At 54.8% G+C, this 134,589-nt stretch overlaps 12 protein-coding genes across 16 annotated transcripts; 6 read left to right on the forward strand and 6 right to left on the reverse strand.

Annotated features, from left to right (window-relative positions):
* The first annotated feature begins 10,326 nt into the window (after nt 1-10,326).
* DND1 (DND microRNA-mediated repression inhibitor 1) lies at nt 10,327-14,712 on the forward strand. The gene is made up of 5 exons (XM_088174030.1): nt 10,327-10,435; nt 11,173-11,634; nt 12,206-12,615; nt 14,145-14,287; nt 14,523-14,712. Exons 1-5 carry the CDS (start codon nt 10,327-10,329, stop codon nt 14,710-14,712), a joined length of 1,314 nt encoding a protein of 437 aa, XP_088030156.1.
* Nucleotides 14,236-16,987, reverse strand: WDR55 (WD repeat domain 55). The gene is made up of 8 exons (XM_014887662.2): nt 16,934-16,987; nt 16,714-16,865; nt 16,501-16,601; nt 16,346-16,433; nt 16,019-16,198; nt 15,810-15,909; nt 15,558-15,727; nt 14,236-15,230 (listed from the first exon to the last, which is right to left on the reverse strand). Exons 1-8 carry the CDS (start codon nt 16,952-16,954, stop codon nt 14,897-14,899), a joined length of 1,146 nt encoding a protein of 381 aa, XP_014743148.1. The 5' UTR covers nt 16,955-16,987; the 3' UTR covers nt 14,236-14,896.
* A 729-nt stretch (nt 16,988-17,716) lies between these two features.
* On the reverse strand, nt 17,717-26,201 carry IK (IK cytokine). Its single transcript, XM_014887695.2, has 20 exons — nt 26,100-26,201; nt 25,360-25,426; nt 25,072-25,164; nt 24,619-24,678; nt 23,475-23,642; nt 23,277-23,391; nt 23,027-23,097; nt 22,877-22,923; nt 22,488-22,651; nt 22,261-22,369; nt 21,830-21,869; nt 21,231-21,456; nt 21,032-21,050; nt 20,489-20,567; nt 20,175-20,255; nt 19,584-19,641; nt 19,160-19,248; nt 18,738-18,846; nt 18,113-18,147; nt 17,717-17,943 (listed from the first exon to the last, which is right to left on the reverse strand). Exons 1-20 carry the CDS (start codon nt 26,113-26,115, stop codon nt 17,916-17,918), a joined length of 1,674 nt encoding a protein of 557 aa, XP_014743181.1. The 5' UTR covers nt 26,116-26,201; the 3' UTR covers nt 17,717-17,915.
* Nucleotides 26,202-26,342: 141 nt separating this feature from the next.
* Nucleotides 26,343-27,946, forward strand: NDUFA2 (NADH:ubiquinone oxidoreductase subunit A2). The gene is made up of 3 exons (XM_014887698.2): nt 26,343-26,472; nt 26,578-26,684; nt 27,750-27,946. The coding sequence occupies exons 1-3, from the start codon at nt 26,369-26,371 to the stop codon at nt 27,839-27,841; spliced, it is 303 nt and encodes a 100-aa protein (XP_014743184.1). The 5' UTR covers nt 26,343-26,368; the 3' UTR covers nt 27,842-27,946.
* On the reverse strand, nt 27,867-35,122 carry TMCO6 (transmembrane and coiled-coil domains 6). Of its 2 annotated transcripts, XM_014887663.2 has the most exons (12): nt 35,037-35,122; nt 34,021-34,145; nt 33,674-33,783; nt 33,365-33,548; nt 32,361-32,465; nt 31,783-31,868; nt 31,139-31,255; nt 30,380-30,491; nt 30,126-30,291; nt 29,943-30,037; nt 28,981-29,148; nt 27,867-28,338 (listed from the first exon to the last, which is right to left on the reverse strand). In XM_014887663.2, exons 1-12 carry the CDS (start codon nt 35,113-35,115, stop codon nt 28,180-28,182), a joined length of 1,506 nt encoding a protein of 501 aa, XP_014743149.1. In that variant the 5' UTR covers nt 35,116-35,122; the 3' UTR covers nt 27,867-28,179. The 2 variants fall into 2 exon arrangements, with proteins under 2 accessions (XP_014743149.1, XP_088029970.1); XM_088173844.1 differs by lacking the exon at nt 35,037-35,122 and having other exon boundaries at nt 34,021-34,784.
* A 1,628-nt stretch (nt 35,123-36,750) lies between these two features.
* On the forward strand, nt 36,751-39,755 carry CD14 (CD14 molecule). 2 transcript variants are annotated; one of them, XM_014887696.2, is made up of 2 exons: nt 36,751-37,104; nt 37,813-39,755. In XM_014887696.2, exons 1-2 carry the CDS (start codon nt 37,092-37,094, stop codon nt 39,177-39,179), a joined length of 1,380 nt encoding a protein of 459 aa, XP_014743182.2. In that variant the 5' UTR covers nt 36,751-37,091; the 3' UTR covers nt 39,180-39,755. The 2 variants fall into 2 exon arrangements, with proteins under 2 accessions (XP_014743182.2, XP_014743183.2); XM_014887697.2 differs by having other exon boundaries at nt 36,751-37,012.
* A 1,846-nt stretch (nt 39,756-41,601) lies between these two features.
* On the forward strand, nt 41,602-44,321 carry LOC148222006 (uncharacterized). The gene is made up of 7 exons (XM_088174031.1): nt 41,602-42,071; nt 42,365-42,435; nt 42,759-42,806; nt 42,945-43,070; nt 43,224-43,301; nt 43,912-43,994; nt 44,174-44,321. Exons 4-7 carry the CDS (start codon nt 43,002-43,004, stop codon nt 44,319-44,321), a joined length of 378 nt encoding a protein of 125 aa, XP_088030157.1. The 5' UTR covers nt 41,602-42,071; nt 42,365-42,435; nt 42,759-42,806; nt 42,945-43,001.
* A 141-nt stretch (nt 44,322-44,462) lies between these two features.
* On the forward strand, nt 44,463-46,188 carry LOC148222007 (uncharacterized). 3 transcript variants are annotated; one of them, XM_088174014.1, is made up of 5 exons: nt 44,463-44,866; nt 45,072-45,289; nt 45,548-45,616; nt 45,717-45,876; nt 45,960-46,188. In XM_088174014.1, exons 1-5 carry the CDS (start codon nt 44,758-44,760, stop codon nt 46,097-46,099), a joined length of 696 nt encoding a protein of 231 aa, XP_088030140.1. In that variant the 5' UTR covers nt 44,463-44,757; the 3' UTR covers nt 46,100-46,188. The 3 variants fall into 3 exon arrangements, with proteins under 3 accessions (XP_088030140.1, XP_088030141.1, XP_088030139.1); XM_088174015.1 differs by having other exon boundaries at nt 45,963-46,188; XM_088174013.1 differs by having other exon boundaries at nt 45,717-46,188.
* A 1,002-nt stretch (nt 46,189-47,190) lies between these two features.
* On the reverse strand, nt 47,191-48,992 carry SLC35A4 (solute carrier family 35 member A4). Its single transcript, XM_014887706.2, has one exon. It carries the CDS (start codon nt 48,990-48,992, stop codon nt 48,045-48,047), a length of 948 nt encoding a protein of 315 aa, XP_014743192.1. The 3' UTR covers nt 47,191-48,044.
* Nucleotides 47,191-50,192, reverse strand: LOC106860047 (SLC35A4 upstream open reading frame protein). Its single transcript, XM_014887707.2, has 3 exons — nt 50,105-50,192; nt 49,903-50,001; nt 47,191-49,732 (listed from the first exon to the last, which is right to left on the reverse strand). The coding sequence occupies exons 1-3, from the start codon at nt 50,117-50,119 to the stop codon at nt 49,535-49,537; spliced, it is 312 nt and encodes a 103-aa protein (XP_014743193.1). The 5' UTR covers nt 50,120-50,192; the 3' UTR covers nt 47,191-49,534.
* Nucleotides 50,193-55,315: 5,123 nt separating this feature from the next.
* Nucleotides 55,316-61,688, reverse strand: STING1 (stimulator of interferon response cGAMP interactor 1). Its single transcript, XM_014887664.2, has 7 exons — nt 61,521-61,688; nt 60,996-61,306; nt 60,290-60,467; nt 59,353-59,461; nt 58,957-59,195; nt 57,079-57,265; nt 55,316-55,767 (listed from the first exon to the last, which is right to left on the reverse strand). Exons 2-7 carry the CDS (start codon nt 61,235-61,237, stop codon nt 55,574-55,576), a joined length of 1,149 nt encoding a protein of 382 aa, XP_014743150.2. The 5' UTR covers nt 61,238-61,306; nt 61,521-61,688; the 3' UTR covers nt 55,316-55,573.
* Nucleotides 61,689-68,816: 7,128 nt separating this feature from the next.
* Nucleotides 68,817-93,725, forward strand: UBE2D2 (ubiquitin conjugating enzyme E2 D2). The gene is made up of 7 exons (XM_014887690.2): nt 68,817-69,084; nt 77,616-77,679; nt 81,280-81,311; nt 81,403-81,480; nt 81,560-81,665; nt 91,201-91,294; nt 92,838-93,725. Exons 1-7 carry the CDS (start codon nt 69,061-69,063, stop codon nt 92,881-92,883), a joined length of 444 nt encoding a protein of 147 aa, XP_014743176.1. The 5' UTR covers nt 68,817-69,060; the 3' UTR covers nt 92,884-93,725.
* The last annotated feature ends 40,864 nt before the right edge of the window (nt 93,726-134,589 follow it).

The raw sequence follows: 134,589 nt of genomic DNA on the forward strand, positions 1-134,589 counted from the left end.
GCAAGTCTTCACAGTAAGAGCTTTCCTTTTGAAATTCAGAGTCATTATTTAAAGTAGCTTACTTTTTTCTGGAGAAATTCTGGTAAATGATGGCAGCATGGTATTTAAAACTCTCTGAAATTAAACTGCTGTCACAGCTGTTCTAAGCAGAGTAGCATTTATCAAACACATGCTACAGCTCTGTTTTCTGGGTTCTTGAAATTACCTGTGTGAATCTGAGGCATGTCCTGACAGTATCACAGAAATATTATCACCTCTAGGTCTGGAGATGAAATAGGACTAACTGAACTGGTGACAAAGAATCCCCAAAAGAAAAGTAGCTTTGCTGGTGCATTGTCAGCAGAGGTAAAGGGGAGGTTACATAACTACACCTCAGACATCCCATCACACCCCCTGGATTTCACAGGGAAACAAGCAGGGACACGGGAAGAAGCCTGTGTTAAATTTCTAATTGCTTATTCTAAGATGTGTTTCATTACCTTCTAACCTGGTTTCTATCCCAAACCCAGTGTAGCAGATCCAATTGCAAGTCTGTTACTCCTTATTTGTAGTAACATGGAACTAATTAGCCTGGTCAAAATTTATGCTGGTGGTGTTATAGGAGAATTACAGTATCATTTATTCTGATGCTGAGAGGAGGAAATCAGTTACCTCCAAAGTCGCTCTCCCCGTCTCAAGAGCAGCCATCACAAAAATTCTAACACATGTATCTATTATTATTTGCTTGCATCCTGTCTGTGGCACTGAGCACATCATAGCTACGTGCAGATTTCATGCATTTCTTGCAAAATTAACATGACCTTGAGCTCTGTCTTTCTCTCCAACTTCTTTTGTAACATCATCAACACATCGGATGTGGTGCCCCAGTGAGGCTTGCGGAGGAAACACCACTTTGTATTTTCTATATTTCAATTTTCAGATACACTCCTACAGCAGCTGGCAATCTCATGAGATGGATTTTAAGCTTAGATTTTCAAAAGCTGAGAAACACTGCTGTTACTGCTATTATCAGGTGCATACCTTTTTATTGAGACTTTTCCCCCTTCTTTTTAAAGAACTAGGTGTTTCATAGGTATTTATAGCCTGCAGTCACACAACCTTCACACAAAGAAGTGTCTCCTCAGTAAGAGCTGCCAATGGTAAGTTCTTTCTGATGCAGTGATGGTCTTGTTTGAAAATGTGAGACTCAAACCATTTTAGGCAACACAGGGGGGAAAATTCACACTGCCGACATTCTGCTGCCTTCAAAGAGCAGCAACTTTTCCCATTTTCTCTCACCTCTCTCTGGTGGTCTTCTGTCCCTGTTTTAAGTGGAGTCAAGGGCTTACTTTGAACCACTTTCAGAAGGGTTCATTTTGCTAGAGTAACTCAGGTTACGTGTCCATATCCCTAGAGCCAAACAAAAAAATGTTCAAACCTTGTAAGAATTTCATCTTCATCTCACTCCCAAAGCCAAGTGGATCTTTATGAAGTGGTTTCCTTTTGGTCCTGCCCAAATTTGTTTTTAAAAGACTGGGATAGATTCTTCCTTTTATCCTGGAAATTTTTACCCTAGACAGCCTGTAGTTCCTCTTTTAACATGACATGCCCAATTCCCAGGCTGTATTACCTCCCTATAACCGAGAGAGACTGAAATGTCAGCATTAATTTGGTGCTTTGCTGAGGCCAGACCGAAGGGAAGGACAGGTTTTGCATGCGTGGTGGACAAAGCTCTGATGATAAGAACAGCCCTAGTTCGGAGGGGGTTCAGATATTTTCTGAAATTTCAGATATTTTCATCACCCACCGGGGGAGGATGAGCACAACAAATCGACCTTTGCTTAGCAATGAGCTGTGCTCAGATCCAGATAAGGGAGATAAGGGAAGCAGACCCTGTGAGGTGGGATCATGATTTTTACCACTTAATGTCCTCCCTTACACATCTGGCTCAGGTGTAAAACTCCCCCCTGGGGAAAGTGTCAGGACATTCACATTCACACCTAGGCCAATCTGAAAAAGCAATTTGCAGAAATGGAACTTCCAGGCTTCCTTCCCACCCAGCCCCACACTGGTGACTGCCAGGTGCAAGAGCAGGGATGGATGGACCCTAAATATGACACTTGAATGGGAACAGCAGCTGAGGTAAATGCTAACCAACCTACCTGCCCCAGCAAAGATTTTCCTGGATGGAAAAATATGCGTACTTGAAAAAACATCTTTTCCATTGCCACTGAATTGTGTTTCTCTGAGCAAGTGTCAAGATGGAGTTTAGACAATTCCAAAAGGCCTGAAATCCTAAAATACAGCCACTGTAGAGTGCAGCTGGACTCTATTCAGAAACCAAAGAGAATCAAATATCGACTAAAGTCCCGTAAAAAATAAGGCAAGTACTTACAGATATTCTAGCAAGAGCAGATTGCTCAAGTACATGTTTTATTCCACTCTGTTTGGGTCGTAAGAGGCATAATGTGTCTGGTTTGTCCACAAATGCTGCAACAAATGCAGAGAACACTTAGGAGACCTCAACAGAGCCGTCTACCGAGGAAAGACTGAAAAAAATGCTTGCTAAGTCTGAGAAAGGGAAGTTGGAGATGAGGGAAGGAAAAAAGGAGATAAACTTTGTGACTTTATGACACCTAGCTGTCAGTTGTTCTCATGACCTGTGAAGGGCTCTGCTTACAAGAAAAGCTGCTGCAAGCCTGAGAAGGAGGAACTGGGGACTGGAGAACTCTCCTGCAGAGTTTGGGCTGCTCAGTGCAGTTCAGCAGCACAGCTCAGGAGCTGCCACACAGGCTCAGCTGTACCGTGACACAGAAGGGGCCAGAAGGACACCTGGAAATGATGTTCTGTCTTGGACTTGTTTGGAAATGTGGTTTTGGACATGACCCTTCTGTACTAACAATGTCTTCCAGGGACACAACTCTGCCAGTGAACACACCAGCTTTGTACCTGAGCTCACCACTTTGACACAGACATTGGAGCTGAAGGTAAAGATGAAGTTAAAAACACACCCTTTAGTCTGGGCTTAGTGCTCAAACCCCTTTCACCTGTGCTGTCAAAAAGCCCAGATTTCCTCCCCCTCCTCAGCCTGCTGCCCAAGGGGAGCTGCCAGGACCTTGGCTCTGCAAGGCTCCAGTTACCCCCAAGGTTTTTTTCCAGCAGCCCAGCTCCCTTTTGCCATCAGAGCTCCTGCTCTGATCAGCTCCCAGCTGATCCCTGCCCCTCCTGGCCCCTCTACACCACGGCAGGATTGGGCTGTGCTGGGCAACCTCCCAGCTCCAGAAAAACCAGACTCTGAAAAGCAGAATCTAGGGGAGCTGCTGTCCCTGGATGGAGATGAAGCCTGAGTATTCCCATTCACTGCTGCCATAACAGGCTTTCCATTTGCTTTGCCTTCTTTGGGATTTTGGTAAGTTTTCGTTGGGGTTTTTTTGGTACAGGTTGATTAAAAAAAACAAAATAGTTCTCTTTCAGCAACAATGCTGAAAGAAAAGTTATTATTTTTGTTTTTCAAACAGCAGTATTTCAAGTCTATCCAACTATCTGACAGCTAAAGATAATTATTTTATCTCAACCCATTGTGCTATTTTAATCAAATGAACTATTCACACCCATAAGTAGTTTATTGTCTCTGACATTGTTTCTAAGTGATCTCTTTTTAGTCAGGCAATTGTTTTCTAACCCAAACAAAGCTACTTTGTAGCTTCAACGCTAGAGAAACTTGCAGTTTATACTGTAAACTGGTTGCCAACATGGGATTTTGGTCATTGTTGCAGTTGCAATGTTCCTGTCCATAGGCAAACTCAGAACTGGATTCTGATCCGAAGAGATTTCCAGCTCTCTGAATATTTCAACAGCTTGCTGACCAGTAAGAAAAGCACTTGTGATTCTGCAGTGCTGTGAAAAATAAAAAAGCTTCTACAGCTTTTCCACTAACATATACTCATTTCAGACCTTCTCATGAAAAGATTTTGTCAATCCTGAAAGTTTTCAAGAATTAATTTCACAGACCAGAAAATACACAGGTGACTCGGAGAAAAGAAAGCTGCTGCTAGCCAACATCATCTTAGGTATAGTTTTGTTTTTAATGTTAGTTTTGTTTTCAATCTTTATGTTCCTCTCTGTGACTGGCTTAGAGTTTCCAAGGAATTGTTGAACGCCCCATGCTTTTCAACTTTTCATTGCTATGTTCAAAATATAGTGTATTCATAAGAGGCATTTTTTTCTTATAAAGAAGCATTTTGCGTATATTTTAAATTGTACACATGTATTGTAGTATGTGTGGACTTAAGACAATTCTTTTTCTTCCCTGGCTCATTATGAAGGAGGGCCAGCACAGGTCAAAAGTATTTGTCCATTGGAGCAGTCCTGATCTGTCAGGGCTCTTCTCTGAGATGTGGATTAAAATAACAGCAGAGTAGGATTTCACCTGGATCACATAAAACACCTTCCCATAACACCTTCCCATTCGCATCATAGAATTCCTGCAACTACTGTTTTCCAGACAAATGTCAGAGGATTAAAATGGATACAAATATTTTAATGTTTTTGTCTTTTATCTCCATTCAACGAATAAAATTTGAGATTGTGTAGGAGAGAAGATTCAGTCTCATTTTGCCATCTAGTGGCAACAATTTGGCTTGCTGAGATGCATTTTGTAAAAGCAAGCTGACTTTAGCTAGAGGTGGGAATGAGTTACTAATTCTTTGGAAAAATCAGTCATAAATAAAATATTAATAAGAAAATATTAAAATATTAAGAAGCCTAGTTACATTTTATAGCAGCACAGATAGGCACATAGCTAAAATGAGTTTCCATTTGCAGGTACTTGGGTGAGCAGAGCCTCTTTCAGTAACCCATTGTGTTTCATCCTGCCTTTATGAATCTGGATCACTAGTAATTTTTTTTGGATATGAGTCATTAACTTCGTTTTCTACTTGGTATTGGATTTTTTACGAAGACAGAGGTATAGCCAAGCAGTTTATCTTCAGAAATATAAAGGGCAGCTTGAGGCAGACTGGCTGGACAAGCTATTTCTTCCTTCCTAAGGAGAAAAAACAAAACTTTTTAACTCTGGGGCTTTTTAAATCATAATTTTGTATTCAATTTATATTTCTTTGATACTATTTTTTGTGCGTGTCTGCATTTCAAGGTTTATAGTAATTTTTCTTCCCTCTTCCCACTGTTTTGTGAGATACTGGTCATTATCTGGACCTGCAAGATCCTGTGGTGCTGCTTTGAGGCCTTATGGAATAAGTGAGTATAGCCTGGCAAGTGACAATGCCGTGGAGGGTTTGGAATTGGGACTGCATTCCTGTGCCAGAAGAGTAACCAGAGTTCTTGTTAATAAGTCCACTGGGGAGCATTAGAGGTGACATAACACTGAGTGAGTGGTGTTTGCAAATAAAAATAGGTAGGGTCTATTTTAGAACCATTTAGAAGCAGTGGAAAGCAGAGATGTAGTCATTCTGGTTATTATCTGTAGTAATGCAACAATATAAAAGCAAAGGAATAACAGGTAAAAAATGTGTAAGAAAGCGGAAGGAAGGGTAAGAGTGGAAAGATCTCACCACCCATGTATCCAGTAATTAGACTTGATTGAAGAGACTTGATTGTTGCAATTTTTATATCTGCTGGTCGGAGTGATGGTCACAGTCTTGATCCGTCATGGGTGGGGGAAAGCCCAAGAAACACCAGCGTCAGCGGGTTAATACACATTTAGGTTTAGATGGAACATGAGGGGAATTTTACACTGTCTGAAGGGTCTTTGATGGTTTATGACTCCTTTTAAGTCATGGCCCTGCCCCTCACTTGAGCAAAGATGAGCCAGTTACGCCTCATCAGAAGGGATAAAATCCTTCGGCCCCAAATGGATGAATTGTCCGAAATGGGAGAATGTCCCTGTGAATGTCACCCTTCCCTGGGGGCAGGGAGGGGACAGTGGCTTGGAAACAAGCACGACGGTCTGTCTGGCTTTCTCCCTTATACGCCTGAAACCCCAGAGCCTGGTGCCCGCTGTGCACCCCCCATGTCTCCTGCAGATCAGGTTTCGCCACCACGCCGCCCAAAAGTCTGGTCCTCACCCCAGACCCGGCGCCAGCAAACACCGGGTGCCTCCCCAAATGCACACGGGCGGTTGTTGATGCAATGACCATTAACAGCTCAGTCTCTCACGGGTGCGCTTTGTAACGCAGGGGAGATTTAGGCCAGGGCACTCTCCTGCGCATCAGACATTGCTTGAAGGATTTCTTTCAGTAGATGTTTCTGACCCTCCCCAAAATCCTCCTTTGCTATTGGAAAAAGCACCACGAAGCCTTCCAGCTCTGCAAGTAAGAATAGATTCAAACCCGGCATATCTTTTGGGGACGTTGTCACCTGAGGTCTAATTGCGCTGATGATGGGACTAGATGGTCTTGAAGGTCTCTTCCAACCTTGACGCCTCTGTTAGAAGGGTTCGCTGGTAGCCCCCTCCTGCCTCGCCTCGCCTCGCCTACAAGAGAATAAAGGAGAGGCAAGGCGTGGCAAGGTGACGCCAGACGAGACAAAGCAAGGCCAGACCCCGACGGGGCGGGTACTGGCGGGTGGTGCCGGGTGTCGGTCCGGGGTGGGGCGGTGCTGGGTCCATTCTTCTCCCGGCCCGGGCAGCAGAGGTGGCGCGAACAGCTCGGAGAGCTTGAAGAAGCTGAAGTCGCGGCGAGGTGAGCGCTGTCGGGGCGGCGGGGGAGCGCCGGGGCGGGCACGGCTCATCTCGGGGTGACCCTTCCCGAAGGGAACTGAACCCCAGGCCCGGCTGGGAGCGCCGGCAGGGCTGCCGGTCCCGGTCCCGATCCCAGTTCTGGTTCCGATCCCACGCGGAGCTCCCTCAAGTTAAGCCAGGCCCGGGGGGTGCCCGGGAGCCCCGTTAGCACCGGGGGCTGTGGGAACAGAGCCGGGTCCTGCCTCCCCACACAGCCCAGCACCCCTCGGGCCGGTTCCCTGCGCTGGGACCATCGCGGCAGCCGCAGGGCCGGGCCACGAGGCTCTGAGGAGGGAACGGGGCTGGACTTTATCCCCCTTGGAGCACGCGTTTCCCTAGTAGGGGTCCCCTTGTCCGAAGTTGGTTTTTAGACTTCATAAAAGACAAAACGCCTCGGAGGTGGAGAGGTGCCAGCACCTGATGGATTTCAGTGTTAGCTGCTGATATTTTACCTCAGTCCTTTCCCATTGAGGTGTCTGGTAAGGGTCTGGCTCGTAATGCTGGTAGGGAGGGTCGTCATGGATCTTTCCATTGGTATAAATCACTTGTTACTGAGTTTATTTTGTTTGCTAGGACTCTAGCATCCATGGTACTTAGTGCTCCCAATTCTGTCCCCAGGATAGCTCTCACTCTTCCCCTGATGGTTTTGGAGGGGTCAGGGTCTGTCCATGCAACCCTGCTGGCCGTGCACAGGGACTTGACAGAAATGGCAGGCTGAATTGAAGAGATACTAACCTGTATTGATAATTCCACTGCTTTGAGGACCGTGATTTTTTGCTGGTATATCTGATGGCATAGCGTCCGATTTTAGAAAGTTGTGGAAATAAGATTTCACCGATCTTACCAGGAGCCTGGGAAGCAGTGGAACGCATTGTGAGATTTAAATTCGTTTTTATTGTGCCAGTAGGTATTACCCACTTACAGTTGTGGATACATTATATCTCCAGTAAAACTTCCCTTTCATATTGTGTGTCAGTATTGGAAGCTGAATAAATTAATTTCCCCCTTTTTGGTGGAAAGTTGTGCTTCGCGTATTACGGTTATATTTCCCCCTGCCAAATTCATGTTATTCGGCTAAGCTCCTAAATTTGTATAATTATGGCTTATTCATTAGCAATGGTCATTGAAATGCATTCAGGCTTAAGCATGGTTACAGCCGTTATCACAGCGACCATTACAGATGGAGAAAGTGAAGGTTTCCATCCCGTGGCTCAGTTTTGGTGATTTATGTGCTAACTCTGGTTCATTCTGGTGCTGATTCCTTCTGTGAGGAGAATAAGCAGTCCTTCAGTGGATAACTTTTGGATTTTCAGTGGAGACGTGCTGGCATCATTTCCAGTATCGTTTTCTGCAAAAGTAAAATAGTACAACTACCGGCGGGGCTTGCCCGGACAAGTTATCATCCCATTAAAAACAGGGAAGAGCCACTGCGCGCTCATTCTGTGTTTTTTACCACTGCTCTTCGTAGTTTCCCAAGTGTGCCCCGAGATTTAGTCAGTCACAGGCACAGTTTTTAATTTGTGTTCTTTTACCGTAACGGATTATCCTGACTGTAAAGCTGTCAGATGTTCCCCTTGAATGGAAGGTGGAGCACCTCATTTAAGGTGCTGCTCAACGCAGGCCATAGCGATTATTTAATTCGTGTAAAGTACCCTGAGTATCGTCCTCAGTCTTGAGTGGCTTCGGGCTCTTTTTCAATAGGCCATTAGCCTGTTCTGTGCCTCCATTTGGCTGGGGTAATATTGGGTGTGGAAAACCCATTGAATTCTGCCTTTTTGGTCCATTGTACCTACTTATATGGAAAATGTGAGCTCGTTTCACTGCTCAGACTAGGGATAAAAGTCCCTCTTCCCATTCAGAACATCTCTGTTCTGTCTCCTGAAATGCAGTCGAACTAAATAGTGAAGGTACCGTTATTCAGGGTCAGTTTGAAGCAAGTTATGTTTAGGTGCCATGCTCAGTAAAACGCCATCTTGCTGTAACAGGATCGTGGGGGTGTACTTCTCCTGTTGGAAATACAGCTTTTTAAATTTTATTACTAACTTTAGTCAGGAGTTTCTTTCACCTTTTCCCCGGGGCAGGGAAATTGCAGGGTTTGGTTTTTTTAATTTTTGAAAATAATGCTTTATTGTATAATTCTTTCCACCTCTGTTTTCTCAGTGGACGACCTGTAAGTCTTAGTTCTTGGGAACGGTCAGTTAGTCTGACAATACATGTAGAATTCTTGGTATCATGGTGATACCAAAAATGCACGCAATTAGTGTTGCACAGGTGGGGATTTCCCTGTGTTCTAAAATTTCAGAAACACTCCTGGCTAATTGTTCATTAAAGGCTGTGTCTTCTACTTTTGTCTCGTTTTTGTAGCAAGGCCAAGGATTTGGGCAATCTTAAGGAGATGCAGTTAATTTTCTAATCTGCACAATGTCAGAAGCACTTGAAGTGCACATAAGCATTAGCTAAACGTTTTCCTCCAACTTTTGTTTTCCTCTCTGTCCTGTAAGTGTATTTGAAGCTGCTCTAGTTTCAAGGACAGTGATAACTCAGCTGCTTTACTGCTTTCCAGTTCAGTTCTCAGTTCTTGTTTCTCTTTAATATTATCTTTTCTGTACTGGCAGGGAACCTTCCACCATCCCAGCCCCATTCAAGCCTGGCCTTGAACACTTGCAGGGATGGGGCAGCCACAGCTTCTCTGGGCAAACTGTGCCAGTGCTTCACCACCTTCACAGGGATGATTTTCTTCCCAATATTCTATGTAACCCACTGTCTTTCACTTTAAAGCTCTCGTGATGCTGTTATAGATAGGTAATTTGATGGTTGGCTCTCGCAATTCAGAGATGAATATTATGTTAAAGAAAGTTTTATTGATGTAGAGTTATGTTATTGCGATTTGTTATTTAGATGTCCTCTGTTCTCCTCATCGTCCCCCTTCCATCCCCCTGTGTGGCTAACACGTGCCCCTTGCATGGGCCATTTTGGGAGGAGGGAAGCCTTGTTACTGGGAGGCAGGGCATAACGACACCTCACCTCCAGTCAAGTTGCAGAAAAGAAGCCTCCACCAATAGATGGCAAAGAAGGAGTTAACTGACAAGACTTAAGGAGGGGCCAAAGGTATAAAAAGCAGAGCATCCATGTTGTAGACAAGCACGTGGCAGTTTAGTGCCGTACTCCCGGCGCTGTAATTTTTCCTTATTCACTCCTTCGTTGTATTTTGTTAAGGTTTTTAATAAACCTTTGAAATTTTTAAAAGTGAGTATCGTTTCTCACAATGCAGTGTCACCTTGGCTCTGTGCTCCAGCTCCCTCTTGCAGCACCAGGCAGATGCTGACAGTGTAGTGGCTTTCCAAGCCCTTGCAGGACTGTAGGAAACTTTGTTGACTTCAGGCTCTAACAAAGTTGCTGGACTGTGTCATGTGGAGGAGGCTTGGACAGTCCTTGGGATAGGAGTGTTGGGAGGCTCCTGCGGTTCCCTGAGAGCAGAGGGATTTGTTTGCCCCTCCACATGCTGGCCAGCAGTGGATCTTGCAGTTCCCTGACAGGGTCGGGATACTCCCAGCTGGGAGGCTGGAAGCTCTTTGCTCACACAATCACCACCATCATCTCTGTCTTCAGGCATGGACCAGAATCACGAAGGCAAGATGTCCCTGCTCGCCTGGGAGAAGGAGACTGGCATCAAGCTGGTGCAGATCAACGGGCAGAGGCGCTATGGAGGGCCCCCCCCAGGTATGTCAGAGGAGCAGCTGGGCCCTGGGTACGGGGCTGGTCTTTATCCCCCTTGGAGCACGCGTTTCCCCAGTAGGGGTCCCCACCCTTGTCCGAAGTTGGTTTTTAGACTTCATAAAAGATAAAACGCCTCGGAGGTGGAGAGGTGCCAGCACCTGATGGCTTTCAGTGTTAGCTGCTGATCTTTTACCTCAATCCTTTCCCATTGAGGTGTCTGGTAGGGAGGGTCGTCATGGATCTTTCCATTGGTATAAATCACTTGTTACTGAGTTTATTTTGTTTGCTAGGACTCTAGCATCCATAGTACTTAGTGCTCCCAATTCTGTCCCCAGGATAGCTCTCACTCTTCCCCTGATGGTTTTGGAGGGGTCAGGGTCTGTCCATGCAACCCTGCTGGCCGTGCACAGGGACTAGACAGAAATTAATTGAAGATACTAACCTGCATTGGTAATTTCACTGTTTGAGGACCGTGAAGTATTAAATAGCACTTGTTTTTGCTGGTATATCTGATGGCATAGTGTCTGATTTTAGAAAGTTGTGGAGATAAGATTTCACCGATCTTACCAGAAGCCTGGGAGGCAGTGGAACACATTGTGAGGTTTAAATTCGTTTTTGTTGTGCCAGTATGTATTACCCACTTACAGTTGTGGATACATTATATCTCCACTAAAACTTCCCTTTCATATTGTGTGTCAGTATCGGAAGCCGAGTAAATAAATTTCCCGGTGTCCCCGCAGGCTGGGTGGGCGGCCCGCCGCCGGCCGGCACCGAGGTGTACATCGCCAGGCTGCCGCAGGACATCTACGAGAACACTCTGATCCCGCTGTTCCAGAGCGTGGGGAAGCTCTACGAGTTCCGCCTCATGCTCACCTTCAGCGGCCTCAACCGCGGCTTCGCCTACGCCCGCTACGCGTCCCTGCAGGATGCCCGGAGAGCCATCGCCACCCTGCACCGCTTCCAGCTGCGCCACGGCTGCCCCATCATCGTGTGCTGGAGCACGCAGAAGCGTGAGCTCATCGTCAGCGGCCTGGGTGCCTCGGTGAGCCAGCAGGAGCTGGAGGCCAGGCTGCACATGGTCACTGAGGGGATCCACAGTGTCACCCTGCACGACAGCCCCGGCCAGAGTCAGGCCAAGCTTGCTGTGCTGAAATACAGATCGCACGAGGCTGCTGCGCTGGCCAGGAAAGCCTTGATGGAAGGTGAGTGGTGCTGAGGGATGCTGCTCAGGCTGGTCTTCCTGGTGTTTCCCACCTCCAGGCTTGGCTGCAAGGTGACTTCAGCCTTGGGACACCCCTTGCTCTCTTCTTGTGTCCTGTGGGATGCCAGCTGCCCTGCATGTAGTTGATTTCTGGCAGTCGTACTGGTTGGTGGTGGGATGAAGGGGCTGCCAGAGGTCTCCAGGAAGCTGCTTCCTCAGAGCAGGAGCATCACCAGTTCAGGGCATCCATACCATTAACCAAGTTATTAAACCTGTCCAGTGAAGCTTCCCAACCTCTCAGTGTCCCTTAAACACTCCTGATGGAGCTGCTCAATCCCTCTGAGCCCTGTCCCTTGACTGCAATGGCCTGATGGGACACACTTTTCAGACATCCAGCTGGGACCTCCAAAGTCCTGGTTTCGACCCATTTCTGCCCCATCTGAGGAGCATTTGGCTTTGGTATCTGTTCACTTTGGCCCTAAACTCAAGCTGCCCCTAAAATCCTGGGGATCACTGTAAGGGATGGGGATGGGATGGTGCTGGAGGGTACGTGAGCATCTCCTGTCTTCTAGGGACCCCGATGCTCGGGAAAGAAGGGATCAGGGTGGACTGGCTAGACCCCCAGCTGAAGAAGAAGCTGCAGCTTTATGAGGAGGAGCCACTGTCCAGCCGGGTGCAGGGAGGCAACAGCCTGGCAGTGCCCAGGCCGGTGGCCCCTTGTCTGTCGCTGCAGAACGTGCTGGCGTACCTGAACATGCTCTGCTGGAAGCATCGCCTGAGGACACCCGTGTTCATGACCAAGTGTGTCCAAGTGAAACCCAACGGGTGGCAGAAATTCTGGTACCAGGTGGTGATCCCAGGATGCCCTGTGCCCATTAGTGGCTTCACGTGGGTCTTGTCAGACATGCAGGGCCAGAGCGAGCACGAGAAGGCCAAGGTGGCAGCAGCCCTGCACATTCTCTATGTGCTAAGCAAGTCCTTGGTGAGTCCTTGCAGAGCCAACTCCCTGCCTTTCCCAAAGTCTTGAACAAGTGTCTGCTGGGAGTGTGGAGCTGTGGCATTTCTGGGGCAGGGCTGAAACACTGTCTCCTCTGAGCTGTGGGTGGGATTTCTGTTGGGAAGCACGGGATGCAAGAGGGAGGGGGTTTGGGGGTGAGGACAGAGCCTGATGTTTCCCTATCCATTGCAGGGTGCCAGCTGAGGTAGGCAGCTGCTCTGCTGAAGCCACCATGGAGCCTGAGCCCTGCTGGGCTCCTGGCTCCGTTCCAGCTTTCCCTCGGGATGTTTGCAGCAGTTTTGAGGGCCGGCTCTGGAGGATAAAGGCTGCTGTCCTGGTTCATGGCAGCCACCGTCCCCAGGCCGCCCTTAAGTTGGTTCCAGTTTTGGGTTGTTGTTGTTCCAGCAAAGTTTGGTTTCTGTTAAGCTGGATTGTGTTGTATTGGAGGGGCAGATACAGGAGAAGTAGCAGCTCTTGGAGGAGCTGCCAGCACCGGGTGCCACTGGCATGAATTCCTCTACTGGCATTCCTGGGTCCTGAGGAACAGCCCCAGGGGAGAACAAGGCCACCTGTCCATGAATGAGTCCTCAGGAGTGGGAGGTCTGGCCGTATGTTCTTCTGGAATTAAAAGAGTTCTAGAAAGCACCAGCTGTGTCATGTCATCTTTTCCTCCTGCATCCTCAGCTCCCTGCTGGTCCAGTGCATCTCAGTGGTCTCCCCACACACCAGGAAAGGCAAGAGACAGTAGGATTTGGAGCCTTCAGGGCCTGGTGGGCTATTGTGTGGGATGCAGCACTCCCTGGCACCTCGATCTTTGTTGTCTTCTACCCACTAGGCTCTTTCTTAACAGTTTTTGGTACCCCTCAGGCTCCCCCAAGCACCTCCTGATTTCCTCTACACTGTCTTTTTGTGGACCTCTGGGACATCTGGTAGCACCTTGTTGGAGGTTGGGGTTTTTCCTTTAGTTTTTCTCTGTCTTAGGGAATTTTCCCGTTGTTGTTGCTAAGGAACAATAACCATTCCAAGGGAGGCTCCTGCTTTCGTTAGCAGACACCTGTTTTTCAAACCAAGACATCCCTTTATGCTCTCCAGGGACTCTGGGTGTCTCAGTTTTGTAGATGGCCCAGCTCCCATCCCAGCAGGTGCAGCACGAACCCCTGAGCCAGCAGCACCTGGGGCTGTAGTTGGTGGTCCAAGGGGGTCCTAGGCAATCCAATGGGGAATGTGAGCCACAAGCAGGAGTAGAAAGCCTGGCGGAACTGCACCAGATCCTCCCCGTTCCCCCAGCAGGTGCAGGGGCTCCTCCAGGGGCCTTGGTCGCAGTGTCCACCCACTTTGCTCATCCCCAGGGAAGGACCCATCCCTGCCCCTCTTCCCACTCATGACACACTGTGATGCACATCTGGACCTACCACATCCCTTGGGCAGCACCTAAGTCCCATCCCTCTTCCTTTTAGAGATCCCTAGGATTCTCCAAGAGCCTTTTAATGCCCTCTTTAAATTCTTTCTTGCAGTCCCTGAAAGCCTGTCTGTCCCTCTTGTGGTACACCAGGAGTCCTTGCCTCATGAGGATGAGCCAAACCATCAGCACAAGGCGCTGGGAAGTGAAAGGCACTGGGTTTATTTCTAACAGAGCTAAAGTCTTAATTAACAAAGGGTAATTGACCTGCTGGGACAGCAGGGCAGGGAAGGGATGAACATGACAGCCGGCCATGTCCCCCCATATCAGAGCCCTCTCATTCACCAGGGATGTTCATGGCTGAGGGCTCCTTCTCCCATAACCTCTCCACCAGGGGCCCTCAGCCATGTTCCCCCATCCCAGAGCCACTCCCCATCCATGACGGACCCCCCTCAGGGACCCTTCCCAGTCCATCCATGTGCCCCCCCTCCAGGCCTCTCCGATGTCGGGAACACCTTCTCCGGCAGGATCATCCTCACCATCGCCAGCCTGTCCCGCCATCCCGGGGCCACCCCGGCTCCACCGGCCCCTCACAACCGCTGCCCCTACGAGACCCCACCCGCTCCGACACGCGCTGCCCCTTTAAGACCACGCCTACAGCCCAGTTTGACTGGCAGCCGTAGCAGCCAATCAGAACGCCAGCGTCCTGCCCACCTACAGTGATAGCATTACAGTGAGGCCACGCCCCGTAGGCGGGCACGCCTGTGGCTTCGGCTGATTGGCCACGCCCCGCGAGATGGACGCGCAGAGCCCCGCCCTCGCGCAGGGCGGGGCGGCAGCGCTGAGGGGGTGGCGCCCGGGCCCCGCTCAGTCGCTGTCGCTGTCGCTGTCGTCGCTGTCACCACCCTGTGCTGCCACCGCCTCTGGCTCGGCCTCGTCCCGCAGGTCGGCGAAGAAATCCTCCCCGCTGCCCAGCGCCTTGCTGCTGAGGGCGCGCAGCGGCCCGCCCTTCTTCTTCTTCCGGCGGTAATCATCGACCACCATGGAGCCGAGCGCCGACACGTCCCAGAACTTCACCTTCTGGTCGTGGCCGCTGCTGGCCAGGAGCTTCCCGTCCGGGGCTACGGCCAGCTGCTCGATGGGCTCGCCCAGGTGTTGCCCCACGCAGCCCAGCACGCGGTTCGGCAGCACGTTCACCGCCCTGGGCACGGTACGGGGGCACTGAGGGTTCTGCAGCGCCCGGGGACGCTGTGTGCCCGCCTGTCCTGGGCAAAGCTGATGGCATCCCATCCCCTCCTCATCCCATCCCCTCCCATCCCACACCTCCCCACCCCATCCCAACCACTACCCATCCCAACCCAACCCCTCCTCATCCCACCTCACACTTGCCCATCCCACCCCACCCCATCCCATCCCATCCCACCCCATCCCATCCCATCCCATCCCATCCCATCCCAAACCGTCTCCATCCCATCCCAAGCCACCCCACCCCATCCCATCCCATCCCTCCCCACCGCACCCCCCTGACCTGATGACTCCGTCCAGGGACCCCACGCACACGATGCTGTCTGTGATGGGCACCATGCAGTCAATGGTCTCTGCCCTGAGCGCAAAGCGGTCGCTGGCGGCCCCGAAGCCATCCCAGTTGAAGAGGTAGATGGTGCCTTCGCTGGAGCCACACGCCACCTTCCTCCCCCTCTAGGAACGAGGCAGAACAAAAAACTCGGAGCGAGAACGGGGGGCTATGGGATCCTGCTCCACGTTGGGGAGCAATGCCAACCTTCATCAGCACCACAGACGTCAGGTCCCCGTTCTGCGGCTCCGAGACCAGCTCAAAGCGCCGCCTCTTCACGTTAAAGACACCCAGGGTGCCATCACCACTGTGGGAGGTGGAAGGGACACGTTGTGAGCACAGGACGTGGCACAGGGCACTCCAGCCATGAATGGACATGGGGAACCCAACCCCAAGACCATGAAACCTTCCAGTACCTGGCTGTCAGTAGGATCTTCCCATTGCCATCCACGGTCATGGCACTGATGTATTCCTCCTGCTGCCGTGCCTCCAGGATGGCACTGCCCCTGCGCAGGTCCCACACCTTCACTGCCCCGCCGTCATCGCCCGTGGCAAAGATGTGGTTGTCGATGGGCAGCACGCAGTTGAGAGCCGATCTGCAGAGACCCCGGCCCCACGGTCACGGCTCCGGGAGCAACGCTCCGGGCTCTCCCTGTCCGCCCCGGGGCTGTGTGGCCCTGCCCGGGAGGGAAGGGGACAATGCCCCAGCCGTCCTGCCCAGCATGAGCCGCCCATAGACTTACTCGTGGGCCTTGGGGAAGCGCGTTTCCAGCCGTCCCTCCTCCGCTGTCAGGATGTGGATGGCCTTATCCTTGGACACAGTGAAAAGCTCTGGAGAGCCGCGTTAGTGCCCCCCGCCCGGCGTCCCCCGGTGCCACCCCACGTCCCCCGCACTCACTCTGCCCGTCCTGGGAGAACGCCACGTCCCGGCACGACTTGAGGTGATGTCCCGAGGACCAGAGCTGCCGGTTCTCCCCCTCGGTGCAGGAGTACGAGTACCTGCCGGCAGTGGGAGTGCTCGCCGGGACCCGCGAGCGGCCGGGCAGCCCCGCCGCCGCTACCCAGCGGGTCCCAGAGCCGGGACCCCCTCCCCATTCCCGGCCTCACTCACAGGTACACATCGCCGTCCACGTCCCCCGCGGCCAGCAGCGGCCGCGCCGGGTGCAGCGCGATGGCGTTGGCCGTGGCCTCCAGACAAATGTCCTCGGGAGTGTCCCGCACTCGCGGCTCCCGCGCCGCCGGCTCCGGGGACTCCGGGGGTTCCTGGCGAGAGCGGGGCCGTGGGACCGGGGCCGGCAGCTCCGGGGTCCCGCAGCCCCACGCGTGCTCACCTCCTCCATGGCGGCCGCCATGGCGCGCTGCTCATTTGCATGAGCACGCCTCTCATTTGTATAACCCCGCCCCTTTACTTACATGGGTCCGCTCACTCGCTCCTCTCCAGCGCGGAGGGCCCGGCCCGGGCATGCCCCGCTCAGGGTGGCACCAACTCGGGCTGCCAGCCTGCGGGCGCCCGTAGCCCCATTCCATCAGTTCGCTCCCCACCCGTCTCATGTTTTCCTGCTCTTTAGCGCTTTACCATTGGGAGCGCCACAGGCTCCTTAATTCACACCACGGGCTCCTTAATTCACACCGTCATCTCCTCTGTGCTCCCAGGGGAAGGGGCAGCCAGGGACCAGGTGGCACTTGGGCCCCTTGCAGGGCCCCCCGAGCCCAGCCCAGCCAGGGATCACCAGCAGCGCCCCTGCCCGAGGGGCCAGCCCAGCTCCCTGCTGGCCCTGCCCTGAGGGGAACAAGCTTTGCCTGGTGCTGGCCCCATCACACACATTCAGTGCTTAGAGCAGCTTGCACATCCACTGCTTCAGGTCACTGCACATGCTGTACCCGAGCTCAGGACCCCTTTCTTCCCACTGTCCTGAGGCACAGAATGTTCAGCTGGGACTTGTTAACCAGGGATGCTGCCCCCAACCCAAAAGCCCAATAACTACATTAAGCCACGGTTCGTCGTGTCAGCACCAAGCGCGCCTGAAGTAGAAGAGTCCTAGGATCCCTGCTGCTCCAAAGGAGGCCAAAATGTGCCCAGGCCCGTCCTCTCTGCACAAACAGATATCCACACACAAATTTAATGTGGTTTTATTAAGGCTACAACATTTACACAGCACAGGCTCTACAGCAAAGAACAGAGGGAGGGAAGAGCCCCCAGCCCTGAGCAGAGTGAACAGTGTCTGGGGCAAGGAGAGCACACCAGCACACTCCATGAAGGCAGCTCCCAGTAGGCCAGGCTTCCAGGAGAGGGAGGAAAAAACTTGGGAGAAATCAGTACTTGGGACGTTTCACTTCAACCCTGGAAGAGAGAGAGGGGCAGGAAAGTGGTGAGGATGTGGGGCAGACAGCTCCACCACCTTACCATCCAGAGCTCAGCACTGACATCCACACTTTCACACCACAGAAGGTGGGGGGACCCCAACAAGGCCCCTGCATCTTGAGCCAGAAACAGAGACTGCTGTACTTACCCATCAGCCTCCAACTTCTTCCTCTTCTCAATGATCTGCAGAGAAACCACAAAGTCCTGTTACCCTCAAGGAATCTGGCTCCTCACAACTAACAGAGGGGCTAGAGGGTGCCAGATACACCTGGGGAGAGCTGCAGCCAGGCCAGAGTGAGGTGAGGTGAGCTACAGCTGGAGAAGCTTGGCCTGTTTGCCCTTTGCTCCTTTCTGGCCACCACAGACCATTGATTCTCACCTTCCCCAGCCCTTCCCATACTGCTCACCCTGCCAGGTAACTCCCAGCTCTGCCAGCTGGCAAACAGGGAGCCACTAAACATATCCTGTCTCCTTCAATCCCCCAAACTAACACTCTTGGACACATTCATCTGCACAGCCCAGAGCAAAAAGCCCCTGACTGGGGCTGCTCCCAGGACAACAGTTCCAAAGACAGCTCCAGACACCTCTGCAATACAGAAGCCCCGAGCTGATGCTCTTGCAAGGAGCAAATCCAGCTGGTAGAGAGCCAGGCCTGGTGCTCACACACAGACTGGCAGCACGTGGCTGGACTGAAGAGCCATGGCTGGGGCAGGAGGACAGGACTGGGTGGGGCTGTCCCGGCACAGCAGCCCCAGCCCAGCTCGGGCACTCACCGCGCTGATCTTCTTCCACTGCCGGTCCAGCTCCGCCTTGTCGTTGGTCTCCTTGAAGCGGCGCGTCTTGCGTCCCTCAGACATCTTGATACCGTACTGGAACGCTGCCCTGGGGAAGGAGCAAGGCATGGCTCAGCACCCACAGGGGATCCACAGCCTGCCAGAGGGAGGGACACATCTACCCAGCCACGAGCACATGCTCCAGAGCTGGCCTGAGCCCTCAAAAGCAGCGCCTGGGCTGGAGTTCCCAAGAGTGACATTAAGAGTAAAAACAAACCACCAGGCCCAGGACCCACAGCTCCTCCTCAGGTTCTCACAAGGGAGCCCCCAGTTTTCTCTAAGCTGCCCCAGCACCCAGGCTTGGCCAGCATGGCCATCCCACCCAGAACCCTCACTTAGCCCTCTCTGAGGGCTGCACTCACTTGGGCAGAGCCTCTTTGTTGTTCATGTACTCGCTGTACTCCTCCTGCGTGTCAAAGTCCCAGCGGCCCAGAGGCCCCTTCTTGTTACCCTGCAGGGAGAGAACGACTCAGAGCAGCTCCTCAGTTGCTGCTGGGAGCCCTGCACACCCAGCCACAAGGCTCCATCTCCCATTAGCCCCAGAACAATGGCCTTGGCTCCAGACCCCTTCCCCAAGAAGTGCTGGATTTTGTGGAAGAGGAAGTCAGAACAGAGTAGCATGCCTGTCAACACCTCTGGGTCAGTGACACAACAGGGAGCAGAGCAGCAAACCCCAAATCTCACTCTGGACCCAGCTCCAGTGCTGCTCCTCTCCCACGGGATCCTCTCAGCTGGCACTGGTGCCTACTTTGCTATAGCTGCTCCTGAAGGCTGGTGCCAACATACCTGATCCATTTTGCTGTAGTCCACCTCCTCATCACTGTCCACAGCCATATCATCCATTCTGGGGAGAAAAAAGAAAATAAAGGGTTCAGAGTGGGTCCAAGAGATGGATCAGGACCTTGGAGCTGGTGGGAGTCATGTCTCATGGCCTCACACCAAACACTATCAGTTCCTGGACCAGAGGGAAGTGGCCCCAGCTGCAAGCCCTGCAGGTGACCTGTACCACAGGACATCCAAGGCTGGAAATGCTTCCAGGATGACTCTGCAGGCTGAAAGATGTTTCTTTTCCACTGAGGGAAGCCAGAGTTCCACAGCCACATGGATTAACAGGGAATGCAGCATATTCCCAGCCATCTCAGCCTCCCCCTGGCTCAGAGGGGCAGCAGGCTCCAGGCAGCCACTAACAGCAGAGAGCAGCTAACAAGAACCTGAAGCAAGGGCTTAGGATGGTTTTACCAGTCAGCTGTTGCCACAGACAAGGCCAGGCCTGCTCCCCAACAAACAGTGGGGCTAATGTTCAAGTTCTTGCTGCCAGAGAACAGCAGCCCCTTGGCACACCCTGCTCCCACCCCACAGCTTCCCGCTGCTCCTTACGTGGCAGGGTAGCACTCAGCATAGCTGTTGGACATGCCAAAGAAGTCTCCCAGCTGCTTCTTGTCTTCTGGTTTCTTCAAAGTGGCAGCAGTTAAGGAAAGCACCACATGAGCTGAGCCTTACAGCTACAGACTGGGCACAGCCAGCTGGAAACCCCCCCCGCCCCAACCAAACCGGGGGGTGCAGAGCTTTTGTCTGGTGTGGGAGAAGCAAGGCTTGAGCAGCATTTCCCTGCTACCAGGTGAGGCAGGACAGTCCCCCAGATGTGCTTGTGTCTGCAAGGGCAGCCTAGCCCCACAGCCAGTAAAGGATATGCCTCTGTTCCCTCCCAGCCAGCAGCTCCAGCAAACTTCTCATTGATAGACTTGATGAGCTCCTTGGCTGAGCCGGGTCCTGGGGAGGAGAAAGCAGAAGGTTAAATTTGGGGGGAAGAACAGCTCACTGCAGAACACTGGGGCCGGGCAGAGTCCCTGTGGGACACAGTAACAGGCAGGATAAGCTGCACGAGAGGAAGAGCAAACCAATTTGGCACTGATGGGGTCAGCTGATCCCAGGAGACCTGGAATCTTACAACAGTTTGTCTTGGAAGGGATCCTGAAGCCTATCTTGATCGAACTCCCTGCCATAGGCAGGGACACCTTCCACTATCCTGGATTTCTCCAAGCCCTGTCCAACCGGGCCTTGAACACTTCCAGTGATGAGGCAGCCACAATTTCTCTGGGCAACCTTTGCCAGGGCTCCACCACCCTCACAGGGAAGAATTTCTTCCTAGTATCAAATCTACATCTCTTCTCTTTTAGCTTAAAACCATTCCCTCTTGTCCTATCCCTCTCAGGTACCCACACCATTTGACTCACCTTTGTCAATGTCTGTGGGCTGCAAAGGAGAGGGAGAGACAGTGTTAATGAATTACACAGAGCTGAACCACAAACCCAACAGGCTGCTGCTAGTGCTGACACTGGCACATGTGGGGCACAACCAGAGATACCCAAAGTCCTCCCAACCCCACAAAGGGCAGAGCTGAGGTGGGACAGTCCTTCACGAGCAGAGACTCACCTCATCATCAGCCTTGGGCTTCTCAAAGTAGCTGTGTCTCTTCTTCTCCTCCTCCCGCTCCCGGTCCCGCTCCCTGTCCCTCTCGCGCTCCCGGTCCCTGTCACGTTCTCGGTCCCGGTCTCGCTCCCGGTCCCGGTCCCTCTCTCTCTCCCGGTACCTCTCCCGTTCCTTGTCCCGTGGCATCTTAGCAGTGGAGGGAACATAATCCCCAATGTCTTCAAAGATGCTACAAGTGGAAAAGAGCCTGGAGTTACATGTGCTGCAGGAAGAGAGGCCATAACCACGTCCTTGTGACCTGGAGCACACGGGACCAGCACTGAGAGCCAAGGACACCAGATATGGAAGTGGTTCCCATATGTGTCAGAGTACCACTGCACTTCTGCTCCCTTCTGCTGCACGACCTGAGCCTTATGGTCCAGGGCAATAGTGAGCCCTGCCTCAAGCATGAAATCCAAACCAGAGATTGCCTCCAGCCTTGTCCTACAAACCATAGGTCCAGCAGTTCCAAACTCAGCCCTCTCTAAATGTGGTGGACCAAAAAGCCAGTCCCTAAGGGACAGAGCTGTGACCCCACAGCCTAAGGGCAGGGAGGCACTTACTTCATATCAGCTTCAGGAGGCTTCTTCTCGTCCAGCTTCCCTGCAAGGACATAACAGCAGTGAGAGCCACATCATCCACTCTGCCCCCTGTGCTGCTCGCCTGGCCCTGTCTGGGTTCCATGCTGCAGGAGTGGCAAGCCGTGAGGATAGCACATCATACCCAGCCCCCCCAGGAAGCCACTGTGTCCCTTCCCAAGAGGGGCCATTTCCCCAAGGAACTGGGCCTTCATCAGGAAGAGCAGGGCACCACGAGGTGCCCCCACAGCTCCAATTACCCTCCTGCCTTCAGGACACAACACTCATGAAACCACTGTTCTCCAAGCCCACTGTCTCACAGCACAGGGGAATACCACAAACCAAAACACATCCCATTCCCTTGGGATATGCTCCAAGCACTAAAATCCTATTACTTGGTTCCTTTCACCTCCTACCTTTGTCTTTCTTCTTGAGCTTCTTGTTGCGGGTGCCTTGCCTGAGATAGGAGAGGATCTGTGTGAGCTTGCTGATGACAATGTCGTTGGTGGTCAGCGTGGTCTGTGCCTGAAAGGGAAATACATGAGGAAGCATCCTGCTCCCTTGACAGGGAACCCCTCCCGAAAAACCTGCTCTGGCCAATTCAGAGCAGCGAGGTGAAGCAGGCTGGAGAGCAGCTGGGTACCTCCATGGTGGGGCAGTCAGCCTTGCTGCGGATCAGCGTGGTGGGGATATCAGTGTCAGCATATTCATCATCCAGGTCTACCACATAGGCCATTCTGCCTGGCAGGAACAGCTCATTCCGCTCATAGGTCTTGTTCTTGAACAGGATGCGGTAAATGTTGCGCCCTGGGCAGAAGGAAAAGTGTGGGAAAGCAGAGGACAAGCCCAAAGTGAAGCGAGTTTAGTTCATCAGCAACATGAGAATCGCTTCCTAAGGACACACTTCCTCCAGTCCTCAAATTCAGGACTCTCCCCCTCCAACGGTTTTAACTTCTCCATCCACCCTCCAGGATTTCTCCCACATTCACAGCACAGACAAGGTGGGGAACAGCCACATCCACACAGTCTTACCCAGCCGGGTCTTAAATTCAATTTTGTTCTCAGGATCTTCATCTTTCCTAAACAGAAAACAGAAGTATTAGAACCAAGTGAATGGCTCCTCTGCATCCTCCTCTCTGGCAAGCAGGTGCACTCAGGAATGCAAAATACTCAATGACTCACTTAGTTTCTTTCTGGGGCTTCTCCATCATTTCCTCCTCTTCCTTCTCCTTGCTGGCAATCTCAGCCCGTACCTGGATGCAGAGTAAATCCACACATTACATCCCAACCCATGCCATTGCTGCCCATCTGTGAGCCCCATCAGATCCCCAGCATTGCAGCAACCCTTCTCAGGAAGGGAAATCCTCACTGCCACCCTGTGTGTCTGTGGGAGAGGACAGAGCAAGAGCAGCACGGTGATATCTGCACTCACCTTCTGCAACAGCGCAAAGTCCAGACCCTTCACCAAGTGAGTGTGCTCCATGTCACCACCCAAGAACTTGGACTCCTGGATCAACTGTCTCCTCTTCTCTGCAGCAGATTTATCCCTGTGCAATGAGAAGGGATCCAGGTAAGGGCCAGTCCCCCCGGATCATCCTGGTGAGCCCAGGCCCCACCACAGCCCACGTACGCCTCGGCCGTGGGCCCCACAGCCCTGTAGTTGGCAGTGGTGCTGATCAGCTCTGTCTCCTCGTAGTCCTTGTTCACTCCATCCCTCCTCTCCTTGGCTCGATCCCGGTACTTCTCGGCCAGTTCCCTCTCGCGCTCGATCTCCTGCTGCCGCAGCTTCGCGTAGTAACTGTGGGCGGGAAACAGCTCAGAGTTAACAGTGACCTGTTCATGTTTCTGAGGTCAGGTAACAGCCCCTGAGGCCTCTCACACACCCATTCTGCTCCCAGTCCCTTCCCCAAAAACACACCGGGGCACAATGGGACACAACAGGCCTGGAGGAAACTGCTGTACTGAGGCCAGCTAAGGAGGAGCTCTGTCCTCCCTTCCAAAGGGAAGGGGTCCAGCGCAGTCCTGCTGTGCAGACATGCCCCAAAGCACACAGTGATCAGTGCCATGTCCTGCCACTGCCCTGCTCTCTGAGACACCCACAGGGTCTCTCCTACTTCTTCTGGAGGCATAGCTTCAGCCCCATCCTGATGCCTTAAGTTTTTCAGTTCTGCTTGGGTGTGCAGCTTTTAGTTTTTTATTAAGGGTTACTAGGATCTTTCCACAGGATGATGAAGACAAAACAGTCCTATTCCAGCTGGGGACTCACAGACAATCTCTTCAAACTTCAGGCCCTAAGCATAAACAACATGAAAAAAGGAGGGCAAGCAAACAAGCAAGGAGGATGAAACTTCATGATTTGAGGCTGTTAATTGGACAGTTGACTTCTGCATGCAAATGGACTAAAACCTATAAAAATGTGAGATCTCATGACCAAGCCCTCTTTTACTTCCATCTTGGAGCCATCCGGGCAGGGGCCACGACTGTGGCACTGGCACTGCCAGGGTGTGGCCTTTGAAGGCCCCTCAATAAATATCCACTTTATTCCTCTTAACTCTGTCTAGCCTCTGTCCCAGCTCCTCTAGGCATCAATCCTACTGCTGCCCTCCCACAGCTGTTCCCACAAGCAGTGACAGTTCCTGAGCCTAAACTCTTCTCCAAAGCTCTTAAATAATCCACTCAAGGCCCTCTTTGGGAACCCAAGAGATCAGAACTGCTTCCATGTAAAGGACATGATGTACAACGACAAGTCCTGCTGCTTCTCTTTCCCCACTTACCTTTTCTTCTTCCGCCTGCGAGCAGCTGGATCTTCATCCTCATTGTACTCCCGGGGCATCCTGGAAAAGGGTGAAAAAACACATGTACAGTCTGCAGAGCTACATGGGTGATAGGTGGACAGAACAGTCCCTCAGCAGAGCACTGAGGTGGTCAGAGATGGAACAGAACAGTCTCTCACCCTTAATTTCCCCCTAATTCCACACTGTTGGCAGGAAAAGGGAAAAGACTGATTTTCACCAAACCAAAACTGCCTCCTGTACAAAGTGTCTTAACAGCCATGAAGCCTCACTCTTTTATTTACAGCAGCCCTGACCCACCTGCTTCTCCCCTTCCCACGCTCCTTGGCAAAAGCCCCTGTAGATACTCTCCTGCAGAGTCAGCTGGGCACAAGGTCCCAGAGGGAAAAGGGGCATGGATTGACCCAAGGACCTGTGAAACAGAGCCCTACTCACTCATGGTGGCGAGATTTGGAGGGTGGCGCAGATGTTGGCGCAGCCCGCGGGGTCATGAGAAGCTTCCTGAAGTCTTCATTGGTCAGCTTGGACCTACGAGGGAGGGAAGGAACAGAAATCATCATCCCAAAGAGCTCTGGAGGAGGAGCAGGTCCTGTGTGACCGAGATGGGTACCGGGTCCCAAAAAGCTGGAGTGCACCAGTGACTCCCAGCTTCTCCATGGGAACTGGCCTGGGGTCCCACAGTGCTGGTCCAGTCCCAGCCCACTGCCCCAGTGCTGTACTCACTGGTGGAAGGAGTGCGAGTCGTCCACATCGTGGCCCTCGGGGGCCAGGGGGTTGGAGAACGGCTCATCTAGGGAACAGGAGAGAGAGCTCAGACGCTGCCTGCAGAGCTTCACAGCCGCGCAGGAACCAGAAGGGGAGCAGCGTCCGCCTGCAGCTCCGAGGTGGATCCCAGCCCGCTGCCACCCGGGCTGGCCCCGCCAGCGCGCACAGGACACGGGGGTCCCGGTACCGCTGCGAGACCCACCGCCCCCCAAGCCCCGCGGCTCTGTGCCTTCCTGGGCTGTCCCAGGGCCTCCCCGAGGGTGTCACGTCCCCCACACCCCGGGACTGCCCCTGCCTCCTCTCAGCGGCCCGAAACACCCGACGGCCCCACTCCCGGGGCGCACCCGGTGTCAGTCGCCGCTCCGAGGCTCAGCCCTGCCGCACCCCCGCGTAGCTCCTCACCCCTGGGCTGCGGCGGGGTCCCAGCCCGCCAGGTCCCTCCCCCGGCTCCGCGGGCTGTGGCCGCTCCCCGTTCCCCCGCAGAGCTGTCCCTCGCACCGGGACCGGGGTCCCCGGGGCTCCCTCCGCTCCTCCGCGCAGGCTGGGCCTACAGCGTACACCGCCCCCCTACCGGGCCGCTGCCACCCGCCCCGCCGCAAGCGCCGCGACAGCGCCCGCGTGGGCCAAGTGCCGCGGCCTCGGGGGTGTCCGGGAATGCACCGTGTCCCCTGTCCCGTGTCCCCTGTCCCCAAACTCACTGTCGCGGTCCGGCATTGCTGCGCTCCCAGCTCCGCTGCGCGGCCCTTCCGCTCAGAGCTGCTCTCCCAGCGCACCCTGCGGCGGGCACTCCCATTGGCGGGTGCGATCACTGCGAGAACTTCCATTGGTGGGTGAGATCACGGTGAGCGCTCCCATTGGTGGGTGAGATCACGGTGAGCGCTCCCATTGGTGGGTGAGATCACGGGGGGAGCTGCGATTGGCGGAGGCGCCGCGGTCCCGCCCCCGCGCTGTTGTCCAGACAGGGAAGATGGCGGCGGCCGCTGTGAAGAGCATCGGGGGCGGGTTGGGCCGCGGGCTGAGGGAGCTCCGCATCCACCTGTGCCAGCGCTCCGCCGGCAGCCGCGGCGTCAGGTCAGCGCGGGGATGGGCCGGGACGGGGCCGGGGGTGCTCCTCCAGGGGAGCGAGGCACCCCTGAGCTGAGCCATAGGGACGCGTCCTCCTCCTTCCCTCCGCAGGGAATTTATCGAGCAGCACTATGTGACTCTGAAGAAGGCAAATCCCAACTTCCCCATCCTGATCCGTGAGTGCTCCGGGATCCAGCCCAAGCTCTGGGCTCGGTACGGTGAGTAGGGGGTGCCCGCTGGGAAACACCATGGAATTATCATGGGATGGTTTGGGGTGGAAGGAACTTTAGGGACCATCAGTACTTATGAGGAGAATCAGAGGGTGTGAGTGAGGAAAGGACAGACATAGGAAAACGGGAATGGGGAGAATCAGGCTGTTTGGGTTAGAAGCGATTTTAAAGCTCACCCGCTGCCACCTCCTGCCGTGGGCAGGGACATCTTCCACTGGACCCGATTGCTCCCAGCCCCGTCCAGCCTGGCCTTGGACACTGCCAGGGCTGGAGCAGCCACGGCTCCTCTGGGCAACCTCCCCGGGAGGAATTTAATCTGTGGCTGCACTGGCTGCTCAGGGGTTACATGAGGGATGCTGGTGGAGGGGGAGCAGCTGCCCTCGGGACACGGTGTGGGTTCACTTCAGGGAAGTGACTGTGGGAAGCAGAACCGGGCCCAGTGCTCAGCAGGGGCTTTCCAGCCTCTAGCTATGATCTCCCACCCCCACCCCACTCATTGCACAAAAATGTGGTTGTTTTCCCTTTATTTTCACTGAGTTCTCAGTGAAACAGTAGAAGGGAGCAGAAAAGCCCCTCTGGAAAAGATTTGTTTTCCTCAAAGGACATCTGGGCTGGAAAAAATTAATTTCAAAACTTTTGAAAAGATGCAATGATTCTTTCAGCATAAATTTCCCAGTGTGAGTACACGGAGCAGGGGAATCTCGTGTGTCTGGGTGACACTGGCAGGGAAATGGAGCCCCGGGTCAGCCCAGGTTGGGGCAGCTGTAGGAACAGTGTTCAGGCTGCTTTCCTGAGGGCAGCACCTTGCTGGGATGAGGTTGAAGGCCTCAGGGCTGGTCTTGGATGCCAGAGCCAACAAAAGGAGCCCAGCCAGAGCTAACAAAAGGAGACTGAGAAGGGAGGAGAATAAGAAAGTGGAAATTATAACTGGGCACATGGGACATGGTGAGTGTGAAGGGTTGGTGATGGCAGCCTGGGCTGTGACATCAGTGTCCTTGCACCACAAAAGGACCCGCACACCTGCCCCCTCTCACCCTGTCTGTTTTCCTACAGAGTTTGGGAAGGAGAAGAGCATCCCACTGAACAACCTAAGTGCAGATGAAGTGGGCAAAGCCCTGGAGAGTGTTGTGAAAAGCCACGCGTGACAACCGACAGGAAACACGCACATGCTGGAGACCTGACTGATTATCTTTAATGTCAAAGATGTATCTTTAATTTATCAATTCATAAACACAATGTGCTTACCTCGAGCTTGGTGGTGACTGAGAGCCCAGGGAACAGCTGATGCAGCCATTCACCCCTCCCTGGCACAGAGAGTCTGCCTGGGCTGCAACTCGGCTCTGCTCCTGCACCAGGCTGGTGGCTACCAGATGGTGACAAGGACCAGCCAGCACTGGGCACATCAGAGCCCTGAGCAACCCTTGGGAAGCTGCCATGGGTTAAACAGTTTATTCCCCCTGGGAGTGCAGGGAAGGGGCGAGGCCTAGGAGAAGGCAGCCAGGGTGGCCTGGCAGGCACTGGGGGCTCCTGGGGGCTGCCTGACCACATCCAGCAGTGCCTGTGCCCGTTCCTGCAGCTCTGGGATGTTCTGGTGCTGCTCCAGGGCCTGGTGCCCACCTTGCCTGGTGAAATCCGCAGCAGCCTGTGTGAGAGGAGAGGGTGAGAGCTGGCTGGGTGCTACAGCTGATCATTTCTGCCCAAGCCACTACATCCCAGGTAACGGGGCTGAAAGAATTCCCCAGAGCCCTCCTAGACACTGCATTCCCCATCCAGGTAAATCCCACCATGCTGCTTGTTGGTTGGGAAGGACTTAAAAGCCCATCTCATTCCCACCCCCTGCCACGGGCAGCGACACCTTCCACCAGGTGCTCCAAGCCTCATCCTGCCTGGCCTAGGACACTTCCTGGGATGGGACAGTCACAGCTGCTCTGGGCACTCTGTGCCTGGGTCTCACCACCCTCACAGGGAAGAATTCCTTCCTGTGATCTGCAGCAAGTGGAGCAACCTCAGCAGGATCAAAAGAAAACTTGGGGTGGAAACAACCTGCCCAAACACCAGTCCTTGTCAATAAGAAAGGAACTCTGCAGACACAAGAAGGGCTTCCACCATCTGCATCACAGTGTCCCTTTGGGCAGGGGCCTGGGCACGAGGGGTGGAGGGTAGTGTGGCAGTCACTGTTATTCAGATTACAATAACCACCCCCCTCCACAATAACGATAACCCCCACAATAATCATTCCCCATCCCCTTTACAATCCTGCACCCTGAGCTCTCCCGGCTCTCACCTCGGGGCAGTGCAGGAAGAGGAGGTGCAGCAGCTCCAGGCACTGCCCCGCGGCCTCGGGCTCGGGCAGTGTGAGCAGGGGCAGGAGGCGGGGCAGGAGGGGCTGCTGGAGCAGCCGCTGGCACTGGAGCGCTCCCTTCTCTGCGATGTTGCACAGCACAGTCAGCACCTGAGAGGGAGAGGGAGTGAGCTCTGAATGCTCCATGGGCAGATTCCTGACAGGCTTGGGAGGGCTCCCAGCCACGCCCCATGTCATGGAATTGTGGAATGGTTTGGGTTAGAAGGAACCTTAAAGCTCATCCAGTCCAACCCCTGCCATGGCCAGGGACACCATTCACTACCCCAGGTTGTTCCAAGCTCCATCCCTTCTCTGGGCACCCTGTGCCAGGGCCTCACCACTCTGACAGGGAAGAATTCTTCCCAATATCCCATCTAACCCTGCCCTCTGTCAGTGTGAAACCATTCCCTGTTGTCTTGTCACTGGTGCCCTTGCCCCAAGTCCCTCCCCACCTTTTTTTCTTGTCCTGCCAGGTGCTTGCCCACAGCCAAGTGCCCACCACACCACTGGATTTGGAATGCTTTCTCCACACCTACCCCAAGGCACTGTTCCTCCCCGTGCCAGATAGATCCAACCTTGCCACCCACCCCTGGCAGCATCCCCAGTCTCCTAAAGCTTTGGGAACTTTCAAAGGTAAGTGGCAGGAGCCTTCCCAGGCCTGTTCCAGGACCTGGCCCCAAGTTAACATCTCCCTGGGGACCACTCTTACGCTGGGACAAAGCTCTGCCAAGGGTAAATACAGCTGGAGTGGCTTCAGGGGAGGTGGCTGCCACCACGTGAGATCTTCTACCAAGCTGTCACTGCTGTCCCATCCACCCTCCAACTCCAGCACTGTCACTGTGAGATTCATGCTCCTGAAGCTCCAGCACTTCCCCACCATTCCCAAAGCACGGGGCAAGGTTTACCAGCACAGTGGCCATCTGGGAACACGTCAGGAGCTGCAGCAGGGCCGGGAGCAGGTCCAGGGAGAGCAGGGCAGAGCAGAAGAAGGGATCATCCGCTGGGGTGGGCAGAGGAGGAACGTGTCAATAAAACCAGGGCAGGTCCCAGCAGCGTCCAGCTGTGCCACCACCCCGTGGGACACTCACCTGTGAGGTTGTTGAGCAGCCAAAGGCACTCCTGGATGAGGAAGGGGTGCTGCTGCAGGAAGCACTGCAGGATGAGGAAGAGGGCGACGAGCAGGCGCCCGTCCTGGCCCTGGCAGCCCGTCTGTGCCAGCAGGTTACTGACACACCGCAGCACGGGGCACACGAGCTGGGACAGAGGGACACACCACGCCCTTCAGCTCAGCAGTGTCCCCACAGCAATCCTGAGAACAGCCAGCACCCTGCCCACCTCTCACCAGCTCCAGGCCCTCGGGAGCATCTTGGGGGATTTGGGAAGCCAGGTCGAGCAGGAGTGAGGTGAGGGAAGGCACAGCCCCCAGTGACAGCAGCACCACGTTGTCTTTGTGCCTGCAAAGGGGGGGGCAGTGGTGGCCTTGGAGCTTGGAGAGGGGAAACTGCCACATCCCCTCACCAAACAACAGGGCCTGGAAATTCAGAGTGCTCTCCCGAACCACCCCAGGGCTCATTTCATATTGAAACAGTGGCTTCTTTCACATTGAAATAGCAGGTTTTTTTCTGAGCTTATGAGAAAATTTAAAAGCCCATGAAAAACAGATTCATTGGAATTATCTATGTGGGTCTGGAAATGGCAGCCTTGACCCTTGAGTATCTACACATTCCTTGGCTCCAGTGGCAGGCAGGGATTGCTGGCACAGCCCAGATGGGTGGCCCTGGGCCAACCCCACAAGTGTGAGGATTCAGGGTGCTTGCCTTGGGAAGTGTGGGGGACAACTCCAGGCATGGGGAAGCAATTTGAGGGCATTTCAGAGGACTAGAAACAGCCTCCTCATGTTTATCACCCATTACCACCCTGTAAAAGAGCTCAGTGATCCTGCAAACAGCACATGTGCTCAGGCAGGAGAGCTGGGATACCCAGGATGGCTGGGGAATTGCTTTCCCAAGGGAAAAGGGGAGGCAATCCAGATCCCCTTGCAGGATGTGCCTGTGTTTGGCTGCCCCCAGGGAACTCAAAACGAGGAGAAAAATGCATTTACCTACAAATGATGTAGTGGAGACACCATGCAAACTCCACGGCCGCTCCCATCCCAGCCTTGAGGCCAGAGCAAACCAGTCTGAGCATGTGCTGGGGGAGAACTGAGTCCAGGACCAGGCTGGGGCCAGAGAGCAGAGTTAATGCAGGTACAGGCAGGACACCAACAGGGAGACACCAACCCTGGCCACTGAGCAGGGAGCTGCTATACCCCATACTGGGGGCCACAGGGTACAAACACACACCTGGAAGGGACTCTGAGCCAAGGGCTGCGGCCTTGGGCTCTCCCTGTCCATGGCAGGGCCTGGGGACACTCAGGACACTTTGACTGGAGTCACATTTTTGGCACCGGGGGCTGTCAATTTGATCTTTTCCTTTGCAAGAGCAACACAGCCAGAATTCCTTGTGAGCCTTCCCTGATCCATGCTGGCCTTTACTGAAATACCAGAGCTGTCTGCTTAGATGAGGCCAAGGGAAAGGAGCCAAGCCCAGCTCCCTGATCTGCATCAAAACTTCCACAGTTGTGGCAGGATTGTGCCCTGAACTATTAATGTCATTGGGATGGGGAAGGTGTTGTGTCCCCAGCACACAAATCCCACTTGAGCCCCGGGGCCCGTCCTGGTGCAGGGTTCAGAGGCTCAGACTCACGGGATGATCTCTGTGGGGGCTTCCTTGGCTTGGAGGAGCTGTGAGAGGACATAGCCCACACCTTCCAGCACTGCCTCGTGTGGGGACTGCAAGCAAAGAGAACAGAGCTGATCCCTCTGACAGAACCAGGGTGCCAATCAAACCCAGCTCAACCTGGAGAAGAGGGGGCACAGAGGGGACCAGAAGGGACACAGGAACCTGTGGCCACACCAGAGCTGAGCTGTTCCCCTCCCCACATTCACTGGGCTTAGCCCAAACACAGCAGAAGTCCTGGTTTGAGCATTTGGACTTGCAAACCACAGCCCTGCTGGACCCAGGCCGTGCAGAGGGGACAGGGCTCCCTGTGCTACAGACTGTGCCAGGCAGCCACTGGATGGGGGAGATTCGGCTGGAGAAGAGCACAAAGTGGTGAGCTGAGCCCTCAAATGAGCACAGGGGATCCCACAAGTGACCCTCCTGCTCGTGGGAACAGCTCCCTGCAGAGCTTCCCCACATCTGGAAGGAGAGCTGGTGACTCAGGGCTCAGCCAGAAAAGTCTCTCTAGGGCACAGCAGAAATGTGGCTGAGCTTTCACCCACCTGGATGCAGGATGCCAGCACTGGAATAATGCCCTGGGGCAGAAGTTGCTTCCTCACAGCCTCACTTTCTACTACGAGGTTCCCCAGTGTGTACAAACACAGCTCCTGCAAAAACACAGAGCAAGAGGTGACCCCATGGGCAGCCACCAAAACCTCAGGTCCCACACACTGCCCTGAGCAGGGCAGGAGCTGGCCTTGGAGGGGAACACAGATGGACTCTCCAGCCACACCATTCCCAGCTCAATCAGCTTCAGTTCATTCTTCTTCTATCTGGCTGAAGTTGGGATCTGATCACTCCCACTCTGGAGGTTTTTCAGGCTTCTAATTTCAGGATGACATTTCCCTGAGGCCCCTCTGGTTCTCCTGGAGTCTGCCTGTGTGCTGCATTCAAATGGGATCAGCACCTGGGGTCACTGCCCACCTTGCTCCTTAGTTCTGAGCCTGTCTGCTTCCCAATGGAGCAGCTGGAAAACACGTGGGGCATCCCAGAGCTACTCCAGTGTTTGCTCTTTTCCCAGATCAAGTTGCACAGCATGGAGCCACTCTACCTTTATCCTTTCTTTCTTTTCCTTATATATTTTTTAAAGTGATATCTTCGTACTTTTGTATTGTTTCATTTCTATAGATAACAACCAAAATGGCTACATACCTCCTTTCCAGTGCAACCAAACTGTTCTAAAATAAACCTATCACATAGATTTGGAGACATATAGAGACAAACACAGGTCATTCAGTGTAGTTCCACTCTAATCCAACCCAAGGGATCTATGATTAACAAGAACTCAGTTACCCCACCATCAGGGACAGGTCACTACACTTGGGCACTGGAATAGTCCTGCTCTGAGGGCAAGGCTGTGATGCCAAAAGATTTTTGCTTCCAGAGGGCCCTTTCTCAGCAGCACTGCCACATGTGAGCCACATGTGACCAGAAGAGATCAATACCAACCACACCAAAGACTCCCAGGTGCCAGCAGGTTACTGGCCAACGCGCCCATGGATCTCACCGTGAACTCCAGGCTGTGTCCCGACAGGTAGGTGAGCAGGTAGGAGGTGACAGGCAGGCACGCCTCAGCCACCGTGGGGACACTGGAGTGGGACAGCTCGTGCAGACAGCGGGCAGCCTCCAGCTGCAGGTCAGCCAGGCTGCTGGTGAAGAGCCCCGTGAGCGTCCGGATGCTGCCCTCGAGCCTGGGGGATCCAAAGGCTGCTGTCACCTCCCACCAGGCCACAGCCCAGCTCACCCACCCAGCCACGGGGACACCGGGCTCCTCAGGACATGCCCTTGGTAACAGCCACAGCAGGCCTGGGCTGACCTGACAAATTTCTGCTGAGTGTCCTCGTTCTGCAGAGCCCAGCGGAGGCGGCCGAGCCATCGCTTCCTGTCCTCTGAGCCCCTCTGCACACCCCTGAGCAGCTCCACAACCTGCCCAGGCAATTGAAAGGTGGGTGAGCTTCCAGCACTGCCAGCATTAAGATTTCACCCCTTTAATTCTTGAGGCAAAGGAACCCAGGGCATAAAGATGGGCACAAGGAGCCTTAACTGTGTCCAGCAGCAAATCAGAACCATTCCCAAACCCACCCCCACCCAGCCTCCTTCATATGCTGAGTCTGGGGAAGACCCCCAGGACCCCCATTGCCATGGAGAACGTCAGTTCTTCACCTCATCCTCTGAGAGTGGGTCTGGCACGACGTCTGCTCCATCCTGTGCCCCCTCCTCGGCTGTGCTGTCCTCCCGCAGGAGCCGCTTGCTGACCAGCTGCTCCTGCCGCCGGGCCTTCCTGAGGGCTGCCATGGCATCAGGACACGTCACCACGGGGCAGGACACTTCTCCATCCCTCCCAAGAGCCTCATTCCTCCCTCCATCCAGGGAGGAACTGCCCATTCCTCCTTGGGCAAGCCTGGAAGGGATGCACGAGCAGGGACTGCACCTGGAGCTGGGGTGAGGGTCGGGCACACAAAGGGTGAAGCCACTGGTGGGATAATGGGCAGGAACACGGGACAGAGGCCCTAGGACCAGCTGGAGGGACCTGAGGCTGCATTTCACACAGCACCATAAAATCATTACAGTTGGAAAAGACCTGAAAGATCATCAACTCCAGCCTTCTACTGAACACCACCATGGTCACCAAGCCATGCCCCAAGTGCGCTATCACTTGTTTTTGGAAAACACCTCCAGGGATGGTGACTCCACCCCTGCCCTGTTCCAATGCCTGACCACTCTTTCCATGAAGAAATTTTCCTTAATATCCACCCTGATCCTCCCCTGGCCCGGCCTGAGGCCGTTCCCTCTCCTCCTGTCCCTGTTCCCAGGGAGCAGAGCCCGACCTGGGGCTGTCCCCTCCTGTCAGGGACATGTCCAGAGCTACAAGGTCCCCCCGAACCTCCTTCTCTCCAGGCTGACACTTAGGCGAGACCTTGGAAAACCCAAACAGCGGAGTGGGGGGGGGGGGGTTGTTGAAGAAACGGGGAAATTCACGGCAGAAACGCCAGGGGTTAAATGTGCAGCTGTGAATGTGCAGCTGTGAATGTGCAGGTGTAAAACGCTTCCCCGAGCCATCACTCCGCGCATCGCGGGCGGGGCGGGGATGGAGGCGGCGAGGGCTGAGCTGGGGGGTCCCTCCCACCCACGGGGGACCCCGCAAACCCCCCCGGCTGTCCCGGGGTCCCCGGCCGGACCTGCCTCTCGCTCCCGCCGCCGCTCCCGCAGCTCCTCCGCGCTGCGCCCGCCGCGCCGGCCCCGCCGCCGGCCCCACATGGCCGAGCACGACCAGGACGACGAGGAGGAGGAGGAGGAGGAGGAAAAGGCCGGTCCTGGGGCGGTCCTGGGGCGGTCCCGAGGCGGGGAAAACACGATCCCGTCCCCCCCTCCCCGTTCGCAACCCGCTGCGGGCATGGGCAGCTGTGCGGCCGCAGGGCTGGGTGCGGGTTGTGCTGAAGCAGAAAAATGCCCCCAAAGATTCAGCAGAAAGATGAAACATGGCGGCTCGGTGCCCCGGGACCTTCCGCCATGGTGATGGGGACGAGGGGCAGAGGAGTTCGTGCTTCCCCACGAACGTGCTTGGGGAATTTGCGGCTGGAAGGCAGAAATTCAGTGTACCAGCCCCGGGCAGAGCTGCCGGGCTCGTCAAAAGGGGCCGGGAGGAGAGCTCAGAGGGCAAATGAGACTTTTCCATCATGCACTCAGCAGCAGTTTCGTGGAATTCCAGACCTATTTGGATGGGAAGAGACCTTAAAGTTCATCCAGCTCCAACCCCTCCACCACGGGCAGGGACACTTTCCACTGTCCCAGGTTGCTCCAAGCCCTGTCCAACCTGGCCTAGGACACTGCCAAGGATCCAGGGTGAGACACAGCTTTTTTGGACAACCTGTGCCAGGTCCTCCCCACCTTCACAGGGAGGAATTTCTTCCCAATATCCCATCTAACCCTGCCCTCTGGCAGTGGGAAGCCTTTCCCCCTTGTTCTGTCACTCCATGCCCTTGTCCTAAGTCCCTCTCCTGGAGCCCCTTTAGGCACTGGCAGGGCCTCTAAGGTCTGAGCCTTGTCCAGGCTGAACAGCCCCATCTCCCAGCCTGTCTGCACAGCAGAGGGGCTCCAGCCCTTGGAGCATTTCTGTGGTCTCCTCTGGACTTGCTCCAGCAGCTCCATGTCCTTGTGCTGAGGAATTTCAGGTAACTCGAGGATGTAGAAAAGGAATCATGGAATTGCTGAGCACCTCTGCACAACAATCCCAGAGAGCGAGGGACCCCACCCCAGCTGTTGTGGCACCAATGTGTAGCGCCACATTAACAACAAACTGGGAGTTGCATTGTCCAGACATGCGGTTTCATTACCTTTCTGAAACCCTTTCTGAATCCAACAGAGGCAGAGAAATCCCCGGCAAAGAAAAAAATTCCAGAGAGACTATAGAATCACAGAACGATTTAGGTTGGAAAAGATCTCCAAGATCATAAAGTCCAGCCTTTGACCACCACCTTGTCAGCCAGAGCAGAGCACTCAGTGCCACATCCAGCTGTTTCTGGAGCACTTCTGGCTCCTTCTGGTGAAAGAATTCCCTGTGCAGCTTCAGGCTGCCTGGACAATGGATGAGAGTTGTGCCATCCCCGTCCTACATGGAACACCTGGGTGTGACAGTCCTGTACCTTTCTGCATTGCCTGCAGGGTGCTCAGCACCCGGGGAGCCTTGAGCCACAGCAATTCCAGAGCTTCTGGGAGGGCTGAACCCGAAAGTGCTTTGGGGAATCTTGCCCGCACTCTGTTCCATCACCATTCCTAGGAAAGCGAGCAGCGCTGCCACTCCGGCCGCAACCTTTCCCAGCCCGCAGCCGCAGGGAAGCAGAAGTGACTTGGGAGGCTCCGTCCTGCTCAGGAAGTCACTCTGTAGGAGCGAGAGCTGTGCCCGGGAGCCGGGCTAGAGGTGTGTGCCCAGCCCTGGCGCAGGGACCCGACCCGGGCAGTGCCAGCCGCGGGAGAACAGCTGGAACACAGCTGGAGCACAGCTGGAGCACCGAGGGCTCATCCGGAGGGAGCCTGGGCAGGATCGGGTGCCGGACGGAGCTGAGCTCTCGGAGCCTTTGGCACCTCAGCCCGGGATTTGGCAGCAGCTGGAGGAAGCAGAAGCGGAGCAAGGAAACATTCGGGTGTGAGCTGGCTGGTGAGTCACTGTACAAACCCACCCGGGGTCCCAGAGCTCCGTGCGGGTGCTGGAGGAGCTGCTGGAGGGTGGTACAGCGATGGCACGGACAGGTAAGGAGAGCTCCGGCCTCGGTGGGCTTTGGGATGTGGCCAAGGGAAGCTGTGGCTGATCAGGGCTGATCAGAACGACTCAAAGCAGGAGGCTGGACTGGGGACCTCCAAAGACCCCCTTTGAGCTGAGTCAGCACATATTTAGGAGCCTTTAGCCTTTGCTTGCTGCTTCTTTTGCAATCTGGTGATCGGAGATCAGACTCTGTCAGCTGACCGGCTTCTGGTGCTGACAGGGATGTGTTCACACCTTCAGGGGTCATTTTCTAACACCCCTTTGGGGGCTGGTGATGGATCAAATCGCTGGGTGAGGAAGGAGAAAACATGAAGCCTCTGTTGCAATTTCCTGCCCCAGATCACAGAGGAACAAACCCAGCTGGGGCTCTCTCCCTGCTCAGACTGACACATCTGCCTTCTAACTCCGCATTTGCAGTTTCCCCAGGCATTTCCTGGTGGTTTAGAAGTGGGAGCCTGCAGCAAGGCAGGACAGTGCAGAGCCTCGGGAGGCTCCCTGCTGAGGAAAGGGTGGCACAGGTGCAGCTCTGGGGTTTGGCTGCTGGCCCGAGCGTTGCCCGAGCCACGGCTCAGTGGCCAGGCGGGTGCAGGAGGGACGGGGGCAGTGCCCTGTCCTGAGGGCTGAACTGCCCAAGCCATCCCTCCAGTCTGGGTCAGAGTGGTCCCCTCAGCTGCCATTCACCGTTTCTCCTCCAGTTTTCAGGTTGTTCACCATGAGTGTGGCTGTGCTGCTGCTCCTGGGGCTGGGGCTGCAGGTGGGGGAAGGCAGAACAGACAGATGTTTCTTCAACCGTGCTCAGGAGTACTGCGTGTGCTACAATGTGTCCGAGGAAACCATCGGCAGCATCATCCAGTGCCTCGCAGCAACTGTGGTGGAGTTTCAGGGCGGAGATCTGGAGAAATACATAGCCTTGCCCATCAGGGACCTGGACCCCTCTGCCATTGAAACTCTGGGCTCCCTCCTCATCCAGAAAATAATTATTGGGAATGTGCTGGTGCCCGAGATACTCCTCGCCCGTGTGCTGAGGTTCTTCTCCTACACCCATGTGCAGGAGCTGGCCTTTGAGAGCTGCATTTTCCAGGGGGCAGGCAACTGGAGTGACATGGATGGCCAGAACTTGCCCATACTGTCCCTGAGCTTCCACAATGTGACATCTGCCCCGCTGACAGGCCATGAGCAGGCTTTCTCCAGCCTGAGCAGGTGGCTGGGGACCCTGCAGGAGCTGGCTGTCACCAGCTCCCGTGTCACCAGCCTGCCCTGTGCCATCGGGAGGGTGTTCAGGGCTCTGCATTCCCTCAGCCTGGCACAGAACAGCCTCGGGGATGGGAGCCTGGCCCCTGCCTTCTGCCGGGGAGCTTTCCCTCAGCTCCAGGAGCTGAGCCTGCACCACAACAACCTGAGCTCCTACCACAGCGTGTGTGATGGTGTGCAGCTGCTGCTGGAGCTCCAGCACCTCGATCTCAGCCACAACCAGCTCATGGCAGACTCACCCTCCTCCTGCCAGTGGCCAGCATCCCTCCGGCATTTTAACCTGTCCAACACTGGCTTGGATGAAGTCCCAACACCGCTGCCTCCCAACCTCGAGGTGCTGGACATGAGCCACAACCACCTCCATGCTGTAGACATCTCCCTCAGCTCCTTGAAGAAGCTCTTCCTGAATCAAAACCTGCTGCAGGCCATGCCCTCCATCAGGAATTACCCCAAGCTGGACACCCTTCGCCTGGACAACAACTCCATTTCGGAGCTGCCCAGGGATGAGGTGAAGCTCCTGGGGCGCCTGCAGGACGTGGCTGTGGCTGACAACCCCTTCAGCTGCTCCTGCTCTGGGGCAGGGGGGCTGCAGGCTCTGGCAGCCACGGGGCACCTGGGGCAGGGCTGGCCTGGGGAGTACAGGTGCCACTCCCCAGCGGAGTACCAGGGCTGGCTGGTGGCCCAGGTGCCGGTGTCGGTGTCACGCTGTCACCTCGCCGCCGTGGTGGCCCCGCTCTGCGTCGTGCTCGCCCTGCTCGGTGTGGCTGGGGCCGTGTGTCTGCTCAGGACCAGGCCCTGCAGCAGAGCCTGAGGGGCACTGGGACCCTTCCCACTGCTGCTTCCCCCCAGGGGCTCCGTGGGGAGGCTCACAGGTCGCTGTTCTGGTGAGGGGCTCTTGGTGTCCCCAGCCCGGGCTCCCCGGTGGAGCAGGGCTGTCCACAGGGTCACCCCGCTGTGGCTGTGCCCAGACAGGTTTTGGGGCACCCCTCACTTCCAGCTCTGTGCCACGCTCTGACCCAGAACTGCACCCTCCCATAGGGGATTTCCCTGTGGCCAACTCCAGCTCCCCAACTCGCCCTCACTGTCCCTGCCATGTCACCTGTCCTGGACAAGAGGAGTTCAGCTCCATCTTATTCCCACTGGTAGCACTCAGATGCCCCAAGCCTTGCTGGTCCCTGCCCAGAGCCCCCCCACACCTTTTAGCCCCCCAGTCCAGCCATCCTTGGAGCCTCCATGGCCCCTGTGCTCATCCTCCCTCTCCTCACTATGGCTGGGCCAGGATGTCAGGGTTGGCAGGATGCTGCTTGGCTGCTCTTCAGCCTAATAGAAAACTGAAAACCCACAAAAGACAGGAAAATGAGTAAATTAAACACCCCTGCACACAAATGCTAATGAGCTGGTGCAGCTCCTTATATCTCAACCTGAGGCACTGGTGGATGAATCCAAGTGGGACCTTGAGGAGAAACTTTTTAGGTGATAAGAAGAAAATGGGTTTATTCTGGGTTCTGGGTTACTCAGAGAATTTCTCATAGTAAGGAGAAAATGGATTATGGGATGCTAAGGGAGAGCCTGGGAATGGGGGTGGGGAAGGGACAGGCATGGAAAAATGGGGATGGGGGAGAATAATGGAATCAGAGGGTAGTTTCATTTGAAAGGTGCTTCAAAGATCATCTCATTCCACACCCTGCCATAGCCAGGGACACCTTCCACTATTCCAGGGTGCTCCAAGTCCCATCCAGCCTGGCCTTGGACACTTCCAGGGATGGGCAGACACAGCATCCCTGGGTGGCCTATGCCAGGGCCTCACCACCCTCACAGGGAAGAATTTCTCTGCAATATCCCATCTAACCGTGCCCTCTGTCAGTGGGAAGCCATTCCCCCTTGTCCCTGTGAAGAGAAGGGGCTGGTGGCAGACAGGCAGTGCTCACCTGGCCAAGCCCTGCTCTCCTTCCCCAGGGCCTGTCCTGCCTCTGCATTAAAGGCTGTGCCCGGGTGTTTCCTGTGTCCCTCCCTGTCTGTGTTTGGGCACAGGTACACATGACCTGCAGGCAAACACAGCCTGGGGGTGGAGGGAAAACAGAATGTGGGGAGGACCAAGAGCAAGAGCACAGAGTCCAGGCGTGGATCGTGATGGACTCGGGCTCTGCTGCATGTCCAGGGTGTGTCCCTGCCCGGGGTGGAGGGGCTGTGGGGCTGTGCCAGCCCTGAGCAGCCCGAGGGGAGGGTGGGGCAGCACCCCGGGCAGTGTGAGGGTGGCTGGTGGCTCAGGGTGTTGGCTCTGGTGGTGTTAACCAGGGTGTACAATCTGCACCTCGGGAATCCTGAGCTGGCTGGACATGGAACAGGGAGCAGCAGCTGCTGGTGATGGATGAGGAAGGAGAAATCCCTGAATCCTGGATCCTAGACTTTGCTATCCCATGGGAGCACTCACATGGGGCTGTCTGCCTGCTCAGGGCCACAGAGTGTGAGTGGGATGTGTGACCATTCCCACCAGTGCTGCCCCACAGGGGCTCCCTGGGAAGGCTCACAGGGCCCCCAAGAGCTGGTGAGGGGCCCCTGGAGTCCCCAGTCTGGGCTCCCTTGTGGAGCAGGACTTTCCCCCAGCATTATCCCACTGTGGCTTTGCCCAGCCCAGTGCTGGGGAACTCCTCAAGGCCCCGTGCCCTGCTCTGTCCCAGGGCTCCACCCTCCCAAGGGGTTTTCATTCTGGCCACCTCCAACTCCCCAAGCCCTAACATGCCCCTATTGTCCCTGCCATGTCACCTGCCCTGCTCCTGGTGGAGCCCCCAGTTCCCTGTTTCATCTGTGTCCAGCTGGCATCAGCCTCACACCTGAGGCACAGGTGAGGCAGTTTTGGGGGGGCAGCAGCACTGGTCCCACTCTGGACAGGGAACAGGCAGTCAGAGGGACACGTGTGCATCTGCTCCTCCTGGTCCTGTCCAAAGCAGGGCAGGAGCTGCCCTGGGCCCTCTCTCCTGGCCTTCACCATCTGCATTTCCACAGACAATGGGGATCCTCAGCACTGGCATTTCCTTCTGTGCTTTCCTGCTGTCACTGATCTCCAGTGATTCTGTGGTTTGTGGTCACAACCTGTATGGCAGTCCAAGATCCCTCATCTCCCAGCCATGGCTGACAGGGATGTGGGTGACAGGGATGTGGGTGACAGGGATGTGGCTGATAGGGATGGGGCTAACAGGGATGTGGCTGACAGGGATGTGGCTGATAGGGATGGGGCTAACAGGGATGTGGCTGACAGGGATGTGGCTGACAGAGATGTCCCTCCTGGAGCTGGGAGCACCCCAGTGGTGTGAGTGGCTCCAGGCACCCACCTGCCCTCTGTGATCCTGCTGATTCCTTGGCCAGCAGGGCTCAGCCCCTGGAACGAGGTACCTCCAGGCTGGGTCTGGCTCTGCCCACATCCATCAATAATGCAGGAGAACCGGATCTCCCAGGTAACCCCATCCCAGCCCTGGCCAAACAGCAGCTCAGGGATGGCTGCTGCCACAGTACCCATGGACGAGGTGAGTGCCATGGTGGGGAATAGCCCAGCTTGGCTTGGAGGGATCTGTCAGGGGCTGCCCAGCTCGCTGGGGTCTCATCCAGCTCCTGGTGGTGCTGAGTGTGTGGCTCCTTCCCCCTCTATCCCGGCAGGCTGAGCAGGATGTCAGCGTGCGAGCAGCTCTGGGACTCCACCAGGCAGCAGGTAGAGCTCAGGACATCCCTGAGCCTTCCCCTGAACCCCCACACCAGGGAACAAGGGGACAGGGTGGCAGCCACAGCTATGGTGTCACTGGGACCAGTGGCCAAGCTGGTCTGGGCAGTGCTGGCAGGGACAGCCACAGGGTGTCCTCCCCATCCTGGTGGCTCTGGGTCATAGCAGGAGGGCTCAAGAATGATGGGAAGCCCTGGGATGTGGCTCGAGGCTGCAAGGAGGGCAGGATAGGACTGGGACAGGTGGGGGTAACCCCCACACCATCCCACACTTGGTGTTTTCAGGGCCAGGAGAGAGCTGGGTGCTCAGCAGCAAGGACCCTCTACAGCTGCTCTTCGCTGGGAAGGAGTCTCAGGTGAGAGCTGCAGGACAGGGACATCCAGGGTATGAGGGTCCCTGGGGAACCAGGAGGGAGCAGGGGCTCTGTCCCACCCTGGGACCCTGGTGGGAGCTGAGCTCTTGGCCTGATCCTGCCCTACACCCCTATGGGCCCCTCCCTTGCAGGAGATTCCTGGGGGCTCCCAGAGAGCAGGGGAAGGGAGTGGGTCTCTCCTCACCCCTGCCCATGCCAGGTCCTCTGTGCCACCCCTGCCATCTCCATCCCAGCCTGCCCAGTGCCCTGCCCTGGTCATGCTGGGATAGGGGAAAGATGAACATTATCCCCCTCCCTCGCACCAGGAGAGCTCCCTGGCTGTCGATGGCGTTTTCCACTTGGATGCAGGACAGGTACTGAGAGCCCCAAGTCCTCCTCTGTCCCCAGCCACATGAGCCAGGGCCATCTGCTCCATGCTGGCCGTGCCATGCTGTGGCTGCCATGGCTGTGCCATGCTGACCCTGCCCTGCTGGATATGTCTCTCCTTCCAGGAGAAGGTCCTGGAGTTGGCAAGACCCAAGCTGGCCCTGGTTCCCCTTGGCTACAGCATGTCTCTGCTGCTGTGGGACCCCCATGGCCCTGGGACACAGCTGCCCTTCCAGAGTGTCATCTGGCAGGTGAGAACACACGGGACAGGTGGCAGGGAGAGGGGACAGCACAACGATGCAGTGCTGGGCTCCCAGGACACCCAACAGACCCCGATCCCACCGGGGAGGGGCTGAGATCCAGCCACGGGTCCTGGGAACCAACAGCTCCCAGCTTGTCCACAGGTGATCAACACCATCTTCCAAGAACTGGAGGCCTTGGGGGACGACACACAGACCCTGAAGATGGTCAGTCTGGTCCAGGTAGGGCAGGAGCAGGGCAGGATGTCCTGGCATGAGGGTCCCATTCCCTCTCTGCCACTGCCCAGACCGTGCTGTGCCAAGAGCACATATTGCCCTGTACTGACATCCAATCCCCTCATCCAGAGGGTGACCAGGGACTGGAGACCTTTGGATTCCAGGTGTTCTCACCTCTTTCCAGGATTTCCCAGATGTGGGAAGCCTTAGCAGCCCACAGAGCACCTCCTGGGCTCCAGCAGCATGGTGGGATCAGGGGAGCCCTCCAGCCCCTTCCTGTTCCATCACAGCTGGGCTTTCTGGGCCAGTCACTGCTCCCTGTGGCCTGAAGGTCCCTCCAGTGTGGCCTTGATCTGCACAGGAGTGATGTCAGCTCAAGCCACTGGGCTGGGTCCTGCCCTTTGGCTCTGGGATGCTGCCAGGGATCTGATAAGCTCCACACAGGGCTCTGCCCTTCCCTGGTGCCAGAGCTGGAAAAGCTGGGAGTTATCCCAAAATCAGCCTTTCTCAAGCCTCACCTGTGCATGGCCACGAGCAGTGTGTGCCCCTGGTGAGTGTGGGATGCCAGCAGCCCCCTTTTCCTGCCCCCCTGCCTAATGCAGCGCCCTCATTCCAGGTCAGCACCCATGACAAAGCCTGGGACCTGCTCCGTCCCGATGGCCGAGCCCTGCAAGTGATGGATGTGGCACCCCTGGGCCTGTAGGTACCTGATGCCCCATGGCTGAGCAGATGCTCCTGGGGGCTGGTACCCCAAGATCAGGAGTGGGGCTGGGCAGGGAGCAAGGTGCCCAGCCACAGCATGGCCAGGGGTGTTCCTCAGCGAGTCCAGGATGTGGATGTGACCCTCTTTGCTTGGCTTTGTCTCCCTCTGATTCCAGGATGGTGGAGGAGGCAACAGAAATGGCCGTGCCCGATGCCCAGGCTGCCATCAGTGCCTATGCCAGGGGGCTGGCTGCCATCCCAGCGTTGTTCCAGGGCTGTGCTCAGCAGCCCCTTGCAGATGGGCGCTCAGCTGTGCAGGGGTGAGGAGAGGATTTGGCCCAGACCCGAGAGGTTGGGCCATGGGGTGCTGGGGCTGGCTCTGCTGCAGCCCCACTCCCGTACTGGCCTCTCCCCAGGGCTGGCAGCCTCTTCACTCTCACCGTGGAGCGAGAGCTGGAGGGTGGCAGGCGCCAGCGCTCGGCCCTCAGGATCCTGGTGTCCCCGGAGGCCACCATGCCCTGCCCCAGGCTGTACGTACGGGCACTGAGCTGTGTTCCCACCCCAGCACAGCCCTGTGCCTGCTGTGGGTCAGGGAATTCCATTCCTGGAGGTGAAGCAGGAGGGACACCCCAGTGGGAGCCCGTGGCTGGGAGCCAAGGGGGTGTCACCGTTCCTTGGGGACAGGGGCTTGGGGAGATGTGTGGCCAGCCCATCCTTGGGTTCCTGTGGTGTGGAGCCCTCTCCTGGGGTGTCTTTCCCCATGTGCAGGGAGTGCAGGGAGCCTGGTGCCGTCTGCCTGCCCTGGATCGTGGAACGGCTGCTGGAGGGGAACAGCCTGACCTTCCTGCTGCTGTGTGTGTCACTGCCAGGTAGCCCCTGGGACTGGGACACACTCTGGATGCCCCTTTCCTGAGGATTGCCCATACCCTGCCCCACACCCGGCACTCAGTCCCTGGCTGCTGCCCGGGGACACCTGCAGCCATTGGACACCAGCTCCACTCAGCTCCATCGCACCGGGACTCCCTGTGCTGGTGGCTCCCCATGGCCCCTGCCCAGTGCTCGCTCTTCTCCCAGACACCTCCAGAGAGGAAATCCTGGGAGCTCTGGGACTGGCTGAGAGGGTGAAGGGGCTGGCCAAGACCATCTCTGCCACCTTCTGGGACCCTGAGGAGGAGATCGCTGTGTGCCGGAGGGAGATCCGAGGGCTGCGGATGGAGCTGCTGGCTGGATCCGGCCTCCCTGAGCAGAAGACAGCTGTGGCTCAGCTGCAGAGGGCCCTGAGGGAGCTGCAGGTGGGGAATGCCCCTGGATCCATGGGACTGAACCCCTGGAACCATCCCCTGGATCCATGGATCCATGAGACTGGGATGGCACTCATTCCCTGGGCTGGGTAAGCTGCAGGCTCTTGACCCATCCTGGTGTCAGGACTCTTGCCCAGCACTGAGGGCAGGGGCTGAAGCTGCCCCTGGGATGAGATGTGTCCCATGGAGCTATGCCAGTCCTAGACGTCTGAAATACCCCAACAAGGACCTCCAGTTCCCCTTTTCCAGGTGCTGAAGAGTCAAAGGCGGGAGAAAAAGCAGGCAGTGACAAATGAGATGCACCAGCCCAGTGCTGAGGTGGGCAGAGGCCAGGCCAGGCCCCCTCATCCAGGGACAGTCTGGTGCAGGAAAAGCCCTAATCCCAGCTGTGTCCCTGTAACATCTCCTTCTCTGACAGGACCAGGTCTCTGCAGGGAATACAGTGCCAGGCCAGCAGCCTGGGACCCAGACACACCCGACCAGCGCCAGCCTGGAGCCAGCAGAGCCAGAGCGTGGAACCAGAAACGCATCCCATAACTGGGTGGAGAATATGTGGGCACAGAGCATGGCTTTACATGGTGGGAAAGGCCTCACTCTCCATCTGAACGTCCTTCTTCAGCCCTCCCTGTCACACTCATCCTCCTCCACTGTCCGCACACAGCAGGACAGGGCAAAAGCAGAAGCCAGGGAGGGGAAAACCGAGCTCTGGTCAGCACAGGGCAGGAACTGCTGGAGGAGCCATCCCAGAGCAAAGCGTCACAGCCACAGCCCGGGTGTGACAGCGTGAGTGGGACAGGGTGACAGGGTCCCTGTGCAGGGCCAGCTCTGTGCTGCCAGCACTGGCTCCTGGTGCCACCCGAGCCCGCTCCTCTCTCCTCCAGGCAGGGACACGGTGCCAGCCGTGCCCATCCCCGGAGGTGCAGCGCGCCCTGGCCAGGGCACAGCGGCAGCGGCTGCGGGCTCAGCACTGCCGGCAGCTCCAGCAGGAGCTCGGGGCTGCTGCCATGCCAGCCCAGGAACACAGCGGGGAGGTGGGCACAGCACTGCGAGCTTCAGCCTCTCCTCCCCTGGCACTGCTCTCCCTGGTGCAGCCCAAGGGAGCAGGGACAGCCTGGAGCTGCCCTGACCTTGCCCCTGTCCCCCACAGTGGGGCACAGAGCGCTGGCAGCGGGAGGTGACCGCGCTGGGCCTGAGCCTGGAGGCAGCGCTGCGGGAGCGGGAGGCGGCCGAGTGGGACCTGGAGGCCCTGCTGCACAATCACCGCCAGGAGATGCAGGCCAGCAGGCAGCACCTGCTGCAGGTGGGCAGGCAGGGCTGGGGACAGCTCTTCCGGCGGTGCCAGGGCTGTGCCAGAGCGCCCCGGGCATCCCGCAGGTGCTCCGGGACCAGCAGCGCCTGGCAGAGGAGCAGCGGGAGGCCCTGGAGCGCCGGCACCGGGCGCTGCTGCAGGAGGTGCTCCGGGACGCTGTGGAACTCGCCGAGCACAACCAGCACCTGCGGGACGCCCGACGGGCAGGCACGGCCGATGGCACCACACAGACCCCCTGAGCCACGCCCAGGGCGTGGGGACACTGCGTCCCTGCGCACCCCTCCCTGCACCGAGCCACCAGTGATGCCAGGAGACCGGCCAGCCCCAGGCACAACCTGCTCAGGCTGGTGTTCCCGGGGGAAAACCCTGCTAGGCGCTGGGAATCTGCCTGTGGGGGCACAGGCTCAGCCTGGAGGGAGGGCTGGCAGCCCCCACCTGCGGCCACATGGAATAAAGTGTGTGCCCTTCACCCATGAGTGTTGTCAGTCTCGGACACACCCCTGGCCCCCAAACCTGTGCCAAGGGGCACAGCCACCAACCCACAGGGCTGGCAGACACAGGACAGACAGGACAGACACACAGATGCTGTTGAACCGCAGCTTTAATATCTCGAGTGGCCTTTGCCTGCCAGAAACTTGGTACAAATTTGGGGGACATCCCCCTTTCGGGGAGCAGGTGAAAGTTCCCACGTGCCCCAGTCCCTGTCTGCTCTGCAGAGACACTGTTCCCAGAAATGGGAAATGGGCCCTGAGGACAGCAGGGCTCCAGCAGGGGCTAGGCTGGAAAACCGTGGAGGTGAGAGAGGCCAAGGGAAGCAGCACCAGGAAGGGCAGGGATCAAGCATCCATGGGAACTGAAACAGCACCAGTCCCATGCTGGGCTGGCAGGAAGTGCAGCAGGGCCAATTACTGCCAGAGCATTCCCAGGCCACTGTGGTATGGGGAAGCAGCTTGAGGACATGGGACAGAGTCCCAGAATCACTGAGGTGGGAAAAGACCTCTGAGATCATCGAGTCAAACCTGTAACACAACATCACCCTGTCAACTAAATCACGGCATTAAGTCCTTAAACACCTCCAGTGATGGTGATTGCACCACCTTCCTGGGCAGCCCCTTACGATGTTTAATCACCTCTTCTGTGAGGAAATTACTCCTAAGGTCCAACCTGAATCTCTCCTGGCACATCCTGAGGCTATGAGACATGCACAGGAGGTTCAGAACCCCCCCTAAGGCTGAGCATGCCTGATCCCATAGGAACCCCGTGGCACAGAGCCTGGCTGGACTGGAGCAGGGTGCAGTTTCCCTGTGGAAGCAGAGACAGGCTGCTCTGAGCACTGCTCCTCAGGGGATCCTTGGAGCTGTGCAGGCACCCACCAGGAATGATTCCAGCCCTGAGGAAGGGCTGGGGCTGCCCAGACATATGGGAGGAAGGCAGTGACTATGTGACTCCATAGTACAGGTACACAGCCAGGCCAATGCATGCCACAGCCATGAAGAAGAGGAGGGTGAGCTGCAGGTTGAAGAGGGCAACAGAGAGGAGAGCGTTGACCAGGATGGAGCAGGAGATAACAAAGAGCCTGGTGATGTTGCTGCTGTGCTTCATCACCACGGACATGATGAGGCCATTCAGAGCCTGGCTGAGCACGACCAGCAGCACCCACGGGGAGAAGCCCTCCAGGAACCCTCCCTCCATGCCGCTCCATACGGAGCCCATCACGTTGAGCAGGACCCCAAAGAAGTACAGGAAGATGTTCTGGAGGCTGAGGGGCAGCACCTGGCTTTTCAGGATGGCTTCGGTGTAGACAGCAGAGAGGCCGGAGATGAAGCAGTACACGGAGAGCAGCAGCAGCCCCACGGGCGTGACGTGCAGGCGCATCCCGCCGGGGTCCCCGTGTCCCCGCAGCCCCCCGCAGCTGTAGGTGACACCGGCGGCCAGCAGCAGCAGCAGGGCCAGCCAGCGGCGCGGGCCCAGGCGCCGGCGCAGCAGGAGGCTGTAGAGCAGCGCCGTGCTGACGATCTTCAGGTTACTGAGCACCTGGAAGGTGCTGGGGTCCATGAAGAGCTGCATGTGCACCACCAGGTTGTTGTTGGCAGCGTAGAGCAGGGCGGAGAGGGCGAAGGGCGCGGCGTGACGCCAGGACAGCGCCGCTCCCAGCGGCTCCCGCGCCCCTGCCAGCAGGAACAGGAGGGACAGCACCAGCTTGGTCAGCTCCACGAGGACCACCACGGACGTGGAGCTGAAGGGGATGGCCCCATCCACCTTGCAGAGGGTCAGGAGGGGGGCGTGAGAGCCGTAGATGGCCACAGACAGCAGTAGCATCAGTGCCCACAGACCCCTCTGGAGCAGCCTGTTGGCAGAGCCAGCAGCATTCCCAAACATCCCCATTTCCAGCACGAGTGAGCTGCTGCCAGTGTAGAGAGGCCAGACAGACTCTCACCCTGCAACACTGAAGAGACCAAATACCAAGAATTTAATGAGCCTGATTCAAGCAGGATGTTCCCTGCAACATTTGTGACGCAGCAGGAGAGCAGGGTGCTGTCTCTCGTTAGGAGGAGAACTACAAGCCTTCCTGAGAAGCCACACAAAGCACATTGCCAGGGCACACCGTGGGCTGGGTGGCAGAGCACACAGGACACAGCAGCCCCTCAGTCCACAGGGGCACAGGGAAAGGTAAGGGGAAAAGGCAGCTGGCAGCCCCTCAGTGCTCTCAAGCTGCTGTGGGTTAGTGCAGTGATCACTGCTGCCATGATGCCCAACAAACACCCATCCCCAGCCCCCTGACGTGTCGCAGTGGTGAGGTGCAAAGCCCTTTTCCAGGAAAAAGAAGGGTGCAGGTGATGTGCCTCCCAGAGCCCTGGGGGTGCTCTGTGCCTGCTACCTAAGGAGCACCGTTCCTGCAGTCCCTGTTGCCTCCGGGCTCCTCCTCGCTAGTCCCGACCTTTTTTCAGTGAATTCACATAGTCCCGAATCGTCTTCTCAACGTTGGGCACGGCGTAGTTCTGGGCGGCGTAAATCCCCGTGCAGGTGCCGGCCACGAAGCCCAGGACGGCGGAGAAGCGGAGCTTAGCTACCAAGTATCCCGCCAGGAAGCCTTTGAGAAAGGGCGATGCCAGCAGCGATCCGTCCTGAGGGGACAGCACAGTGAGTGAGGCGTGGCCGGCCGGGTTCGGGGAGGGGGCGACACAGGACGTGCCCCAGGGGTGAGTTGTGGGTTGTTTTTTCCCTGGGATTTGTTTTTCCCCCCACCAGTCCCTCTCAGAGGGAGCGGTCGGCCGGCCCGCCCCGAGCACGTTACCTGCCCCACGCCGGCCTGCACCTCGTCCTCCACCCTGCGCTGCAGGCTCTCCAGCTGCCCCTTCAGGAAGGCGAGGTCCTTCAGCTTAGGCAGCGAGTCCTGCAGGAGACACGGAGGTGATTCCTGCCCCCTCCCCACAGGAGGAACCGGCGCGACCTCCCTCAGCCTCGGCGGCTCCTCAGCCCCGGCCCTCCCCGCTCACCTTATCGTCCGCCATCTTGGCGCCGCCGCCGCCCGCCGCTGATTGGCTGGCGGGGAGGCACGTGACAACCCCGCCGCCAAGCCGCCGCTGATTGGTTGTCACGGAGGCAGCGACTCCTCCCACGCGCCCCTTCCCGCCACGGAGGCGTCACCCGGCGCTGATTGGGTGAAGCGGGGTCACGTGGCAGCCCCGGCTCCCTCACGCCGGCCGGCCGGCGCCATCTTGGGGGGGCGGTGTTTCCTCTTGAGGCGCGGCCCGGCTTTAGCGCGGTACCGGCACCGGGGGGCAACGGCACTCCCGCCCCTGCCCCGGCAGGGCTGACAGAGCTCATGGCTGCCCCTCAGCGCAGTCAGGGCTTCCAGGACACAGCCTCCGGATGGATGGGGGTGCCAAGCTCCGCAGCTTCCCAGGGCTCTTCTTGAGGAGTCTGATCCAGTCCCCGGCTTGGCCAGTGTTTTATGTATAAAGCAGTGCAGTTGAGCCTTTATATCACTTTGTCCTTCAGGATTAAGGATGGTAACCCAAAAGTATATATTTAAATAAAATATTTAAATTAATGATTGGAAGGATTATGCTATAAAGTCCTATTCAGAATTATTTACTGCACAGTGTAGGTGGTTCTAGCTGCTAGAGCAGTGCAGTATTTTTGAAGCAATATTGATACTAAATCCATATTTAATATCAATAGTAGTATGATATTAAAGTATATCTAAGTATAACTAAAATATTTAGTATCAATTAGTATGATATTAAAGGTAGTAAAGTAATTACTGAACAGGCATTGATGCTTTTCTCCTATCTTAGTGCCTGGGGCAAATCTGTCACTCTGATGGGCACATAATACTCCCAGAAATAACAGAATAAATAAAGAACAAAAATGACTGGAGTTATTTTTGTGATAATTGATAAAAGATTCGTGTTAATCAGAAAAGTATTTGGGTTTGTATAAACCAGAATATTAAGGTCTGAAGTGAAGCATGGATACTAGATAAAGGAAAATATATGATTAAATCATTCTGCTTTAAATCACCATGTTTTGTTATGTTATGTTTTCCAAATAAGTTGTATCGTCTACCAGCTTGCAAAATCAGACTTTCCAATATCCCTTCCTGCCTTTTTCTGATCAATGCTGCCTATCTCAAGGACCAGACTTCCACATTTTGCTGGTGGTTATCTACAAAGTCCAGATGGATACGGATGTTTATTCGACCACCATTACTTACCTGGCAAAATTATGACAGCAAAAAAAGCAAAAATTGTTGATTACAACGAGAAACCACAGTGTAAGAAGAGGCTGCAAACCCAGGGGCGATGGAGCGTGGAGTGGGCAGTGACCCCTCACATTCCCCAGTGCTGCTTGCTCCATCTGTATCAAATAAAGCAATCTAAATTTTGCTGAATATTGAGACTTTTGTTCCTCATTTATAACATTTTCCAACCTAAATGATTCTGCGATCATCCAATCCAACCATCAACACAGCCCTGCCAAGCTAAAAAAAAACAACATTAAAAAGCTATGGGCTCCCAAGAGCCACACCCACACGGTTTTTGAACACTTCCAGGGATGGTGACTCCAGCACTGCCCAGGACAGCCTGTCACAGTGCTTGATCACCCTTTCAGTGAAGAAATTTTCCTGAATATCCAGTCCCTGGCACAACCTGGGGCTGTTCCACCTCTTGTTTGAGCCCAAAGCCCCACGGAGCTGTGCTGGGGCCACGCTCCAGCTGACACAGCCACTGAAGCCGCCAGTGAAACCCGGCCTGCTGCATTTCCAGCTTGGAAAACAGGCACTGCAGAACTGCAGGCGAGGCTGAGGAACCGTGGGAGATGTTGGTTTCAGGTGCTTGGCACAATTTAATTAAAAGCCGTGGTGCTGGGGGTTATGTGAGTGTTACTCTCGTGGGTGCTACACCAGCACGGAGGCAGCTCTGTGAAGCCTTGGGGGCTGTGGGGCTGCTGCTCTCCAAGTTAATTTACATACATTCCCTGTGTTTATTACACTGCTCCCTCTGAGCACTGGGAAAAGGGAAGGGACTCAGGAGGAAGTGGCAGGTGCAGCCCAAAGAAGAAGCATTAATGTTGTTATTAATATTAATAGCCAGTTTAAGTCCAACCATTGCTGAAGGCTGAGTGCTGAGCTGCTGTTTCCTTGCTTTGCAGGATTCCAAACTTCATCCAGAGGCAGGTGTGGACTTAGTGAACCTGACACAAACCAGCCACAAACCAGCCACATTTCAAGCAGAATTTTTACTTCATGAAAGGTTAAAATAAATAAAATGAAATTAAATTAAATTTAAATAAAATAGCTTTGTGAGTCCAAGGGCCTTTCTTGGAACACAATCACACCACTTGAAAAGTGCCACTTAGTGCAAGGCTGACTTGGAAAATTTGGGTATTGGTGAACAACATGTGAGGGCAGCAGAGCCCTGTGATCAGTCACTGCTCTCATTCCCAGAGGTGAAGCCATTGCCAGTCTCACCAGCTGCAGAACAGAGAGTAGGTTGGCTACTGGGAAGGAATTGTTCCCTGTGGGAGTGGTGACACCCTGGCACAGGGTGCCCAGAGAAGCTGTGGCTGCCCCTGGATCTCTGGAAGTGTCCAAGGCCAGCTCAGATGGGGTTTGAAGCACCCTGGGATAGTGGAAGGTGTCCCTGCCATGGCAGGGGACGGGAACGAGATGAGCTTTAAGGTCCCTTCCAACCCAAGCCATCCTGGGATTCCTTGAGGATCAGTTTTTGTAGGTCATGGTAGAAGCTGAGCACCTGCCCTCAGAGGGTCTGTGAGGGAACTCAGCTCTCAGCCCCCCGAGGTTACACACTGAGGCTCTGTGCTGTGTGCAGCAGCAGAAATGTGTCCCTGCTGGTGGGTCCTGGGATTTCTGGTGGGAAAACAGCTGGGATGTGAGGGAGGGCTGGGAGAAGCCCTGTCTTTGCTGCATGCAAGCTGAGCCCTGGCCCCAGCCCTGGCTGGAGGGAGGACGCAGCCATGCTGTGCCTTGCTCAGCAGGATCGTGGCTGTGAACCTCCCTCCCTGCTGCACCTGGACCTGCTGGATTGTGGTGGCCCCTGTACCTGCTCAGCTCACCTTGCTGAGGTGTGGTGGCACTGCTGCTCCCCATGGATCAGGATGGGTCTGCCTCCAAGCCAGAGAGTCCTGAGTCTGAGTCAGAGCTGCTGTGGGATGCTGTGATTAGCACTAAAACTGAACTATTTGTGCTGTTGGAGAGCTCAAGGGGAAACTGGTTATTCTGTGTTTGCCAGCTTAGCAGCAAGCTGCCACTCCTGAGGTTTGATTTGCCTGCCTCTGATCCAGCCCTGCCTCTGGTTCCTGCTGCCAGCAAAGGCTTTCACCTTGGCCCCGGCTGTGCCCTTGAGCAGTGGCGGGAGCTGAGCCTTTGGCTGGCAGCACGGCTGCTGCTGGAACAAGGCTGTGCTGTCAGATTTCCTCCGGGCTTGTGCCTGTCTTTCAACCTGTCCCCTTCTAGTGTGGCCTGAGCTTATCGGCATCTCCAGCCCAGCCTGGCTGCAGTGGTGGGTGAGATAAGGAGCTTCCACATGAGAAGGGAGCAGGGCATCCAGGAGGACACGGAGCTGTGTCCCACAAGGATGTGTTTGGAGGTGTGATCCCCCGGGGGCTGCAGTGGCTTTGCTGCTCACACAGCTGCTGCTGGCTGTTCCCGTGTTGCAGAACTCAGTCCTGATGCATTTCCCCTGCATCCCAGCAGGTACCCACAGGATTTGTTCTGTGCCCTTGGGAACGCTGCTCAGTGACCAGGACCCACGGCCAGACCCCCACTCTGCTCCCTGCATTCAGGGTGTCTCCTACCAAATCCCTCACCTGCTCTCTTCCGTCTCCAGTCAGTCCAGCAGCAGGCACTTGGCACATCCCAGAGATCTCAGCAAGGATTCCCGATACCTCTGCAAACCAGCTGCCTCTTTGCAGTGGCCTTTGCTGTCCAAACCCTCCCTTCACAGCCCTTTCATCTGCCGTTTTTGCCATTTTTGCACAGATGCAGTACCCAGAGATTAGGCTGCAGATTAAGGTTTTACTGCTGAACTGAATTGGAACCCATCCTAAAATGGTTTCCAATTCCCAGTCCCAGCAGGGCCAACGTGCAGCCAAATCTCTCCTGAAAGCTCACTGGGCTGGAGCTGGGGACAGATCTCCCACCATGTTCTCCCACATGCATGGAAGGTGGAGTCCTACATATATAGCCCGGGTGAGGCACCTGGAATTCTGTGTTCAGTTCTGGGCCCCTCACAACAAGAAAGACATTGAGGGGCCGGAGCATGTCCAGAGGAGGGAATGGAGCTAGGGAAAGATCTGGAGCACAAGATGAGGAGCAGCTGAGGGAGCTGAGGGGGGGCTCAGCCTGGAGAAAAGGAGGCTCAGGCGGCACCATGTCCCTCTCTACAACTCCTTAACAGCCGGTGGGGCTCTGCTCCCAGAGAAAAAGGGATAGCACCAGAGGAAAAGGCCTCAGACTGCCCCAGGAGAGGCTCAGTTTGGACACAGCAAGAATTTATTCACTGAAAGCGTTGTCAGGCATTGGAATGGGCTGTGCAGGACAGTCACTCTCCCTGGAAATATTAAAAAACACATGGATGTGGCACCTGGGGAGACTTGGCAGTGCTGGGTTAATGGTGTGACTCAATGACCTTAGAGAGCTTTTCCAGCCTTAGTGATTCCAGGGTTCTATGATTCTAAAGGGAGTTGGGCAGCCAAGGGCAGGAGCAAGGCTGTTGTCTCAGCTCCAGCCTGCACCTGCCCAGCATCTCTGCATCCTGGGTGAGCCTGCTCTGCCACCAACACTTTTGGTCAGGCTGGAGGCTCCCCTGGAAGTCCTGTGCCTGCAGAAGGTTCCCCACGAGTCTGGCCACATGGGCTGTGTGTGTTTGTCCCAGCACACACAGGCACACTTGTGGCTGGCATTTCCAAAGCCTCATCCAACACCACAGCATATCACAGAATCATGGAATGTCCTGAATTGGAAGGGATCCACAAGGACCATCCAGTCCAACTCCTGGCCCTGCAAAGACACCCCAACAATTCCACCCTGTCCCTGAGAGCATCATCCAAATGCTCCTGGAGCTCTGGCAGCCTTGGAGCCACAATCATTCCCTGGAGGAGACTGTTCAGTGCCCAACCACCTTTTCCTATCCCACATGGGGCAGACTGCACATTGTGCCCAAAATTTAGGATACTGCAACTTGTCCCAGAGAAGAGAATGCTTTATATGACACAAATCAAAGCAGATAAAAAAAAGCAATACACCCACAGGAGAACATATGAGCTCTGCATAACAAAGAAAATGGGAAGCATGTCACAGGGCTGTGGGCTGAGTCAGCTGTTCCAGTAACCGTGGTGCACAGGAGGTTTGGGTGGGAGCTGGGGGTAGCAGCCATGGATGGAGGAAGGGAGTTGGGGAAAGGTGACCTGAGCCCCAAGGGGCACTGAGGGGCTGTGTGTTAGAAGCCATCAGTGCGCAGGGGCTGTGGCAGGTCTGACACGCTGATCTGGAGGCTGAGCTCTGCTGAGTCCAGGGCTGTGGATGGGGTGTGTGGATGGCTCCCCTCGAGCACGGCGATCTCCTCGCGGTGCTCCTGCCGCAAGTGCCACACGATCTCTCTGGACAAGAAGTGAGTCTCTGCTTCTTCTGGCTCTGCAACAGAAGAAAGACAAAACCTTCCTTCACTCGTTGTCCTGGGAGCAGAGTCTCTGTGAAATTGCCCAAAATATGCAGGATTTCCTGCACAGTCAAAATACAGATTTTACTTCCCACTTTCAGCATGGCAGAGGGAAAAAATTCAAACAGAAAGTGCAGGGAGGAGTGTAAAATTACAGGTGCTGTGTGCTGGATTCCCAATAGTGCTTGTGATGGGAACTGCCTCTCTGGATGGAAACGCTTCTCCTCATTAGGGAGAGTGCTGAGTTTCCTCTGAAAAAACCGATATTCATTACAGCAAGATGCTGAGAGGTGAGGAGATGGGAGATGAAAAGATGATGGGAATGAGGGGAAGCCTCGCTCCCTCCCATCCCCTGTCAGCAGGAATGGCACCGAGCCAGCACACAGTCATCCCCCTGCTGGGGAGGGCTTGACAGCCCCAGCAGCTTCTTCCAGGAACATCAACAGCGAGGGAGCTGCTGCTTCCCCTGCATGCCTGCTGTTATACTTAATCCTTGCAGTAGACAGCTTGTCTCAGGCCCCGTGGGGACTTCAGCTGGGACAACCAGTGCTGCCACCACCTTCCCTGCTCCTCAGACCCACAGCAAGGAAATCTTTAGAATTATGGAGTCATGGAATACCCCGAGTTGGAAAAGATCCACAAGGATCATCCAGGGCAACTCCTGGTCCTGCACAAACACCGTGTCCCAGAGCATTGTCCAAACACTCCTGGAGCTCTGGCAGCCCTGGGACTATTCCCTGGGGAGCCTGTTCAGTGCCTGATCACCCTCTGGGGGAAGAACCTTTTCCTGATATCCAGACTAAATCCCCCTGGAGCAGCTCCAGCCAATCTCTTGAGTACCGTCCTTGGTCCCAGGGAGCAGAGATCAGAGCTGCCCCTCAGGAGGAGCTGGGGAGGTCTGACCTCAATCCCCTCTGCTCCAGCTGGACACGCCAAGTGCCCTCAGTGGCCCCTCATGTGACCCCTCTGAGTCCTTCACCACCCCCATGTCCCTCCTTTGGGGCACTTCCTCACAGCTTTAGATCCTTCTCACATTGCAGTGCCCAGACCTGCCCCAGGGCTCGAGGTGAGGCCGCCCCAGCCCAGAGCAGAGTGGGACACTCAGGGACATTCCTATGTGGGAATGCAGCCCCTCCCTTCCTCCACCATGGCCCCCTGACTGGGGCCATCAGCCAAGTCCTGCACAGACACTGATCCGAGGTCACTCCAGACACTGATCCGAGGTCACTCGGGGCTGGAAGGGCACAGCCACTGTCCTGGGCACCCCCACCCCTCCCCTCACTCACCCTCGTAGGCAATGAGCCGGTAGGTATCTGCACACTCCTTGGAGCTTTTCAGGATCTCCTCCAAGGTCCTGTAGAAAAGCTTGGCCTGCTCCAGGCGCTCCTCCCGGCTGAAGGCAGCACACTCATCCTGGGACATGGCCCAGAGGGACTGCAGCGGGGTGGCATATTCCACAGCACAGTGCCAGAGCTGCAGGGATGGAAGGAGACATGGGGACAGGAGGGCTGGGCAAAGGGCTGCTGGGACCTCTCAGCAGCTCCTTGGCCTGCCTTGCACTGGGAACACTGGGAACACTGGGAACACTGGGACAGGGATATGGTCTGGCCCAGTGTCCCCCTGCCTTGTGCAGAGCAGGGAAAGAGCAGCTGCCTGACAGGTCCAGCTGTCCCCTCTGCCAGGAGGGCTCATGGCCTTTGCCCATGGGAGGCAGCCACTGGCTTTGTCAGTGCTCCCAAGAGCAGCCTGGAGGCTGATCTTCCCCATGGAATTTGGTCCTCTAGGGAGACATCTCTCCCTTGTGATCACACTTGATTGGTGGCTTTCTGCTAGACAAAGGAAAGTGGAGGGACAGCACCAATCTTTGCTATCTATGACCAGCGACAGGACCCAGGGAATGTCTGGAGCTGTGTCAGGGCAGGGTTAGGTTGGATATCAGGGAAAGCTTCTTCCCCACAGGGTGCTGGGCACTGCTCAGGCTCCCCTGGGAATGGTCACAGGCTGCCAAGGCTGCCAAAGCTCCAGGAGCTCTTGGAAAACGCTCTCAGGCCCAGGGTGGGATTGTTGGGGTGTCTGTGCAGGGCCAGGCATTGAACTTGATAATCTTTGTGGGTGCCTGCCTACCCAGCATATTCTGTGATTCCATTATTCTGAGTCTGAGCATCCTAACAGAGAGGTGGAGGGCAGGGCATAAACAAAAACATAAACATTGGAAAGGAAGAGGCACAGCTGGAAGGAGGCTGAGCAAAGAAACAAGGAGAAATCTGATAAAGCCATAAAAATGCCAAGGAGGAGTAGTGTTACCAGTAAGTCTTACACTGGGTAAACTGGAGAGTTTAATGGAGTGAATTAGAAAGAAGAGGGATGTGTTGCCAGGTAAATGCAGAGAAGCAGGAAGTCCCCAGCCTCGGCAGGCAGTTACTGCTGTGCCCTGGGGCAGGTGCCTTCCATGGGCCCTGTGTCACTGTCAGGGACTGGGGCAGGAAGCTGAGGGGAAAATATTCCTGGCAAATATTACTGGAAGGCCAGGTCCAAGTTCAGAGCTGCTGGAGCTCCCAGGAAGCAGAGTGACTCAGCAGGAGCCTGGCAGATGGAACTCAGCATCCGTGCATGCAGCAGAGTGGGAAAAACCTGCGGCCAACTGTGCTTCCCCCAGAGCAGCAATGTCTCCATCCATGGCACCAGGGTGTTCCCTCCTCCCAGGGGAAGGGACAGGGGCCAGTCTGCCAGGAGATGTGGCAGGAAATGAGTGCAATGTGAGATGGAGAGATTTAGGGCTAGAAAAGGGGCGACTGGGGCAAAGGAGGGAGTCAAATAATGGCTCAGATATCTTCAAGCACCTCTTCACAACACAAGGAAGCATTAATCCTGTGGGAAGTGATGCTCTGTAGCCCACATCTGCTTTTTTTCTGCTCAGTTTTCTACTGTTTCCTGGACTTAAATCAGCTCCAGGAGAGGCTAAGCAAGCCCACCATCCCTGCAGCTGAGCCTGGGGGGAGGCAGCCAGCAGGAAGGGGTACAGGAATGGGATCTCTCCATCTCGTGGAAGCCTGGTGAAAGCTGGGAGTATGTAATAGGAGAGGTGACAGTCTCCTGTCCTTACAGCTGCTTCTGGGGCCAGCAAGACTTTTGGGATGATGCTCCCAGTGCTGCTCTCAGCATACCTGGTTTTCTTCATCCCTGATTGTATAGAGGCTGTGTTTGTAGACCCTCTTTTTGGTGCCAGCTCGGGCCAGGGTGGTTTCAGTGAGGTCTGTCACGTACTGGATATTGCTGTCAGCTTTCTCCAGGTCATCATAGACATCACAGCTCAGAGGGACCAAGATGTGGAGCTTCCAGGTCTTCCTGCATGCCATCAGGTTGGGATTGCCTCTGCTGAATTCCTCCATGGACTTTTTCAGCCCTGGTGGAAGAGAGCATCAGGCAGAGGTGCCTGGTGTGGGTACAGCTGCATTCTGCCTTGCTCCACATCTCCCTGCTAATACTGTAAAAGTGGGAGGATTGTTATTAGGAGCTATTTCTATCTGTAGGCATGAGAATGCAGGAAAGCAGCTACGTACGTGGCAGGACTATTTTTAGGTACCCAACATAATAAGACCAGGCAAGCCCGTGAGCAACGTTCTGCTTGGACCTCTCGGACATCTCAGACATCTCCACTGCTGAGGGCTTCTGTGGAAGGAAGGACAGACAGACCAGGTGATGACAGCAGCCACCTGGGCCCTTCAGCAACAATCAGCTCTCCATAGGGATTGGAGAACTCCAAAGAGATCTGGAGAGTGAACGACCCCACCAGCCCCTCCCCTCACCATGCAGGGCAGCGGGGCAGAGCCCCTGACAGCCCCCACAGCCCCTAGAGAGGAGGGAACTGGGGCTGGAGTGAGCCAGGCATTCCCTGGCTGCACCTTCCCCTGGGATCCTGTCCCAGTGCAACCTGTGCCCTGTGCTTCCAGCAGGGGACAGGAGACACTCCAGTGCCTGATGGTGGAATTCCCAATGTCCTCTGTGTGTGCATTTGGGTGGAGATGGGTGTCCTGGCCCACCTGATAGAAGCACCTTCTGCAGCCTGTGTGACCCTTCCAGCACCCCTGGGGCACAGCAGAGCCCTCCCAATGCAGCAGAGGCACCTGGGGCTTGGCTCTGCCCCACACCACACTGATAATTGACAACACAAACGCTCTGCTTTACTCTCCAGTACCAGATTTGACTGACAGATTTAAAATACCCCTGTTTTTCATGTCGGGGGTGGGGCATGCCATCTCCTGGCGTGGTTGTGCTCATTATGAGGCAGCCTGGCCCTCCTGGCAACACTCCTGGCAGCACGGGGCCAAGTGAGATCAGCTCTGCAGGGCTGAGCTGAGAGTGTTCCTCCCACCAGGCTCACTCTGGGCGGGCTGGACATGCAAAGGCCACGTACAGCTGGCTACATGCCCCCCACGGCTGCTCAGGGCTGAAGGGCTCCCCGGGCAGCTGGCCAGGCTGGAGGTGTAAGAATCTTACCTGGAGCCCCAGGGAAAGGATGAGGAGCTGGCACAGACTGGCCAGGATGAAGTGGAGGCCAAGTGGCTGCCCATCACTGAAGAGAGCCACATAGGCGGAGCCACAGATGAGCAGCATGGGCCCATGCCAGCTTGGGGAGAAGCAGGTGCTCACGACCCTCCAGAAGCTGCCGTGGTGCCTGGGTGGGAGAGGGAGACAAGAACCAGGATGGTGGCCACCCACCCACCCTCAGCAGCCGTGGCTGGGGCTGCTCCCCTCTCCTGGCCAGGGCCACCAACCTTCCAGAGCACTACAGTGCCATGTGGGACCCTGCCCAGCACAGCCCAGTGCCCCCGGCCAGGAGAGGGCTTGGGAGGGCCTGTGGGACTCAGAGGGAGCAGATGGACTCTGGACAGCAAAGGGAGACAACAGCCCAGGTGGTGGGGAAAGGCTGGGGGCCAAGATCTGCTCCCCAGGAAAGGGCACTCTAGGGAGTTACCACGGAGAGGAGACATCCATGGACATATGGGGGAGCTGGGACAGGGAGCAAGAGATGAGAGGGACAGGAGGGTGACAGAGGACAGCATGTGCACATCATTGCCACAGAGGGCAGGTGTGGGAGACCAGGACCAGGAGCAAACCCCAGCACAGCCCGAGGGTGTAACACCCTTGTCCCCAGGATGGTCCCAGGAGCGCCGCGGGCAGGCAGCCAGCCCCGCCGGCTCACCTGGACTCCAGGTGGAAGATCTCCTCGGCCAGGTAGCAGGTGCCCTTGAGCAGAGCCCCGATCTGCAGGGTGGCGAAGTGGGAGGTGAGGCTGCGGGCGATGGAGACCAGGGACTGGCCGGCGAGCAGCAGAGCCCCGGCACAGAGCGCCAGCAGCAGGTACGCGGCTCGCTGTGCCCGCCCGCCGCGGGGCTCTGGGATCCGCGGGGCGGAATGCTGCCTCGGCCACGGCTCCCGGGACATCTGCGGCGGAGACAGGGGCAGCAGCAGCTTGTCCCCAGCGCCCACGGCAGCAGCGTGTCCTCAGCGGCGCTGTAGGAGCGGTAAGGGCGGATCAGGGGGATGCGTGCGCCCAGCACTCACTGAGCGCACAACCCTTTGGGGAGGCTCCCCTGCGCTTCCTCAGGGCTGTCCCCTGTGCCCGAATGGGCTCGGCAGGACAGAGCCTGGCTGGTCACCCCTCTCCCAAACTGCCAGCGCGGATGCTCCGCAGCCACAGGGCTGGCACTGCTCTGGCTGCACTCACCGGAGCAGTTCCCAGCCGCCAGCTCCGGGTTTCCTGCGCTGTGGTTCCTCCCGTCTGGGCAGCTCCTTCCAGAGGCTGCTGCAGACACGAACCCGGAGCCTCTGCGACGTTCGCGCTTCTGGAGCCACGGGTGGAGCTGCACAGAGAGGCGGGCAGGAAAGTGAAAATGAAAGAAGCTCTGGCAGCCGTGGGCAGCCTGGAGAGCGCCAGAGCTCTCCCACACAGGGCATCCATGCGGTCTCAGCCCACAGGAAACTCAGGCACTGATGGCTGTACCAAGTTCCGATATCCATGAGCTTGCACATCCTGGAAAGCCCCAAATATGCCAGGATGTGGTCTGAGAGGAACTGGAATGAGGAGGAAACAGGAATTTATTGAGATTTAATCTGTCAAGGGCAGTAGATTTCAAAGATTGCATTGATTCAGCTCAGCAGATTGCCAGGGGCCAAACAAACTCAAGTTCCGTCTAGCAGAAGGTGACTCACAGTGCCCTGGATGCTCCCACCCCACACATTTCCAGGAGATGCCATGTCGGGAAGCAGTGCCCATGAGTGCTGGCAACACAGCAAGGGCTTCCTGCAGCCAGGCTCTTGGTGGCCAGTCAGGCCCTCAAGATTTCCAGTTCTTTCTTCCAAGCAATGGAGAGGAATTTCCATCCTGGAAGAACATGGATTAGGGGACACATAGGCGAGCCCATAGGAGCAGGTGGGATGCACTCAAGGATGCTGAGGGAGATGGGTGATGCCCTGGCAAGGTTCCTCTCTGATCTCTTTGGAATATTGTAGCAATCAGGATGTTCCTGGTGAGTGGGAGAAGGAAATCTCACCCCCACCGTTGAGGAGGTGAACTACAGCCTGCTCAATGTCACCTCTGACCCTGGGAAAGTGATGGAGCAAATCCTCCCAGCAATCCCTGCCTAACACCTGAAGGATGAGACAGGAGCACCCATCAGGGATTTCACATCACATCTGATGGACCCAACTACCTGGAATGGCAAGAAAACTGGCTGTAGGGACGAGGGGAGACCTTTCACTTCCACAAAGCCCTCAGCATGGTCACTCATGGCCTCTGTGGAGACAAACTAGGTAGATACAGGCTGGGAAGGGGAGTGCCTGTCCAAAATGGGTCCCATTGCTTTCTTCCAGGAAAGCTGCTGGTTTCCAGGAGACCGTGACACTCCCCACAGACCCAACATTGCCAGGGTGCCTGGAGGCTGTCATAGGCTTACAGCACAAGGATCTTAATTCAGACATGCTCACAGTTCACATTTAATTAAAATCATAGAACTAAAGAATCATTTAAGTTGGAAAAGACCCTTAAGACCATCAAGTCCAACTATTTCCCCAGAACTGCCAAGTCCACCACTAACCCATGTCCCCAAGTGCACATGTCTTTTAAAACCCTCCAGGGATGGAGACTCCACCACAGCCCTGGGCAGCCTGGGCCAGTGCTTTACAGCCCTTTGGGGTGAAGAAATTTTCCCTAATATCCAGCATAAAGCTCCTCTAGTAGTGCTGGCTTGAGGCCATTTCTCTTTGTCCTGTCCTTTGTTCCCTGGGAGCAGAACCCACCCCCCATCCAGCTGCCTCCTGCTGTCAGCTGTAGAGAGAGAAGGTCCCCCACAAGTCTCTTTTTCTTCAGCCTGAGCCCCTCAGATCCCTCAGCTACTCCTCATCAGACCTGTGCTGCACTGCCCTTCTGTGGACACAACTCGAGCATACTGAAACCCAGAGTGGGAGGAAGGCAAGAACCTGCTTGTTTTGGTGGTACCTTAGAAACTCCCACAAACCTTCTGGCCAATGTTCCCAGCCCTGGGAGGGCCTGTGGGTACAGCCAATATGTTGTTTGCTTTGTCAACACAAAGATAAAACATCAAGTGAATCACTTCCTCCTCCAGCACTGGGACAAAGCTTGTCCCATTCCAGCCAGGCTTCATTGACCTGTTCTGGCTGGCTCTCCAGTGTGGTGGATGGGCTGCCTGGCTCCCCAGCCACCTTCTTGCTGGTCCCCAAGCAGCTGGTGGCTCCCCTGCCCACAGAGCCTGGCCTGGCTTTCAGTTTTACTCTCAGCACACCAACACCTGCAGTATTTCTGTCTCACTTCTCTTTGGAACAGAACACCAAGAGATGAGTCTAAACTCCAGAAATGAGGTTTCATAGAATTTCAAATTCAAAATTCATAGAATTTTGGACCCATGAATGGTTAAGGTGGAAAGGGACTTTAAAGTTCATCTCATTCCCAAAACCTGCCATGGGCAGGGACACCTCCCACTAATCCCAGGGTGCTCCAAGCCCCATCCAACATGGCCTTGAACACTGCCAGGGATGGGGCAGCCACAGCTTCTCTGGGCAGCCTGTGCCAGCGCCTCCTCATCCTCACAGGGAAGAATTTCTTCCCAATATCCCATCTAATATTCATCTCTGGCAGTGAGGAAGTCATTCCCCCTTGTCCTGTCACTCCAGGCCCTTGTCCAAAGTCTCCTCTTGGAGCCCCTTTAGGCACTGGAAGAGGCTCTCAGCTCTGCCTGGAGCCTTCTCTTCTCCAGGCTGAGCATCCCAAGCTCTCCCAGCCTGGCTCCAGAGCAGAGGGGCTCCAGCCCTCAAAACATCTCTGTGGCCTCCTGTGGACACCTGCAGCTTCTGAGCCTGCCTGGGAACAGAGATCCCAGTGCTGCCTAGTGCTGCCCAGTGCCTCTGCACAGCCATCAGGAATTGTCAGGATTGAAACTGCCCTCATTGTCCTCCCTGGCCTTCCTTTGGCCACCAATTTGTTTTTCCAGATCGTGTCTTAAATGACATTCTCTCTGTCCCTGTTTGCTGTTATTCCCTCAAGCAGAGGGAACAAGAAGTCACACATGATGCTGGAAGATTTTAGATGCATAAAAAACCCCAGCAAGGCAGCTCTGTGGACCAGCACCATGGCACCTCCAACTGGGCTGGTGCTGACACCTGTGTGAGGCTGAGTTGGGCACAGAAATCAACTCTGTCTACAGCAACCTACAAACACTGCAGCCCTTGCTGAGACCAGGAGAAGGAGTCACGGAATATCCTGGGTTGGAAGGATCATCCAGTCCAACTCTTGTCCCTGCAGACACCCCAACAATCCCACCCTGGGCCTGAGAGCATTGTCCAAACACTCCTGGAGCTCTGGCAGCCTTGGGGGCTGTGACCATTTCCTGGGGAGCCTGGGCAGTGCTCAGCACCCTCCGGAGGTGCTAAATCCCCCTGACTCATCTCCAGCCATTCCCTTGGGTGCTGTCCCTGATCACCAGAGTGAAGAGATCAGAGCTGCCCCTCAGGAGGAGCTGCAGCCCCTGGTGAGGTCTGACCTCAGTCTCCTCTGCTCCAGCTGGACAGGCCAGGTGCCCTCAGCTGCTCCTTGTGTTGTCCCTCTGGATCCTTCACCATCCTTGTGTCCCTCCTCTGGATGCTCTCTAACAGCTCTAGATGTTTCTCATATTGTGGTGCCCCGACCTGCCCTCAGACAGCAGCTGGGTACATGCAGGATGTCCCCAGCCAAAAGCCAGGCCAGGAACAGGGTGTTTTCCCTGGCATCCCTTGGAAGGGCTGTGAGCAGGCAGCAGCAACAGCAGAGTGACAGAGCTGGCTTTGCTGCAGGATGGGCACGGCAGCAGCACTTCCTTCCTTTAAATCCCTTTTTTTTCCATTGCCCTGTGAAAGCAGGTAGAGCTGCTGGCTTCATGTAGAGGGCAGGCTGCCCAGTGACAGCTTTCACCAGGGATACCTGCAGGGATGGGGCTCCAGTGCCAGGCTGGTGTCAAAAGTGGCTTTGGTCCCTCGACTGAAAGTGCTGCAGTCGGTGTTTTTAGTGCTGCAGTTGCACCAGCAGTGTCCCTCAGAGGTCCCCCGTGACAGGGCTGCTCTATTGCCACAAAATAGCAAAAATAAAGTGCTCTGCAATATTCAGTGTGGCCTTGGGCTGTGTGAACCAGGCCAGACTCTCTGGTGCAGTGAGGAGCCACCTCACTGTGGGTGTGCTGCAGGCGATCTGGTGGCAGCAGGAGAGCTGCTTCCTGAAGCTCCCAAGCTCACATCGTCCCTCCCTCCCTGAGCCAAGCACTTTCACAGACCACAGAATCAGGGAATATCCCGAGTTGGAAGGGACCTACAAAGATTATCAAGTCCAGCTCCTGGCCCTGCACAGGACATCCCAGGTGGTGCCTGAGAGCATTGTCCAAATGCTCCTTGGACAACCTTCTTGTCCAAGCATCTAGCTGTGGGACAAAGGAGGTGGCAGTCAAGGGGGCCAGGGAAGTGTCCTGGCCCAAAGATTTGGGAGTTTAACCCTTGGGCTCCAGATTCTGCAGGAATCTTAGCTCATAAAGCCCACATAGGGATGTGATGCCTTTCCAGGGAGATCCTTTGCCTCACTCTGATCTCAGCCTGGACCCCTCAGCAATGAAGAGTTTAAAATCCTGAGGGCAGAATGGAGCATCCCTGGATCCTGGGGCTGCTCTGCATGCTCCTCATCCACTGAGATTCTGCCTTCTTTTGGAGCACCAGAACTCTCCTAGGAGAGAGTTTGAATTTAATAGATGTCAGGGGATCAATCTGTGATTTCTGAGTCTGTCAGCTGCCAGCACCTGCAGTGTCCTGTGGCACTGACTCCCCACTTACATGTTGAGTGGAAAAACCATTTTTGCTCATTTTGGAGCTGTCACAGGCTGGCATTGGAACATAAGCTTCTGGTCCCTCCAACCCAAACCATTCCATGATTCTGACTGGGGTGGAACTGCTGGGCAAGAGCACCTTTGGGACAGGAGCTGCTCCTGGTCCTTTTTTCTGGGAGTTTTCTTTGAATCTTGCCCACCAGTGTGTGCCCAACATGGGCGGTTTCTCCTTTTCCACTTGTGTCTTTCCTTCTGTAGAATGACTTCTTCACACCTTCTAACCAAGGCCTCATAAATTATCAAAGCCTGGAATAACTAGATTTAGCCAGCTTGGCTGGGAAGTTTCTATTCCTTTAAATTCTTGTGCCTTTCCCTAAGCCCTTCAAGAGTTTCTTTCCCTAATACAGCATTGCAACTTGACCCTGCAGAGTAGAGCCCATCAGAGGGAGATGGTGCAGGAAGGCTCATGGAGACAGGAGTCATCTGAGGACAAGGCAGGACTCAGAGAACTCCTCTAGCAGTGCTCTGATGTTTGGGAGCAGATGTTGGCATGGGATGGTGCTGGCAGGTGCAGACAGCAGATCCTCAGCACCTCCCTTAGGAGCTCAGGGCACAGCAGTGTCCCCAGGATGGGGACAGCCACACCCACAGGGTCTGCAGGAGCAGCTCCAGCCCTGGGAGACAGAGGGGAGGAAGCTGCAGGTGGAATGTCCTCAAATGCTGCGAGGGGGGTGTGAAAAGCTGGGGCTGCCCCAACCCTGAAAGTGCCCAAGGCCAGGGTGGACAGGGCTTGGAGCAGCCTGGGATAGTGGAAAGTGTCCCTGCCCAGGGGAGGGGGTGGAACTGGGTGAGTTTTAAGATCTCGTCTAACCCAAGGCAGTCTGTGACTCTGAGATTCTATGAAAATGTCATTCCTGGATGTCTTGGGTCTTACCTTGTGGAAAACCATTATGAAAATTACTTTCCTGCTTCCATTTCTTATCTCATGGAGCAGTTTGCATCCAGCTGGCAGCAAACAGCAGTGATCATTATCCCTGGTACTACAACCACAACAAAACCATTTTTCTATCTCTTTCTGGGAACAAAGTCCAACACTTCTCCTGCAAATACAAGAAAAAGGTTACTTTCATCTTGGCTGATGTGAAGTCCTTAGAGCTCTGACTTGAGAGATACTTGGACATTGCTCTGGAAACAGGAGAAAGGTGGTTCCAGAGATATTCCCAAGGGGTGGGAAGCGTTTTTTGCCCTGGAATACGGTCCCAGCCACGATGTTTGCCTGGCCAGGTTTGAGCGAGGGGCTGTCCTGCCCTCAGGGACCACAGGAGCATCTCCTGGAGAAAAGGAATCTGTGATGTCACTTCCAGTGATGGGGATCAGCTTGCCCGACTGGGATGAGGCATTGGCTGGACCATACAAAAGGAAAGTAGAAAATGCTGGAAGAAAAGCAGTTTTACCCCAACCCAGGATTGGTTTTAAGAGCCAGGAATGCTTGGGATTAGTGTTTGAGCCTTTCCAGTGCTGTGGCCAGGATGAAGGGTGTGTTGCCCTACCATCAGATCAATGAGCTGTGCAGGGCTGTCTGGAATCTGGCAAGCAAAGGGTGCCCAAAATGAACAGGAAAGAAAGAAAATATCAAGAAGCCACAAAATGAACCGAAGTAGTTAGTAAAAAAAAAAAAAAAAAACCTACATAAAACCCCACCCAAAAAACCCATTTTTATGATTTTGTGTTTTATTTTCTTTGTAACAAATGTGGAGGAAGAAGAAATTAATTCAAAATACATCCTGTGCTACTGCCTTCAGAAATACTCAAGTCTTACAGAAGGCTGGCAGCAAAGTCAGAAAACCCATCATGGTCGAGAGGCAGCACCAGGGACCCTCAACCCCACCCGGGCACATGGGCAGCAGAAGGAGCAGGGACACTGTGTCACCAGCGGTACTTTCAGTGCCATTTAACGTGGACTGTGCTTCTCAGGGCCAGGAGGAGCCGCCACGAAGGCCCACAGGCTCGATCAGGACAAGCCAGTCACCCCTGCGGCCACTGAAGTGCTCCAGGAGGGCCCTGCCTGACCCAAGTGCCTGCCCGGGTCAGGGCCTCGGGCCTCCGCGCTGGGCCCAGGAAGTATCTCGGGGGCGAGGAGTGCAGCAGTTCCACAAGGGGCCAGGGGTGGAGCAATCCCGCCGGGGCCGGGGCTGGCGGGGTCTCAGGGCGGCCCTGTCCCCTCAGGGCGGCCCTGTCCCCTCAGGCCCGTGCGGCGCCCGCGGCCCCGGGCCCGGCTCGGCCGGGACTTCTTCCCGTCCGCTCTTCTCGCGAGAGAACGCGCAGTGGCGTCACGCGCCGCGGCGGCCGCCTCGCGCGCGCGCGCTCTCACGCCGCCGCCGTATCCTTCCGCGCGCTCCCCCTCCCCCTTCTGGAGAGTTCTGCACGGCCACTCCGCACGACAAATAGTCCCCGCAGCTCCCCGCCCCGCCTTCCCCCTCCCGCTCTTCCTCCTCCTCCCGCCGCTCCCGCCCCGGCCTCTCCCTTCCCTCCCCTCCCCGCCACGGCGGCGTCTCCGCCCCGGGAACCGGAGCGGTGCCCGAGGGCAGCGGCGGCGGCGGCGTGGCGGAGTGATCCGCTGCGGGCGGCGCGGAGGCAGCGCATAAAGCGGCGGCGGCGGAGGGAACGGAGGAGGTGCGGCAGCGCTGAGCCCGCGGCTGCCACCGCCCGACACCGGCCAGGCCCCGGCCCCGCCGCCCCGGGGGGCCCCGGTCCCCTCCCGCCCCTCCGCTCGCTTCGTCCCTCCCCGTCCCCTCCCCGCGCAGCCGCCACCTCCGCGCTCCTCCTCCTCCCCCCCTCCCCTCGCAAATAGTCCCGCGGGCCGCCCCCTCCCTCCGCCCGCGCCCCTCCTGCCGCCGCCTCGCGCACACAATGGCGCTGAAGAGAATCCACAAGGTAAGGGCCGAACCGGCCCGGCCCCGCACGGCCCCGCTCCCCCCGGCCCGCTCGCCTTATATAACCCGGCCCGGCCCCGGGCCTGCAGTGGGGGGGGGGGCGGGCAGGCCGGGCCGGGCCGGGCCCGCCCGGGTTCCCCCCCGCGGGGCTCGGGCCGGGCGGCCGCGCAGGGGCCGCTCCCGGGGGCCGCGGCCGCTTTGTTCGAGGGGGGCCAGGCCGGGCCTGCCCGCGGGGCTGCACCGCGGCCGGGCCCCCTCTGGAGCAACGTGGCCCCCGGGGCCGGGCCGGGGCCGCGAGGGGGCGCCGGCGGCGGGGCCGGGCCGGGGGTGGCGGCGGCCCCGGCAGCTGCTGCGGCTCCGTGGGGGCTCGGCCCGGCCGGGGGAAGGCGCCCCGAGGAGCGCAGCGTGGCCCGCGCTGGAAGTTCCGGCGTGGCTCGTCTCGGAGCGCCGTGTCCAAGGCCTCCTCTACCTCCTCCAGCAGCGACAAGGATCGCGGTGTCGGGCAGCGCCGTAAACCTGTCACACAGTAGTGTGGTGTGCTCTCTTAATGGAGCCAGCGCTGTTGTACAGCCTGAGTCATCCCGCAGGCTTGTAGGGAAGGCTACGAGCTTGCCTTCTCCTGGAGTGGGAGCTTCGCCGTGCTCCATGTCCTGGCCTTTTGGAAAAACATTGCTGCCCAGTCTGTTGCCGACTTAGGACAGTGTTTGCTTGATCATCAGTGTCTTTTACCAGGAAAAATACCCTCGGCGGTAATTGCAGTCCACTTACATTACCTTGGTGATTCAGGCAGGGAATTTTTATTTTTTTCCCTGCAAAATGTGTAGCTGTCAGTTTGGAATCTGTACAAGGTTCTGGTGTAGAAAGCAGCCCTCCTGTAGCGTTTCTTCTCTTGATTACTATGTAAAATATTTTTTATCTAGAACCAGCTGTAACCCATTACCTCATAGCTCACTCAGTAGCCCTGTTTGGTTTTGTGTGTAGTGTCGGGTCTGTGTTAACATCTCTGCTTTGATTGTAGGTTACCTTGGAGGCTTTGTGAAGCTTCATGTGTCCTACTGATCAGGTTAAAGCTCAGGTGGAGAAGAAAACGGAAGAGAGCTTGAAGTCTTATTATGCTTGTGGAATAGGTAGCCCTGGGAAGGGAGGTATTTGGAGTATGATTTTAGACTGTTGGATTTTCCAGCTGTGGATCTGGTAGTGAGTTACATAAGGAAGTTGTGTTCCAGCTGAGTCTTGCTTCTCTGCAGTGTTCTGTCCCTTACTTTAGTGGTCCTCAGGGCATTGTGAGGACTCTTCCACAGTGTTTGTGGGCTCACAGGTGCTTTGGAAGAGCTCTTACTCCTCGGTGGTGGGTTCATAGGCCTGGGAGACACAGCAGTGGATGCTGAATAGGGTAAATGTGGCTGTGGCGGGGCTGGGCACACACAGGCAGTGCAGGGCTGTCGTGGGGATGGTGAATTTTGTGTCACGTAACTCAGGAAAGCTGCTTGGTTGTAGTTCAGTGCATGCTGAGGGTCAGGAGTCAGCACGTGTGTTTCCAGGCTGGTTTATGACAGGAGGAAAGCTGGATGCGTGGAGTCTTTGTTAACGTTGGGTGCTTGTCGACTGACTCTTCAAGAATAAAGAATCCCAAGAGATAATGGGGACTGTTGAGCGGTATGAGAGTCTTCAAAGCCTTGGGAAGTAGCAGCAACATCACCAAAGCAGTTTTGTGTGAGCTCTACAAAGAGAGTTTCAGTGGAATGAGTGTGGTGCCTGTGGAGGAGAGGGAGGTGATGGGGCTGGAGGCAGCATTTCCACAAAACAGCGTATGGGGAGGGAAATAAATCTGCCTGTTGTAGCAGCCCAGATGCTTTGGAAGTTGGATGGGCGTGAAGCTACAGGCTGGAAGGAGCACTTTGAGTGAGTTGCTGTGGGTGTCTCGGTGTAACTGCTTCAGTAATCATGGCTGGCTGTTTACGCTCTGGCTATTTTAAACCCGTGGAGAGCACTCCTATCATCATCTCGGGGTTGCTCTGGTCTCTGGGAGTGTGTAGTGGCCGTCCCTGTCAGGATAACGAGGGGACAGCCAGTTTCTGACCTTTGCTGCTGTAGCTTGTGGTAGGAGCAGAAGCCTGCAGAATGTGGAGTGAGTAGGAATAATCCCGGTGGACTCGAGCACAGAGACATGATGGGAGAGAAAACTGCTGCTTTGGCTTTTTTTTAAGGGTGTTATCAGTCATGGTATATCAGTGTGCAGGGCTCAGTCTGACCACTGGCTCTTGCTCTTGGCAGTTGAGGTTTTTACTGAACCACAAAGGCTTTCTATGAGGGTTTTGTCAAAATTTTTGTGTCCTCGGATAACACAGGAAAGGCGAAAATCCCTAGAGTGAAGGTTTGATACAGTGTTACCTGAAACGGCCTCTTGTGTGTTGAACTGGGCTGGGAGAGGGGCAGAACAAGCAGTGAGCCAGGCGTGTGAAGCAGCACGGGAGCCTGCAGGCTCCGTCCCAGTGTGTCACTGGTGGCACAGTTGCTCTTGGGATTGTGCAGAGACTCGGGCTGGGGTAACATGTGTGCACACAGCAGCAGCTGTTCTCTACGCAGATGCTTCAAAAGAGCTCAGGCTGGGTGAGACCTGCTCTCAGATTGCTGCCTGTGTTACTCACCACAGTATTTCAGGCTCCAAATTCTTGTTTAGGTGCTTTAATTGGATCATGGGTCTGAAACTTGCAGTCTTTTCTTGGGAGAAGTGTTTGGGGTGTAAACAATACTGCCAGGCAGAGTCCTTGGGGGTAACACTGAAGTACAGTAATTTAATTGGTATTTTTATATATGCGTAAAAATGATCTGTTTTATTCTAGATGTATTTTATAAGCAAAGCAGTGTGAAGCAATCCAAAGGCAGGATGGGAGGGATGTACAGGAGGGCCTTCCATTTTAAGGTTTAAGCCAAAACCCTTTGGATTCAGCCACATCCCCATCTGTGTTGCTTATCTTTAGGGAATGCAATACCTATAAGTGGATAACTAGGGCACCGTTTGGAGTTCTTTGAATGGGAAAGCAAGGAAAAGGTTGGCTCATTGTCTTTCACGGGTTCCCCTGTGTGATCAGCGGGTGAGGGGGAAGGGAAAGCAGCAGCTGTGCTGGAGCCCTGCTCAAGTAAAACACTTTCTGTAGCAGAGGAATTGGAGATTAGCTGCCCGGTTTTTGGGCCTGTGCATTATAAGCAGTAGTAAACTGAATTGCACAGTGCTGTTCTTGTGTAGCTGTGGAAGAGGGTAGTAGTGCTTGCTGTAGTCCTGAGTCCAGAGATGCTTAGGCATCACTTCTGCCAAAAGGAGCAGCGCCTGTGGGTGGGATGTGTGAGGACAAGGGTGCAGAGCAGTGTTGGTGGTCAGAGTTGTCTTTGTGCTACCTGTGCTGAGCAGACCTGGTGTTATTTCTGTGCTGCCAGTTCTGTAGAGCAGCCAGTGGGAGCAACTGGGTTCTTCCGCTGGGCCTCTCACTGCGTGCGTGGAGCTGCCAGCACAGCCCATCTGTGCTGGAGAGCTTGTGTACAGAGAATGCTGCTGCAGCTTCTGTTAGCTAGAGAGGTGTTTTGATACTCAGACTCTACACCAGGAGGAAGTTACACATTGCTTTGGTCTTCTTCCTGTTCAAGCTCTGGAAAAAAAAAAATAAAAAGGAAAGGTGGCACTTACATCAGAGCTTGTTTATAGCATGTACTTTGATTATTGCTGTGTTTCGTGACTTCTCATGCTGGTCACTTGCCTTCTGACTTCTGCAGAGTCTTGTGAGGAGTCAGAGTTGGGGGATCTGAGCAACTTTGGGCATTGCAAAAGCAGTTTTTGTCAAAAGGAAAGGATTAAAATGCTTCTGTTAATAGCGATGACAGCATTAGAGTGGCAGATGCTCTGAAATGACAGTCCTGTGGGTGGGAGAGCACCTATGGACACTGTAGGGAATTGTTGTTCTGACCTGGTGCACGTGTGACACTGTCTTCTGCCCGGTGCTGCTGGTGGGGAGCAGAGCTGGGGGAAATGCCTCTGGATACAGGCTCTGGCACCTGGCAGGGAGAGGCTTCTGGCCCAGGGAAGGTGCCCAGGCTCTTTGCACCCTCCTGCCCCGTTGGCCCTGCGCAGAGAGCTGGCAGCTCCTCTCTGCCATGGTCCTGAGGTGAGGCAGGGTGTGATCCCTTCGACTTTGGCCCTCATTCCCCATTGCTTGGCTTTACTCTGTCGGGAGCTGGGAACAATTCATGGCTAAAGTGGCTACGAGTTCCTTTTTGGTTACATAAGTCAGGATTTTGTAACATCTCCCTACACTGCCTGTTGCTGAAGGGTTCAGGGGCTTCAGGCAAATAAACTTGCTAAAGGCAGATGAAAAGCTTTTTTTAACTTTCAGCGGCAACCTGAGGCAGAAATCAGGCTTATAATCAAGCTAATGTGGTCTCAGTAAAGTACAGTGTGAAAGCAGCTCAGACTGGAGCAGAGTGGGAAGCCCATAGAGTTCAAGTTAAGAGGACTTTGGATAATCCAGAGGAAGCCATAGAGTGTGTTGGAGTGGAGTTGAGGAGCTCTGCTGTGTACCAAGGCTCAGTAAAATTGCCAGAGCCGACTGTTAAAGCATGCTGGCTTTTTACTTGCCTGATTGGCTTCTTGATGTTGCCAGTTATTTTGGTTATTCTTACTGAAGGCTGTATTAGCATTAACTTAATCCTTAAAACTAGTCTTATCTTTCAGCCAGAGCAGGTTTTACCAGGAATGTGTTACACTGGGGAGGGATATGTTGTCTAAAGGAGTAAATTGGAACTTCACAAACAAATGTCTTTGGTGTTGATAATTATAACTTGAAACATGTGAAGGGTTAAACTTATAAGACTTAAATCATTTGTGTTTGATAGTTTTTTTGAATGATTCTTGTGCAGTTCGTGGATGCCTGCACTGAGGTGTGTTTTAAAGGCAATGTACCAGCTCCTGGGAAGTAGAACAGGAGGGGGGTAGGGATGAGGGTGGTGGCACTGGTTTACCTGTGAGCCTCGAGGCCTTGCTGGCAGCTGATGCTTTCATGACTTGGGAAGCACAGTTGGGGGATCAGTGGTATAAGCACATTCCATCTTCTTTAAAGTGCTTTCCTGAAACCCTAGAGTAGGGATTAGTTTGTTGGGAACTTAAGAGCACAATTAAATTTGGTTTTGGAGCTTAAATGTCAGTTTCTTGTGAGATTTTTGTAGCTTTTAGGGTATCTCTATTTGTGAATTTAATGGTAGTAGGTTTATTCAACTTGACCTTTAGGCAGGACACCTTTAACCTTGCTTTGTAGTGTGCTTCCACTTCCTCATTTTTGCTAAGGGACTCATTAAAAGTTGTGAGATGGGTCAGGTTAATGGTAGGATCCACAGCAGTGGGCCCAGCCCCAGGGGTATTTTGCTTAGAGGAGATGGCAGAAACTAAATTCTGTAAGATGCCTTCAGCTGGAAAGCCAGCTCAGGGTGAGGCAGCTCTGGGGAGCTGAGTAACTCAAACTGGAACTTGATCTAAAGGCTGCTTGTAAATTCCTAAAGCAAAACCTGCATGTGCTAAAGGATCAAAAACTGTCTGGAGTGGAAACTGCTATGGCTTTCTTCAGGTTTTGGCTTAATATCAGCGTGGTCAAGGTCAGTTTTGATCATGGACCAGCAAGACTTCCTGGATCACAGGAAAAAACAGTGGGCCTTGCAATACGTTCAGAGATCCAACAGTGGGATCCAATACGTTCAGATTGTAGATGATACCAAACTGTAACTGAATCCTCCATGTGTTATAAGTTCCAGTTTTATGGGAACTCTAGAGTCATTTGTTCTGAGTTACAGAAACCAGCTGGTTCTCAGAATCCCTCAGCAACAGCTGGAAGCCAGGACCTCGCTGGGACTGCACAGGAGCCTGCAAAAGGCAGAGCAACCTCTGGGGCAGGTGCCTGGCTCTGTGCAGCAGCTGTGGGTGCTCCTCTCTGTGCATCCTGGGTAGATGCAGCCATCAGCTGCTCCTATCCTGTTCCTAAACTTGGCTCTGCAGGTGTAGTGGGAGTCTTAGAGCAGCTGGAAGGGAATGGTACAGCTTGTTAAAGGGCTGATCCATGCCCTGCCAGGAAATCAGGGGTATGTTTGCCTTTCCTCTAGGCAGAAGCAGCTGGTGCCTGCACTCCACAGGAGTCTTGAGGGGTGAAGGGGAGGAGCTGAACTCGTTCTCCAAGCTGTTCTTATAAAATCTGGGGAGCTTTGTGCTGCAGGGGCTTGAATTAAGAGTTGGTGCAATGCACTTTTAAGCACAAGGAACTTACACGCTGATTTTTACATAGACCTTTTAATCTGTGATGTTTCACTCTGTGAATTTACGGAGCAGAACCTGAAATGCCACCTTGTCAATGATACGAGTGGTACAAGTGGTTATTGTAAGTCATCACTTTCTACTGAGATAATACCCAGGGCTTCAGAAAATTCAGAAATCTCCCTGGAACTGAAGATGTAGAGAAGGAAACAGTATTTTGGAGAGAAACTGCTACTGCCTAAACTTCACTGCTGCCTCTGTGTCTGTTGGGTTCTTAGCTTGTTATGCAGTTTGGTGAAGTGGTTGGTGCATTTGGGCAGCAGGATGTAGGGGCAGTATCAGGGCAGCTCTGGAGCTGTGTAATCTGCTAACTGGTGGAATGTTTGCCCAAGCTCATGTTTGTAACTATTTCCTTTTATAACAGGGAAGGTGCATGCTGTGTGTTCATAAATATCATCCATGGTAGGTTGAGGTCATGTGTGGAAAAACCAGATTCTTACAGTTGTACCTTCCAAGTCTTGTGGATGTATATTTGTATTCAGTATTGATGCATAAAGTGGGATGAGAAGTGGTAAAGAGTATTTTTTTTTTAGTTATGTGTTTGGGGTTTTGAATACAATAGCATAAAATAGTTTTTCCAGAAAATCAGAGTCCAGTACTGTTTGGAAGTGGACTGTACACCATGCACCTTTAGAAGGAGTAGGTACACTGCTATTTTAATGTTTTCATGTCGTGTGTAGACTCACTGTGTCCTTTGCAGCCTGACTAGACTGACCCTGAGGTATGTGTAGATTTTTGTGTGTTCCTGTGCTGTCCTGGTGGTTCAGGGTGCTGAAGCAGCTCCAAAGGCCTTGTGCCTTTGGAAGACACTTGGAGATGCTCTCTATTCTCTCTAGAATAGCTTCCATAGTCCACTGTCACATCGAGGAGACTTCCAGCAGGGCTCTCTAGAAGCTGGAAGCTGCTGAGGGCAAAACCCAAACTTGTGTGTGTGTGTCAGGGCCTGTGAAGTTTTCTGGGGCACTGCATCCAGAGGGGGAAATCCACAGATTGACGTGTTTGATGTGAGGCAGCATTTCTGTGTGTGGGTTTGGTTAGTGGTGGCCTCCCAGTTCCTGGGAAGTAGAAGCTGGAACTCCCAGAGATCATCTGCTCAAGAGCTTAATCATTGCCTGTAAATAGCAAAAGGCCATTAAATGGCAAATTTCTTCCATTCCTGCAATCAGCTTGTCTTAATCATTGTACTTAAATGTTTTGTCTGCCAAAAGCCTGGTGTGGAGATTCCAGTTTGGACTGTTCTGGGGGTTGAAAAGCTGAACACACAATGGACCAGGGACAACATGGGAGTATTTCCTGAGCACTAGATAATAGTTGTCATCCTTATCTGGTGTGTGTTCAGACTGAGTTCACAGAGAAAAATGGTAATATGTTCAGGCCCATCATGCAAAGCAGGTCAATGACTGAGTCAGAAATGGAGCAGATAAAGTTTGACTTCAAAGTTTTACTCTTATTTGCACTTCCCACCAAAAAATATCCACTTCCTGAGCAAATGGCTGATGTGAATTACTGGTAACAGTAACTCTCTGAACTGTGCTGAAATTTTGCTTCAAAGTGAAGCAAAATAGTACAGCTCAGGTGTACTGTGAGTTATTCAGCCTGTTCAGACTCATAATAGGATTTCTTCAGAGGAAAATTTAACTGACGCAGCCACTGGAAAGTGGGAGGGTTTCAATGAGGTTTGTGGGTATGGAAGGCCTCGTGTTTCATTCCATTCCACCCTTGGTCACTGGTGTGTATGTGTGGAGGTGAAACAGCCCCAGGTTCTGGGAGCAGTGTGTGCTGCAGGCTGGCTGTGGAGGTGATAAACTGGATCACTGTAGCTGGAGCAGCACTGGAACTGTTACAACTGAGGGAATAAAATAAGGCTGATACTGAGAGTTGTTGGATTGAGGCCATCTTATCTCTCTGTGACCCAGGGCTGGTGGAAGATATAATACCTTGGTAATGCTTGGGACCAGTGCAGGCAGACCTGGCAACCCCTGTGACGTGAGGATTGCTGTGACTCTGGAGCCTGGACAGGTCACTGAGGCCTGTGCCTGATGTATCTCCTGGGTTTAAGATGCAACTTTACTTTCCAGAGTCCTGGTTATTAGTTCTGTGGTTCTGCCTGAGTGCCTCTAGCAGCCTTTGAGCAATGACATGGTTGTTTTTGAAATGAAGTGAAACAAACTCTTCCTGTTTTTTAGGAGTTGAACGACCTGGCACGTGATCCTCCAGCACAGTGTTCAGCAGGGCCTGTTGGGGATGACAGTGAGTATCTGCTCTCAGCAAGCACCTGCCCTCTCCCACGTTTTTCCTTTTCCTTCTGAAATGGGATGTCCAGTTCCTCAGCAAGGAGAAGCCTTCTGTTTATTTTAGAGTATTAGATGATACTCCACGCCCTGATCTTAAATTTGCTGCTCTTCATTATTTCTTACGCCTTCCTTGTGTGCCAGTGGTGTTATTCCCCCTCTATTGATCGGGCAACTCTATGCATGTCTTAAAATACACTTTTGAAATTAACTGGAATTCTCATGGGGGATGGTGTTAGAAAACCTCAGTAGATCTGTGGTCAAACCAGCAAGCAACTGCCCACAGCCTTTTGAACTCAGATATCTAAACTATACATGGTATCTGAAAACTGTACTCAAATCAGCATGCCCTGCCAGGTCCTTTGTAAGGGACAGCCTCAGACAAGCCTCTTGGCCTTCCTGTGCAAGTCTGTTCACCTGGGGTGTGACTGGGAGTTGTTGCTCTGGTCTGTGCTCACAGTCTTTCCTGTAGCAGCTCTGACTTGTGGAAAAGGCTCCCTGAGAACCCTTGGAAGCTGTGGCTGCAATGCCCCCTAAACAGCACGCACTGAATTTGCTGTGCAGTGTGGTCTGACAAGTGATGTCAGCAAAGCATCCAGGCTCCTGAGAGAGGGGAGAGTGAAGCAGGGGATCCCTCCTTCTCTGCTGAGAGCTCTAAGCTCAGCTATCCTTTCAGAAATGGAAAAATAGCTTCCAAGATATTTCTGAATAATTTGAGTTACTCAGCAGTGCTGGAGTGTATAGAAAGTTACACATTCCTGTAGAAATGTAGGGCTACATTTAAAAAAAAAAGCACTTGAAACCTGAGGGTGAAAATACTGAAATTAGTGGGAATGTTTCTGTTCAGCAGCTCTTTCAATTGAGTGGAAGCCCAGCTTGTTTTTGAGGGTGCTTAGCAATAGTTACTTCACAACTTATTTCTGCTTTCCAAATAGTGTTTCAAAGAGGTTTGTAGTTTTGTAGACGAGAAATTACTAAGATGGAGAGCCAGTCAGAGGCTTTTATTCCCTTGAATTAGCAAGTGTGATTTGTGCCATGATAAACTGTTTTCCAAAGCCTTATCAAAGGTGATGACGATTGTCTGGCAGAGGAGGTGGTAACAGAAGTTGGTGAGGGCTGAGAATGGAAAGTTACTACTGAGTACAGAAAGCTTTGAAGTATTACTCAGTTCTCCTGGTGCCACCTTTCTGAAAGACCTCTAATGAAAGACTTTTGTTCTTGAGAGCCACAGTTGGGATGTGTGTAAGTGGATAGCAGTGGCAGCAAGGGAAAGGTGCCTTCTCCCAAGTCCCTGTGCTCCAGGTCTGCAGCAGCTGCCTTGTCAGAGCGACATTTTCCAGCCTTCAGGACATGCTGTGCTTGCAAAGTGCTGTCCTGTGGCTATTCCAGCTTATACAAACTGTCCCCAGCTATAAGCTTCTCATCCCTGTAGTTCATGAACCTCAGAAAGTAAAGGGCTGTTCCTGCCTTGTGAACTGTAGGAATGGGATTTTCTTGGCAATGTAGTTTTAGCTTGCTTCCACCCACCTCTGGCCCGTGTTTTGGAAATGTGCTGGGGACTGGATGACATTGGTGTGCTTCCAGTGGCTTTGCCTTTTCCAAACATGTACCTGTGCTTACCTACTGAAAGCCAACAGCCCCCTGCCTTTGTAAATACCTCTGTATGGCTGATTTCAAAGGAAGGAATCAATTGGAATAAGCTCTGCATGATAAATCCATCTCTGCATTCACCAGACTTGTCCTGGATGTTATCAGAATTTAAAGCTTAAGTTAAACAAGCACCCAAGTCTGGGGTGGGAGTTGAGTGGGAGGAAACACAAACCTCCCTTCTAGCTTTCAAAAAGTTGATTGCCTGTGGATATGCTTTTATTTCTGGGGTTTTGTTGGGTTTAAGGAAATCGTTGATTATTTGAAGTTCTCTTTTCAGTGGTGCCACTGCAGAGCAATCACAGTGAATCTCATCAGCATCTACTGGTGACTGTGAGATTTTTACTGGTTTTGTTGTGATTGCCTACAATCTCCTGTGGGATTTCTGCTGCCCCCTTGTCCTTTCCTCCAGGTTTCTCCCTGTCCTGCTGCAGGTGACAGGGAGCTCCTGGGAAACTGTCTGACCCCCTTGAAGATGGGTGAATGCCACATGTGAGCTGCTATCTTGGTTTCTAATTCTGTATTGGATGTACAGTTTTTCAAAGCCAGGTTCCTGAGAGAGTGAATATTTTAAGTAGTGAAATCCTCTATCTCTGTTAGAGCTGAGAGCTCTGAGCTCAGGTATCCTTTCTAAAAGGAAAAAATGAGCTGCTAAGATCTTTCTGAATCATTTCTGAGCTACTCACCAGTGCTGAAGTGTATAGAAAGTTACACATTCCTGTAGAAATGTAGGAGTAGATTAAAACAAGCCTGTTCCAACCCAGCACTCTTCTCCCCTGGCCTTGCAGGGCTGCTCCCACTCTGCTTTTTTCCTCCTTCCTTGTATGAGATCATTCTGAGCTGTACCTGTGTAATGCCTGTACCATGTGTAATTAAAAACTGCTCGTGCTAGATGAGAACAGGTAGTACCACTCCTGCTTTTGGCCCAGGTAGTCCTGACAGCTGAGGACACGAGGTGCCAGTGAGGCACTGACACTCCCAGGTGGCTCCATCTCCTGTCTTGAAGACTTCCCTTGAAACACCTGGAGTTTTCTACAGCTCCCCAGCTCTGAAGGTGTTATGTAGGCAGACATCCATTCTGAGGGAAGCTTCCATAGTCTTAATTCACAATAATTTCCAAAGGCTGGTGCTCTTTGCACAGGCATTGGGGCCTGTGGAGATGCAGAAACCCTGAAAACTCCCCAATGTGCCTCCTACAGACTATCAACTTTGACTTTTCCTTTCCAGCACAGCAACATTCTTCACAAAACCTCTGTGTTACCAGGGGAAGTTCTCTTGGGCACATGCTTAAAAGTGAGGATTAACTTCTGTCCATTTAACCTGAAGTGTGTCCTGGCACATCCTGCTCCAAGTATGGGGCAGACTGTCATTCCTGCATTCTCTTAGGATGGTTCTTTTTGCTGCTTTAATGAAATCCTGAGGCGTCTGTGGAGATTAAGGTTAAAGGTTGTGAGAACACCACTGGTTTAGGTCACCTCTGTACGTGTTTTACACAGAGCTTGGGCTTCCCCTCCATGTGTCACAGGTCTGAGTAGAGGAGCAGGTGTGAGTTCATGCTGGAGCTGGCTCAAAGAGGGCAGTCATGAGTGCTGATTCAGCTGATTCATTAGAAATTATAATGTTTAAACTCATGATTTTGAGTCTGAGAAGTTGCCTAGCACTATGTGGATTTTTATTGTGGTGGGATTTTTTGCAGGGCACACGTGTGGTACCACAGCAGTCCTGGAGTGAGGGCTGCAGAGTGTGGAGTGTTTTGCTCTGTCTCTGTTTAATTCCTTGGCTTGCTTCCCTGCAGCCTTTCAGAAGGCTTTGTTTTTAAAATAGACTTTTCTTTTCTGTGCTGCTTTGTCTGGAAGAAAGTAGATCATTACTTGAGTTTCTCCAAACTGAAGTAAATCTCTCTCTTTTTCAGTGTTCCATTGGCAAGCTACAATAATGGGACCAGTAAGTATGAGAGAATTGATGTTCATGGCTTTTTATGACTGGTGGTCCTGTAGTAACTCTTCAAGCTGCAATGATTCTTTTTCATTAACAGAACGACAGTCCCTATCAAGGTGGAGTATTTTTCTTGACAATTCACTTCCCAACAGATTATCCCTTCAAACCACCTAAGGTGAGTGGCTTCTGCTGTAAATCTCTTACCATGTGATGTATATCTGTGAGCCTACACTGAAATTTTCCTTCTTCTGCAGGTTGCATTTACAACAAGAATCTATCATCCAAATATTAACAGTAATGGCAGCATTTGTCTTGATATTCTACGATCACAGTGGTCCCCAGCACTAACTATTTCAAAAGGTACCTCCAATGCTTATTTCATTTTACTTGCTAAAACGAAGTCCTGATTTGGGATGTAAAAACTGCTGCGTTCCTGCTGGAATCCACCATTTTTGTGGTCACTGCTTCTGTCCTGTGACTCTGCATGGAGCTTGCAGCCAATTCCTGAGCATGGGACACTTAGGACATCCAGCTTCCCTGTGGCCACAGGGAGACTCCTCAGCCTTGCCAGTGGATCAGATAATTCTTACTGCACTGAGTACATACTCCTGCCACCTCACCTCAGAACACTAACTAAAAATATATAAAAATATATACAAAATCAAATCTAGTGTGTGACAATGGAAGACTCTAATGTTCAAGATATGCCCAGAGTAAAATATGTAAGGGAGCAGCTGTGGCTTTTAAAAGATGGTGAAGTTGCAAATTCTTTGTCATATTAAAAAGAATTTCTCTTTCAAGGGACCATTACAGCTTCATGTTGGTAATTTTTTAACAGAACTTCCAATGATGTGGACTACTGAAACACAGTTTAAAACTTACCTAGCTTGAACAATCTAAAATAATTAGATTGGTCCCTGTGAACTGTGTTAGCTTGTGGGGCACTGATACTTTGCCTGGTAAAGCAGTATTCATGTTTAATATAAATAGGAGGCTTTAAATATCTTGAAAGAAGACACAGGCTGGATTATTTTTGGCTATTGAAACTGTAGATTTGCAAACTGATGATCAAATCTGTAGATCTAGCCATGGCTATTTAGGAATATTTGGAGTCTGCCCTGTGCATGATCATGTCTTGACCTTTCTGTTTGTAGCTTCACACTGTCCTTGTAATCAAATGCTGCAGTTGTCACATTGATTACATTGTCCTTCACAGTGCCCCTGCTCTGAGGCTCTCCTGTTGCCTGTCCTTCTCTCCAACTACATGTGATGTTCCCAGGCACTTTGTGGTTCAGACAGGTGATCCTGGTGCATCCCTTGGACATCATCACTGTCTGCTTTTCCCTGCCTTCCCACAGAAGTTCCCATCTTCTGTGTCCAGCTAAAGGCATTTGCAGAAGCAGATGGAAAGGCAAAACAGTATCTCCTTGTCTCTTGTCAGAAGTGAATCTGTTTGGGCACAAGGCTCAAAGTCTTGAAAGAACAGAAAAATGTGTAAATGAAGAAAAAATGGTTGATTGTCAGGTTGCTGCAGTTTCCTTACAAGTGCTCTCAGTCAGTTCTGGCTGCTCTTAGAAGCACCAGATTAGCCCCAAGCACTGATGTCTGTCTGTTCTGGTTTGATTTAATTGCTGCTTAACAAGAAAATGCTGTATTGTTTTAGGGAGTCTGAAGTGACCATATGGGTGGTGGGGTGATAGCATGATTGAAAATACGGCTAGAAAGATACAAGATAGACAAGAATTAGGACAATTGGGAGAAGATGGGGCAAGAATTTAAGAGGCTGGTCCAGGGTGGCAGTGAACTACCTAATAATGGCTGTCAGCTTTAATCACTCAGAAAATACATCCTAATGTTAATTTTACTGCCAAAATACATTTGCAATATCATTTAACATCTCAATTTCGCTCTGTGTTCTGCTTTGAGCTCTTTTTTTCTTGGGCTTTTCAAACTATATCCTTGTGACTCAGCTGGAATAAGCCATGGGATAAGGGTGGCTCTTCTGTGTCACCTGCCCCTTCCAGTGCCCCTCTCCCTCCTGGGTTTGGGGGGCTGTGTAGTGCTGATCACTTCTCACTGCTGAGCAGTTCAGCTGGATGCCCACACTCTGCACACAGCACAGCATCCACACAGCTCTAACCTGGGAGAAAATCTTGTCCCAGCTCCCTTGGGCTGCATCTATTGAAGGAATTAAAACAACAAAGCAAATTCTTAGAGGCAACTTTATAGGAATACTTTCCTCAGAATCACAGGGATGCCCTGGCAAAAGGCAGACTTCAATTTCAGAAGCAAAGAGCTGATACTTAGGGGAAGTGTTCCCATCTTGAACAAATGGAAATCAAGTCCACAAAGGCAAGTTGAATCTTTTGGGGTTGATATCTTGTGTTCAGTCAGATTAGAATGTGTCTTCAGGGATGTTTCAACTTTCTAGTAACTGGGCAAAGCTATCAGAGAAGGAATGTGTTGTTAGCAGGAAGAATTGTTGGATTAGATAATTTAGGGTGAATAATAAGACTTAAAACATTCAGTGATAAGCTCACACCTCTTGCAAAGCAGCAATTTTTATTTATAGTGTAGATTTCTTAGAATATTCCCTCAATTGTGCCACCTTTTAAATTGGATGCTACTGGGAGCAAGCTGTTTGAATTTAAAATCTGTAAGCAGATGACTTGGAGCACAGCTATGAAAAAATGTACTTCCTACTGATTGAGAAATTTGGGAAGAGTAGAAACAGTCCTTGCAGGAAAGAGCTTATCATGCACAGCTTCCTCCTGAGACAGCTGGGAGGCAGCACTGTCAGCAGCTCGCTGTTGTGCTCGCTGTTCATGTGTGGTAAATGAAGATGTTTTTCACCTTAACCTGCAAGGAGAGAGAGGAAGGGGTGTGCAGTGACTTCCTTTGAGTTAAAAGTGCCACTTTTTGGTGGAAAAACTGAAAAATCATATCAGTGCTACTTAATCATTCCAGTTCAGTGGTGAAGGTAGTAAAGTGAAGGCTCCTCACACTCTGGAGCCAGCCCTCTGTAAGCAATTTAATAAAATTATTATGGCTATGATGGAGGTGATTGGCATTTTGGGATTTTGTTCTGTCCCTCCTACAATTGTTAAAACTTGGGAGAAGAGCATTGACTGTCTCAGTACAACAGCTGACTTGCTTATATTAGTAATTCTGAACTCAGTGTTCCCTCAAGACTACATACTGAAGAATAAATAATCTCAAAATATGGTCTTAACCACACCATGATGGGTAATTTGAACTCCAAGGCTTAAGCAGAATGCGTAGGCTTAAATTAAAAACGTTATCTCCAAATCTGCATAAACAAGAATCCCTATTGCCTGAAACAGGAGAATGAAGTGTTTTAACATTATTACAGCCATTCTCAGCCATTTTGAGGGGGAAAAACACTCTTTTACTTGAATTTGGCAAGTGGCTGTGCAAGAGTTAATCTTAAACTGAAGCACTTCTGCAGCAAAAGTTGGACTAACCTGCTGTCTTGTCCCACTTGTCCCCATGTTTGGTAACAAATCATGGAGCCTGTGTGAATGTGCTGGATGAGCAGTGGGTAACCTCAGCCTCATTTGTGCAAGACTTCAGTCCCACTGTCCAGACTTCCATGCCTGGTGCACTGAGGATTTTCTGTGATGTTGCTCTTCAAGAATCACTTCACTAAGACTTACTGGAAGTAATAGTACCAAGAGACAGAACTGGACATTCACAGTGCAGTTTTCAAAATCAGGAAGTTGGCTTCTGATCATCTTGGCTTTTAGTTTGCCCATGGTAGCATTTACTCACATAACTGGGGATGGCTTTGTCACAGAGCATGGGTCAATCTCTCCAGCTGTGCTGAGTTAGAGTTTTGAGGGAAATGCCCATTTTTATGCTTCGACTCTCACAACTGTAATTGAGCAACTTGTGCAACGAGCTTCCCAGGAGCTGTCCTTGCTCCAGAGAAGGCTGTGGGAGGAGGAGTGGTGCCAGCAGGGTGGGTGCTGACAAAGCTGTGTCTGGAGCATGTGTCCAGTGTGGATGTACAGGACAGAGCCCAGTGAAGGGCCAGGAATGCCATGGAGGGGCTGGAGCATCTCTCTTTGTGAGCACAGGCTGAGCTGGGACTGTTCAGCCTGGAGGAGTTCAGGAGGATCTTGTCAGTGTCTGTAAATACTTGAAGGGAGGCTGTGGAGATGACAGAGCCAGACTCTTCACAAGGTGCCCAGTGACAGGACAAGAGGCAGTGTGGGCACAAGCTGAAGCACAGGAGGGTCTCTGAACAGCAGGAAACAATTGATGTTGTTTTACTATGAGGATGCTGAGCACCAGCACAGGTTGCCTTGGGAGGTTGTGGGCTGTCCCACCTTAGAGAAACTCCAGAGCCCCTGGTCATTGTCATGGACAACCTGTCTTAGATGATCTCTAGAGATCCCTTCCAACCTCAACCAGTCTGTGATACACTGGGCAACACTTAACTTTTCTTCTTTTGTCACCAGAAATTGTTGAACTGACTTAGCAGGAATGCAAGTTGCTTTGAAGGCAGAAGTTTAAACTGCTCAGATTTAAAGGTACACTTCCTGTAAGGCTGGGGAAGACGGTTGGAGGAGTTGGAAATGGGGATGTGGTTAAGAAATAGGACTTAACTCGAGCAGAGGCCAGAGTTCCTTTCATTTATTTGGATGCATCTTGCCTGTTCACAGTCAGGAGCCAGACATTTGAACCTGTTGGTCAGTGGTGTCTCCAGTGTTTAATGCTGCAAGCTTAACAGTACTGATAAAGCTTTGACAACTGTGTATCTCAAGTTTCAAGAGTTCGGGGCCTGAAACTCAAAAACAGTGATTGTACAGGAGAATGCTCCTTACAGGAGTCAGATTTTTTTTCTCTGATTTTGAAGAATAGAGATGGAAGTAGCAGTGAACCTTGATGTGGAGGCTGCCAGGCTGATGATGAACAAAGGAGCCCTCGCTGGTGAGAGAAGCAGGACAGCTGGATAAACCCTTCAAAACAGAATTAACAATTCCTCAGCAGCATTGCTTGTCCAAAGCTCCCATTTCTGCTGGCAGAGGTGTCTCCCAGCATAGCAGGCTCAGTTAAACCTGAGCTGACAAATGGTTACTTTCACACTCAGAAACTGGGCTGGACCAGAAGCACAGCACTGTCTGCCAGAACCCATGGCCTGGTCTCCAAGAGATGACAAATCGCTTTCCTTGGAAAGCCCTGGCACAGTGTTTGTCATTCACCCAGGACAGAGCAGGTGGGGTGGGCTGCTGCCACTGCTGTGAACTCACAGTGGCCAGGGATTGATGCTTCTCTGTTTTATCCAACTGCTCTGTGTCACTGCATGAGCTTTTCCATTATCAGGTGGTCCTGACACTGGTGTGACTCCAGCCAGGATGGAGAGTGTCATCCTGCTGTCCTGACAGTGTGGACAGCCATCTCAGCACCTTCTTGGTACTGTAACAAACATTTTGTTGGTGCAGTCTCTGTGCCTGCTTAGGGATGGACCTTTACTCCTGGATGGATTCTAAATTGGCTCCTCTTTAGAGAGCAGTAACTGCACCAAACAGCAGTTGGATCAGAACACACCAACTGCTTCTTCTGGGCAGCTCATTACCTTGGAAAAATAAGTGCCATTTGTCTCCCTTCTGTGAATTCAGCTGGAGATTCCATGGCTCCTCAGCTGCTTTTCCTTACTCTGAAGTGCCCCATGGATGAGTGCTTTACTGGAGCAAGTTTGTTTGGAATTCCAGCTAGACTTAAACAGCAGGATCTGTAGTGGTTGATACCCTGTGTCAAGGATATGGCTGGAGTGGTGGATATTAGACCAGTCAGTCTTTGCAGACAAAAGTGAATGATTTGGGGTTTGTGTTTTGGAAGATGAGCATCAGCTGCTTTTAAGAATCTCTTCACCTCTGAGTTCCAGGAGCTTTAACACATCCAGATTTGGATGTTCCAGTAGCCAGATGGGCTTTAAATTGTGTTCTGTGCTGCTCGTTTGGCTGATGCTGGAAGGACCTGTGGAGAACTGACATCATGGATTGTCCTAATGGCTGAGCTGCTTCATAGCAGAGGAAACCCAGCCATGGAATTTACATGTGGAATTTGCATCTACATCTGCTCAGTCTGAGGTGGGGCAGGAGCAGGAAGGTGCAGGTGCCCATGGAGGGTGGTGAGCTCACCTTGGTGGTGTGAGAGCCCAGCAGAGCAGCTGCTGAAGTGGATTGTGCAGTGGGGGACTGGAGCTGGTCTTGTTGACAAGCTGTCAGTGGTCTGATTTTCTGCACAGAGGAGCTGCCTGGAGAAGGACAGCCCATGAATTTCAGTGTTGCATGCTTTGTAAAGGAAAGTTTTGCAGTGGGAACTTGGATCTCAGTTGTGCAATGTTACACTGGTGGACCTTATTTTGCATTTTACTCAAGCAGTCTTAAGTGTTCAGTGATCATTCTGCCTGATGAAAATGCATTTCTGTCATTGCTCTGTGGGGAAGCTGAGACCATTTTCTAGAAGCACATTGCTAGCAGCCCTTCTGCTTCATGGGTTTGGTTCTCCTGCTCTTTGGTGTTGAGGAGTACTTGGTCTGTGCTAGTCCCTGGCAGCAGGAAGCACACTGAAGAGTAAATTGTATCTGTTGTCTGCAGAGATAGATGGGGAGTGTAGTTGAAGGGTTGGAGGTCAGTAGGCTGCCTGGTTGGTGAAATAAAACAAAGCAAAACCAATTTTCGAGTGAAAAGGAGCTTTAAACTGACAATGGTTTAAGTTGTTTAGTGGCTAGACAGCTCTGACAGCTAAGAGTGATAAGATGAGAAATAATTCTGTACAGAGTTATTCCAAGGGATGAATCCCTTGTGTCAATGGCAAGTAAAATTTATTTTGCTATTACTGAGAAAAATCCAGACTTGAATTCAAAGAGTGCACACTTGTGGTACATCCCTGCCACTGAGAGACCTGAAGGGATGCTGCCAAGCTGATGATGCTTTGCCTATGGCCATGCAGAATGTTCAGGTGTAAAGTGCCACTTACTTGCCTTTTGTAGTTGTTCAGCCTGATTCTGTGGTTCCCAAATTTTTGGGAAATTCTCTTTTTATTGTCCGATAGTAATGTTGTAGTCATTTGACTGGAAAATGTTAAGGCTTTGCTGTGGAATTCGTTGCAGGAATCTTGGTTGCAGAGGGAGGTGACCTGGTGAGTCTCTTATTCCATGGTGTTGGTTTAACTCATTACTCTGATGGATCCAAGAACTCTGATGCACAGCTAACATTTGTAAGGGTTGCTTCCCCTTTACCCTTGCACTTGAAACTTTGAGGTGGTGCCTCTTCCATGGGATTTTTCTGTAAGCTGGTGTAAAACATGTGCATGTGCAGTGTTCTAGTGGAAAACCTCAGGAGAAACTTGCAGAATTGATTTTGGACAAATAGCTGGGTTCAGCATGATATTAAAATTAAACCAGTTTAGTTAAAAATGCTTTTTTTTTGCTGAGGATGTACAGATAAAAGGGGAATGATGTGAAGTCACCAGCAAGAGTGAGTGTAATGAGAATAGTTTGGAATAATGAAGACTTAGAAAAATAAATCAAAGCAGCTGAATGTGGCAGTGCAACATGAAGCCAAATGATAGTGTCCATTTTTATTCAGTGTTTTTGGAGTGATACTGAAAAGGGAACTGCTGGGTGTTAGGAAAAGGGGTCTGAGGGTGGGCAGAACTGCAGAGTGAGTGGTTCTGCTGATGAAGGCTGAGCCACTATGTTCAAAAAAGTCCTTGAGTTTTTAAAGGACTGTGATAACATAAAACTTGAGGGAGTAGTTACAATAGTTGACCAGAAAACTTTTGATTGGATTTCCTGTGTCTTCTGGTGAAGGCAGGGACAGATTGGACCTGCCTTGCTCGTCCTACAGCTGAAGAAACTTCAGTGACCAGAGCAATGGAGTCTGACAGACAGGAAGAAATGAGCTTCAGGAAAATTGCTGGAGAAACAGCTGTTCTGAAACTACACTGACTGGGAGCAGTATGAGGTGGCAGAGGGCTTCCCATTGAAAACTAACATGGGCTCTACTTGGTTTATAAGGGGGAAAAGAAGGTGCTGGATCTGTGCTACAGGTGCTGCCTTGCTAAGGGACAGCAGTGGCTTCTGCAGACCTTCACACTCTGAGCTGAGAGGAAGCTCAGTAAATGGTCCCTGTGTCAGTTGATGGTGGACAATCATTAAGCTCTTAACTCTCCAAAGTGCACTGTGGAAAACTGGGAAGAGAGGTTTGCTCCTTTTTCTAGAACCTGAAATATGTTCACCCAAACCAAGACTGGTTTGTAGCCAAACTTGTTTTAGAAGCTTTGAACTGGGAATTCGTAATTCCTTAGTGAAAGGTCTACAGAAACAGGTGGGAAAACTGAACTAAGTGGCTTTGTGAGTTCTTGGTGCTCACAACACTGAGCAACTTGTGCAATTCAGACCTAAGGGCTTTCACTCTTGTCCCACTTGGAAAAAACCTGAATATCAGATCTGTTTCAGTCTTCTCTCTGGAGTGTAGTAAGGCCCTGGCACAGGTTGTCCAGAGCAGCTGTGGCTGCCCCATCCCTGGAAGCGTCCAAGGCCAGGCTGGACAGGGCTTGCAGCGACCTGGGCTAGTGGAAGATGTTCTTGCCCATGACAGGGGGGTGGAATGAGATGGACTTTGAAGGGCCTTCCAACCCAGGCCATTCTGTGATCTCTGTTTTGTGGCCCTATTTTAACCTATCTTAACTCCTTTGTTGTTTTTATGGGCTGCGTGCTGTTTCCTTTCATTTTTCATAGATAGCTCTGCCTCCTGCAAGTGATGGAAATTGGAGCAGATTTGTGTTTAGTGTCTTCAAACTCCTCACTCTTGTCATCTGCACCTTGCTTGGAGGCTGCACTGTGACAACTGCTTTGCTGCAATTGGTAAAGGGACAGATGGAGTGGCACTGTTTGATCCAAACAGGCTGAGAGAAGGGAATGTTTGGCATTTTCGGGAGTGGGGCAAGATGTCCCTGCCATGCCTGGTGTAGTGTTGTCCCAATATGCTTTGCTTATAACTTCCTGCCTTCTCCTCTGCAGTGAGTGTAGGAATGTCCATGTGCTATTTGTGGCTTTGCAGCAGTGTCCTGGCTCCTTGTATGGAGGAGGGTTGTCACTCTGCCGAGCGGGATGTGCCTTCTGGGATACACACACTATGTATTTATAGTGAAACACTCCAATTCTAGGGGTCTGTGGTCCATAGCAGAGCAAGGAGCTGGGCATTCTGCACTAAATCCTTCTCAACTACCCTTATGCTTGGAAAATAATTAAGCCTCCCAATTCCACTGCAAGACCAGGTTATTTTTAAACAGATCTCCAGGGTCAAGTTGGATGGGACTTGGAGCAACCTGTGCTGGTAGAAGGTGCCCCTGCCCATGGCAGGGATTTGAACCAGATGAGCTTTAATGTCCCTCCCAACCCAAACCATTCCCTGATTAAGTAGCTGTGAACAACCCTTGTTTCCTTCATTTCAGCTGGACTTGTCTGCTGTTTGACTTTTGATTAATGCTTCTCCAAGTCATCCAAGAGTGAGGTAGCTGCTTTAGGGAACAGCTGAACTTTGTGTGCAAAAGCAAGGTATTTTCCCAGAGGACTCTCAGGTACCAGGCTCAGGCAGACCACTTCTTGTGATTTAAGGCTACTGGTGGACAAACCTATCCAGGAGATTACTCACTGTGATGTTGTGGTTGTGAAAAGTTGTGTAGTTCACTGGTAAAAGGAGTTTGTTCAAAATCCTTTGGCTGAATTACGTGGGATTGGTTCTCCTTAAATAAATGCTGCTGATGCTACTGGCTGGAGGGGAAGCAAGTGCATGGGCTGACTGGTGCAGGTGTCCTCAGCTGTCCTGGAACTAATTCAGTGTCTCTTTTCTCTCCTTAGTACTTTTGTCCATCTGTTCTCTGTTGTGTGATCCCAATCCAGATGATCCTTTAGTGCCTGAGATTGCACGGATCTACAAAACAGATAGAGAAAAGTGAGTATGGAAGCCAAAACCCGTGGATTTTGACAGGGCAGAATCCACACTTACACAGCAAAGGGGAACTGAGAGGAACTGCTTCTTGGAAAAGAGTGAGAGTGAAAAAAGGCAAATCAAAGCTCTGTGGTCTTCTTAGAGTTTTGTTTTTTTTTTCCCTGGGATGTTTATAGTGCCACCATCTGAGCTGCTTTAATCCCATATAACCACCAGAGGGAGAGCAAGTTACTCCAACGGGAGACTATTCCATGGCAGCTCTGGGTGTGGAGTCATACAAAGAAATAACAGAAACCTCCCTGTTCTACCTTTACTCAGAAACACAAGGGAAGAGCCAGTGGTGTAGAAGTGGGGCAGGAGGACTCTCAAGCAAGTATAGAGAACTTTCAGTGCTAACAAGCCCTTGAACAGCTTAGTGTTGTTGTAAACACTTCTTACCTCTCTGTTCCCTTCTAGATCTGATCAGGGAAGGGAAAATAGTCCACAAATTTGCTTCCTCTACTGCACACTTGAGAAGCAGTGTTAGAGAAGTTTATCCTGGTTTTGAGAGCTGCAAGACCAGCAGCACATATTTAGAGACAAAATCAGCAGTGATTATCTGCACTTTTAAGTGTGTGGAATTCCTTCCTATCTTTACCAAAAATAGGGAAATAAATTTTGGGTTTAAACAGAAGGAACTTGCTCCTTGGGTAGTCTCTGAGCAGGGATATAAAGGAGAGAGTTAGTTATGAGTGGATTGTCAGATTGTTTAAGCCAAAGAACATTATCTACAGACTAAATTCTAACACCAAACCAACTTGGTGTGCATAACTATAGGAAACTTCAGGCTGTGTTTTACTCTACAAATTCTGTAGAACATGAACAGCTTGCCTTCTGTTATCAGAGAGAAGCTTTCAGCAGTGCAGTTAATCACACAACTGCTTTGTTTGACACAAGTATCCTGAGCTTCCTCTAGCTGTAAAGGGTGTTTGGGTGCAAAAGCTACAGATTTCTTAGGAATTGAATTATATTGTGCCTTCAGAATGAGAAGATTCTGATGGACAGATCATTGTGTCCTGACAGTCATCAAAATAGCCAAATGTGTAGGAAGAAATAGGCTGTTGGGGTTTAGCAGATGAGTTGTTGGCAAGTCCTGGGCTTAACTTTGCAGGGAAGCAGGAGATGGGGGAATATGTTAATCTGTTTTCCAGAATGACCAAGTGAAACCCTATGGTAAGAGTTTCCCCAGGGACACAGCAGATGGGGCTGGGAAGGTACAGATAAAGCCTTCCTGAAAATCCTTTCCCCTCAGCCCTGTTCTAGCTCCATTTTGTGCCTCCAATCACAAAGATCTTGTATTCCTGTTGTAAATGCACCCAGGTGTTTCTTTTCCATGAAGCACTTGTAGGCTTTCTTGTTTGTCCTCTTTGCATATTGTTTAATTTTGCTCTTAAATTTTACAAATTGATGATAGTAGTGTGATTTCATGCCATGTGTAGACTAGAGTGCTGGAGCTGAAATACTGTGCAGATGCCATGTTAAGTAAATCCTCTTTTTGTACATACAGGTACAACAGAATAGCTCGGGAATGGACTCAGAAGTATGCGATGTAATTAAAGAAATTATTGGATAACCTCTACAAATAAAGATAGGGGAACTCTGAAAGAGAAAGTCCTTTTGATTTCCATTTGACTGCTTTCTATGAGCCCACGCCTCATCTTCCCCTGTGCACATGTTTACCTGATACAGCAGTGCTGCGTGTTGTACATACTTGGAACAACAAACTAGAAATACTGTATTTCCCCGTACCAACATTGACTCCTAGCAGAGAAGTGTGTGTGTGAAAAGCTGGTTCTTCAGTCATAACTTTGTGAGCCTAAAAGCATTCCTTGCTGAGTTAAATTGGGAAATCAAATGGGAATGGGGAGAGTTCTGATGGGTTTCAGATTTTCTAGGGACAGTGTTGCTGATCCATGAAGGATTTTAAGTGGAATCCTTTTAAACTCATAATAGTTATGAAAAGCAAGGTGAAGAACTTGAAGCTGTTTCTGTATTCATTTTATTCTGAAGGACCTACACCTTAGGTAAATGTTATGACCAATGAGAAACTGTACCCACATCCTGTGTTTAAGGTCTAAGTTTAACCGGTCACCATTTAAATGGATTGGAGCTATTAGTGCATCAAGTGATGTTGATTTGTTTCAACTCTCTCCCTCCCTTCATACTTTTTTTGGTTTGTATGTGGTTTCTCAGTTAATACCTAGCTAATAGCTCTTACTTTTTCTTAAGTTTTTTAACTGCTTAGGTCTTTCTGGATGTAAGGGTAAAAAAAAAAAAAATCCATATGACAGAAAACTTGTGTGTATTTAAAGACCCAACTGCTCCCCTGGAGCTTGTACGTTCAAGAATTAATTAATCTGTGTAATAAACTGATTACTACAGTCATTACATATAACTTTGTGTGAATAGGCTTTTAATTTTCAGAGCAGTTTGTTACAGGCTTAAACTAACGGTGGATTTCTCTAAAAAAACTTTTTGGGCTGAAGTCGTGAAGCAGTTTGGTTTGCATCACACAAGGCACCTGAAGAGGCAAACAGGAGCTTGAGCACTTAGATGAAATCAGGATGTGTAGTGTGCCAGGAACTTGACTGTTAAACCAAATAAGCAGTTTACTAAATGCGAATCAGAGTGACATTTTACAAAGCCTGATGGTATTACTCCCACTTGCATGGGACCTAACACAATGCATATGTACTGTAGGTAAGTGAAACCTTATGTAACTAAAAAAATGGATGTAAAAGGGTAAAAAAAAGAAAAAACCTACCAAACACATCAGCACAAACTTTCATAAAATGTAGCTTTTACATAATTACTTTGCACTAAACATTTGCAAATGTTCATACAGTTTTAAATTGTACTTGTATGTGTCTTTTTTTTTTTTTTTTTTTTTTTTGGAACAAAAAGTCTTCACTTGAATCTAGTGAAAAAATGTAGTTTGAAACTTTTCTTTGTATACAAGTGTATTTGCCAGCATCGTTGGTGTGACAGTAGGTGAGTCTGCAAGTTTATCTCCTCTTAGTAGAATTGTAACCCAAGCCATCGGGCAGGAGAGGCTGGAGCCGCTGGCTCTCCGGCCACAGGGTCTGTCCCAGCCATTCCCAAATGCATCTTGACACTCTTGCACAAACGAGGAATAAATGTCCACTGCTTTTGGTCTAAATCTGTTCCTCTTGTCTCATCTCTCGATGTCCTGGTGGCGCAGTGCTGGGCAGCTGTGAGCTCTCTGCAGGGAGCTGTGTCCCTCTCCAGAGGCACGAGGACCCCGCTGCTCTGCTGGCGTGGGGACAGTGCGGTTCCAGGGTGGAGCAGAGCTGCTCTGGAGAAGGAAGGGAGCACGTGGCCGTGTGTCCTGGCTGAGGGACACTGCTGGGTCACAGGGGAAGGGGAGAGATCGATGTGCAGGGCTGCAAAGCTCGGGTTGGGTCACCTGAAGCTCATGGCACTTGTGTTATCCGCAGGGTGTTGGTGTGTGGACTGTGTGGGAAGCAGCCTGTGGCCCTGGATAACACCTGTGGCATCAAACTGGAGCGTGAGCTGGTGGCTGCTGCTGTGGCTGGGGTTGTGCCAGCCAGGGTCCATGGCCTTGCCATGCCTGACCCATTGTGTTCCTGCTGGACTCTCCAGTATACCTCGGCCACAGTGGAGTTGCCCTCCCATGTTTTTCCGTGGGGTCACTGAGAAGTACAGGGAAGGGGTTGCACTGATTGTGAACAGTTTGGGGGGATTCTCTTTAACTGCTTTGCATCTGAGCCACCCAAGAATGTTTTTTGTGACAGATCTGGCTGCCTTTGGAAATTGGCAGTTACTAGACGAGATCAGAGGCTGTATGGAGGGAGAGACAGAGAGAGGAGGCAACAGTGGCAGCTGAGGGAACTGAGGAGGATGGTTTCTCTTTCTGGTGGTGCAGGAGCCACAAACATGAGGTGACAGGACATTAACAAGCCACACATGTATGGAAACAGTCCTGAACCTGTAACAGCTTCAGTTTGGAGGATGCATTAACACATCTGCCCATGTTGGGGTGAGCTCATTTGCAGTGAGGTGTTTAAACAGTTTTGGCCTTTTTGCTGATAGCATGACACAGTTGTGGTGTAGTAAAAGCAGGTCTGGTGATGTTTGAGATGGGAGGATGTGCTCTGTATACCTCCTGTGGGTTGACCACTTGTTGTTGAGGGTTGTACTGTGAACTAGATGGAGGAGCCTTTAGCATTTAACTGAAAACCTGACCCAGCTTAGCTATTTTTGGGACTAGAATCTTGCTCCTTTGAAGCTGTGCATTGAGTATGTTCTAATGTCAAAAAGCACATGAGGCCAGGGGCTCTGGTCACTACCTTTCTAGGAATCCTGAACTTGTCGTGTCATCAACCTTTTCCATCCCTGTCCAGTTTTTTACCTTGATTTAGTAATTTAAGTCGCCTGATTCCCTTTGCATGGCTTTCTTTGTGCTGGGCCTTCTGTGGATGTAGATTGTTCATGCAATTCCTTTTTATCCTGTCATGTGCTAAGTGTGTTTTATTTAAAAATAGTGCTGGGCTGCTTAGAACCCCCCAGCTCTGGCAGCAAAGCTGGAACACTGTGCCTGGATACATTCCTTGTGCTCATCAGTGCCTGTCCACTGCTCAGAGTGACCCAGAGGAGGAATGTGATCCGTGTATTTTGGAACCTCTCTTGGCTCAGCACTGAGCAGGCACTCCTCAGTGTGCAGGAGCTGGCTTAAACATTCCCATGGCTCAAAGCCCAGCCTCCGTGGACCTGCAGGCTGGGGAGGAGCTGATCCTGGGAAGTGCTGGAGACCTGATTACTGTGCTTGAAACACCCAGCTTGTCCTGTAGTGGGATGTGATGCATTTCTGTCATAGCTTTTGGGCAAGGCAAGAGGGATTTTTTAATTTACTTATTACCATGTTATCCCAATGCTTCCAACTAAGCTGCATGCTGAAGTGTCCTCAGACTCTTCTATTCAGTCTGCAGCCATCAAATAATGTGGGAAAACCAGCAGGGCTGAGTTGGATATGATCTTGTGTCCTTAGTGGGTATAGCAAAGTGTTCCCTGTCCCATGCCTCTGGTCTTTCCTGGTGTTTGGCAGCTGTGGCTGCAGACAACAATGCCTGGCTCTGTTTTTTGACAGTCTTGGTCATCTTCAGCAGCAAAACATCTCTAGAGCTGCTCATGTTCCCAGTTCTGATGTACAGGAGAAGATGAGAATCCAAGGGAAGGTCGGTGGGAAGCTCTGCCCGGTGAAAGGTGGATTTCTTTGTGCCTGAGCACAAAGTGGGGAGCAAGGCAGGAGACCTGGGGGTGTGGAGGGTGGCAAAACTGCTCGCAGTAGTGAATGTGTCACCTAAAGAACCAGGATAACAAAGCACCTGTGAATGTGCTGAGCACTTCTTTTCCAGGTGGAGGAGCCCTTGGCTAAGGCTCCAGGCGTGCCAGTGCGTCCAGGCAGAGCTTGGAAGTCACTTCCTGGGAGAATAAAAGCCTGGAGGTGTATCTGAGTGGCATGAAGGCTGTCCCTATTAAATACAGAACCTCAGAAAAATCTTCTCATCCTTGCAGCATCAGGGAAGCCTCCCTCCCTCTCTTACAGGTAGCTGGAATGGAGTTTCACCCCCACAGCTACTGCTTCCTTCCATTCCATGGCTCTTTGGGTAGGCTTGGAGCAAAAAGCTACAGATCTCAGTTGTTGGGGTTTGGCAAATGTGGTTTCCTACAGGGACAAGAGCATTGAGGGTGTCTGGAAGGTTAAAAGCAGGACAAACGCTGCTGTGCAGCTCTCAGGAGGCATGGAGGGAGACCAAGCCCTGTGTGAGTGACTGCACTTGGAGGCTCCGGGAGGGATCTCTGCAGCCCCTCCCTCACCTGGAAGTGTGTGTGACTAGATCCATGCTAACACTGTCTGTACTCTTGTATTGTGTTGCAATTTGATCACCATTAAATAATTCCCTTAAACTCTCTGGCTTGATGGCTTTTTTTTTTTTTTTTTTTTTTTTTTTGCTTTACCTGTGCCTCCTGCCCATTTATTTTGGCTCACGTTGCTTCCTTTCTTCTTGTGGCTGCTCTGTCCCTTCTCCCTGAGGCTCCAGTCTTGCACTGTCCCTCTCTCGACTATCTCCAGTCACCTTCATCTTGTTTTTTAAGCTTCCTGCAAAGCCTGGCTTGCTCTGACCACAGGCAGTGCTTTCTGGGTGACTTGGAGTGGCCTTGGGGGTTGTTTGTCTTCATGCAAAAATCCCTGTGTTCTCACCAAGCCCAACACTGTCCCCTTCCTTTTAGGAAACTGAGACTTGATAGAAAGTCTGTTGGTGCTCTGATTTCATCATGAGCTGTTTGCAGCACCCCAGTCCTTGATCCAGTGGGTTCACTTGAGAAAAGCTGGAATCAGCTCTGGAGCCAGAGCACAAGGCACATGAGGTGCTGAAGGAGACTGGGGATGGTGGCTCCCACAGCTCATGACTTTCTCTTGCCTGGATTTGCACTCACAAGTTCTATTTTATTGTGTTTCTGCCTCTCCATGTCCACCCCCCTCCTTCCCCGTGTGAGATTTAGTTTTTATTGTTGCCTGGTCAGGTGAAACCACCTCGGGGCGAGTGGGGGTTGGGTGTATTTGCCATTCTTGTCCTTTCATGATCAAATCTGTTTGTTGCTCAACTCTAAACGTTTCTTTGGGTTGAAAGAGCAAGTTATTGGGGTATAGATAAAAATGACATTTTGAATAAGTAGTGAATTGGTGTCTTGAAGCCACAAGCACCATACCCCAAACTTCTCTCTTCCAAGTGTCTGTGGTCCCTGTGTCCAGCTGAAGCTGAGGTGGCTTGGGAGACACATCCTGCTCTGCTGTGGGCAGTGGAGGAGGTATCTGAGCTGACCAGGCTGGGAGAAAGGAACAAGCTGCCTTGGGCCACCACAGCTGGGAACAAGTACCAGTGGCAGTGTTCTAAAGGGGGAGAGCATTAATTCCTGGTTCTGATGGAGCAAAGGTAGCCATGGAGTGACTGCTGCAGAGCTTTCTGGCTGCCTTAAGCAAAACTGGTGTTTTGTGTTTAAACCCTCTCCTTGTTCCCCCCTGAAGTGCCCGAGGCGCTTGTGCTGTTTGGGAGGTTTGATTCCCTGCCTTGTGGCTATTCTTGGGTAAGTGCTTAGCAAGTTTTATTGAAACAACCTCCCCTACAGCTTAGGATGGTGATTATTTTTCTGCCCCCTGACCTGGAGCTCTGTGAGTTGCTGCAGTGCTGCTGTCTGGGGCTCTTTGGGAGGTCTGTGCGTGGCCAGTTGAGCTTGGAGAGCAGGATTCTGCAGGGCATCAGGCAAACAGAGTCCTTTGGGTTGGAAAACCCCATAAGAACAAGTCCAACAATTCCCCCAGCACTGCCAAGGCCACCACTAAGCCACGTCCCAAAGTGCCACATCCATAGATTTTTTGAACACTTCCAGGGATGATGACTCCACCACAGCCCTGGGCAGCGTGTGCCAATGCCCAACCACCCTTTTAGTGAAGATCTTTAATATCCAACCCAAACTTCCCTGACACAACTTGAGGCTGTTTCCTCTTGTTAGTTGGAAGAAGAGGCTGACCTCTACATGGTTCAAACCTCCTGCCAGGGAGTTACAGAGAGCAGAGGAGGAACTTGGTGTCACCAGAGCTTCCAGGAAAGGATCATTGTACTTATAACTTAGCCTTGGCTGTCACCTGCACAGCTGCAGGAAGGATGTCCCAACATTTCTGATCCCCTGATTAACCCTGTGCATGACTTCCCTATTTGTCCCCTCTTTTTTTATCCCCATTGCTTGACACCGTGTGGGATAAGAGCTCTGATTTTTCAGGAAAACAAGTGGAATGGAGCAGTTGGTGAGGATGTGTGAGTGGGGTGATGCAGGACAGTGAGGTGACAGCAGTTCCTGGATGTTCTTGTGCCCAAGCAGGTCCATGTGGGGACTCACCTGCAGAGATAAAGGTGTGTTTGAGATAAAGCCCAGCCATGGCACCTTGGGCCAGGTGAGCTTCAGCTGCATGTTGATCCTATTGAGTCAGAGATGGGACTGGCCCTGCTGGATTTACCACTTCTATAAAGCTCCGTGGGATTTTTCTCCTGTTGTAACCCTAAATACCAACACAGAGCACTCAGTGCTCCAGCTAGCAGTGCTTTCTTGGAAAACGCTGATGGAAAAGCTGTAGGAACTTCTCCAGATCCACGCTGGACACTTCATGGGAGGGTGGTTTTTTGCCAAGTAGGTTTTATTTGGTTTGTTGTGGGATAACTGTTGAAATCAGAGAATCATGTAGGTTGGAAAAGCCCTCAGAGATCATCGAGTCCAAGCGCTGCAGTCTGAGCTGACATAGGACAGGTAAGCACAGACTCTCTATTGGAATACTAAAATCTTCCCTTATGTCAAATCCTGCCTTGGTCAAGTAACTCCACTCAAAAATGCCGTGTTGGCCTCTGTAAGGCACCCACCAGGAAAGCCCAAGTCCTTGTCCAGAGGGTTTTTGGAAAGGGGTGATGGCACAGCCCCAGCCCAGCCCCAGGGAGGAGCAGATGGGTCAGAACTGGGAGCATCTCTCACGGGCAGTGCCTGGAGCCAGTGCAGAGGGAAGGTGTCCTGTGTGGGAATGGCACGGGATGAGCCTCGGGAAAGGCTTGGTGAGGCCCTTTTGGTCCAAAACTAAAGGGGCTTTGCAGTGGGATCGAACCTCCCCAGCTTTGAGTCCTCCCATTCATCCTGTGCCCTGGGGGGTGACTTGCATCACGTCTCCATCAACTGAATGAAAATTCCTACTGTTCAGCCTATTCCTCTGTTTTCCTGTTGTCTTTTCTCTCTTTATCCTGGCAAAGTTGTCTCTCTGCCAGGCCATGTCTGTCCCAGCCCTTGCCTGAGCTGCATGAGCAGCATTTGAGCACTGAATCCTCCTGGTTAAGCCCTTGGTTGTGTAGCCACTGTAAACTACTGGGTATTTCTAGGTTTGGGGTTTTCTTCCTGGCTCTGTTTTCCAGGCTGTGCCATTCCCTTTGGTTGCAGGAGTTTGGTTTTTTTATTGTGGAGGAGGAACTGGAGCTGGTGCTGAGACCCAGAGTCCCCAAACCTCCCAGTGTAAATAAGGGATCTGCTGAATCCATGTCCCTTTCCCTGAGCCCGAGCCCAAGCCAAGCCTGCCTCTGAAGTGAAACTGCCAGACCCAAAACCTCTTTCTGAAGAGAATCCATCACTCCTGCCTTTGGGGACTGCTGGGACTTCTGCAGGAATGGACCCATGGAAAGGCCAGGAGCTGAGACAGAGCTGCTGAGGCTTTGCTGAGCTGCTGGGGAACTGGGGTTGGGATCCCACCAGCCACGGTCCTGTGCTGGCCCTGGAGCCTACAGCCCCCTCCAGCTCCCTCAGACCCCTGCCAGGCAGGAGTGTTGTATCCTGGTTGGCTGTGGCTTTTTCCAGGAGGAGAAGGGATGCTGGGGAATCTGTTTACAGGCAGCTGCCTGCAGTGGCCCGGGCAGGGATGCTGCTCCAAGCAGGGATGTGGCATCCTGAGCACTGTCCTACCTTCACCAAGAGCTGTGGGGAGGCTGCAAGGGACCCTTTGAGTGCTGGGGAGGTCACAGGGCAGAAGTTTCCCCTGTAGCTGTGCTGCTGGGGAAACAAGGATGCAGGAATTGTAGTCACAGACTGGTTTGAGTTGGAAGGGACCTTAAAGTTCCTCGTGGCTGGAATGGCCGGGGAGAAGCAGCTGGACCTCCATGGGGAAGCATTTGTCACTCAGGTGTGATTTGTAAGGCCAGCTTTGGGCTTTCCAGCTGGGAGTGGAGCTGGGCACAAGGAGAATCCCCAGCTGGGAGCAGGGAGAAGGTGAGAACAAACAGGAGAGGGCTGAGGGACAGCGGGGTCTCCTCTATTCCTTCATTCGGTGTGGATAAAAAGACACTGCTGAAAAGAGGAACTATCCCCCAGAAGGGCCTGAATTAGGAAATACCCGCAGCCGGGGGGTCCCTCCTCCGCTCCCCTCGTCCTGGGGCGCGGCGGCCGCTCCGCTCCCCGCGGCCGGGCGAGGGCAGCAGAGGCCGGGAAGCGGCGCGGGAATGGGAACGGGGAATGGGAATGGAAGTGGGAATGGGGAAAGGGATGGGGATGGGCATCCCCCATTCCTCCCGTACCCCGCGCTGCTAGCACCGGCATTTCGGAACCGGCTCTCATTATCAGTAATAAAACTAGTTGTTATTTCTATTTTTTATTATTATCGTTGAAAGCCCGTGAACCCCGAGTAGAGCAGATATGCCCCGCGACGCTCCAGCCCTCAAAATCCTCCCCCAAGTGTCTCTTGCAGACACAAAGCGCTTGTTCTGCTGCTGTGTCTGCGCAGCATCCTGTGGGAAACCCACGGAGCGGGACAAGGCAAGCTGGGGGTGCCTCCAGCGCAGGGGGCATGGGACATCACCTTATTGCTGTCCCCTCTTGTGGACTCAGGACCAGGATGGCAGATGCTGAACATGCCCACCCGCTCCTTCCAGCAGCCATCCCTGGCGCCAGCCACCCGCCTGGAGGAGACACCTCGGGGCTGCACGGTGCCAGGCTGGGGTTCAGCCCCTGGGACCCTCACACCTGCACCGGGCACGAGGAGCTCCGGGCACAGGAGGTGTCCCGGCCCTGGCTGCCCCACAGCCCGGCTGATCTCGGGGTGTCCCCCGGCACCAACTCCCTCCTCCCCGGCCTGGCTCGCTCCGTGTCCTGCCATCTTGCGCCTGTGAATAATTCACCGTCCCTGTCCCCGTTGTTTCCTTGCAGGTATTTATAGCCCGTGATCACGTCTCCTTGGAGGCAGCTCTCTCCGCCGCCGTGTAAATTTAGCTCCCGTCGTCTCTCACATGTCATGCCCTCCAGCCCTTGCGGGAGCCCTTCCATGCGGCTCCTTTCCGGCAGGGGCCGGAGCCCCCATGTCCCCCTCTGTGGCTGTCCCCATGGCTGGCCGGAGCCCCTGGGCAGCGGTGCTGGCCGTGCCGTGCCGTGCCGTGCCATGCCCGGTGTGCCCGTGCCCGCCGGGCCCTGGACCGGGGCAGCTCAGCTTCCCTCCGGCAGCTGCAAGGAGCCACCGAGCCCTTCAGCTGCTGCGGCACGGGGGATGCTTTGAAATTCCTGGGCTGCCATCTGTGCTATGCAAATCCCCCAATCTGACGGCTGCGTGTGGACCCGCTTCCGGACCCAGCCACGGAGCTGTTGTTATCCCGCTCCTCCTGCCAGCCGCACGTTCGGAGGAGCAGAAACATCACCGTGACAGCCACCCCTGTGACAGCCACCCCTGTGACAGCCACCCCTGTGACAGCCACCCCTTTGCTCTGCCCGAGCCAGGCCGGGGGATGAGGAGGGGACGGGGCAGCTCTGGGCTCGGGCATGGTTGTTCCACGAGGTCACCACGGTGCTCGGTCTGGCTGCCGGTGTATTGGTCCCCCTGTCCTCGCCGAGGAATGGAGCCAGGGCCGGGACTTCAGCACACAGGCTGGCTGTGCTGTAAACAAACAGGTGGGCTCCGAGGATGAGGACAGCGGGGACTGAGCCCGCTCAGCACCCGGAATGGCGCAGGGTCCCCGGGGCGGGGATGCGGCAGGAGCAGCGCCCATGTCCCGGGCACAGCGTGCACATCCCCCCTCAGGGCCGAGCTGCTCCCACAGGATGCCCCGTTCCCCCACCCCAGGGACCCTGGCCCCAGCCTGGGGCCTGCATGAGCCACATGCAGACACAAAACAGGCAGGAGCAAGCACCCTCCCCATTCCCCACCCTAGTGCTGGTGTGCAAATACCCCCATGAGCTGCCGCAGCTTCTCCCCAAATTCACCTGAGCGGTGCTGGGGACCGAGGCTGTACCCACGGGCACCGAGATGGCAGCGAGGGGCCACCATCCGCAGCACAGCCCCTGCTCCGTGCTCTTTAAACGGTGGGAAGGTGGCAGCGGCTCCCTGGGGTGGCGAGGGAAGCGGGGGGCACGTTTGCCAGCATGGAGGTAATTAATGAGCATCCTGCGCTGCTCCCCGCTGTGCCTCCATCCCCCCAGGACCCCTCGGCCGGCAGCGCGGGCACCGCCTGCTCCTGCCGGCGCTGGGGGCCGGGGGACCTGGCGGCACGGGGCCTCGTTAATATTTTAGGAGCTCTTTTGTCCGCAGGGGATGGGGAGGCTCGCTCGCAATCGCCTTTCATCTCCGTGAGGCCTCCGCGCGGCTCCAGCCTCTTATCTGCCGCCTCCTCGCTGCTTCGCTACAGCTTGTTATGGGGCTTGGGTTGTTGTTTTTTTTTCCTGGGAAGGGTTGGAAAAAAAGCCTGGCTGCTCCTGGCCAAAGGGCATCCGCCAGCCGCGCTGGCGGCAGCTGCTGGAGCATCCCCACACGGCTCCTGCCTGCCTGCTGCCGTCCCTCCGCCGCCTGCTCGGGGCTGCAGCTCTGCCCAGGCTGGGCTGTGCCAAGGGCTGGGGCTGGATGAGTCCCTGGTGCTCGGGGGAGGGCTTGGAGGCAGGGAATGGGTGTGTGTGTGTGTGTGTGTGTGTGTGTGTGTGCACTGCCTGCCTGTGCCACGGGTGAAACTGGAGACCCCTAAGAGCTCTGCCAAGGGGTCCCTGGATCCACTGAAATCCCTTCCCTGTGGGGGATGCCCAGTGGAAACATGAAAAACCTGGTGCCTCCTGGCTGCCTGGGAAGGGGCAGAGCCAAGGTGCAGAGCTGGGCTGGTGTGAGGAAGAAGAGGGTGATGAAGGAGAAAGGACAGGGAGGGAGAAATGGGAGCTGGGCTGCATTTCTGCTCCCCCTCTGAGCTGGGGAGTGTAAGCAAAGTTGGGAGAGTAGAGGGTGCCCTGGGAAGAGGTCTGGCTCAGCCCTGGGGCTTTAACAGCCCCATGGACAATTGTCTCTAGGTGCTCCCTTGGACCTCTCCCTCATCCTCCCCTTGCTCCTCTTGCCATCTTGGACAATGTCTCACTGTCCCCAGGTCCCAAACTCGTGGTCTTGGCTCCCCTCGTCCCTCCCAGCCAGTGTTGCTCATGCTGTCCCTTCTCCAGTGACGGTCCCAGCTGACTGAGAGGTGTGGGCAGCTCGGGGTCCCTGCTTGGGGCTCTCGGGGGTCTCCAGGTGACGCCCCATGCACACACAGGCTCTCCTGGGGACTGTGCTGCCTTTCTCTTTGATTCTGTCCTTCCCCTGTGCCACAAAGGGCTGAAGCAACAGGATTCACCTTGTCCTGGAAAAAACCCACCCCCATGCCTGGCTACCTCCAAGTCTGGGCACGGCCCTGGCAATGACAAGATGTGCCAGTCCCACCAGGGCTGAACCCATCTGTCTGTCCCTTTGCCCAAGCAAGAACTTGGATCTCAGAGGAAATCTGGCTGAAGGCCTTCAGGAGACTTTTGCAGCTGTGTTCTGCCAAGGCTGACAGCTTCTTCCCTCGGGAAGGTCCTTCCCCATCGCCCAGTGATGCACAGCAGGGTTCAAAGCTCCTTCACTGCACACCCCAGCCGCAGGCACACCAGTGGGGACTGCTGCTGTCCCCTGGGGAGGTGGCATCCTCCTGGCACTGGCACTGCTGCCAGGTCACCCCAGCTGGCAATCCAGGCTCGGGGACCTCAGGGAGGGCTGGCGCCTGCGCTCAGGAAGGCGGTGAGCTCACGGGTTTAATTTTCTCAAGGCTTCGTTCGGCTCTGACATGTGATCCTCGCTACAGGAAGGACGCGGCGAATGCGTCGTCCCCCGGGGCTGCCTGACTCGACCTTGTGGGAAGAGGTAAGAGCACAGCATGGCTTTTCCGCCCCACTGGTGTCGCTTCCAACAGCAATTTAATATCTCCCTGATAACCCGGGCCGAGTTTCAGGCACCGTTAAAAAAAAATAAAGCATCTGCTGATAAAAGTCGATGTCCTCAGTTGAAATCCTTGGTGTGGGTCTGCGTGGCTGGCCCCACACTGCAGCTGTCCATCGCCAGCTCCACGCTTATCCTCGTCCTCTGGCAGGATGCCCGCCTGGAGAGGACAGTGGCACCGTGGGGACTCCCGGAGTGGGGACTGTCACTCCTGGGCTCTGTGCCCAGTGGAGGGGGAACGTTCACCAGCCCCATCTGGGACACAGTGAGAGCTGTGGCATCTCCATCCCACCCCATGGCAAAGCTGCCATCACTCCCCCCCTTCCCTCCCAGCATCCCAGACCTCCCCACATGGTCCCACCGATGAGCCTGATGTACAAGGGCTTTTCCCAACCAAGACAAGGTCTGGGATGCTCCATTCGGGTGTGCACAGCCACCTCGCTGTGGACCAGCACGGGCTGCAGGGATTGGGGCTCGCTTTGGATGGAGCAGGACTGGGATGGGCTCAGCCCAGGCAAGACCCTCCAGGCCGGTCTGGCCATGCACGTTTCTCCAGGTCCAGGCTTCTGGCTCCGTGGGCTCGCTTTTCTGGTTCCACTTGATTTCCCCAACTCGATTTCCCAGGCTCCTTTCCGTGGGCTCAATTCCCTGTGCTCACCTCTGTGAGCTCTCCAGCAGCTCCGGAATGGAGGTTCCTTGGGCATGGCTTGCTCGATACGGATCTCCAGGCTCGGTTCTCCGGGCACACCTTGCCAGAGGTGTCTCCCAGGCTCGGTGCCTCCGTGGTGGTTCCCAGCTGCTTCCCAGGGCTCTCCCCATCATCCCGGTGCCAGCAGAGGGCCTCCCTTACCAGCACAGCACCGTCTGGAAATTATAAAACACATTATCTATTTGGCAAAACTTTGTGCAAGGATCAGGAAAAGGGCTGGAATCCGTTCTCCTCCAGGAGACCGGAGACAGCGTGTCCCCCACGGCTTCTGTTTTCAATGCCAGCACTCAGCCGCGTTAAAGCCGTGGGAGCGTTCGTCATTAAAATGGCAATTGTGGAGCCAGGCAATAAATTTAACATCATAAAAGGCGCTGGGAGGGTCTCGCTCATCTGTTGCTCTTCAAAGAAAAGTGTTAGTTGCTTCCGAAAAAAAATAAAATAAAAAATTGGGAAGCAGCAGGTGAGAAGGGACGGGGTGACAGCTCTCCCTGACTGCTGGGGTGCTGCGGGGAGCTTGGCCGGGCAGAGATGGGCACCTTTTGGGGTGCCCATGGGGCTGGGGGTGCTGGAGGAGGGGGCGTTGGGGCTCTTTCTCTTTCCAGGTGATGGGGTTTCCTCTCTGCGTGTCGCAGTGGGATGAGCAGGGGCAGTGTGGGAACATCTCCCTTGCTCTGCTGGGGTGCTCTGTCCCCGGCCAGCAGGGAATGAGGGACACCCAGCAGGCAGGGTGACATCGGCCGGGCTCCCCGCTCTGTCCTGCACCCCTGCGGCGCCGCCGGGTCCCCCTGGGCTGGGACCACCCCGCTCCTGCCGCCAGCGCCCGCCGATAGCCATCATCTCCCAACGCCAGGCTCCGGCCGCCGGCGTCTGCCGGCAGAATTAGCCGTCGGATTGGAACCGTTCGCTAAATAATTCAGGAGATTTCTTCCTTTTTTTTTTCCTTTCCCTTTTTTTTTTTTTTTCCCCCGAGAAAGCTGTTTTCTTTCCCTTTTTTTTTAATTTTTTTTTTTCCCTTTAAGGTCGGAGTATTTTCCAGGCTGGGTTTCCATCGAGGGGGTGCGGACACGCTCAGGCAATACCGCCATGTGTTTACAGCTCAGCTCCCGGCGTTATTTAGGGATTGTAAAACCACAGCAGCTCGCTCGCTCGCTCGCTCCCCCCCGCTCGCCGCAGCCAATTTTTTTCCTCCATGCGGCTCTCGTTGCAGCGGCAAAGGTCAACCCCGCTCCTTTGAAAGCAGCACCCCCCTCCCTTATCAGATTTAGGAATCCTTGGGGGAGGTTGAAGCCGAAATGCAGGCAAAGCCAGCTGGCCGCGGTCCGGCCGGGGGGGCGGTGGGGCTGCAGGGTGGGAAGGAAGGATGGAGGTGGGAGGAGGAGGAGGGCGGTGGGATGAGCCCCCGCGCCCGGGCGGGGCAGCACCGACAGCAGCCAGCGTGAATAATGGGGGCAAGATAATACAGGGCACAGATAATACAGCTGATTAGCGGCCAGGCTCGGGGAGGGGGAATTGGATGCGACGAAAAAATCGCCGCCGGGGTGAAATCAGCGTGGCTCGGGGTGAGGGAGTGGGGTGAGCCCTGCAGGAAAGGGCTGGGGGGCACGGAGATGGGCTGAGGACTGGCAGTCAAGGGAGCAGGATGAGCTCCGTGGAGGAGAGGTGAGCGTTGGGACAGAGGGTGAGCCCATGGAACTGGACTGGGAGTCACAGTGATGGGATGAGCCCTGTGGCAAATATCTGGGGTCTATGGCAGGGCCTGAGAATGGATGGTCACCAGGGATAATCTGCTCTGCGGGGCATTCCCAGCCCTCTGTCCCCCCCCCCCCCCCCCCCAAACTGGGCAGCCATGGGGCACCTCAGTGAGGCTGAGCATGGGAAGAGCTCTACGGGGTCATGGCCATTGATGGGGTGACCAAATGATGGCAGAGAGTGGCACTGGGGGTCCCTGGGGAGAGGGAAGGAGGCAGGAGGGAGCAGGAGAAGAGAGACCAGGACAGAACCCAGGTATGGGGCAGAGCTCGGACGTGGGGCAGGAGGCCCTGTAGTGCTGTGGGCAGCCCTGGTGCTCCCCTGGAGACGTCCCCTGCTGGTCTTGTCCTGGCCCAGGCACCGCTCACGCCTTCAAACTTTGCCAGGGATGGTTTTTAATTAAAACCAGAAGATGCCGCTCTGCGCCCCGGCCCTTCAGGGATGACCACTGCTCACATCCTCCGCCTTTGGTCTTCCTGGCTGCACAGCTTGACACGGGGAGATGAAAGTCCCTCCCTGCCAAAAAAGCACCAGAAAAAAAGGGCAGTCATAAAATCGTGCCGCCAAGAAGTCCCCAGCCGAGGGTCCAGCGAGGTCCTGCCGCCCAGGAGCCGTGGCCAGAGCCGAGCAGCAGCCTGGGGAGTGGGGCTGTTGCCTTCAGCCCTTCTAAAAATAACAGCTCCGAGCACAGCGAGCGCCGGGCGCCTAACTGGAACCAGCTTTCCAAACTCCCAGCTGGAAGCAGCTTTAGGAGCCTGCACCAGCCTTTCTGGGAAAGAGCAATTAAAAATAGCGAGCGACTGAAAGCGCCGTCCCCACCGCCCGTCCTGCCCCTGCGTGGGGAGGACAATGGGGAGCCAGGTTTGGAGGCAGGTGTTTCCCTCTGCTCAGCTTGGAAAGGCTAGCAGTACCTAGAGATGGAGCTGGAAGGGTGTCATGGGGGGATTCAGCCTCCCTGATGGCAGGAGAAAGGGGGAAGTGGGCTCAGAGCTCCCCAAGGACAGAAGCTGGGGTTACTCCAGCATTGTCACCTGCTGGCTGTGGGCGCTGGAGCTGGGGCCACATCCAGGCTGGAGCCTGGAAGGGTGAAGGCCAGGCTGTCCCAGGGAGGTGTGAATAGGACAACATCCTACAGTGGGGGTGGGAGGGGGATTCCAGGGACAGGTGAGGGGCTCTGAGTATCCCACATGGGCTCCAGCTCATCCACTCACATAAGGATGAGCTCCAGCTCTGTGGATACGTGCTCTCCATCCACCTCCTTTGGTGCTCAGCCCCATCAGTCCTGTGTGTGCCCATGGCTGGGATGGGTGCTGGACCCCTGCCCACACTGAGGCTGGAGATGGCCCCATGCAGGTTTAGCTGGTGCCACGTGCCTGATGTCCCATGCGAGGCTCGTCAGCTCTGTGCCCAACCCTCCATGCCACGGCATAGAGCCTGCACCCCCACATGCTGCTGCTCCCCGTGCTCCTCCTGATCCCATTGCTCCCCCTGATCCCACTTCTCCCATTGCTCCCCCTGCTCCCACTATTCCCACTGCTCCCCGTGCTCCCCCTGCTCTCCCATCTCCCACTATTCCCACTGCTCCCCAGCTCCACGGTCACTCCCTTTCCCCACCACCACCCTGGTGGCTTGGTTTGCGGGGTGCCTTGGTTGCCTCTTGGCTGGGCACCCTCCGGGCTGCTCCAGGCATCCGTGTGGTCACGTTTCCCCCCAACCATGGGTCGCCTGCCAGCGTCTGCCTGCCCTTCCTTTCCCCTCCCTAATGAGAGCAAACAGGGCCAGGGCAGAGCCCCGAAACTCCCCCAGCGGCGGCTCCCCGGGCGCTCGTTTCCTCTCTGCTGCGCTCGTCTCGTTACGTCCTAATTCCCTAACGAAGGGCCATGAGAGAGGAAGTCTTGCGGAAGCCCGTCCTGGCAGCCGCCTTCCTGCTACCAACCCTGCTCCAGCCCCGGCAGAATGGGATTTCCTCGGGATTGGACAAGACCTGGTTCGTGGTTTTGGTCTGGCACAAACCGCACCGCTCTTCTGCTCCTCTTGTTCAGTCAGAGCTCGCCTGTTCTTCTTCCCATTTTGTATTTATCCAGGTCATGAGCAAGGATGTCCCACACCCTCCTAGAAAATGCCAGTGAAATGCTCCTCTTTTCCCACGCCACCGGTGTGCTGTGGATTTCCAGGTGCCTCCAAGCATCCCGAGTGCTCCAGGTGTGCCTCCAGCTGAGTGGCTGCCACTGGTACCCATGTCCAGATGATGGGAAAGCTGGTGTTTTGGGATTGTCTTGGGACAACAGCTCAACAGTGCATTTCTGAGCACAAATGGGAATACCCACCATCACCAGTTCTCCTTAGTAATGCACTAATGCTCTTCATCACCCTTTCTTTGTCGCTGCTATAGAGAACCCTCTCCCTTTTCCTTTTCTTCCATGTCTCAGGGAGTTCCTGTATCCTTTAGCTTCCTTCCCCAACGCTTATCCCCTGAAGACTCCTTTTCCACCCTCACTGCATCACAACAGCTGCCAGGTCCATGACAAACAGGACAGTGGTCCATGAGTGCAGCTCTGGAGCCCCTCGGGGCTGGAGCAAGGATGGAGGAATGGTCACCACTGAGGGTGGCCAGCTCCACCAGCTCAACCAACGGATGTGCCACCACCTCTTCGGGATAAAACCCTTCCTCCACACAGAGATGCACAACCAGGGGCTTTACTGGGGGTTTTGTTTTCTTTTAGAGCCCGAGCAGTGACACGGGGACCCCGGGCATGCAGAGCCCTGCTGCCACAGGACTCTGTTGTGCTGGAGGGGATGGATGCAGACGGGAGCGGGTGTGGTTGGACTGCGTGTGAATAAGGATTTTAACAGCCTAGAGGCCTCCTTTGGGGACCCTCTGGGGACGTGGAGGAAAAAGCAAAGTGCAGAACGCTGGGGTGTCTGCTGTTCCCAGCTCAGGCAGCTTGGCAAAGCTCAGGAGAGCACAGGAATTTGTCTCTGCATTCTTTCCTGAGGAAGTTTTGCTCCTGCCAAGGGCAGTTCATTCCAGAGGATTCCCCGAGGGGATGATCAGCGTGGTTCATGAGGAAGATGAGGAGCTCACTCAGGGCTCCACCAGGCAGGTGAAGCCCAGCTCTGGAGCCCAGGAGGGATCACAAAGGGAGATGGGGCTTCTCCCGCCTCTTCTGTGCTCGCTGCCATCCCATGCGGGGCTCGGCCCCACCAGGTGAAGGCAGGAAGGCATCAGGCAGCACAGCAGGGCTGGTGGGAGTAGCATGGTGGGGGGCCCAGCTGGTGCGTGGGCCCACGGAGAGGCTGCACAGAGAAAGGAGAAATGGGAAAACGCTTCTTTAAACCCCCGGAGGCCATGGGAAGGTAGGCACGGGGTGAGGCAGGGAGGGCAGAGCTCGAGGGGAGCCCGTGCCTCTGGACAGGAGGGGATGGAGAGCCGGTGTTGTGGCAGGGAGCCAGCGGGAGGAAGGCAGAGTCTGTGGGGTGGATGAAGCAGCAGTGGCTGAGCTGCACCAATGATCACAGGCACTGCTGGATCAGGAGCAGCACTCTCCCAGTAGCCCCCAAACCTCACCAGGAGGCACCAACACACAGACTGAGCCCCTGCATCCCCCAGCCCGGAGTGGGGTCCTGGGGGTGAGGTGCAGGAGGAACATTTTCTCCTGGAGCCACCATCCTGCCCTGCCCAGGGAGCTGCTGGGATCTGCCCAAGGCAGTGAACCCTGGATGCTCCTCACCCAGGGCATCCAGCACTGAGGAGACAGACACCACACTTGGGACATGGAACGAGTCTCTCCACAAGATGATGGATGATGGAGAGCTTCACATCCCCACAGTTCCCAACGTGGCTCCTTGAGTGTGTCACCACACCTGCCTTGCTCTGAGGGCTCCTCCATGGCTTTCATGCCTAGGTCATGTCCTGGCCAACCACTTCTCAGGATGGCATCTCCTGTGGGCAGCTGATGGAGGGGGGATCAAGACTGGACCGTAATCTGGGCTTAACCAAAAGGGATCATTCCCATGAGGTGCAGGGAAAAATGAATCCTCTGACCACGGGAGAGAGCAGGAAAGGGCCGTGGAGGAATGGCAAGGGAGGAGGTGGCACCCTGAGAGGCGGTGGAGGGAGGTTAGAGGGGTGAAGGTACCACAAGGTGTGTTTAATTCCTGGAATGGCTTCAGCAAAGGACACCCTGACAGCACAGCTCAGTTCCTCCCAGCTGTGCTTGTCTGCAAAACAGCCATCCCTGCTTCCCCAAAATACTTGGGAGGGCTGGAGTAGGCCAACTCCACCACCCTCATCGATGCTGCAGGGAGCCTATTTTAAGCCTTGCTAACGTAGGAGGATTAAATTTGGCTGGCTGAGACACGTCCTGCTCCCAGCTGTCCCCCAGCCTCCCCTGAGGTTGGCAGCTCTGCCGCAGGCACGGCTCATGAGGCAGGAGGCTGCCCTGGACCTCCAGGGCCGGCTGCCCTGCACAAGAGGAACCCAAAACTGGGGCATCTCCTTGGATGCAGAGGCACTCAGCTCGGGCCGAGGGCAAAAACTCTTCCAGGCATTGGTGTCAACAGGTTGACCCACAGGAATGTGGTGGGAAGCACCGTGGGATGAGCTCTTGTGGTGTGGATGGGTTTGGAGCGAGCTGGGGTCTCCAGCCCCATGGTCCCCTCTTCAGAGGAGCTGATTGATGGGGGAGCCTTCTGCCCATCCTGGCATCTCCTTGCCTGCCAGGGATGTCTGTGCCCAGGGAGTCCTGTCGAGACCCACAGACCGATTTGCCCCTTCCCATGGGGCCTCTCCCTTGCCCTCGCTGCCCTGCACTCCCACAGATCCCCATCCAGCTCATTGTTGTATTAATTGACAGAGCACTCATTGCTGGAGGTCTTGCCGAAGAACCTCATGGAAAATCGTGTGTTGCCTGCGTGGAATTCCCTGCCTGCTGCCAACACGGTGTATATTTAAGCGAGTGTCACACCCGGCCATCAAGGGCTGCATCACCGGCACCGTCTGCAGCCCAGACAGCCCAGGGCAAACGTTTGGCCGGAGGAAATGAAGCAAGAGCCGATTTACACCTATTGGGATGGACCACCACTACCTCCATCACCGATTCCCGCTGCCACGGGGAGCATCACTCCACTGCTCTTCCTCCCTTTGCTCATTTGGAAGACGGGGCTAATAATCCCCATCACCTATTTGCGAGGCTGTTGTGAATTTTCATGAGCTCCCATCTGAACGGGGCTTTGAGCAGGAAAACTGCTGTATCAGCTCTAGGCAATGATAAACAATACTCAGCATTTACATATTCAAAGCACTTTGATTAACTCTTGGGGTTTAAGGACTTGAGTCGATTCCCACCCGACCGTAATGGCAGCTGGACGGGGCGAGGGGCGGAGCGGGGGAGAGCTGAGGGGAGAGCTGCGGGTTCACTCCGCCGGGCAGGGCCAGGAGAACCCCCCGACAAAGTCACGCAAATCACCTCCTGCCTTAAATCCCTGCCTGGAACGGAGGAAAAATAAATCCGGCTGGTCCCCGCCTGGGGGAAGGGGCAGATCCCGCCATGCGGAGCGGGTGCCGAGCGTGGAGCATCATCGGTTCTGCCGCAGAAGCTGTAACCAGGTGTTAAATAGCTGTGAAATGCTAACTTGATTCATGCAGGAGTCGCCAAATAAAGGAATTTTTATTTTCCTTTAAGAAAATATAAATTAGGGAAGGATGGGCCCACGCCTGCCCTGATGCACGGCGCCGTGACCTGCTCCCCAGACGCCTGCTAATTCCACGGGGGCAAAAAGCCGCGGAGAACAAATCCAGGAGCACGATTTCGCATTTTATTCAGCAGTTGTTTTCTCGTGTTTTTTTTTTTTTTTTTTTTTTTTTCTTACCAAGTCTTCACAACCTCCTGGATTTAAATGCTGCTCCCCCACTCCGCCCCTCCCCAGGAGATGCTGAGCCCCCCAGGGCTGCTGCTGCCACAGGATCCTCCAGCATTATTATTGAAATCACTGTCAAACAAGAGCAAAACCTGGCGAAACTTTGGTGCTGCCCTCACCCAGCGACTTCAGATACGGCAGCGGCCGGGGCTGCCTGCTCTGGGCAGGGGGTATCCGTGCATTTCAGAACTGCCGGCTCCAGAGGGGCTAAACCCCTTCCTGAGCGCTGCCGAGCCGCCCCGTCAGCTCCTTCTGCCATTAATTAACAGCACTTCGGGAAAAGTAGCTGTCCCTGCTCCAGTCATCCCGCACCGCAGGATCCCGGCGTGTCCCCCCGCCCGAGGCACAGGAGATGCTGCTGCCGCCGCTGTTGTACACCCAGCACCGGTCCCTGGCCCTGAAAACGCGGCGCTGGCTGGGAAAGATAAAGGGCAGGGACACAGCCATCCCTGCGGGCTGAGCTGGGCTGCGCTGCCCGCCACGCATGAGCACTGCGAGGCCGCCGCTCTGCTTTCCTATATTAAAAAAGATTTTCCTGCTGCCAGGAAGGAAACTTTGGGCACCGTCCCCTGTGCAGCAGCCCCGGAGCAGCAGCCGGAGCAAAGCCCTCGCCAGCTCCGGGAACGGCAGATGCTGGGAGCTGCTGGGGATGCGGGAAGCGTGCGGGTCTGCGTGGGCACGGCCATGTCCCAGCGCCGCTGGCCGGTCGTGGAGCTCTTTGTACCCAGTGGTGGGGACAACTGGACGGAGCTGGCCATGGAGCGGGGCCAGTGGGAAGGAGATCCAGCTCCAGAAATTGCGGGGGGAGACCGCAAGTGAGATGTCCCAGCTGCTCCCTTCAGCAGGGGGAAGGACCGGGGAGGGCGAAGGGGTGGCCCTGGGCTTGGGGCACGGGGCTGACGCCGCCTGTCCCCGTCCCAGGGGCTCACAAGGACACGGGGACTGGGCGGCATCACCCGGCAAAACTCCCGGAGCGCCGCGCTCCCCCCGAGCGGATCCTCCCGGTGCTGGCAGAACACCCCGGGGACGAGCTCCTGCCTTCACCCCCTGCCCGCTCCCGCTCTCGGGGTGCCGCGCATCCCCCGGGGGGCTGCGGGGCGGCGCGGAGCGGGGACCCCCGGGGTGCCGGTGCCGTGCTGTGCCGCGCCGGGGCCGTGCCGTGCGGTGCCGCCCGCGCCGCGATCGATCGGCATCGACCGTCCCCGCCGCGCTGCTCCAGTTTCCAGCCAATGTCGGGCGGCGGCGGCCCGGGGACCCGCCGGTGGCACCGCGCACCCGCCTGGCGCCGCCCGCGCCGCGCTGCCCCGAAGAGCCGGCCTGGACCGCGCCGGCCGCGGAGCCACTCGGCCGGGGGGAGGCGGCGGGAGGGAGGGAGCGGCCGGCCGGGTACCGGAATGGGCACCGAGCAGGCCAGGGCAAACAGCCGGGCATTGAGCAGGGCACTGGAGCAGGCACCGAGCAGGGCAAACAGCCGAGCATTGAGCAGGGCACTGGAGCAGGCACCGAGCAGGGCAAAGAGCCGGGCACCGAGCAGGGCACCAGACTGATAACTGGACCGGGCACCACACTGGGCACTGGACTGGGAAGCAGATCAGGCAAATAACCAAGCAATGAGCAGGGAAAGCAATGGGGCAAACAACCAGGTACCAGGCAAGGCAAACAATTGTGCACTGAACTGGCACTGAACCAGGTACCAGGCTGGGCAAACAGCCAGACACTGGAGCAGATACGGAACCGAGCTCAGAACCAGGCACAGAACCAGGGACCAGACTGGGCAAACAACTGGGCATGGAACCAGGCACAGAACTGGGCTCTGTGCCAGACACTGCTACAGTGAGCACAGAACTGGGTACCAAACCAGGCAAAGAACTGGGTAGCAGGCAGTGCTGCAGTGGACACTGACTGAGAACTGCTGCACTTGGTACAGTACCAGGCTCCAAACTAGACCCAAACTGGGCAAAGAACCAGGCACTGCCTGCTGCAGTGCTGGCCTGGGCACCAAACCAGGCACCACATCAGGCAGAGAGCTATGATGACACTGAACCAGACACTGAGCCAGGCACAAAACCATCCTGGGCACCATTCTGGGCAGCACCGTGGCTGCACCCAAGCGGGTATTGCCACACCAGGCACTGAATGAGGTGCTGAAGCAGGCACAGTGTCACTCAGCACCACACCAGCACCAAACTGGGCAGTGCCATGCAGGCACTGGGTGCTGCACTGCAGGGACTGTGCCAGGCTGTCCTGTCCCCCAGCACTGCCCTGCACCAGCACACGACATTCCACACCACTGCTACCACACTGTGCCCACTCCAGCACCCCAGCACCACCCAGCACACCAGGTAGCTCCACTGCTCTTCACATTTGTTCCTTCAGGACACAGCACCCCTTTTGGGACCCTGAGGGACCCCCACCCAGCAGTGCCACCCTGAGACCCTGTCCCTAAAGATGCAAGTGCCACTCGCTGCCATGGTTAACCAAGTGCAGCAGCAGGAGGTCTGCCAGCCTTGGGCTGCCAGGAGCCCCAGCAGAATCCCACTGCCCACAATGCCTTTGGAGTTTTGGGGCAAGGACCGACCCAAAGGGGCTTTTTTAGGCTTTATCCCAGCATGGTCAGGCCTGTGGTCCCCCCAGGTGCCCGTGGGAGGTGCCGTGGTGGCCGTGCAGCTGCGGCAGGAGTGACAGCTCGTGTTATTTCCGCGATAGCGCCGAAATGTGCGCAAACACTGCCTCCATTATCCGCCTCTGGGCTCTCTGCACAAGCGGGAGAGTGACCCCGGCGTGTTTTGAAACGCAGCCCCTGCGCTAGGTACACAAGCCGGCGGCTCCGCTTACCACGGAAACGCTCGGCCCGGCTGGATAGAGCAGCTTTTGATTGTGTGGGTGTCGCTCCCGGAACCCTCCCACTGCTGCCTCAACCGCCTCGCAACCGGCAGCGCTCCGAGTGGAAAACAAGGCTGGCCAGAGCCAGGGTGAAATCTGCTCCTGAGGAAGGACCTGCTGGAGGAGCCACGCTCTGGCTGGCTGTTAACAGCACTGATGATGTGGGTTTTGAGGCATTTGGGGAAAACCCAGGGAAAGGGGATTTTTAGGCGTCTAATGCTGTGGCATTGGGAGCTTCAGAGGGTGGTTTTAAAGAGCAGTGAGATAACACTGTCAGGAACATGGTGGGATTGCTGCAGTGTCCTGTACAGGGCCAGGGGCTGGGCTTGATGATCCTTGTGGGTTCCTTCCAACTCTGGGTATTCCATGATTCTATGAGTAATTGGAAGGACCAGGGGAAGGAGAAGTGTTGGGAGCAGCAGGAAAGGTGGAGGGCTGGGTGCTCCGGGATGGGTTCAGAGCTATGGAGTGTCTGTCCCCACCAGCACACCCCTGGGATGGCATCACTCAGCTCATGGATGCCCTGTGCCACTCCCCGGGGCCAGCAGTGCCTGGGACAGGCTGGGGAGGCTGGCATATGCTGACTGTCCATGTGGGTCAGTGCCCTGGCAGTGTGGGGGTCCTAGGGGTGGTATTTTGGGTAATGCTGTGTGTGACCACTCTGCTCAGTGAGGAGGCAATGGGTGACAGGCAGTGAGAGGGGCTGGAGGGTCCCCAGGACGGGTGGGAACATCCCAGACGTGCCACTGTCACACACGCTGGGGCTGGGGGAGGTGAAGCCAGGAGCTCAGGCAGCCTTGGGGAGGTGACTCAGTTTCCCCACACGGACACGGGCAGGGAGGCTGGTGGCAGTGCTGGTGATGGTGGCAGTGGTGGCATTGGTGGCAGTGGTGGCCGTTGGGCTGGCAGCAGGCCGTTGCAGAGGCTTCCTGTTTCTGCAGGATCCGGCTGGCATTGTGCCGCACAGCGAGGGGGGCAGAGCCTCTTCTTGCACCTGCCCAGAGCATCTGCTAGGGAGAAAATCTCCATGGCAACTCTGCCGGTTCCTCCATCCCTGTTCCACAGGGGACAGGGCGCTCTGCCTCTGCCTGCCCCCACACAGCTGGGGTGTCCCCATGGTGGGGACAGGCCACGGGTGCCCTGGGTGATGGGATCTGGGAAGGGATGGCTTTGCTGCAGGGTGGTCCCTTGCCATGGGAGCCTGCTGATCCCTCCCCGTGGGCTCCAGGCCCCAGACCGACCTCCAGTGATGGACAGTGAGATCTGGGACTCACCACATGTAGGAGGTGGTTCCCTGCTTTGCTCCCAGTTTCAGAGAAGGCAGAGGTTTTCCATCTTCCCTGACACATCCCATCAGGACACACCAAACCTTCCTGTGCTTCCAGCTGCACTTGAGACCTTTGCCCTTTGAAAGTGGGGAGGGGGGGAAGATGAAACGAGGTCCGATGGGACCAGGGCTCCTGAGCATGGAGCCAGCAGTGAGTCGGGGCATGGAGTGCCAATTCCACACTGGTCATTGGGGCATCCTCCCCTGGATTGGGGTTGCCTACTGCCATCCTGAGCCCCAGCATCTCCCCTCTCCTCGTACAGGTGCAGGGGAAGGGATGAAGCTGCTTTTTGGGCACTGCCTGCCTGGTGTCCCTCGGGAAGCTGAGCAGTGGCAGCCTCAGCCCACGAACCCTGCACACCCATCACCTGCTCTGCCCTTGCTGCAGGGCTCTCGTGGAGACCCTGGGTCTGGACTCCATGTGGGCTCTGGAAGGGGCCAAGAAGGAGGTGGAGGAGATTTTCAGTGAGACTGGAGAGGAAAGAAAAGGAAATGTAGCACTCTTGAGGGCCATTGGGTCTCCTCACATCCTCTGGCCCTACGATTTATATGGGCACTGTTGGGTTTTTAAGGGCTGGAGTGACTCAGTGCTTGCAAACCCCTCCTGGTTCCAGGAGTGTCTGGGATGATGGGGGATAACCCCACCTCTCCAAAGGCCACCAGTCCCTCCAGACTCCTGCCACCTCTGCACCCCAGCCTGGCTGTGGTACCTTCTGTGCTCCTTCCCCCTGAGCTCCAGAGGGCACTTGCTCCATTCCTGGCCCCACTGAGCTCCTTCCGAAATCAGGGCATTCAGGCAAGCCCTCAGCTACTGGAAACCCACCGTCTGCACTTTTAAAAGGGGAAAGCAAACTGCTGTGCCAAGAAATTGAATGAGGGGAGCCCAGCCCTCACTCTGCGTGAGGGTAGGAGCATCCCAACTGCAGACAGATCCCTCAGCTGCAGCGGGATACCCAAAAATTTCATTTCTGCAGCCAGGATGCAGCCAGTCCCCACACCAAGAGGCAGCCTCTGACCCAGAGGGTTTCCAGAGGGAGGATATAGAGTGGGACAACCCAAGGAATGGCCTCTCTGCTATATAAAGGTGGGAAACTGAGGCACGGGATGATTTAGGGACTCAGTCAAGCCATGTGCGACAGGATGCAGATGGCCCAAATCCCAGGCTCTTCTCTGAATTGCTGCTGAATTCTCCCAGAGGCAAAAAATAGCAAATTTTGATTGCCTCTGAAGCACTCGTTGAGGATGCTGAGCCCTCAGGAAGGAGGGAGCTGTTAGTGGAAAGGATCCCAGGGCACCAACTGGAGCGTGGGGAGATGGTCCAGGCTGGGGGAGCAGGGGACAGAGGTGATGGAAGGACAAGGGGGAACAGTTTTAAACTGAAAGATGAGAGCTTTAGAATGAATATTAGGTAGAAATTCCTCCCTGTGAGGGTGGGGAGGCCCTGGCACAGGTTGCCCAGAGAAGCTGTGGCTGCCCCATCCTGCAAGTAGCCAAGGCCAGGTTGGATGGGAGCAAAACTAACACAAACTTGTTCTAGTGGAAGGTTCCTCATCTCTGGAACTGGCTGACTTTTAAAGTCTCTTTCTACCCAAACCATTCTGTAGTTCAGTGATGTCCTCCTCAGGACCAGGTTGGAGATGGATATTTTGGATGATCCATGAGCTGGAGTGTCTCCAGTGAGATCTCTGTGGAGCATCTGTCAGTCTCTGTGCCTCTCCCCAGACTGGCCCAGGAGTGTGCAGTGGCCAAAGCAGCACCAAAGCTCCTGGGATGAGGACCTGGCTGCCCTGGGAGCCACAGATCAGACTCACAACCAAGGCATTGCTTGAAGGAACCTGGTTTCCACCTCTGGTCAGTGACTGTACCTTCCTGGAGGGCTCAGGCTGGTTCCTGGGGACCAGGTGTGACTTCTGGATGCTAGTGGGACACATGGACTCTCAGCCTGGCTTTCTCCCTACCCCAGCTTATGTGCCAGGTGGTGAAAGAGTTTGGCCTTTGCTGCTTGTTGAGAACTGCCCATGTGTGAAGATAAAACAGAGGGAATGTCACGTCCTGGCGCTGCCGTCTCCAGGAGCAGCCGAGGGGGCTGGGACATGCTGGAGGTCAGCACCAGGAGCTCTGATGGGCTGAGCTTATCAACTTCACCCCTCTCAGATATCACCTGTGTGCTTTGTGCAGAGCTAAAGGATCCCAGGGTTGGCTGAACCCCAAACCCCCTTTTGGAGGGTTGTGTCGTCCTGCCCCACTGTGCCTGGACAGCAGTGCAGGTCCCCAGCAGGCTGTGGAAGGTCTCATCCTTGCCAGCTACTGGACTTTTCAGGTGGGTCTGAATTGGGGTAGAAGTGATCTTGAAAGCCAGAGGTTCCATGAGCTGCCCCATGGCTGTGTGGCACCCACGGGGTGTTCCCACTTGAGCTGTGTCAGCGCTCCAGGCTGGGAGAAGCTTGGATGCTTGGGACCTGGGCAGGGGCTGGACAAAATGTGCTCATCACCCTGATTTGGACCGGAATCTGCTATTTCAGTCTCCGTGACCTAATGCTCTGTAGGTGCCTTTGAAAATAGCCAGAGGGCTGCTGCAGGGGCTGGGTTTCAGCAGCAATCCCGAACTTGAGCTGTGATGGAGCAGCACCACAGCCCCACAAACCAGGGCAGCTCAGCAGAAACACCCCAAGGAACTGAACCTGCTGAACGTGGAGAGAGGGAGAGAGAGAGGCTTGATCTGGAGAATGCCAGAGCTCCAGGTCGTTGCAGAACATGAGAACAGGAAAAGGTGGCAGAGTCCAAAGGGACGATGCTGAAGTCATCAGCAGTAAAAATGGCACCAAAATCAGCCTTTTCCTGTGAAATAATTTGGCTGGAATGAAATTGTTTTTCCTGATGGCAGCCAGTGCCTTTAGGGGTTAACTGCAGCCCTGCTGAGAGAACTGTAAAAGGTGTTTCCGAAATATTTCCACTGCCCTGTTGGTTTTATGGCCAGGAAAGGCAGGGCAGGCCCGCCTGGGCAGCAGGGTGCTGCCGAAACCCAGCTGCAGGATGGCTGTGCAGATGGAAACCAGGTCTGGAAAAGCAAACAGAGATTCCAGGCTGGACACCAGGAAAGTCACCCAATGGTGCAGATGGATGCAGGAAGGGACCCTCCGTTGGTCCACCCCCAAAGCCATGGGGATGGTGAAAGTCTTCCCTGGCTTGGGGGACAGAGTTGATGGGGTCACTTTCACATTGGGTTATGGAGGGTCTGGAGAGCCTGTGGAAGGCATTGGGTTTTGGGGACTGGGGAGTCACGTTCAGTCACCCTAATCCCCCATTCTTGCCTAGTGCTGACAGCTGGGACCTTTGCAGGCCTCAAACATGGGAGAGGGTGGAGAGGCACCTCACCCTGCCCATGGTGGTCCTCAGGGCCACAGTGGGTAGGGGCACACAGGTTTGCAGGTCTGAAGGCCACAGGAGATGCCATGATGCTGCCTGGGTGTTCCATGTGCCCTGGGGTACATGTGACTTCATCCACGTGCCTTTGGATCAGGCTTGGACACAGGGATTGATGGAATCACTAAGGCTGGAAAAGCCCTCTAAGATCACTGAGTCCAGCCATTAACCCAGCACTGAGAAGGCCATCACTGACTCGTGTCCCCAAATGCCACATCCACATGGCTTTTGAACATTTCTAGGGACAGTGATTTTATCACTTCCCTAGGCAGCCTGTTCCAATGCCTGACCACCCCTTCTGTGAAGAATTTTTCCTTAATATCCAATCTAAACTGCTCCAAACACAACTTGAGGCTCTTTCCTCTTGTCCCATTGCCAGCTGCCAGGGAGCAGAGCATGGCTGCACCATCCTGTCAGGGATTTGTGGACAGGGAAAAGATCCCTCCTAGCCTGATTTTCCCCAGGCTGAGCCTCCCAGTTCCTTCAGCTGCTCCTCACCTTGTGCTCCAGACCTTTCCCCAGCTCCATTCCCTCCTCTGGACATGCTCCAGCCCCTCAATGTCTTCCTTGTCATGAGTCGCCCTGAATCAGAACTGAACAAGAGGGACACAGAGGGTGCTGGTCATTGGTGTGCTGGATACCCCAAAACTCATCCCAAAGTGCCCATTGCATGGAGTGTGGCCAGCAGCAAGCTTTGTTTTCACCCATGATGAGCATCTCAGAGGTTTCCTCCTGCCTGATCCCTCCTTTCAGACACTCCCAGCACTCGTGTGTGCTCCCTCTGGCTCCCCTGTGCAAGTCCTGGCTCCCCTCCTCCCTGTGCTTCCAGGCCAGGTTTCCAAGTGCTTTATGCTTAAGCTCAGGCCCAAACATTTGTGTCCAGGATGCAGTAAAGAAGCAGCAGCCAAGTCTGATTTGGGCAAAAATTAGATTGAATTCCCTGACCTGTGCAGACAGGACATGAAACAGGAAAGTGGTGACGAAGTCAGCTCTCCAGAGCATCCTTGTATTTGTATTTCTGGGCAGCCCACCTGGGCTGGTGGCTGGGTGGGTTCTGACCACCTCTGTACCTGGGAAGGGGCATCCCATGGTTAAGGACAAGTGAAGGAAAGATGTTTTTGCTGGGGTTTCTGTGGCCCAGCTCACAGCTGTGTGCAAGGGCCGCTGGCAGGAGCCAGCACTCAGTGGCCAGACTGGCCTGGCCGAATTGAGGGGAATTTCTATTTTCACTCTGTGCCTTTTCTCGCTCTCAGAAGTAATGAAATGCAGGAGCCAGCATTAATGCACCATTAAAACTGCAAATTTCAGCATGCAGCCATTAGGAAATGCAAATACTCGGGTCTACTGTCAGCTCTACCTCTGCCGTGACAGCAGAGGAAGGGGCTGGCACATGGCTGACCTTTGCTGCGAGGGAAAAATATCCAGTGATGCTCAGCTTCTGGCTCTTGTCTCCCTCCCTGAACCCCTCATCCTCTCCCATCTACAGCTGGGCTCACACCCCTGGCAGCACTGAGGGGCACAAGGGGAAGGGGTGGCACAAGGGGGTGTTTGGCTCGGCTATGTCTGTCCATAGAGGGTCTCATGCGAGGTTTGGGGTGCTCCCAGGGGGTGTTTGGGCTCGGCTGTGCCTGTCCACAGAGGGTCTCATGCTCCTATCTGAGGTTTGGGGTGCTCCCAGGGGACTCAGGCTGGGGAGTGGATGGGGGAGAGGAAGACTGTCCTAAGGCTGCTTTGTGCAGGGATGTGCCTGTCCCCAGGCTACCGAGGGTGACAGCCTGAGGAAGAGGAAGAAAAAGGCTGCAGGAGCCTTTGCTGCAGCTGGCGAGCACTGCCTGTTCCACCTCACAATTGTGCTGTGCGTCGCTGGCAGGGACCTGCTTTTCCATAAATTTGGGTGGAAGGGAGAGCTTGGCAGAGCCCTGGGCTGCAGGGAAGGATTTACAGCTGCTCTGGCTGCTCTGTGTTCTCCTTGCAGGGCTGGGGCTCCTGCAGAAATGCCCTGAGGGAGGAGGAGGAGATGGAGGAGGGAACCCGTGCTGGCATCCCTCCAGGGAGCAGGGTCCCAGCCAGTGCTGGATCAGGGGAACTGGAGGAGGCGGGATGAACAGGGACATCCTCGGTTCACCCACAGATCTATGGCAATCCCGGGGCTGGGAAAGCTGGGGCAGGGGCAATGGGGGGACCCCCATGCTGTGCTGGAGGTGAGTGATTCTGTCCAGCATGGGCACAGCTAGACTCTGAGATTTCCAGCAGTGGGGAATTGGTGAGGAGACACCTGTCCACCTCTGGAAAGGTGGTGACATCTCCCAGTTCCAGCCTGGACAAGTTCTGTGAGCCCCTGAAGCATCTTGGGACACCTGGAGCACCTCATCCCTTGGGGTCACCTAGGGCACCCCATGTCCTGTAGAGCATCTCTAGGCTCCTAGGGCACCTTCTTCCATGGAGCACCTCATTCCCTGGAGTACCTCAGGCAAGGCTGCTGGCCACTGTCAGTCCCAGTGCTGAGCACCATCCTCCTTGAGCACGTTTGCTGACCAGTGACATTTTCCCACCACAGGCCATTGACTCCTGCCTGGCTGGCAGCCTGGCAGGGGCTTCTGGGCAATCCCTTCAGCTCGGGCAGTGCACATCCCTGTATCCCTCCTGGAAGATGTTGAGCCCAGGAAGCTTCTGGTCTGGGTCACAAGGATGAAAACATGCTGTGGTAGCTCCAGTTTGCTCTGGGTTATCTGAGGTGATGAGCTGTGCTGCCCCAGAGTGCTGGGAAAAGACCGTTTTCCCTCTTTCCACTGAAGTTTGAGTTTTCTAGGCAGCCTTAAGCAGCACTGGAGCTTTCCCAGAGATGCCTCGTGGCTCTTCATTCTTCCTGTCTCTCCTGCCTGCTCTCCTTAACTCAAAACAAGAGCCGCATGAGGAGGGAGATGCATCCCAAGCATCCCTCCTCTCTCCTTTGAACGAGCACAAAATAGGTATCAGCCCTGTTTCCAGATGGAAACGTGAGGCCTGAGGATGGATAAAGAGTTTTCTAAGGCTTCGGAGCAAGGTGTGGACAGCGCTGAGAATAGCATCGCGAAATCTCAACTGCCAAGCCCTTAGCCTAACCAGAAGGTTATTCTTCTTCCCTTATGCTCATACATATCCATTAGGATGAGACCATATGTGTGAGATGTAGATGAATTTCTTTCCTCTTGACAAGTCCAGTTGGTCCTCCTAGGTAAGGAGATGGTGGTCTGTTCCCATCCAACTCCAGGCTGGCTCCTTGCCGCGATTTCTTGGGTTGTGTTTGCCCCGGAAGAAATGGAGCTACACGTCAGAGCTTCAGGCCTGACTCTTCTCCACACACCAGAGCTTTCGATGCCAGATGTCCCTGGGGAGGGATGTGGAAGTACCCCCAGAGCGTGGGAAGTGCAGGGAAGCTTTCAGTGAAGCAGAGCAAGCAGGTGGGATAGGGCGGGGGAAGGGCTGCTGGCCCGTCCCCAGCCAGGTCCCAGAGGTTTCCTGGGGATGAGGTGGCTTCTCTGATGGCAGGAGCAGTGGGTGAGTGCACCCTTTGGCTCCTGCTCTTCAGCTGGCTGCACAGGGTGTCTCCCAGAAGACCAGGATGGGACCCGTGCACACCTCAGCTCACCCAAGAGCTGGGTGCTGCCCTTGCAGCTGAACTCTGGCATTGAAGGTAAAGTGAGGAGAGAGATCTTGGAGGTTTTAGGTGGTTACAGATGTGACATGCAGTCACAACATGCAGTTGTTGCTCAGCTCCAAAGCTTTCTACCAGGGGGAAGAGTGGCCTGGACATAACTGGTCCTTTTGACACGTCACAACCCACAGAGGCTTCAGATCAGTGCAGGGCTGACGTGTGGATGGTGTTTAGGTGACCAAGGGGGGACAGCTTCTTACAGCCACAGAGCCAGGTCTGTCAGCCCTTCCATACATCAAACACGTGCTGCTGCTGATGTCTGTTACACCCAGAGGGGAAGGGGGTGGGTTCTGGGCACTGCTCCAGTGTGTGTCAGTCAGGGGGTGATTTCTTCTCAGGGTGGTGGAGCTGGGCAAAGATCAGCTCAAACAGAGAAGGCAGCCTTTGAGAGTCACAGAATCACAGAATCATGCAGGCTGGAAAAGCCCTCTAAGGACACCAAGTCCTACCATTAACTCAACACCACGGTGTTTATCGTGTCCCCAAGTGCCACATCCACGTGTCTTTTAACACTTCCAGGGATGGCAACTCCAGCACTTCCATGGGCAGCCTGTTCCAATGTATCCAGGTGGGATCTCACAGGGGAGGAACCAACCACGTGCTTGTTCTCAGAGGCCTTGTGACCATGGAAGGTGACAGGGCATCACGTCCTCCTCCTGGGCCCACAGGCACTGCTGGCTGCTGGTACAGCCCTAAGACACATCTTATGCTGCAAATTCCCATGGCCCTCCATAAAACACAGACGTGCTCGGGTGGCTCTCACCATCGTCCCCAGGATCCCAAATCCCTGCTGCCTCTGAGGCTGTGTGTGCAATACCTGGGTGCAGGAGCATGAGGGTGGAGTGCTGGGCAGGAGGCAATGTCCTGGCTGCCACAGGGGCCAGGAGGAGGCCAGCATGGTTTTCTCCATCATTTCCCCAGGACTCCTGACTCAAATGTGCCCAAAGTAGCTCTTCCCATAGCTAACTTTGATATTTCCAGTGGAAATCATGGAACTGGCACGTCTGTTTTAAAAATCAGGGTTGCTCTGACCTTTCTGTCTCCTTGTTTGTGTGGACAGGCAGAAGAGGTTTGGAAAGCCCCATCTGGCTCTGCTGTCCTGGTGGTGAGGGCTCATGAGGAGGGACCACATTGGGCAGGTGTCCTCCCATCCCGGGTGCTGAAGGATCCTGTCCCACCAGGAGCCGGGGATGGATTTGAGATGACACCACAGGGCTGGCCAGGGCATGAAATGTGGGAGAACATGGGTGGAGCAGGAGTAATTTCCCCCCTGGAGCCTGGCTTGCTCTGCATTTCAGCGTCCATCTGAAGGGCAACATTGTCTGGGCTGAGAATGGCTGTTTTCATGTCACCGGTGTCCTCCCAGAGCCGGCTGCTGAGCAGCAGCTCGGGCTGAGCCAAAAATCTGCAGGCACTGGGAAGACCCCGATGTTAACGTGACCCAGGACCAGTGTCCCCTGCCTGCCATGGCCCACAGCACTTGCCTGTCCCTCTGTCCTCGGTACGGCTTGGCCAAGGCTTCCGTGACCCCCAGCAGCAGCCGTAGGCAGCCACGGGACGGGAAGGGAAGGGATGGGAAGGGATGGGAAGGGATGGGATGGGATGGGAAGGGATGGGAAGGGATGGGATGGGAGTGTGCCGGGTGCCCCAGCCCCGAGGCTGCCCGCCCTGCCTGCGCAGGCAGATGGCTTTTGCAGGGCGCTCCGGATGTTGGAGCCAGGCTATTTTGGACCACGTGGGCGTCTGAATTCCAGGCGAATCCCCGGCTCAAAAAAAAAAAAAAAAAAAAAAAAAAAAAAAAAAAAAAAAATTCCCAACGCCTGCCAGGGTCCCCGGAGGTGGAAACGCTGCAGCTCGAGTGTCCTCGTGGTTCTCCTGCTGCCTGACACGTAGGCGGGACTCTGGCTCCAGCCCACCCGCCCCTGCGACACGGAGCCCCTGTGCCCTCTGTCCCTCCCCCTGGCAAAGGCTGCGACACCCTGATGGCCGTGGTGTCCCCTGGCACGATGTCAGCAGCTCCTCAGCCCCCAGACGGGCCAGTTTGGGTGGGGGTCTGGCTGTGCTTCCTTCCTGCAGCCTGGGGGATGCTTGCCCGTCCCCGGGGCTCTGCACACCAGGCTCCCCGGTCGCTCCGCCGTGCCTGGGTGGGATGGGGCAGAGCGAGAGCGGCTTCCTGCCCTTCTCGCAGCCGCCGGCGCGGCGTCTGTTTGCTTTGAGGCCCGGGTCCCTCCTGCCAGGACATTCCCGGGCAGCAGCGCTGCCGCTTGCACAGGAGCCAGGGGGACATCCCGGACCCCCCCCGGCCACAAAGGCCGGTGCCTCACGCCTGTCCCCCTCTTGGAACATCCCAGGAACCCACACTGGGCTCTCACGAGGGACAGGAACCATCCGGTGACCCCGTGGGCAGCTGGGGCTGGTGTCACCCCCCCTGCCCAGCCCTTTCCAGGAAGGGGTGGCCGGTCCCCGCCGGTCCCCGCGGGGCTGTGGCATGTCCCCGGTGAGCGGGGCCAGCGCGCCCGGCGTCCGCCATGTGGGAGACAGCTGGGGTTAAAAATTAACACAGCACAGCTCAGCTAAGGGGCAGCGGGGGCCGGCGGAGGGGTTCGTGCTGCCCGCCGGACCCCCCGTCCTGGAGCTCTGGGCTTGTGAAACCGGGAAGGTGGCGACTCCCGTGGCCGTCCCGCCGGGGAACAGGGGCTGCGGTGTCCCCTGGGCACAGACGGAGCCCTGTGCCACTGCAGCAGCCAGCTGAGCACCACGGTGGGTCACTCCGACCCACGGTCGAGGAAGTCGGCACCCAAAAAATACCGGCTGCTGCAGCTCTGCTTTCCAGCACCAGCAGGGCCAAGGGGTTTGTGCCAGCCTGACCCCAGCTTGCCAGAATGGGGCTGTCTCCCAGGGTCCCACATCCAGCCCCCTCCCCAAAATCAGGGGTGTCGCCAAAGGGGCTGGGGGCTCCTCACGCAGCATCTGGCTGGATTTGGGTCCCCTCTGTCAGGAGACACCCAGCACGGAGGAGGTGACGAGGCAGTGCCAGCTCTGTAACCCACTTGGATGGCAGTGGGGGAATTTGGGAATTTGGGGTTGGGAATTTTGGAGGTGTGTTTGTGCTCCAGAGACTGTTGGGAGGCGTCTCCCAGCCACGCAGCCTTGGCAGCTCTCCAGCCACTCCATGGTGTCCCACTGCCACCCTGGGGAGGGGGGCATGGACCTGCAGGACCCCCCCTCCCTGCTGCAGGGTCAGGCTGCTCTGTAACGATTCCATGTCACATCCCCAGTTATTCCTGGCTCTTCTCCTGGAGCTGGGCAGAGCTCCTGGATTTGTTCCCCAGCTGGGGAGGGGGCAGTGCAGACCCCACTGCCAGGGCCTGATGCTCAGCATTGGTGGGGGAGATTTTGGCCCTGGCCCTGGGCAGTGCTGCTGTTTGCTGACAGGTTTCTGCCCTGTCCCCTTGCCATCTGTCCCCATCCTCTGTCCCATCTATCTCTGTGCCCTGGCACCATCATTCCCCTGTCTCTCTGCCCTTCATCCCTGCACCTATTTGCCCTTCAACCTTGTCCCACTCGCCTTCCAACCCTGGCCTCATCATTCTCCATCTCTGTTATGTCCTCCCTTCCTGACCCGTTTGCTCATCATCCTCATCCTCATCCTCATCCTCATCCTCATCCTCCTTCATCTCTGGCCCACTCACTCTCCACCACTGTGCCCCTTGCCCTCCATCTCTGTCCCCTCTGCTCTCCATCCTCATCCTCCTGTTCCCCACAGCCCCCAGCATGCCACTGGAAAAGGCTCCAGTAGCAGATTGGAGGCTCAGGGACTGTGTCCCTTGTCCCTGTGCTGTGGGGATCTACCTGTCTGGGAGCACTGGGGGATCCTCCTATTGATTTGAGGGACTCCCAGTGACAGGAGAAATGGGGACTGGGCAGTGGGAATGCTGGGGAGCCTGGAGGTTTGCTGGGAGGCACTGGGCTGAAGCCACAGCTTTGCTGCTGTCACTGTCAGCAAGATCCAGCTTGGCTTCGTGCCTCAGTTTCCCTTCTCTTCGAGGATTCCAGACCTCAGTAAAGGTGATTTGCCCACACAAGTTTTCCAAACACTCTGAGAAGTGAAATGCTGCTGCGTTTGGGGACCTTCAGTGGGTGGCACACTCCACTTCCACAGGCCCTGCCTTGTCAAAGGAGTCATCAACACCCTGTGGTTCATGGTGGCATCAGGGGGTCGTATCAGCTCCTTAAAATTAGCCAAAAAGGGGCAAAGAAAACGCCCTTGGTGGTGCCCACGTGGGTGCGATGTTGTTGTATGCTGGGCAGTGTCACCTGGAGTGGTGCTGGTGGGATGCTGTCCCTTCTCCTGTGTCACTGGTGCCACCCACATCCCGTGCGCCGGGCACGAGGCTCCTCTGCTCCTTTTTCTGGGGGGCTGAGAGGCTGAATTGTGGAGGGAGGCAGGTTGGGAACACATAGAGAGGGCCAGCAGAGGAGATGAAAGGGTGCCCAGGAGGATGGGACCGCACTCCCCCATCACTGCCACCCGGGAGGGAGATTTTTTGGGAAGCTGGAGCATCGTCACAGCACCCGCGGTTGCAAATCCCAGTGGCTAAATCTGCGAGAGGCGCATAATTAACGAGACGTGGATCAAATACAAACAGCGCATCCGCGCCGCTCGCCCCCCCCTCACCCCCCCGCCCCATCGCAGATTTTTTTGTTTCATTTCGAGGCGGGAGCGGGGTGGGAAGAGATTTCGCATTCCTGTGAAAAAAAAAAAAATCAACGGCAACACAAACCCAGTTTCATTTTTGTCAGGGTTTCTGCTTTTGAGAGGGTTTGGGTATTTTGCTGGCAACTGAAAAGGCTGCAGGAATTGGGGGTGGTGGGTTTTTTTTGGGCTGTTTGTCCCTGGAAAGCTGCTCTCGGCTGAGGAGTGGGGATTTAAAGATTTTTTTTTTTTTAACTTCCAATATTTCAGTGCCCACAACTCCAAGGGGAGAAAAAAAAAAACCACTCCAAACCCAACAACAACTCTCCCCCTCAGCAGCAAAAAATTCTGGCAAAAAGTTGAGCAGGAAACTTCTGGGCCAAGCGTGTTATCCCCCCCGCGGGGCCAAACCTCGGGATTTGTCCCCTCCCTCCGGCTGACTTATCGGACCATCGATTATTTGCTGTTTATTCAGGGGGATTTCAGCGATGTCCCGCTGTGAGACCGTGAGGTCCCTCCGGCAGCAAGCCCGGGGCTCCGGGACTCTGGGATTGGGGCTCCTGCCCAGAGCGATCCTTCCTGAGCCCCCTGGGTGGGATGGGGGAGCTCTGCACCCCTCAGTCCCCCCCGCTGCACCTCGCCTACCTGGGGGTGACTCTTCCTTCTGGGACCTTCTTCCAGCTGCACCCCAGAGGGGACGGAGAGATGGGAACACTGTGTGGACACCCCACGGAAGGGAGAACGGAGGGACTGGCACCCCACAGGGGATGCAGAGTGAAGGGGGACCCGCAGGGGGACACCCCACACTGGGGACAAGGGGTGGAGCACATGCAGGGGGGCATCCCCTGGTGGGGACGGACAGAGGGATGTGCACCCCACAGAGCGACAGACGGACGAGGAACATTCTGGGGGTGTGGATGCACATGAGGGTGTCACCCCTCGGGGAACAGCGGGGCGGGAGGAGCACAGTTGGGTGACACCCCAGAGAGAGGATGGTGACATCCCACTGGGGATCGGTGGGGTTTAGAGGGGCACACTAAGGTGGGTGGGACATGGGTGGAGGGACATCATGCTGGCACCCATGGGTGCGGCTAGGACACGGGGAGCACGGTGTGGTAAAACCTGTGGGGGACAAGAGGGACATGGAGGGGGTACGAACAGGATGGCGTCCGTGAGGGTCGATGGGACACACTCCAATCCCATCCGTGTGTGACATGAGGGGTTGGGACACCACGGTGACACTCGGGGGGGGGGGGGGGGGGGGAGGGCAGCTGGGACACAGAGGGTGACACACCACAGCAACATCCGTGTCGGGTGTACAGCCCACGGACGGCACGGCACAGTGACACCCATGAGGGCATCCGGGACACGAGGGGACACACCATGGTGACACCCATGGGGGCAGCTGGGACACGGCTGAGGGTGGGCACACCACGGCTACACCCGTGACGGGGGGGTAGCTGAGACACGGGGGCCACAGCGGGATAAACCCCGTGGGAGGCGGGTGGGACACGAGGGTCACACTCTGTCCCCACCCGCGGGGTCCGTTGGCACACGGCTCGGCGGGGTGACACCCGTGGGGGCGGTGGGACCCCGGGGATGGGTGTAGCCACACGGCGATGGGGGTCGGGCGAGCCGAGGTGGGGTGGTGGGGGGGGGGGTTGGGTGTGCGGGCGGCGCGCGCGCGGGGCGGCGGGGGGCGCGCGCGGCGTGTCGCGTCGTGTCGCGGCGTGTCGCGGTGTCCGGCGGCGCGGGGCGCTCGGCCCGGTCCGGTCCGGGTTTTGCCGGCAGCCGCGGGCAGCGGCGGCGGCGGCGGCAGCGCCGTGCAGCGCGGAGCGGGGGCTGCGCACTCCCAGAGCGAGCGGCGATGTGGAGGTGGGTGTGCGGCGGCGGCGAGGCACCGAGCCCGCCTCGGCTCCCCGGCCCCGGCCCCGGGCAGGTGCTGACCTCCCCTCCCTACTCCGCTCCCTTCCCCTCCTGCCCCCTTTCCCGGCGCCCGGGCAGCCCCCGCCGCTCTCGGCAGCGCTGCCCGCAGCGCGGCGGCTCCCGGACCGCCGGTCGGTGCCGGCCCCCGGGGCGCTCCGGCGGCGGAGTTGGGGTGGGGGGTGTCGGGGGGCTGTTGGAGAAAGGGGAGGTGGTGGAGAAGAAAAAGTTTGGCGGGGGGATCCGCGGCTCGCCCCGCTGCCCGGCGCCGTGCCCGGGCTGCCCGCGGCGGCGGCGGGGCCGGAGCTGGCCGCCTGCCCGCCTGCCCGCGTCGGGCCCGGCCGGTGCTGCCTGCGCGGCGCCCGAGCGGCCCCGCCGCTTCCCGGGGATGGGAGGGGAGCGGGGGGGAACGTCGGGGTAACGAGCAAAGTTTTTCTCGGTGCGACTGAACCCCGCTGCCGGTACCCGCAGCCCGGCGGGGATGCGCTGGGAGCCGTGGGGAGGGATGGAGTGAGTCCCCCACGTCTCCCCCCGCCGCCCCGGACCGCCGCGGCAGCGCCCGGTGGTTTCCCGGGTGACAATGGTGGCGGCGGGGCCGGGGGGCGGCGGGGGCGGCGGCGCCGGGGGGAGGCGGTGGGCAGCGGGGCCGGCGCTGCCACCCGCGGCGGGGCTCGCGTGGGGGGCGCGGGGGGAACCCCGAACCCCCACCCGGCGCTGCTGTCCGCGCGTGGGTCGCTCCTGCCTCCCCGGGGCGCGCCGGGCTCCCGCGGCAGTTTGGCTCCGCCGCCGGTGCCCGGGTGTGCGGTGGCCGTGGGAGCGGCGCCGCTCGCCATCGCCCAGCCATGTGCGACAACTCACCCAACTTTATCATCCCCCCCGTTCCCAAAGAACCCCCCCCAGCCCCGCTTCGCGGTCAGACGGGATTCCCAAACCCCCTGCTCCCCTCACCCGCGGCGGGGAGGGTACCCCACGCACCCCGACACCCATGGAGCCACTGCGACCGCGCCGTGGAACATCCCTCGTTCGCACCGGCGTGGGTGCCACCAGCCCCAAAACCACCCTGGGGGCTGTGGATTGTACCCGAATTTGGGAATTACGGCCTCAAACTCCGCCGAATCGCGGCCCCATGCGCCCCGCGGAGATGTGGGGTGTTTTATTGGGCTTTTTTTTGGTTGTTTTTTTTTTTTTTTCTTCCCTTTTAATTTTAATTTTATTATTCCTATTTTTTTTCCACCGCATCCCGCAGCCGGCAGCGTCCTTCCTGCGGGGCCGGGGCTGCTTCGGGTCGGGTTATTCTTTGCTGGGATGATTGATTGGGGAGAGGAGGATAGGGGGGGTGGCATGGGGGCTTAGGGGGTGGGATGGGGATGGGGGGGGCCATCCCACGCACAAACAAAGCTGCGCTCACATCCTGCGGTAACGGCCCCGCGTGTGCGCTGACCCGGCCGGGCAACCTTCACCCCCCGCCGCTCCGTGCCGGGGGGGGGGCTGGGGAATGATGGGGCACGCCGGGCTGTGGGAGGGCGGCTGAGGCCGGCTTTGGGGGGGCGTGGGGGGATGCCCATCCCGGCTACCTGGGGCGCGGAGCCGGGGCCGGCGGAAGTTTTGTTTCTCTGGAAACGGGCCCTGCTGTGTCAGCGGCCCCTTTGTGCCGCTTTGTCCGCGCCCCCCGGCCCCCAGCCCGGCGGCGGGGCCGCACCTGGGGCTGCGGGGGGACGGGGACCCCTCCGGCCTCCCCGCCGGCCCCGGCCCCCCGCGTTCCCCGGGCCCCGCTGCTGCCCGCGGGCTGCGCTGCATCCCCCGGCGGGGCCGAGGCGAGGGGGGTCGGATGGGAAAGGGGAGGGGGGGGTGACTCTCCCCGAGGTCCCGCTCAGCGGGAGCGCTGGTAGGCATGGAAACCTCGCTCCGTCCCTCCGTCTGTCCGTCCGTCCTTCGCGTTCCCAACGGGAAAAGCTTTGGGAAAACGGCTCCTCCAGCGGGGCCGCCGCAGCGCATCACCACGGGTGGCGGTGTCACCCCAAGTGTCCCCGCGCGGGGTACCCCCGGAGATGCCCCCGGAGATGCCCCCGGCGCTGCGCCCCCCTCCCCGGTGCCGGTACCGGCGTCGCCCCGTCGCGCTAGCAGATGTCGCGCCCTGACCTCGGGGACGCCGCCTGGGGGGGGCTGTGGGAGGGATGTGGGGGGACACGGTGACGGGACGATGGGGACGAGGACGCGCTGGCGTGTGACAACAAAAGCAAAGTAACAAAGGACCCGCCGGTGCCGCTCAGAAGTTGGTCCCGGCGCCGTTCTGGGCTCGGTGGCCCCGGGGGCAGGGTCGGGAGGGGCTGTTTGCCTGGCGGGATGTGCGGGCAGGGGGTGAGGGGGTTGTGTTCGGCGTCACGAATGTCCCCGTGTCCTCCCTCCTGCCTCGGTGGGAAGAGGCAGGAGCCGGCCGAGGCGTCCTTGACATGGATTTTGTGGTGGGGATGCGGGCAGCCGGCGCCGCGCTGCCAGGCATTGCCCGCACCTCCCTGTGCCTCCTGCCCCTGACACGAGGTGGGTGGGCAGAGGAGAGGAGCTCTGAGTGCTACACTCCAAAATTCAGCCCGTCCCTCCTCTTCCTCCTCTGTGGCAGAGGTTTGTGCCAGAGGAGATGCTGTGGGAGGTGTTTTGGGGATCCCCGACCCTGGGGGTCCCTCACCCACCGGCATCCCCTGGTGTCACCAGGACCTTTCCAGGCAGGTGGCAGCAGTGCAGGTGCTGCTTGTTTGCGACCTGGGGATGCTGCAGGGTTTGGGGGTGACATCCTCTACCCAAAACTGTCCCCTCTGACGAATCTCCTGTGTGGGGCACTGGGGGGACGGCTGGATCCAGGGTGCTTGACCCTCGCAGCCAGCACCTGGCACCTCCTTGTGTGCTCATGCAAGGCTTGGCTGAGGTTGGATCAAGCCCCAGCTGGTCTTGGACCCTCCACCTCCCCCAGCAGGGACATTCCCCGCGGTGGCCACAGCGGGTGCCACCGTTCTCCTGCCTTCCTGTTTTGTTTTCCTAAATCCCGGCTGTAGGAACAAGCTCTTGATTAAGTGTATTAATAGTTAAACTTTCAGCTCATAGCTTAAACTCACCAGACCACGAAAAGCT

The sequence above is a fragment of the Sturnus vulgaris genome, chromosome 15 (genome assembly GCF_052056855.1).
Source record: "Sturnus vulgaris isolate bStuVul1 chromosome 15, bStuVul1.hap1, whole genome shotgun sequence".
NCBI classification, from domain to species: Eukaryota; Metazoa; Chordata; class Aves; order Passeriformes; family Sturnidae; genus Sturnus; species Sturnus vulgaris.

What these genes read in the sequence shown, in the direction of transcription:
- WDR55 (XM_014887662.2), bottom strand. Translation starts at nt 16,954, where the DNA reads ATGGCGGCCGCCATGGAGGAG. An exon ending in CGCTTCCCCAAGGCCCACGA is followed by an intron (nt 16,199 to 16,345) that starts GTAAGTCTATGG and finishes GGGTCTCTGCAG; the next exon opens with ATCGGCTCTCAACTGCGTGC. An exon ending in TCCCTGGACGGAGTCATCAG is followed by an intron (nt 15,231 to 15,557) that starts GTCAGGGGGGTG and finishes TACCGTGCCCAG; the next exon opens with GGCGGTGAACGTGCTGCCGA.
- LOC148222007 (XM_088174013.1), top strand. Translation starts at nt 44,758, where the DNA reads ATGTGCAGGGAGTGCAGGGAGCCTGGTGCCGTCTGCCTGCCCTGGATC. An exon ending in GCTGTGTGTGTCACTGCCAG is followed by an intron (nt 44,867 to 45,071) that starts GTAGCCCCTGGG and finishes CTCTTCTCCCAG; the next exon opens with ACACCTCCAGAGAGGAAATC. An exon ending in TGCACCAGCCCAGTGCTGAG is followed by an intron (nt 45,617 to 45,716) that starts GTGGGCAGAGGC and finishes CTTCTCTGACAG; the next exon opens with GACCAGGTCTCTGCAGGGAA.
- STING1 (XM_014887664.2), bottom strand. Translation starts at nt 61,237, where the DNA reads ATGTCCCGGGAGCCGTGGCCGAGGCAGCATTCCGCCCCGCGGATCCCA. An exon ending in ATCTTCCACCTGGAGTCCAG is followed by an intron (nt 60,468 to 60,995) that starts GTGAGCCGGCGG and finishes TCTCCCACCCAG; the next exon opens with GCACCACGGCAGCTTCTGGA. An exon ending in TCAGGGATGAAGAAAACCAG is followed by an intron (nt 57,266 to 58,956) that starts GTATGCTGAGAG and finishes CCATCCCTGCAG; the next exon opens with CTCTGGCACTGTGCTGTGGA.
- IK (XM_014887695.2), bottom strand. An exon ending in GACTCGCACTCCTTCCACCA is followed by an intron (nt 25,165 to 25,359) that starts GTGAGTACAGCA and finishes CCTCCCTCGTAG; the next exon opens with GTCCAAGCTGACCAATGAAG. An exon ending in TGAATTTAAGACCCGGCTGG is followed by an intron (nt 22,652 to 22,876) that starts GTAAGACTGTGT and finishes CCTTCTGCCCAG; the next exon opens with GGCGCAACATTTACCGCATC.
- LOC148222006 (XM_088174031.1), top strand. Translation starts at nt 43,002, where the DNA reads ATGTCTCTGCTGCTGTGGGACCCCCATGGCCCTGGGACACAGCTGCCC. An exon ending in TCCAGAGTGTCATCTGGCAG is followed by an intron (nt 43,071 to 43,223) that starts GTGAGAACACAC and finishes GCTTGTCCACAG; the next exon opens with GTGATCAACACCATCTTCCA. An exon ending in GATGTGGCACCCCTGGGCCT is followed by an intron (nt 43,995 to 44,173) that starts GTAGGTACCTGA and finishes CTCTGATTCCAG; the next exon opens with GATGGTGGAGGAGGCAACAG.
- LOC106860047 (XM_014887707.2), bottom strand. An exon ending in TGCAGGCCGGCGTGGGGCAG is followed by an intron (nt 49,733 to 49,902) that starts GTAACGTGCTCG and finishes CTGTCCCCTCAG; the next exon opens with GACGGATCGCTGCTGGCATC.
- TMCO6 (XM_088173844.1), bottom strand. Translation starts at nt 34,422, where the DNA reads ATGATTTTATGGTGCTGTGTGAAATGCAGCCTCAGGTCCCTCCAGCTG. An exon ending in GCTGCTCAACAACCTCACAG is followed by an intron (nt 30,038 to 30,125) that starts GTGAGTGTCCCA and finishes TGCCCACCCCAG; the next exon opens with CGGATGATCCCTTCTTCTGC. An exon ending in CCCAGATGGCCACTGTGCTG is followed by an intron (nt 29,149 to 29,942) that starts GTAAACCTTGCC and finishes TCTCCCTCTCAG; the next exon opens with GTGCTGACTGTGCTGTGCAA.
- SLC35A4 (XM_014887706.2), bottom strand. Translation starts at nt 48,992, where the DNA reads ATGGGGATGTTTGGGAATGCTGCTGGCTCTGCCAACAGGCTGCTCCAG.
- UBE2D2 (XM_014887690.2), top strand. Translation starts at nt 69,061, where the DNA reads ATGGCGCTGAAGAGAATCCACAAG. An exon ending in AGGGCCTGTTGGGGATGACA is followed by an intron (nt 77,680 to 81,279) that starts GTGAGTATCTGC and finishes TCTCTTTTTCAG; the next exon opens with TGTTCCATTGGCAAGCTACA. An exon ending in ATCCCTTCAAACCACCTAAG is followed by an intron (nt 81,481 to 81,559) that starts GTGAGTGGCTTC and finishes CTTCTTCTGCAG; the next exon opens with GTTGCATTTACAACAAGAAT.
- DND1 (XM_088174030.1), top strand. Translation starts at nt 10,327, where the DNA reads ATGGACCAGAATCACGAAGGCAAGATGTCCCTGCTCGCCTGGGAGAAG. An exon ending in ATGTGCTAAGCAAGTCCTTG is followed by an intron (nt 12,616 to 14,144) that starts GTGAGTCCTTGC and finishes TCTTTCTTGCAG; the next exon opens with TCCCTGAAAGCCTGTCTGTC. An exon ending in AAAGTCTTAATTAACAAAGG is followed by an intron (nt 14,288 to 14,522) that starts GTAATTGACCTG and finishes CCCCCCCTCCAG; the next exon opens with GCCTCTCCGATGTCGGGAAC.
- NDUFA2 (XM_014887698.2), top strand. Translation starts at nt 26,369, where the DNA reads ATGGCGGCGGCCGCTGTGAAGAGCATCGGGGGCGGGTTGGGCCGCGGG. An exon ending in GCCGGCAGCCGCGGCGTCAG is followed by an intron (nt 26,473 to 26,577) that starts GTCAGCGCGGGG and finishes TTCCCTCCGCAG; the next exon opens with GGAATTTATCGAGCAGCACT. An exon ending in CAAGCTCTGGGCTCGGTACG is followed by an intron (nt 26,685 to 27,749) that starts GTGAGTAGGGGG and finishes GTTTTCCTACAG; the next exon opens with AGTTTGGGAAGGAGAAGAGC.